Source organism: Hirundo rustica, unplaced genomic scaffold (assembly GCF_015227805.2).
Source record: "Hirundo rustica isolate bHirRus1 unplaced genomic scaffold, bHirRus1.pri.v3 unplaced_BUSCO_381971at7742, whole genome shotgun sequence".
NCBI lineage: Eukaryota > Metazoa > Chordata > Aves > Passeriformes > Hirundinidae > Hirundo > Hirundo rustica.
Window position 1 is genome coordinate 1 of NW_026690733.1, and position 103,234 is coordinate 103,234.

The 103,234-nt window shown below is 65.8% G+C and overlaps 12 protein-coding genes across 12 annotated transcripts; 4 read left to right on the forward strand and 8 right to left on the reverse strand.

Annotated features, from left to right (window-relative positions):
- Positions 1 to 2,079: 2,079 nt before the first annotated feature.
- On the reverse strand, positions 2,080 to 18,870 carry NDUFS2 (NADH:ubiquinone oxidoreductase core subunit S2). Its single transcript, XM_040054463.2, is given in 15 exon segments — positions 2,080 to 2,275; positions 4,055 to 4,112; positions 4,855 to 4,938; positions 5,506 to 5,601; positions 7,009 to 7,138; positions 8,160 to 8,279; positions 8,759 to 8,844; positions 9,341 to 9,418; positions 10,318 to 10,335; positions 10,337 to 10,393; positions 11,896 to 12,008; positions 13,010 to 13,130; positions 16,068 to 16,258; positions 18,587 to 18,690; positions 18,779 to 18,870. Coding segments are annotated over 15 exon segments (1,380 nt in total). The 5' UTR covers positions 18,865 to 18,870; the 3' UTR covers positions 2,080 to 2,237.
- A 3,117-nt stretch (positions 18,871 to 21,987) lies between these two features.
- B4GALT3 (beta-1,4-galactosyltransferase 3) lies at positions 21,988 to 32,091 on the forward strand. The gene is given in 10 exon segments (XM_040054464.2): positions 21,988 to 22,650; positions 25,357 to 25,373; positions 25,375 to 25,446; positions 25,449 to 25,595; positions 27,153 to 27,294; positions 27,297 to 27,342; positions 28,463 to 28,530; positions 28,533 to 28,584; positions 30,555 to 30,659; positions 31,426 to 32,091. Coding segments are annotated over 10 exon segments (1,641 nt in total). The 5' UTR covers positions 21,988 to 22,280; the 3' UTR covers positions 32,048 to 32,091.
- On the reverse strand, positions 31,981 to 43,896 carry PPOX (protoporphyrinogen oxidase). Its single transcript, XM_058419174.1, is given in 15 exon segments — positions 31,981 to 32,307; positions 32,422 to 32,464; positions 32,557 to 32,586; positions 32,588 to 32,707; positions 33,817 to 33,908; positions 33,911 to 33,941; positions 34,063 to 34,181; positions 34,797 to 34,857; positions 35,664 to 35,833; positions 37,001 to 37,163; positions 39,992 to 40,124; positions 41,530 to 41,645; positions 42,741 to 42,859; positions 42,862 to 42,889; positions 43,807 to 43,896. Coding segments are annotated over 15 exon segments (1,458 nt in total). The 3' UTR covers positions 31,981 to 32,164.
- Positions 43,897 to 44,545: 649 nt separating this feature from the next.
- Positions 44,546 to 50,629, reverse strand: LOC120748325 (ubiquitin carboxyl-terminal hydrolase 21). The gene is given in 13 exon segments (XM_058419176.1): positions 44,546 to 44,636; positions 45,306 to 45,382; positions 45,384 to 45,420; positions 45,508 to 45,616; positions 45,731 to 45,809; positions 45,895 to 45,981; positions 46,423 to 46,526; positions 46,610 to 46,674; positions 46,755 to 46,892; positions 47,008 to 47,119; positions 47,207 to 47,330; positions 48,477 to 48,536; positions 50,599 to 50,629. Coding segments are annotated over 11 exon segments (1,017 nt in total). The 5' UTR covers positions 47,325 to 47,330; positions 48,477 to 48,536; positions 50,599 to 50,629.
- Positions 50,630 to 50,914: 285 nt separating this feature from the next.
- Positions 50,915 to 52,179, reverse strand: LOC131378481 (WAS/WASL-interacting protein family member 1-like). Its single transcript, XM_058419172.1, is given in 4 exon segments — positions 50,915 to 51,270; positions 51,273 to 51,346; positions 51,434 to 51,490; positions 52,073 to 52,179. Coding segments are annotated over 4 exon segments (462 nt in total). The 3' UTR covers positions 50,915 to 51,046.
- Positions 52,180 to 52,395: 216 nt separating this feature from the next.
- UFC1 (ubiquitin-fold modifier conjugating enzyme 1) lies at positions 52,396 to 55,991 on the reverse strand. The gene is given in 7 exon segments (XM_040054459.2): positions 52,396 to 52,556; positions 53,238 to 53,332; positions 53,785 to 53,848; positions 53,851 to 53,860; positions 53,941 to 54,004; positions 55,493 to 55,560; positions 55,861 to 55,991. Coding segments are annotated over 7 exon segments (498 nt in total). The 5' UTR covers positions 55,984 to 55,991; the 3' UTR covers positions 52,396 to 52,482.
- Positions 55,992 to 59,533: 3,542 nt separating this feature from the next.
- TOMM40L (translocase of outer mitochondrial membrane 40 like) lies at positions 59,534 to 64,358 on the forward strand. The gene is given in 14 exon segments (XM_058419175.1): positions 59,534 to 59,658; positions 60,159 to 60,226; positions 60,337 to 60,397; positions 60,400 to 60,428; positions 61,529 to 61,619; positions 61,738 to 61,790; positions 61,792 to 61,845; positions 61,847 to 61,862; positions 62,678 to 62,800; positions 63,338 to 63,417; positions 63,531 to 63,576; positions 63,579 to 63,632; positions 63,728 to 63,781; positions 63,784 to 64,358. Coding segments are annotated over 14 exon segments (900 nt in total). The 5' UTR covers positions 59,534 to 59,570; the 3' UTR covers positions 63,867 to 64,358.
- Positions 64,359 to 64,672: 314 nt separating this feature from the next.
- Positions 64,673 to 71,555, reverse strand: NR1I3 (nuclear receptor subfamily 1 group I member 3). Its single transcript, XM_040054456.2, is given in 13 exon segments — positions 64,673 to 64,885; positions 65,964 to 66,075; positions 66,179 to 66,272; positions 66,275 to 66,306; positions 67,602 to 67,677; positions 67,679 to 67,740; positions 67,852 to 67,967; positions 67,969 to 68,061; positions 68,833 to 68,984; positions 68,986 to 69,008; positions 69,274 to 69,404; positions 70,028 to 70,186; positions 71,431 to 71,555. Coding segments are annotated over 13 exon segments (1,305 nt in total). The 3' UTR covers positions 64,673 to 64,755.
- A 789-nt stretch (positions 71,556 to 72,344) lies between these two features.
- Positions 72,345 to 73,325, forward strand: PCP4L1 (Purkinje cell protein 4 like 1). Its single transcript, XM_040054462.2, has 3 exons — positions 72,345 to 72,399; positions 72,644 to 72,695; positions 72,812 to 73,325. Exons 1-3 carry the CDS (start codon positions 72,391 to 72,393, stop codon positions 73,276 to 73,278), a joined length of 528 nt encoding a protein of 175 aa, XP_039910396.1. The 5' UTR covers positions 72,345 to 72,390; the 3' UTR covers positions 73,279 to 73,325.
- Positions 73,326 to 75,049: 1,724 nt separating this feature from the next.
- Positions 75,050 to 79,264, reverse strand: MPZ (myelin protein zero). The gene is given in 9 exon segments (XM_040054461.2): positions 75,050 to 75,957; positions 76,050 to 76,110; positions 76,213 to 76,286; positions 76,288 to 76,349; positions 77,225 to 77,281; positions 77,284 to 77,437; positions 78,040 to 78,054; positions 78,057 to 78,208; positions 79,207 to 79,264. Coding segments are annotated over 9 exon segments (912 nt in total). The 3' UTR covers positions 75,050 to 75,678.
- A 2,381-nt stretch (positions 79,265 to 81,645) lies between these two features.
- On the forward strand, positions 81,646 to 89,730 carry SDHC (succinate dehydrogenase complex subunit C). Its single transcript, XM_040054460.2, is given in 7 exon segments — positions 81,646 to 81,710; positions 82,640 to 82,696; positions 83,374 to 83,450; positions 83,453 to 83,474; positions 84,958 to 85,019; positions 87,276 to 87,439; positions 89,251 to 89,730. Coding segments are annotated over 7 exon segments (507 nt in total). The 5' UTR covers positions 81,646 to 81,690; the 3' UTR covers positions 89,356 to 89,730.
- A 7,681-nt stretch (positions 89,731 to 97,411) lies between these two features.
- On the reverse strand, positions 97,412 to 103,206 carry VSIG8 (V-set and immunoglobulin domain containing 8; the record flags this gene model as incomplete). Its single annotated transcript, XM_058419173.1, is given in 8 exon segments — positions 97,412 to 97,583; positions 98,873 to 99,026; positions 99,792 to 99,914; positions 101,525 to 101,548; positions 101,551 to 101,643; positions 101,646 to 101,690; positions 103,003 to 103,119; positions 103,122 to 103,206. Coding segments are annotated over 8 exon segments (813 nt in total), but the record flags the coding sequence as incomplete, so codon positions are not given.
- Positions 103,207 to 103,234: the final 28 nt, after the last annotated feature.

The following is a 103,234-nucleotide window of genomic DNA, read 5'->3' on the forward strand; positions in this document are numbered from 1 at the left end:
AAACCCCTCGGAAACCCCCCAATCCCCCAAACCCCCCAAATCCCCCCAAATCCCCGGATTCCCCCCCACAACCCCCTGGATCCCTCAAATCCCCGGATCCCCCAAATTCCCCCCAATCCCCTGAATCCCCCAAGCCCCTGAATCCCCCAAGCCCCCTGGATACCCCGTATCCCCCAAATCCCTTGGATCCCCCCAAATCCCCCCCCAAATCCCCCAGACCCCCCAAATCCCCCCCGGGCCCCCCGGCCCGTGGCGCTCCCACCTGCGGCGGCGGCGGGCGCAGCCAGCGCCACAGGTGCCAGTGCCACCGGTGCCAGTGCCACGGGTGCCAGCAGCGCGGGTTGCAGCAGCAGTGCCGGTGCCGCTGTCCCCATTGTCCCCAAAGGGCCCCGAGGGTGGCGCGGCGGCCCTCCCCCACTTCCCCCGCCGCGCCGCCGCCCGCGCTTCCGGCGGCCGCGAGTGGCACGGGGGGGCACTGTGGCACTGAGTGTCACCGTCACCGAGTGTCACCCGCGAGTCACCGGGGTCACTGTGGCACCAGGGTCAATGTGGCACCGGTGTCACCAATGTCACCATCACCGAGTGTCACCCGCACGTCACCGGGGTCACTGTGGCACCGATGGCACTGATGTCACCGTCGCCGGGGTCACCGTCACCGAGTGTCACCAGTGTCACGTGTCACCGAGTGTCACTGTGGCACCGGGGTCACTGTGGCACCGATGTCACTGCGGGCACCAAGTGTCACCGGTGTCACCGTCACCGAGTATCACTGAGTGTCACCAGTGTCACTGTGTCACCAGTGTCACTGTCACCAAGTGTTACCATCACCGAGTGTCACTGTGTCACCAGTGTCACCGTCACAGAGTGTCACTCTGTGTGTCACACCAAGTGTCACTGTGTCACCGAGTGTCACTGTGGCACCAGTGTCACCATCACCAAGTGTCACTGTGTCACCGTCACTGAGTGTCACCGATGTCACCGTGTCACCGGGTGTCACCGTCACCGAGTGTCACTGAGGTCACTGCGTCATTGAGTGTCATTGTGTCACCGTCAACGGTGTCACCCGCGCGTCACCGGGTGTCACTGTGTCACTGGGTGTCACCATCACCGAGTGTCACCCACGTGTCACCAGTGTCACCGTCACTGATGTCACCCACGCATCACCGGGGTCACCGTGTCACCAGTGTCACCGTCACCGATGTCACCGAGTGTCACTGTGTCACCGATGTCACTGTGTCACCATCACTGAGTGTCACCAATGTCACCGTGTCACCGTCACCGAGTGTCCCCGAGTGTCCCCGGGTGTCCCTGGGTGTCCCCGAGTGTCACCAAGTGTCCCCGAGCTGCGGCCGCGCCCCCAAATCCGGGGGGTTCCCAGGGGAGACCCCGGGGTCCCCCAAACCCCTGGGGACAAGGAGGGGGGGAGCCCTCCCCCTTTTTGGGGGGTCCTTCCTGCCCCAAATGGAGAGAGACCCCGGAAATCGGGGAGGAGATCCCAAAATCGGGGAAGGAGCCCCCAAAATCGGGGAAAGAGACCCCGAAATTGGTAAAGGAATTCTGAAATTGGGGAGGAAATCCCAAACTTGGAGAAGGAGACCCCAAAATTAGGAAAGGAAATCCCAAAATTGGGGAAGGAGACCCCAAAAAAATGGTAAAGGAGATCCCAAAATCAGGGAAAGAGACCCCGAAATTGGAGAAGAAATCCCCAAATTTGAGAAGGAGACCCCAAAATTGGGGAAGGAGACCCTAAAACTGGGGAAAGAGACCCTAAAATTGGGGACGGAGACCCCGAAATTGGGGAAAGAAACCCCGAAATTAGGAAAGGAAATCCCAAAATCGGGGAAGGAGACCCCAAAATTGGAGAAGGAGTCCCCAAAATTGGGGAAGGAGACCCTAAAACTGGGGAAGGAGACCTTAAAACTGGGGAAGAAGACCCCGAAATTGGGGAAGGAGACCCCGAAATTGGGGAAGGAGACCCTGAAAGGGAGAAGGAGCCCCCCCAAACTGCGGAGAGCGGTGACGCCGGTGCCCAAGGGGACCCCGAGGGGACACAAAGACGACGCCGAGGGGACCCCGAGGGGACAGCGGGGGGCCGGGCAGGCTCAGGACCCCATCTCAGCTTTATTTGACCCAAAGCGGGGCGGGGGACCCCAAAGCGGGGCCGGGGGACCCCAAAGCAGGGCCGGGGGACCCCAAAGCGAAGGCGCCGGCGGAGGGGGGCCGGGGCCGGGAGCCCCTCATCGATCGACCTCGCCGAAGACGATGTCCTGGGTACCTGCGGGAAAAGGGGGGCAGGGACCCCCGAAATGGGTCAGGGGACCCCCAAAAATGGGTCAGGGACCTCAAAAACAGGGTCAGGGACCCCCAAAATGGGTCAGGGGACCCCGAAAATGGGTCAGGGACCTCAAAAAACAGGGTCAGGGACTCCTGAAACAGGTCGGGGACCCCCAAAATGGGTCAGGGACCCCAAAAACGAGGTCAAGGACCCCAAAATGGGTCAGGGACCCTGAAAACGGGGTTTAGGGGCCCCCCAAACGGGTTCAGAGACCCTGAAAATGGGGTCAGGGACCCCAAAAATGGGTCAGGGACCCCAAAAATGGGTCAGGGGACCCTCGAAAATGGGATCAGGGACCCCAAAATGGGGTCAGGGACCCCGAAAATGGATCAGGGACCCTGAAAACAGGGTCAGGGACCCCTAAAATTGGGTCAGGGACCCCAAAAATTGGGTCAGGGACCCCAAAAAACAGGGTCAGGGACTCCAAAAATGGGGTCAGGGACCTCAAAAATGGGTCAGGGGCTCCAAAAGGGTCAGGGACCCTGAAAACGGGGTCAGGGACCCCAAAAACGAGGTCAGGGACCCCAAAAATGGGTCAGGGACCTCAAAAATGGGTCAGGGACCCTCAAAAATGGGTCAGGGACACCAAAAGGGTCAGGGACCCCAAAAATGGGTCGGGGACCCCGAAAATGGGTGAGGGACCCTCAAAAATGGGATCAGGGACCCTCAAAAATGGGTCAGGGACCCCAAAAAATGGCTCAAATACCCCCAAAAAGGGGTGAGGGACCCCCAAAACGGGGTGAGGGGACCCCCAAAAGGGGTGAGGGACCCCCAAACTGGGAAAGAGCCCCCCCAAACTGGGAACGGACGTTGGGGGCGGGGGAAGGAGAAGCCAAAAGTGAAAGAAGCTTCCAGAAAAAGCAGGAGCCCCCCAAAAAAGGGAAGGAAACCCCAAAAAAGGGAAGGAAACGCCCCAAAAAGGGGAAGGAGACCCCAAAAAGGGGAAGAGACCCCCCAAAAGCGGGGAGGGGGAGCCCCAAAGTGGGAAAGAGCCCCTCAAACTGGGAAAGAGCCCCCCCAAACTGGGAAAGAACCCCCCAAACTGGGAAAGAGCCCCCCCAAACTGGGAAAGAGCCCCCCTAAACTGGGAAAGAACCCCTCAAACTGGGAAAGAGCCCCCCTAAACTGGAAAGAGCCCCCCCAAACTGGGAAAGAGCCCCCCAAAACTGGGAAAGAGCTCCCCAAACTGGGAAAGAGCCCCCCAAACTGGGAAAGAACTGCTTAAACTGGGAAAGAGCCCCCCAAACTGGGAAAGAGCCCCCCCAAACTGGGAAAGAACCCCCCAAAGTGGGGATGGAGCTCCAATGGGGGAACTGGGGGAGAGGCCCCAAAAATGGGAACAGGCACCCCAAAAATGGGATCAGGACCCCCCAAATGGGACAGGAACCCCCCCAAAATGGGACCAGGGACCCCCCAAAGTGAACAGGGACCCCCAAAATGGGGACAGGAACCCCCCAAATGGGGACAGGAACCCCCCAAAGTGAACAGGGACCCCCCAAAATGGGAACAGGGACCCCCCAAAATGGGAACAGGGACCCCAAAATGGGACAGGGACCCCAAAATGGGAACAGGGACCCCAAAAACGGGACAGGGCCCCCCGAAGGGAACAGGGACCCCCTAAAATGGGGACAGGAACCCCCCAAAATGGGATCAGGGCCCCCCCAAAGGGGACAGGGCCCCCCGAAGGGAAGGCGGCGGCGCCCCGGGTGCCGCACCCACCGATGATGGCCACCACGTCCGCCAGCATGTGACCCTGCGACATCCTGTCCAGCCCCGCCTGCGCAATTAACGGCCGCCAATTAGCGGCAATTAGCGGCAATGAACGAGCGCCCCCTCAGCAGCCAATTAACAGCCAATTAACAGCCAATTAACGCTCCTTTAACTCCCGATTAACTCCCAGTTCGCCAAGCCACCACACCACCCCCAGGGACTCCTAATGAACCCCTAATGAACCCCTAATGAACCCCCAATTAACCCCTAATGAACCCCTAATGAACCCCCAATTAACCCCTAATGAACCCTAATGAACCCCCAATTAACGCCAGGGAGGTTAATTACCCTCAATACCCCCTCAGCAACGCACCCACAGCGACCCCCCAGTGTCCCCAAATGTCCCCAGGTGTCCCAGTATCCCCAGTATCTCAGTGTCCCAGTATCCCAGTATTCCCAGTATCCCAGTATTCCCAGTATCCCAGTATCCCGTATCCCCAGTATCCCAGTATTCCCAGTATCCCAGTATCCCAGTGTCCCAGCATTCCCAGTATCCCAGTACCCCCAGCATTCCCAGTACCCCCAGCATTCCCAGTATCCCAGTATCCCCAGCATCCCACTATCCCCAGTACCCCCAGTATCCCCAGTATCCCCAGTATCCCAGTATCCCAGCATTCCCAGCATTCCCAGTATCCCCAGTACCCCCAGCATTCCCAGTATCCCAGCATTCCCAGTACCCCCAGTATTCCCAGTATCCCAGCATTCCCAGCATTCCCAGTATTCCCAGTATCCCAGTGTCCCGGCCGTACCAGGTGAGCGAAGCCGGGCGCTTTGATCTTGCAGCGATAGGGACGGCTGCTGCCATCGGAGACCAGGTACACGCCAAACTCACCCTGGGGGACACGGGGGACATTGGGGACATTGGGGACATTGGGGACATTGGGGACATCGGGGACATCGGGGACATCGGGGACATTGGGGACATTGGGGACATTGGGACATTGGGGACATGGGGACATGGGGACAGGACGGCTGCTGCCATCGGAGACCAGGTACACGCCAAACTCACCCTGAGGGACATTGGGGACATTGGGGACACAGCTGGGGACATCGGGGACATTGGGGACATCGGGGACATTGGGGACATGGGGACACAGCTGGGGACATCGGGGACATTGGGGACATTGGGACACGGGGACATTGGGGACATTGGGGACATGGGGACATTGGGACATGGCTGGGAACAGGATCAGGGACACAAGGACAGGGTACAGGGTTGGGGACATGGGGACAGGGGATGGGGACAGGGGATGGGGACACGGGGACAGGGCTGGGGACACGGGGACAGGGCTGGGGACACAAGGACGGGGCTGGGGACACGGGGACAGGGGGACAGGGGCTGGGGACACGGGGACGGGGCTGGGGACAGGGGACGGGGCCAAGCAGGGTGGCAGTGTCACCTTGGGGGCCTCGATGGCCGTGTAGGTGGCGCCGGGTGGCACCTGGTAGCCCTCGGTGTAGAGCTTGAAGTGATGGATCAGCGACTCCATGGACGTCTGCGGGGACAGGGGCACACCTGAGCGCTGGCACCTGAGCGCTGGCACCTGAGCGCTGGCACCTGCCCAGGGTGACACCTGAGTGCTGGCACCTGAGCGCTGGCACCTGAGCGCTGGCACCTGCCCAGGGTGACACCTGAGCGCTGGCACCTGAGCGCTGGCACCTGAGCGCTGGCACCTGCCCAGGGTGACACCTGAGTGCTGGCACCTGAGCGCTGGCACCTGAGCGCTGGCACCTGCCCAGGGTGACACCTGAGCGCTGGCACCTGAGCGCTGGCACCTGCCCTGGGTGACACCTGAGTGCTGGCACCTGCCCAGGGTGACACCTGCCAGGGTGACACCTGAGTGCTGGCACCTGAGTGCTGGCACCTGCCCAGGGTGACACCTGCCCAGGGTGACACCTGAGTGCTGTCACCTGTCCTGGGTGCCCCCTGCCCCCAGTGCTCCCTGCCCTGGGTGGCACCTGTGCTGGCTGTCCCCTGTCCCAGCTGTCACCTGTTCTGTCCCCGGCGTCCCCTGTCCCTGCTGCCTCCTGTTCTAGGTGTCACCTGCCCTGGCTGTCACCTGTCTGTCCCCAGTGTCCCCTGTCCTGTCCCAGGTGTCCCCTGTCCCCGGTGTCCCCTGTCCTGTCCCAGGTGTCCCCTGTCCCAGGTGTCCCCTGTCCTGTCCCCGGTGTCCCCTGTCCTGTCCCCGCTGTCCCCTGTCCCAGGTGTCCCCTGTCCTGTCTGTCCCTGGTGTCCCCTGTCCCCGCTGTCCCCTGTCCCCGCTGTCCCCTGTCCCCTGTCCCCGCTGTCCCCTGTCCCCTGTCCCCGCTGTCCCCTGTCCCGTCCCCGCTGTCCCCTGTCCCCTGTCCCGTCCCCGCTGTCCCCTGTCCCCTGTCCCCGCTGTCCCCTGTCCCTGTCCCCTGTCCCCTGTCCCCTGTCCCCGCTGTCCCCTGTCCCCTATCCTGTCTGTCCCCTGTCCCCTGTCCCCACTGTCCCCTGTCCTGTCTGTCCCCTGTCCCCTGTCCCCCCTGTCCCCGCTGTCCCCTGTCCCCGCTGTCCCCAGTCCCCTGTCCTGCCCCCGCTGTCCCCTGTCCCCGCTGTCCCCTGTCCCCGCTGTCCCCTGTCCCCTGTCCTGTCCCCTGTCCTGTCCCAGGTGTCCCCTGTCCCCGCTGTCCCGTCCTGTCCCATCCCTGGTGTCCCCTGTCCCCTGTCCCTGCTGTCCCCTGTCCCAGGTGTCCCCTGTCCCCGCTGTCCCGTCCTGTCCCATCCCTGGTGTCCCCTGTCCCCCGTCCCTGCTGTCCCCTGTCCCAGGTGTCCCCTGTCCCCAGTGTCTCCTGTCCCGTCCCCTGTCCCCTGTCCCCGCTGTCCCCTGTCCCTGCTGTCCCCGCTGTCCCTGTCCCCGCTGTCCCCGGGGACACGTCACCTTCATCTCGGCGCGTTTCGGCGGTGACACTTTGGCGTCGTCCACTTTGATCTCCCCGGGCGGCATCTTGTTGAGGCACTGCAGGATGATCCGCAGGGACTGGCGCATCTCCTCCACGCGGCACAGGTACCTGGGCACAATTCCCAAATTCCTGAATCCCCAAATTCCTGAATTCCCAAATTCCTGAATTCCCAATTCCCCAAAATCCTGAATTCCTGAATTCCCAAATCCCCAAAATCCCGAATTCCCAATTCCCAACTCCCCAAAACCCTGAATTCGGGACAGGATGATCCGCAGGGACTGGCGCATCTCCTCCACGCGGCACAGGTACCTGGGCACAATTCCCAAATTCCTGAATCCCCAAAATCCCGAATTCCCAAATCCCAAATCCCCAAAATCCCGAATTCCTGAATTCCCAAATCCCCAAAATCCCGAATTCCTGAATTCCCAAAATCCCCAAAATCCTGAATCCCAAAATCCCGAATTCCTGAATTCCCAACTCCCCAAAACCCTGAATTCCTGAATTCCCAAAATCCTGAATTCCCAAAATCCCGAATCCCCAAACTCAGGATTGGGGGATCCCGGGGAATGGGGATCCTGGGGGAAGAGGTGAGCCATGAACGAGGGGATCCCATGGGATCGGGGTCTGGGGGTCCCAGGGATTGGGGATCCCATGGATTGGGGTCCTGGGGGTCCCAAGGGTGGGGATCCCATGGGATCGGGGTCTGGGGGTCCCATGGGATCGGGGTCTGGGGGTCCCAAGGGTGGCGATCCCATGGATTGGGGTCCTGAGGGTCCAGGGGGTCCCAGGGGTTGGGGTTTCCCATGGGATCGGGGTCCGGGGGTCCCAGGGATTGGGGTTCCCATGGGATCGGGGTCCAGGGGGGTCCCAGGGATTGGGGATCCCATGGGATCAGGGATCCCGGGGGGGGTCCCAGGCAGAGCCCCCCAGGTGTGGGGCAGCCAATCCCAGTGCGGCCATCGGGAACGGGGAACAGCGGCACTGGGAGAGCTGGGGGGAGGGGGGCAGCCCCCGTGACCCCTGTGACCCCCGTGACCCCCCGTGACCCCCGTGACCCCTGTGACCCCCTGTGACCCCTGTGACCCCCCGTGACCCCCGTGACCCCCCGTGACCCCCCGTGACCCCTGACCTGTCGTAGCAGTCGCCGTGGGAGCCGATGGGAACGTCGAACTGCACCTGGTCGTAGACGTCGTAGGGCTGGGTCTTGCGCAGGTCCCAGTGGATCCCGGAGCCGCGCAGCATCACCCCGCTGCCAGGGCAGAAAACGGGCCTGAGCACGGGCACACCGGGCACACCTGGGCACACCTGGGTGCACCTGGCACACCTGGGTGCACCTGGGCACACCTGGGCACACCTGGGCACACCTGGGTACCCCGCTGCCAGGGCAGAAACACACCTGAGCACGGGCACACCTGGCACACCTGGCACACCTGGGCACACCTGGGTGCACCTGGCACACCTGGCACACCTGGGCACCCCGCTGCCAGGGCAGAAACGCACCTGAGCACGGGCACACCGGGCACACCTGGCACACCTGGGCGCACCCCAGCTCACCTGGGCGCAGCCCAGCTCACCTGGCACACCTGGGCGCACCTGGCACACCTGGGCGCACCTGGGTACCCCTCTGCCAGGGCAGAAACGCACCTGAGCCTGGGCACACCTGGCACACCTGGTCACACCTGGCACACCTGGGCACACCTGGGCGCACCTGGGCGCAGCCCAGCTCACCTGAAGCCGTAGTTGAGCGCCTCCTCGGCCGTGATGACGCCGATGCCCACGGTGCGGTTCTTCCAGATGCGGTTGTTGGTCAGCATCTGGCCGGGGGGGACGCGAGGGACACCTGGCACACCTGGCACAGCTGGCACAGCTCACCTGGCACAGCTGGCACAGCTCACCTGGCCCTTGTACCGTCACCTGTCCTTGGCACCCCACCTGTGCCCAGGTGACACCAGCCCCCCCCTCACCTGTGCCCAGGTGACACCAGCCCCCCCTCACCTGTGCCCAGGTGACACCAGCCCCCCCTCACCTGTCCCTGCCCCCCCCCCACCTGTGCCCAGGTGACACCAGCCCCCCCCTCACCTGTGCCCAGGTGACACCAGCCCCCCCCCTCACCTGTGCCCAGGTGACACCAGCCCCCCCCTCACCTGTCCCTGCCCCCCCTCACCTGTGCCCAGGTGACACCAGCCCCCCCTCACCTGTGCCCAGGTGACACCAGCCCCCCCCCCACCTGTGCCCAGGTGACACCAGCCCCCCCCTCACCTGTCCCTGCCCCCCCTCACCTGTGCCCAGGTGACACCAGCCCCCCCTCACCTCCTCCACCTCGTCGATGCGGATGGAGAAGTTCTTGGCAAACTCGTAGATGTCGTCCATGAGCCCCAGCGGCAGGTCCTGGCACAGGTGGCACAGGTGAGGGACAGGTGAGGGACAGGTGAGATGGGTGGGACGGGTGGTGGACAGGTGAGACAGGTGGGACAGGCGGCACAGGGGCACAGGGGCACAGGTGGGACAGGTGGCACACGTAGCACAGGTGACACAGTTGGCACACATGGGACAGGTGGCACAGGTGACACAGGTGGCACACATGGGACAGGTGGCACAGGTGACACAGGTGGCACTGCAGGGACACAGGGGCACAGGTGGGACAGGTGGCACAGGTGGCACAGGTGGGACAGGTGGGACAGGCGGCACAGGGGCACAGGGGCACAGGTGGGACAGATGGCACAGGTAGCACAGGTGGCACACAGGGGCACAGGTGGCACAGCAGGGACACAGATGGGACAGGTGGCACAGGTGGCACTGCAGGGACACAGGTGGCACAGGTGGGAGCTCAGGTGGCACCAGGGAGGTGGGTGAGGGATCCACACTGGGAGAGCCCAATGGGGATCCCCGGAATGGGGGATCCCGGGGTTAGGGGCTCCCCCATGTTTCGGGTCCCCCCCTGTTTGGGGTTCCCGGGGTTTGGGTTCCCAGGGTTCGGGGTTCCCGGGGTTTGGGTTCCCGGGATTCGGGGTTCCTGGGATTCGGGGTTCCGGGGTTTGGGGTTCCCAGGGTTCGGGGTTCCCAGGGTTCGGGGTTCCCAGGGTTTGGGGTTCCCGGGGTTTGGGGTCCCGGGGTTCGGGGTTCCCGGGGTTTGGGGTTCCCAGGGTTCGGGGTTCCCGGGGTTCGGGGTTCCCAGGGTTTGGGGTTCCCGGGGTTTGGGTTCCCGGGATTCGGGGTTCCCGGGGTTCGGGGTTCCCGGGGTTTGGGGTCCCCCCCTGTTCGGGGTTCCCGGGTCTGGGGTCCCTCACCTGGTGCACGCCCCCCGGGCCGCACGTACGCCGCGTGCATCCGCGCCCCCGACACGCGCTCGTAGAACTCGAACATCTGGGGGCACACAGGGCACCCCGCTGCTGCTCAGCCCGAACCCCAAATACAAAACCCCCGAACCCCCCAATCCTGGAAACACCAAAACCCCAAACCACCAAATCCAAAACCACCAAGACCCCAAATCCCGGAAACACCAAAAACTCCAATCCCAAATCCCTAAAACCACCAAACCTCAAATCCCCAAAACCACCAAACCTCAAATCCCCAAAACCACCAGAAACTCCAAACTCCCAATCCCCAACCACCCAAACCTCCAGATCCCAAACCCCAAACACCCCAATCCCCAAATCCCCAAATCCCCAATCCACCTTCTCCCTCTCCTCAAACACCCAGAAGAACGGCGTCATGGCCGTTCCAAACCTCCAAATCCCAAATTCCCAAAACCCAATCCCAAATCCCCCCCCCCCCATCCCAAATCCCCCCCCCAATCCCAAATCCCCAATCCCAAATCCCCAATCCCAATCCACCTTCTCCCTCTCCTCAAACATCCAGAAGAACGGCGTCGTGGCCGTTCCAAACCCCCAAATCCTAAACCCCAAATCCCCAAATCCCAGATCCCAAACCCCAAACCCCAATCCCAAATCCCCCAAATCCCAAATCCCCAAACCCCAATCCCAAATCCCCAAATCCCAGATCCCCCAAACCCCAATCCACCTTCTCCCTCTCCTCGAACATCCAGAAGAACGGCGTCGTGGCCGTTCCAAACCCCCAAATCCCAAACCCCAAATCCCCAAACCCCAATCCCAAACCCCAATCCCAAATCCCCCAAACCCCAAATCCACCTTTTCCCTTCTCCTGGAACATCCAGAAGAAGGGCGTCGTGGCCGTTCCAAACCCCCAAATCCCAAATCCCCAAACCCCAAATCCCAAATCCCCCCAATCCCAAATCCCAAATCCCAAACCCCCAATCCCAATCCCACCTTCTCCCTCTCCTCGAACACCCAGAAGAACGGCGTCGTGGCCGTTCCAAACCCCCAAATCCCAAACCCCAAATCCCCAAACCCCAATCCCAAACCCCAATCCCAAATCCCCCAAACCCCAAATCCACCTTTTCCCTTCTCCTGGAACATCCAGAAGAAGGGCGTCGTGGCCGTTCCAAACCCCCAAATCCCAAATCCCCAAACCCCAAATCCCAAATCCCCCCAATCCCAAATCCCAAATCCCAAAACCCCCAATCCCAATCCCACCTTCTCCCTCTCCTCGAACACCCAGAAGAAGGGTTGTTGTGGCCGTTCCAAACCCCCAAATCCCAAGTCCCCCCAAATCTCAAACCCAAATCCCAAACCCCAAACCCCAATCCCAAACCCCAATCCCAAATCCCCAAATCCTAAATCCCCAATCCCACCTTCTCCCTCTCCTCGAACACCCAGAAGAAGGGTGTTGTGGCCGTTCCAAACCCCCAAATCCCAAGTCCCCCAAATCTCAAACCCAAATCCCAAACCCCAAACCCCAATCCCAAACCCCAATCCCAAATCCCCAAACCCCAATCCCAATCCCACCTTCTCCCTCTCCTCGAACATCCAGAAGAAGGGCGTCATGGCCCCGATGTCCAGCGCGTGCGTGGTCACCGCCATGATGTGGTTCAGCAGCCGCGTGATCTCGGCGAACAGCACTGGGGGAAAACCGGAAAATGGGGAAAAGGTAAAAAAAGGGTGATCCCACAAATCCTGAGGGTTCTTGGGAACAGCACTGGGGGAAAAACGGGAAAAAGGGGAAAAAGGGAAAATAAAAGGGGTGATCCCACAAATCCTGAGGGTTCTTGGAACAGCACTGGGGGGAAAAACGGGGAAAAAGGGAAATAAGGGAAAAATAGATGATCCCACAATCCTGAGGGTCCCAGGAACAGGACTGGGGTAAAAAAGGGGGGGAAAAGGGGAAAAAGGGAAATAAAAGGGTGATCCCACAAATCCTGAGGGTTCCTGGGAACTGGACTGGGGTGAAAATGGGGAAAAAGGGAAAAAGGGAAATAAAAGGGTGATCCCACAAATCCTGAGGGTTCCTGGGAACTGGACTGGGGTGAAAATGGGGAAAAAGGGAAAAAAGGGAAATAAAAGAGTGACCCCGGTGACCCCAGGGATGTGACACTGCCATTCCCACAGATCCCGGTGACCCCAGGGGTGGCACAGCGCCGTTCCCGGTGACCCCGGTGACCCCAGGGGTGGCACAGCGCCGTTCCCGGTGACCCCAGGGGTGGCACAGCGCCGTTCCCGGTGACCCCGGTGACCCCAGGGGTGGCACAGCGCCGTTCCCAGTGACCCCGGTGACCCCAGGGGTGGCACAGCGCCGTTCCCGGTGACCCCAGGGGTGGCACAGCGCCGTTCCCGGTGACCCCGGTGACCCCAGGGGTGGCACACTGCCATTCCCAGTGACCCCAGGGGTGGCACAGCGCCGTTCCCGGTGACCCCGGTGACCCCAGGGGTGGCACAGCGCCGTTCCCGGGACCCCGGTGACCCCAGGGGTGGCACAGCGCCGTTCCCGGTGACCCCGGTGACCCCCAGGGGTGGCACCCCGCCGTTCCCGGTGACCCCGGTGACCCCAGGGGTGGCACAGCGCCGTTCCCGGTGACCCCAGGGGTGGCACCCCGCCGTTCCCGGTGACCCGGCCGGGGCTCACCGCGGATCCACTGTGCCCGGGCAGGGGGCCGGATGTTGAGCAGCTTCTCCACGGCCAGAGCGTACGCCTGCTCGTTACACATCATGGAGACGTAATCCAGGCGGTCAAAGTACGGCAGGGCCTGCGGAAACCGGGATACTGGGGACACTGGGGACACTGGGGACACTGGAGATACTGGGGACACTGGGGACACTGGGGATACTGGGGACACTGGGCCAGGCCTGCTCGTTACACATCATGGAGACGTAATCCAGGCGGTCAAAGTAGGGCAGGGCCTGCGGGAAACCGGGATACTGGGAATACTGGGGACACTGGGGACATGGGGACACTGGGGATACTGGGGACACTGGGGACACTGGGGACACTGGGCCAGGCCTGCTCATTACACATCATGGAGACGTAATCCAGGCGGTCAAAGTAGGGCAGGGCCTGCAGAAACCGGGATACTGGGGATACTGGGAATACTGGATACTGGGGATAATGGGGACACTGGGGACACTGGGACACTGGGGATACTGGGGACACTGGGGACACTGGGGACACTGGGTCAGGCCTGCTCGTTACACATCATGGAGACGTAATCCAGGCGGTCAAAGTAGGGCAGGGCCTGCGGAAACCGGGATACTGGGGATACTGGGGACACTGGGGACACTGGAGATACTGGGAGTGCTGGGGACACTGGGGATACTGGGGACACTGGGGACACTGGGGATACTGGGGATACTGGGGATAATGGGGACACTGGGCCAGGCCTGCTCGTTACACATCATGGAGACGTAATCCAGGCGGTCAAAGTACGGCAGGGCCTGCGGAAACCGGGATACTGGGAATACTGGGGATACTGGGGACACTGGGGACACTGGGGATACTGGGGACACTGGGGACACTGGGGACACTGGGAGTGCTGGGGACGCTGGGGACACTGGGGACACTGGGGACACTGGGGACACTGGGCCAGGCCTGCTCGTTACACATCATGGAGACGTAATCCAGGCGGTCAAAGTAGGGCAGGGCCTGCGGAAACCGGGATACTGGGAATACTGGGATACTGGGGACACTGGGGACACTGGGTCAGGCCTGCTCGTTACACATCATGGAGACGTAATCCATGGGACACTGGGGACACTGGGGACACTGGGGACACTGGGGACACTGGGAACGGCAGCAGACGCTCCGGGGTGGATCTGGGGCTCCCGGGATTTTTTTTTCCCCGGCACTCCCGATGTCACCTGCAGGTGGGTGTGTGCTGGATCCCGGGGAAACGGGGATCCCAGGGATCTGATCCCAGGGAAACGGGGATCCCAGGGAAACGGGGATCCCAGGGAAACGGGGATCCCAGGGAAACGGGGATCCCGGGGATCTGATCCCGTGGAAACGGGGATCCCAGGGAAACGGGGATCCCAGGGATCTGATCCCGTGGAATGGGGATCCCAGGGATCTGATCCCAGGGAATGGGGATCCCAGGGAAATGGGGATCCCAGGGAAACGGGGATCCCGGGGATCTGATCCCGTGGAAACGGGGATCCCAGGGATCTGATCCCAGGGAATGGGGATCCCAGGGAAACGGGGATCCGGTAGGAATGGGATCTCAGGGATTTGATCCCGTGGGAATGGGATCTCAGGGACGGTTTTCCCCCAGATTCCTGAGATCCCGGTGTCACCTGCAGGTGGGTTTGTGCTGGATCCCAGGGAAATGGAGATCACAGGAACGGGGATCCCGTGGGACAGGGCTCTCAAGGACAAGGACCTCAGGGATCTCAGGGACAGGGATCTCAGGGATCCCAGGAAAATGGGACAGGGATCTCAGGGAAATGGGACAGGGATCTCAGGGATCTCAGGGACAGGGATCTCAGGGATCCCAGGAAAATGGGACAGGGATCTCAGGGATCTCAGGTATCCCAGGGAAATGGGACAGGGATCTCAGGGAAATGAGACAGGGATCCCAGGGATCTCAGGGACAGGGATCTCAGGGAAATGGGACAGGGATCCCAGGGCTCTCAGGGACAGGGATCTCAGGTATCCCAGTGAAATGGACAGGGATCTCAGGGATCCCAGGGAAATGGGACAGGGATCCCAGGGATCTCAAGGACAGGGATCCCAGGGAAATGGGACAGGGATCCCAGGGCTCTCAGGGACAGGGATCCCAGGGCTCTCAGGGACAGGGATCCCAGGGATCTCAGGGAAATGGGACAGGGATCTCAGGGATCCCAGGGAAATGGGACAGGGATCCCAGGGCTCTCAGGGACAGGGATCTCAGGGATCCCAGGGCTCTCAAGGACAGGGCTCTCAGGGATCCCAGGGATCCCAGGGATGGGTTTTTGGGGTCTCCCCAGGGTCACCTGCAGGTAGGTCTTGTGCTCGATGAGTTTCTCGGTGCCGCGGTGCAGCAGCCCCACGTGCGGGTCGCAGGGAACTGGGACAGGGATCTCAGGGATCCCAGGGAAATGGGACAGGGATCTCAGGGATCCCAGGGATGGGTTTTTGGGGTCCCCCCAGGGTCACCTGCAGGTAGGTCTTGTGCTCGATGAGTTTCTCGGTGCCGCGGTGCAGCAGCCCCACGTGCGGGTCGCAGGGAAACGGGACGGGGATCTCAGGGATCCCAGGGAAATGGGACAGGGCTCTCAGGGATCTCAGGGATCCCAGGATGGGTTTCTGGGGTCTCCCCAGGGTCACCTGCAGGTAGGTCTTGTGCTCGATGAGTTTCTCGGTGCCGCAGTGCAGCAGCCCCACGTGCGGGTCGCAGGGAAATGGGACAGGGATCTCAGGGACAGGGATCTCAGGGATCCCAGGGCTCTCAGGGACAGGGATCCCAGGGATCTCAAGGACAGGGATCCCAGGGCTCTCAGGGCTCCCAGGGATGGGTTTTGGGGTCCCCCCAGGGTCACCTGCAGGTAGGTCTTGTGCTCGATGAGTTTCTCGGTGCCGCGGTGCAGCAGCCCCACGTGCGGGTCGCAGGGAAATGGGACAGGGATCTCAGGGATCTCAAGGACAGGGATCCCAGGGATCCCAGGGCTCTCAGGGATCCCAGGGATGGGTTTTGGGGTCCCCCCAGGGTCACCTGCAGGTAGGTCTTGTGCTCGATGAGTTTCTCGGTGCCGCGGTGCAGCAGCCCCACGTGCGGGTCGCAGCGTTTCACCGTCTCCCCGCTGAGCTCCAGCACCAGGCGCAGCACGCCGTGAGCAGCGGGGTGCTGCGGCCCGAAGTTGATGGTCAGGCTGGAAACCTTCTTGTGGGCCGGCGGGTCCTTGTCTGGGGGACACGGGGACAGGCCAGGGACAATCAGGGACATGGGGACACTCAGGGACACGGGGACATGGCAGGGACACATCAGGCTGGAAACCTTCTTGTGGGCTGGCGGGTCCTTGTCTGGGGACACGGGGACACGTCAGGGACACTCAGGGACATGGGGACACTCAGGGACATGGGGACACTCAGGGACATGACAGGGACACTCAGGGACACTCAGGGACATGGGGACACTCAGGGACATGACAGGGACACAGGGACATGGGGACACTCAGGGACATGGGGACACTCAGGGACTGACAGGGACACTCAGGGACACTCAGGGACATGACAGGGACACTCAGGGACATGACAGGGACATGGGGACACTCAGGGACATGACAGGGACACAGGCACATCAGGGGACATGGCAGGGACACATCAGGCTGGAAACCTTCTTGTGGGCCACCGGGTCCTTGTCTGGGGGACACGGGGACAGGTCAGGGACACTCAGGGACATGACAGGGACACGGGGACACTCAGGGACACAGGGACACTCAGGGACACATCAGGCTGGAAACCTTGTGAGCCACCAGGCCCTTGTCTGGGGGACACGGGGACAGGTCAGGGACACTCAGGGACACGGCAGGGACACATCAGGCTGGAAACCTTCTTGTGGGCCGGCGGGGTCCTTGTCTGGGGGACACGGGGACACGTCAGGGACAATCAGGGACACGGCAGGGACATGGGGACACTCAGGGACATGGGGACACTCAGGGACATGACAGGGACACAGGGCCATCAGGGGACACGGCAGGGACACATCAGGCTGGAAACCTTCTTGTGGGCCGGCGGGTCCTTGTCTGGGGACACGGGGACACGTCAGGGACACTCAGGGACATGACAGGGACACTCAGGGACACGGGGACACTCAGGGATATGACAGGGACATTCAGGGACAATGGGACACTCAGAGACATGACAGGGACATGACAAGGACACTCAGGACATGACAGGGACATGACAGGGACATGACAGGGACACTCAGGGACGTGACAGGGACACAGGGACACTCAGGGTCATGGCAGGGACACAGGGACACAGGGACACTCAGGGACACAGGGACACTCAGGGACATGGGGACACTCAGGGACACTCAGGGACACAGGGACACTCAGGGACACTCAGGGACACTCAGGGACACAGGGACACTCAGGGACACAGGGACACTCAGGGACACAGGGACACACAGGGACACTCAGGGACACTCAGGGACACTCAGGGTCACGGCAGGGACAGCGGGGACACAGCAGGGACACTGATCTGAGGGACCCCAAACTGCTCTGAGTGACCCCACACCCCCCAGGGACCCTTCAGAACCCCCCAAAAGGCCTCAGAGCACCCTCAGACCCCCCCTCAAAGGCCTCAGGACCCCCCCCAAAGGCCTCAGGACCCCCCCCAAAGCACCCTAAGGCCTGGACGCCCTCCTCAAACCCCACTCGGGATGTCAGGACCCCCCCAGGACCACCCCAAATCCCCTGAGACCCCTCCTGGGCCCTCCCAAAGGTTTCAGAGCACCCCTAGAGCCCCCCAAATCCCCTGAGACCCCTCCTGGGCCCCCCCAAAGGCCTCGGGACCCTTCCTGAGCCCCCCAAATCCCCTGAGACCCCTCCAGAGCCCTCCCAAAGGCCTCGGGACCCTTCCTGAGCCCCTCAATTCCCCTGAGACCCCTCCAGAGCCCTCCCAAAGGCCTCAAGACCCTTCCTGAGCCCCTCAATTCCCCTGAGACCCCTCCAGAGCCCCCTCAAAGGCCTCGGGACCCTTCCTGAGCCCCCCCAAATCCCCTGAGACCCCTCCTGGCCCCCCCCCAAAGGCCTCGGGACCCTTCCTGAGCCCCTCAAATCCGCTGAGACCCCTCCTGGGCCCCCCAAAGGCCTCGGGACCCTTCCTGAGCCCTCAATTCCCCTGAGACCCCTCCTGGGCCCCCCAAAGGCCTCAGGACCCTTCCTGAGCCCCTCCAAATCCCCTGAGACCCCTCCTGGGCCTCCCCAAAGGCCTCGGGACCCTTCCTGAGCCCCTCAATTCCCCTGAGACCCCTCCTGGGCCCCCCCAAAGGCCTCGAGACCCTTCCTGAGCCCCTCAAATCCGCTGAGACCCCTCCTGGGCCCCCCCAAAGGCCTCGGGACCCTTCCTGAGCCCCTCAAATCCGCTGAGCCCCCTCCTGGGCCCCCCCAAAGGCTTCGGGACACCCCCCCAAAGCAGGTGACAGCCCCTCAAAGGCTTCGCCCTCCCTCCTCAGGGCCCCCCAAAGCCCTCAGGGCCCCTCCCCGCGGGTCCCCGCCGTGCCCTCACCGTTCCAGGGTGGCGGCACCCACTTCTCGGTGGCTTTGCTGGGGTACATGATGGCCCCCGCGAACTGCTCAGCCCACTCCATGTCGGGCTGCCATTGGCGCGACCTGCGGAGCCGGGCGGTGAGCGGGGGACACCCCCGGAGCCTCCCTCAGAGCCCCCCCCAGAGCCTCCCCGTGTCCCCCGCGGTCTCACCGGGCCGGGGCCGGGCCCAGCCGAGCCCCCGCCGCCCTCAGCCCCGAGGGGCCGCGGAGCCGCCACAGCGCCCGCAGCGCCGCCATCGTGCCCTTGGCGCTGCGCATGCGCGGCGGGGGCTATGGCGGGGACGGGCAGACGCCGTGGGCGCCGCCATGTTGGGTACGGGCAGGATCCCGCCGGGCTCCCCTTTGCGTTGCGCATGCGCAGAGCGCCGTGGCGCGGGCCGGCAGGGGAGCTGGGAGTGCCGCCATGTTGGGTACGGGCAGGCTCCCGCCGGGCTCCCCTTTGCGTTGCGCATGCGCAGAGCGCCGTGGCGCGGGCCGGCAGGGGGAGATGGGAGTGCCGCCATGTTGGTGTGGGCGGCGCGCCGCCATCGTCCCCATGGCGCTGCGCAAGGGCGGAGGGCGCCGTGGCCGAGAAGGGCGGACGCGATGAGCGTCTCTCTGTTGGGTGTGAGTGGGTGTGCCGCCATCGTGTGCGTGGCGCAGGAACGCCGTGGCTGGGAAGAAGGGCAGGGGGAAGCTTTGAGCGCCGCCATGACGGGTGTGGGCAGAGGTTCTGCGCATGCGCAGAGATGCCGTGACTGGAAAGGTCGAGGTCGAGGGCGCCGCCATGATTGATAAGGGACAGTGAGGGGTAGGCGCCATCTTTGTTAGGGGTAGAGAGGCGGCTGGGGACGGGGTGGGGACAGAGGGGACAGGGGTGGGGACAGAGGGGACAGGGGTGGGGACAGAGGGGACAGGGGTGGGGACAGAGGGGACAGGGCCGCTGCGGCCGGAGGTGACCGCCGTTCCCTCCCGTGGTGACACCGGAATGCCGGATGCCCCATCCCCCGTCCCAGTGTGGTGTCCCCTCCCTTGCCACCTCCCCCGGTGACGTCACGGCCGGGGTGGCAGTGGTGGGCTGGGGACAGGTGTGGGTCACAGGTCAGGGACACCCAGGGACCGGCACCAGCCCGGGGGGGCCTGGACTGGGGATACTGGGACTGGGGATACTGGAATTTGGGATGCTGGAGCTGGGGGATACTGGAGCTCAGGAATAGTAGAACTGGGAGATGCTGGAGCTGAGGGACGCTGGAACTGGGAGTTACTGGAACTGGAGCACACTGGAACTGGGAAAGGCTGGAATTTGGGATGCTGGCACTGGGAGTTACTGAAACTGGAGCACACTGGAACTGGGGATACTGGTGCTGGGGCCGTGCTGGGTGGGACTGGGTCCACAGCGCTGTCCCCAGTACGACCAGTACAGACTGGTGTGCCAGTGCCTGGGTCACCAGGCTGTGCTGCAGCCACGGGTGGGTGTCCACATGTCCCCATGTACCCGTGTCCTTGTGTCCCCCTGTCCTTGTGTCCCCATGTTCCTGTGTCCCCATGACCCCATGTTTCCATGTCCCATGTTCCCATGGCCCCTTGACCCCGTGACCCTGTGTCCTTGTGATTCCGTGTCCCCATGTCCCCGTAATCCCATGTCCCCGTGTCCCCATATCCTGGTGTCCCTGTGTGAAAAGTGCATATTATATGGCTCTACGCAAGATATTTACTATATGTGTTATGTTGTGCTAACTGTTAATGTGGTATTAATATTTTGTTAGTATGGTAAACGTAGTTTTGTAGTTAAAATGTAGTTTTCATGTACCAACCACAGGAAAATGTAAATCTTTCAAAGAAGAAAAGCATTTATTACTTTTTATCAGAAGAGACCAGCTCCTCCTGCTTCTCTCAGCCTGGTGGACGCCACAGAGATTAAAGGAAAAAAGTGATACTAACCAGAGACAATTCTTAGTTAGAATGGAATTTATGCATTATGTATGAATGTATGAATATTCAACAGGCTATTGCTTTTAAGAGATAATTCTTTGTTAACAGGGGTCCTTCTTCAGAGCTTGTGGCTCGGGAGAGGCACCCAGACGTCTGTAACTTTGTTTTTATTGTCTTGTATTGTCCTAGCTCTAAAACTGTTCGATTTTTTTTTACTCTAATTCTATTTTTTATAACCATCTTATTTACTATTAAACTTTTAAAATTTTAAACCAAGTGATCGGCGTTTATCACACCTGTGTCCCCCTGTCCCCGTGACCCCAAATCCCCGTGTCCCGTCCCGCCATGTCCCCACGTCCTCTGTGGTGCCACCACCACCACTGAGGCCGCCTGTGTCCCCTCCCCTGTCCCTGCTCACGGGGGACACGTGCTGCTCCCCTCCGTGTCCCCAAGAGCGCTGGGACACGTCCCCCCCACCCCAGGGTGCCACCAACACCCCAAAACCGCCCCCAGCCTGGCCCTGGTGGGATTATTGGGGACCCCAGAGGGACAAGGGACACAGCCCCCCACGGGACACACGTGGCCGGGGAGGGGACAAAAGGGGGGTGGCAGGGACCCCCTCGGGGGGGGGGGGGACACAGAGCCGAGGGGACCCCAGAGGGGACACGCGTGACCAGGGGTGACACACGTGACCAGGGTGGGGACACAGAGGTCACAGGACCCCCTGGGGACAAGGACACGTGGCCGGGGGTGACACACGTGACCAGGGTGGGGACACAGAGGTCACAGGGACCCCCTGGGGACATGGACACGTGGCCGGGGGTGACACACGTGACCAGGGTGGGGACACAGAGGTCACAGGGACCCCCTGGGGACAAGACACGTGGCCGCGGGTGACACACGTGGCGCGGACACGCCCCGCCAAACCCGCGCCCCGCCTCCTTCCCCGCGCCCAATCACAGCGCGTTCTTCTCGTGACGTCACATGAGAGGCGGGGCGAACTCGCGTTAGGGAGCGGGGCCAGGCGCGGTTGCCATGGCGACGGCGCCCCCTGTGGCCACGCCTCCCTCGGGGCGGGGCTGACACCGACCGCGCCCCCTCCGCTTCCCGGGGCTGTCCCGGGTCATTCCGGGCCCCGCGCCCCTCCCGGGGGTCCCCGATCGCCTCCGGTGCCCGCCGCGCCCTCCCGGATCCCCTCAGGGAGCTCCCGGGCCCCCCACGGCCCCCCCCCGCCCTCCCGGCGCCGCCGGAGCCTGACCCCGCCGCGCGCCCCCCGCCCCGTGACGTCATCACGCCGCGCCCTCCGCTCCAAGATGGCGGCGGCCGGGCGGGGCTGAGCCGGGCCCAGGCAGGTACCGGGAGCGGAGCCGGGAGCGGGACCGGGACCGGGGGCTGCGGGCGAACCGCGGGCACGGGAGCGGGGCGGCGGTGCTGAACCGGGCACGGCAGCGCCGGCACCGGGGGCTGCACCGGGGGCTGCACCGGGGCCGGGAGGACCCGGGACCGGCAGTACCGGGGCTGGGAGATCCCGGGGAGGGAGAGCGGGATCGGTGCCGGATAGGGCTGAGCCGATCCCGGGGACCGGCAGGGACTAAGGGGAGCCAGGACCGGGCAGGTACGGGGATAACCGGGCAGGTACCGGTGACTAAACCGCGCCTCTCCCGGTACCGGAGCGTTTTCCATCTCCATCCAAAGCCTGCATCCCGCAGCCCCCCCCGCGATGCTGCCCGCTGCCCCCCGCCATGCTGCCCCCGGGCCGGCTGGGCGGTTCCCCGTGTGAAGCGGGCGGTTCCCCGGTGACAGCGGGCGGTTCCCCGGTAACACCGGGCGGTTCACCCGGTCCCACCGGGCCGCTCCCCGCGATGCTGCGGCGGCTGCTGGAGCGGCCGTGCTCGCTGGCGCTGCTGGTGAGCTGCCAGTTCGCCTTCGTGGCCTATTTCTCGCTGGGCGGGTTCCGGAACCTGACGGCGCTGTTCGGCCGCCCCGCCGGGCCCGCCGTGGATTATTCACGGACGCACGACGTGTACGCCAACCTGAGCCACACCGGACCGGCACCGACACCGGACCCCGCCCGGCCGCTGCCCTTCTGCCCGGAGAGATCGCCCCTGCTCGGTGAGGCGCGGTGGGGAACGGGAACGGGAGAACCGGGACGGGGAATGGGGCAGGAACCGGGATAGGGGAACAGGGAGAGCGGGGCAGGAACTGGGACAGGGGAACGGGGAGAACCGGGACAGGGGAACGGGGAGAGCAGGGCAGGAACCGGGACAGGGAACCGGGACAGGGAACGGGAGAACCGGGATGGGGAACGGGGCAGGAACCGGGACAGGGGAACGGGGAGAGCGGGGCAGGAACCGGATAGGAACCGGGACAGGGAACCGGGACAGGGGAACGGGGAGAATCGGGACGGGGAACGGGGAGAGCGGGGCAGGGAACGGGGAGAACCGGGACGGGGAACGGGGAGAGCGGGGCAGGGAACGGGGAGAACCGGGACGGGGAACGGGGAGAGCGGGGCAGGGAACGGGGAGAACCGGGACGGGAACGGGGAGAACCGGGATAGGAACCGGGACAGGGGAACGGGGAGAACCGGGATAGGAACCGGGACAGGGGAACAGGGAGAATCGGGACAGGAACCGGGACAGGGAACCGGGACAGGGAACGGGGAGAATCGGGACAGGAACGGGGAGAGCGGGGCAGGAACTGGGACAGGGACCGGGACAGGAACGGGGAGAGCGGGGCAGGAACCGGGACAGGGACCGGGACAGGGGAACGGGGAGAACTGGGAGAGGAACCGGGACAGGAACGGGGAGAACCGGGACAGGGGAATGGGGACAAACCCAGCCCGGTTTGGGACAGAATGGGGACACTGCCCGGGACCCCCGGTTTGGGACAGAATGGGGACACACCCAACCCAGTTTGACCCCCTGAGACCCCAGTTTGGGACAGGGGGGGACAAACACTTGGGGTCCCCAGTTTGGGACAGGCTGAGGAGAGACCCCTGGGACCCCCGGGTCTGGGACAGGCTGGGGTCACTGAGTCCTCCCTCGGTGCGAGTGCTGTCCCCTTGGTGCCACCCCTGTCCCCCCAGTGCCACCATGTCCCCATCCTGCAGTGGGCCTGCTGGCCGTGTCACCATGTCCCTGGTGTCACCATGTCCCCGGTGTCACTATGTCCCCATCCTGCAGTGGGCCTGCTGGCCGTGTCACCATGTCCCCAGTGTCCCCGGTGTCACCATGTCCCTTCAGTGTCCCCATGTCCCCATCCTGCAGTGGGCCTGCTGGCCGTGTCACCACGTCCCCGGTGTCACCGTGTCCCCATCCTGCAGTGGGCCCGCTGGCCGTGTCACCATGTCCCCTCAGTGTCCCTATGTCCCCAGTGTCCCTGGTGTCACCATGTCCCTTCAGTGTCCCTGTGTCCCCAGTGTCCCTGGTGTCACCATGTCCCTTCAGTGTCCCTGTGTCCCCATCCCGCAGTGGGCCCGCTGGCCGTGTCACCATGTCCCCGGTGTCACCGTGTCCCCGATGTCACCATGTCCCCATCCTGCAGTGGGCCTGCTGGCCGTGTCCCCGGTGTCACCATGTCCCCGATGTCACCGTGTCCCTGGTGTCACCATGTCCCCCGTCCTGCAGTGGGCCCGCTGGCCGTGTCCCCTCAGTGTCCCCGTGTCCCCATCCCGCAGTGGGCCCGCTGGCCGTGTCCCCGGTGTCACCGTGTCCCCGATGTCACTGTGTCCCCTCCGTGTCCCCATCCCGCAGTGGGCCCGCTGGCCGTGTCACCGGTGTCACCGTGTCCCCTCAGTGTCCCCATGTCCCCATCCCGCAGTGGGCCCGCTGGCCGTGTCACCGTGTCCCCGATGTCACCATGTCCCCTCAGTGTCACCATGTCCCCGGTGCCAGCTCTGTCCCCATCCCGCAGTGGGCCCGCTGGCCGTGTCACCGTGTCCCCTCAGTGTCACCATGTCCCTGGTGTCCCCTGTCCCGCAGTGGGCCCGCTGGCCGTGTCCCCGGTTGTCACCGTGTCCCCGGTGTCACCCCTGTCCCCATGTCCCCCGTCCCGCAGTGGGCCCGCTGGCCGTGTCCCCGTGTCCCCGGTGTCACCATGTCCCTGGTGTCACCGTGTCCCCTCAGTGTCCCCTCCGTGTCCCCGTCCCGCAGTGGGCCCGCTGGCCGTGTCCCCTCAGTGTCCCCGTGTCCCCTCAGTGTCCCCATGTCCCCCGTCCCGCAGTGGGCCCGCTGGCCGTGTCCCCTCAGTGTCCCCGTGTCCCCTCAGTGTCCCCATGTCCCCCGTCCCGCAGTGGGCCCGCTGGCCGTGTCCCCGTGTCCCCTCAGTGTCCCCATGTCCCCGTCCCGCAGTGGGCCCGCTGGCCGTGTCCCCGTGTCCCCTTAGTGTCCCCGTGTCCCCTCAGTGTCCCCATGTCCCCGTCCTGCAGTGGGCCCGCTGGCCGTGTCCCCGTGTCCCCTCAGTGTCCCCGTGTCCCCTCAGTGTCCCCATGTCCCCCGTCCCGCAGTGGGCCCGCTGTTGGTGTCACCATGTCCCCTCAGTGTCCCCATGTCCCCATCCCGCAGTGGGCCTGCTGGCCGTGTCCCCGGTGTCACCATGTCCCCGATGTCACCATGTCCCCTCCGTGTCCCCGTCCCGCAGTGGGCCCGCTGGCCATGTCACCGTGTCCCCTCATGTCCCCGTGTCCCCTGTCCCGCAGTGGGCCCGCTGGCCGTGTCACCATGTCCCCGGTGTCACCATGTCCCCTCCATGTCCCCGTCCCGCAGTGGGCCCGCTGGCCGTGTCCCCAGTGTCACCATGTCCCCATGTCCCCGTCCCCAGTGGGCCCGCTGGCCGTTGTCCTTCTCCCGCGTGCCCACGCTGGAGCAGATCCGCGCCAAGAACCCGGGGGTGCGGCCGGGGGGCCGCTACCCCGCCCGCCGCGCTGCGAGGCGCGCTCCCGCACCGCCGTCATCGTCCCGCACCGCAACCGCGAGGGCCACCTGCGCCACCTGCTCTACTACCTGCACCCCTTCCTGCAGCGCCAGCAGCTGCACTACGGCATCTACGTGGTGCACCAGGTGCGGCCGGGGGCGCGGGGGGCGCCGGGGAGGGGTTGGGGTGGGTTTGGGGGGGCCCCAGGGAGGGTTTGGGGTGGGTTGGGGGTGTCCAAGGTGGTTTGGGGGGCACCAGGGAGGGGTTGGGGTGGGTTGGGGGTGTCCAAGGTGGTTTGAGGGGTCTCCAGGGAGGGTTTGGGGTGGTTTGGGGGGGCACCAGGGTGGTTTGAGGTGGTTGGGGGGCACCAGGGAGGGTTTGGAGTGGTTTAAGGTGGTTTGAGGGGTCCCCAGGGAGGGTTTGAGGTGGTTTCAGGGGTCCCCAGGGAGGTTTGGGGTGGGTTGGGGGAGCACCAGGGAGGGTTTGAGATGTTTTGGGGGGTCCCCAGGGTGGTTTGAGGTGGGTTGGGGGGTGTCCAAGATGGTTTGGGGGGGGTCCCCAGGGAGGGTTTGAGGTGGTTTGGGGGGTCCCCAGGGAGGGTTTGGGGTGGTTTCAGGGGTCCCCAGGGAGGGTTTGGGGTGGTTTCGGGGGTCCCCAGGGTGGTTTGAGGTGGGTTGGGGGCTCCCCAGGGAGGGTTGGGGGTTGTTTGAGGGGTCCCAGGATGGTTTCAAAGGTCCCCGGGGAGGGTTTGAGCTGGTTTGGGGGTTCCCAGGATGTTCTGGGGTCTCCCCAGGGTGCTGTGAATTTAACCCTGCCAAGCTGCTGAACGTGGGGGTCCAGGTTTTAGTGCGTTCCCAGATATTCTGGGGTGTTCCCGGGGTATTTTGGGGTCCCCCCAGCCCCGTTTCCCCGTCCCAGGCCGGGAACTCGACGTTTAAAACCGCGCCAAGCTGCTGAACGTGGGGCTGAAGGGATGGTTTAGAGGATCCCGGGATGGTTTTAGTGCATCCCCGGGATATTTTGGGGTCTCCCCAGGATATTTTGGGGTCCCCTCGGGATATTTTGGGGTCCCCCAGCCCCGTTTCCCAGTCCCAGGCCGGGAACTCGACGTTTAAAAAACCCGCGCCAAGCTGCTGAACGTGGGGGTTCAGGGATGGTTTAGAGGATCCTGGGATGGTTTTAGTGCATTCCCAGGATATTTTGGGGTGTTCCTGGGACATTTTGGGGTCCCCCCCGGGATATTTTGGGGTCTCTCCGGGACATTTTGGGGTCCCCCCGGGATATTTTTGGGGTCCCCCAGCGCCGTTTCCCCCCGTCCCAGGCCGGGAAAACTCGACGTTTAACCGCGCCAAGCTGCTGAACGTGGGGGTTCAGGGATGGTTTTAGTGGGTTCCCGGGATATTTTAGTGGGTTCCCGGGATATTTTGGGGTCCCCCCGGGGTATTTTGGGGTCCCCCCAGCCCCGTTTCCCCGTCCCAGGCCGGGAACTCGAACTCGACGTTTAACTGCGCCAAGCTGCTGAACGTGGGGTTCAGGGATGGTTTTAGTGCATTCCCAGGATATTTTAGTGGGTTCCCAGGATATTTTGGGGTGTTCCCGGGATATTTTGGGGTGTTCCCGGGATATTTTGGGGTGTTCCCGGGACATTTTGGGGTCTCCCCGGGATATTTTGGGGTCCCCCAGCCCCGTTTCCCCCGTCCCAGGCCGGGAACTCGACGTTTAACCGCGCCAAGCTGCTGAACGTGGGCGTGAAGGAGGCGCTGAAGGACGAGGAGTGGGACTGCCTGTTCCTGCACGACGTGGACCTGATCCCCGAGAACGACCACAACCTGTACACCTGCGACCCCTGGACCCCAAACACGCCTCCGTGGCCATGAACAAGTTCGGATACAGGTGGGGGGACAGCGGGACACGATGGGGACACCTGGGGACACCTGGGATGGGATGGGGACAGCTGGGGACAGCTGGGGACACCCGGGGATAGGATGGGTACACCTTGGGGACACCTGGGGACACCTTGGGGACACCCGGGATAGGATGGGGACACCTGGGGACACCTTGGGGACACCCGGGGATAGGATGGGGACAGCTGGGGACACCTGGGATAGGATGGGGACACTCTGGGGACACTCTGGGGACACACAGGGGACACCTGGGATAGGATGGGGACACCTGGGGACACCTTGGGGACACCTGGGATAGGATGGGGACACCTGGGGACACCTTGGGGACACCCGGGGATAGGATGGGGACAGCGGGGACACACTGGGGACACGATGGGGACACCCGGGGATAGGATGGGGACAGCTGGGGACACATCGGGGACACCTGGGGACACCAGGGATAGGATGGGGACAGCTGGGACACACTGGGGACACGATGGGGACACCCGGGGATAGGATGGGGACAGCTGGGGACACATCGGGGACACCTGGGGACACCAGGGATAGGATGGGGACACCTGGGACACATTGGGGACACCTGGGGACACTGAGGACAGCTGAGGACACAGCACATTGGGAGCACTGGGCACAGCTGGGGACACCCTGGGGACGCTGTGGTGGCACAGGTGACACTGTCCTTCTGTCCCTGTGTGTCCCCGTGTCCCTCTGTCCTCCTGTCTGTATGTCCGTATCTCCGTGTGTCCGTGTCCCCCCATGTGTCCCTCCGTGTCCCTGTGTCCGTGTGTCCGTGTGTCTGTGTCCCCCCGTGTCCCCATGTCCCCCCCGTGTCCGTGTGTCTGTGTCCCCATGTCCCTCTGTCCCCGTGTCCCCCCGTGTCTGTATGTCCGTGTGTCTGTGTCCCCCTGTGTCCCCGTGTCCGTGTGTCCCTGTGTCCCCCCATGTCCCTGTGTCCCCGTGTCCGTGTGTCCCCCCGTCCGTGTGTCCCCGTGTCCCCCCGTGTCTGTGTGTCCATGTGTCTGTGTCCCCCTGTGTCCCCGTGTCCGTGTCCCCGTGTCCCCCCGTCCCCCCGTGTCCCTGTGTCCCCCCGTGTCCCCATGTCCCCGTCCCAGCCTGCCGTACCCGCAGTATTTCGGGGGGGTCTCGGCGCTCACCCCCGATCAGTACATGAAGATCAACGGCTTCCCAACGAGTACTGGGGCTGGGGCGGCGAGGACGACGACATCGCCACCAGGTACGGCCGGGGACACCGGGGGATGGCCTGGGGACACCGGGGGACACCGGGGGATGGCCTGGGGACATCAGGGACAGCCTGGGGACACCGGGGGACACCTGGGGACATCCTGGGGACATCAGGGATGGCCTGGGGACACCGGGGGACGGCCTGGGGATGGCCTGGGGACACCTGGGGACATCCTGGGGACACCGGGGGATGGCCTGGGGACATCAGGGATGGCCTGGGGACACCGGGGGACGGCCTGGGGATGGCCTGGGGACACCTGGGGACATCCTGGGGACACCGGGGGATGGCCTGGGGACACCGGGGGACACCGGGGGACATCAGGGACGGCCTGGGGACACCGGGGGACACCTGGGGACATCTTGGGGATGGCCTGGGACAGCCTGGGGACACCGGGGGATGGCCTGGGGACACCGGGGACAGCCTGGGGACATCCTGGGGATGGCCTGGGACAGCCTGGGGACACCGGGGGACATCCTGGGGACATCCTGGGGACATCCTGTGGACACCAGGGGATGGCCTGGGACAGCCTGGGGACACCTGGGGACATCCTGGGGATGGCCTGGGACAGCCTGGGGACACCGGGGGACACCTGGGGACACCGGGGGATGGCCTGGGGACATCAGGGACGGCCTGGGGACACCGGGGGATGGCCTGGGGACACCTGGGGACACCTGGGACATCCTGGGGATGGCCTGGGGACATCAGGGACAGCCTGGGGACATGCTGGGGATGGCCTGGGGACACCTGGGGATGGCCTGGGGACACTGGGGGACACCTGGGGACACCTGGGACATCCTGGGGGACAGCCTGGGGATGGCCTGGGGACACCTGGGGACACCGGGGGACACCTGGGGGACACCTGGAGACACCTGGGACAGCCTGGGGATGGCCTGGGGACACCAGGGGATGGCCTGGGGACAGCTGGTGACACCTGGGGACACTGCTGGTGGAGGGGGGGGGGGGGCACCTGGGGGTGTGTCCACCCAGCTGGCGGGGGGGACATTGGGGGTGTGACATTGCCTGGGGGGACACGAGGGGTGTCCTGTCACCTCAGGGGGGACACGAGGGGTGTCCTGTCACACTGGGGACACCGAGATGTCCCCGCGCCCTGTCCCCTCAGGGTGACATGGTGACACCCCCCCCCAGCCTGTGTCCCCACGTTTGTGTCCCCCGTGGCGATGTCACTGCCTGGGGACCCACGGGGGGTGTCCCCTGTCCCCTCAGGGTGACACCGTGACCCTCCCTTCTCACTGTCCCCGTGTTTGTGTCCCCTGCCTGAGGACACAGGGGCTGTGCCACCGCCCCGGTGCCACCCCTGCGATGTCACTGTCCCCAAGGGAGTCCCTGCTGTCCCTGGCAGTGTCCCTGTTCCGGTGCCACCCCTGTGATGTCCCCGCTGTCCCAGTGCCCCCCCTGCGGTGTCCCTGTCCCTGGCAGTGTCCCTGCTGTCCCCTCACTGTCCCCTCGCTGTCCCCTCAGTGTCCCCGCTGTCCCCTCAGTGTCCCCTCAGTGTCCCCGCAGGGTGCGCCTGGCCGGGATGACCCCAGTGTCCCCTCAGTGTCCCCTCAGTGTCCCCGCTGTCCCCACAGTGTCCCCACTGTCCCCACAGTGTCCCCTCGCTGTCCCCTCACTGTCCCCTTGCTGTCCCCTCGCTGTCCCCACACTGTCCCCGCTGTCCCCGCAGGGTGCGCCTGGCCGGGATGACCCCGCTGTCCCCTCGCTGTCCCCTCGCTGTCCCCTCAGTGTCCCCGCTGTCCCCGCTGTCCCCGCAGGGTGCGCCTGGCCGGGATGACCCCGCTGTCCCCTCAGTGTCCCCTCAGTGTCCCCTCAGTGTCCCCACACTGTCCCCGCTGTCCCCGCAGGGTGCGCCTGGCCGGGATGACCCCGCTGTCCCCTCAGTGTCCCCTCAGTGTCCCCCCTGTCCCCACACTGTCCCCACACTGTCCCCGCTGTCCCCGCAGGGTGCGCCTGGCCGGGATGAAGATCTCGCGCCCGCCCGTCGCCATCGGCCACTACAAGATGGTGAAACACAAGAGCGACAAAGGCAACGAGGAGAACCCACACAGGTGCGGGGGGACACTGAGGGGACAGCGAGGGGACAACGGGGACAGGGAGGGGACAGAGTGGGGACAGAGAGGGGACAGCGAGGGGACAGGGAGGGGAGAGAGAGGGGACAGCGAGGGGACAGAGAGGGGACAGAGAGGGGACAAGGAGGGGAGAGAGAGGGGACAGGGAGGGGACAGAGAGGGGACAGTGAGGGGACAGAGAGGGGACAGGGAGGGGACAGGGAGGGGACAGCGAGGGGACAGAGAGGGGACAGAGAGGGGACAGTGAGGGGACAGAGAGGGGACAGCGAGGGGACAGCGAGGGGACAGAGAGGGGACAGTGAGGGGACAGAGAGGGGACAGCGAGGGGACAGCGGGGGGACAGAGAGGGGACAGAGAGGGGACAGCGAGGGGACAGAGAGGGGACAGAGAGGGGACAGAGAGGGGACAAGGAGGGGAGAGAGAGGGGACAAGGAGGGGAGAGAGAGGGGACAGGGAGGGGACAGAGAGGGGACAGTGAGGGGACAGTGTGGGGATAGCGGGGACACCTTGGGGATAGTGGGGACACATCGGGGACACTGAAGGGACAGTGGGGACACCTCGGGGCCAGCAGGGACAGTGCAGGGACAGAAGGAGGACAGAAGGACAGGAGGAAACCGCAGGGACACCTCAGGGACAGCAGGGACACCTCTGGGACACCTTGGGGCCAGCGGTGACACCTCAGGGACACCCCAGTGCCACCCCGGTGCCAGCGGTGCCACCTCCACGCGTGTCCCCCCCCGCCCAGGTTCGACCTGCTGGTGCGGACGCAGCGCTCGTGGACGCAGGACGGGATGAACTCGCTGAGCTACGCGCTGCTGGCCAAGGAGCTGCGGCCGCTCTACACCAACCTCACCGTGGACATCGGCACGGACCCCGCGGCACCGGGCACCGCCACCACCGGCATCAGCACCGCGCCCACCGGCATCGGCACCGCCACCGCCATCGGCACCGCGCCCACCGGCACCGGCACCGCGCCCATCGGTACCGGCACCGCCATCGGCACCGCGCCCACCGGCACCATCGGCACCGCGCCCACCGGCACTGCCATCGGCACCGCGCCCACCGCCATCGGCACCATCGGCACCGCGCCCACCGGCACCATCGGCACCGCGCCCACCGCCATCGGCACCATTGGCACCGGCACCGGGAGGGAACCGGAGCACGGCGCAGGGACCCCCGTGATCCCCCCACACCCAAAATTCCCTCCCGGAGAGGGGACACGAGGACACGGGGAGGGGACAGGGCTGAGCCAGGGGGTCTCCTCTCTTCTCCTCTTCTCCTCTTCTCTCCTCTCCCCGCGGTTTTTTGGGGGGTTTTTTTTGGGGGGGTCCCCGAGTCGGGCGCGCGGGTATTTATTGTATTTATGAGCCGCTCCCTTGCACCTTTCTAAAGGGGGTTTTTTTCAATTAAAAAAAAAAAAAAAAAAAGGAAAATAAATCCGCTCTGTTCTACGCTGGTGACAAAGCTGGGGCGGGAGGGGGGTTTCAGGGCTCGGGGAGGGACCCCAAAATCCTCCCCACGGCCGCCTCGGCGCCGGCGATGCAGTCGTTGACCGAGACCCCCGAGTAGGAGGCACCGATGAGGCTCAGGGGCAGCTGCTGCTCCTCCAGGAAGCGCTGGATCCGCTCTGGGGGGACAGCCAGGGCAGCTGGGGACACCCTGGGGACACCCCAGGGACACCCCAGGGACACCCCGGGGACACCCCGGGGACAGCGCAGCCCCCCGCCCACGCCCCTCTCACCTAGGCGCTCCCAGTGTCCCAGCGTGTACTGGGGGATGCAGTCCTGGGGGAAAAGGGGAGGGGGACACAACAGCTGAGACCCGTCCCCAGGGCGTCCCCAGGGTGTCCCCGGGGCGTCCCCGGGGTGTCACCCACCTGCTGCACCCTGACCATGGCGCGGGCGGGGGGTCCCGGCCAGCCCCAGGTGGTCGCGCACGGCCGCTCGCGCCCGGCGCAGCAGCAGCTCCGGGGCCACGGCGGCCGGGTCCCCGAGGGTCTGGCGGAACCAGGCGCCGCCCAGCATCACCTGGGGCGGGACAGAAATCAACGTGTCACACCCACAGTGTCACCTGGGGACACGGGCAGGGACAGAAATCAACGTGTCACACCCACAGCATCACCTGGGTCACCGTCAGCCCCCCAAAAACATCCCTGTCACCCTCCCAGCATCACCTGGGGACACGGGCAGGGACACAAAAACATCCCTGTCACCCTCCCAGCGTCACCTGGGTCACTGTCAGCCCCCCAAAAACCTCCCTGTCACCTTCCCTGTGTCACCTGGGGACAAGGACAGAGCCCCAAAAATATCCCTGTCACCCTCCCAGTGTCACCTGGGGACACGGGCAGGGACAGAAATCAACGTGTCACCCTCCCAGTGTCACCTGGGTCACCGTCACCTCCCCAAAAACATCCCTGTCACACCGCCCAGCATCACCTGGGGACACGGGCAGGGACAGAAATCAACGTGTCACACCCACAGTGTCACCTGGGTCACCGTCAGCCCCCCAAAAACATCCCTGTCACCTTCCCTGTGTCACCTGGGTCACTGTCAGCCCCCCCAAATCAACCTGTCACACTGCCACTGTGCCCAGGGCCACCTCCCATGTCCCCAGTATCACTCCCCCGGTGTCCCCAGTGCCACCCCCGGTGTCCCCCCCAGGTCCCCGGTGCCACCTTCCAGTGTCCCCAGTGCCCCCCCCGTGTCCCCTCCATGTCCCCAGTGCCACCCCAGTGTCCCACCCCATGTCCCCAGTGCCACCCCCCATGTCCTCGGTGTCACTCCCCCATGTCCCCAGTGTGCCCCCCATGTCCCCGGTGCCCCCACAGTGTCCCCAGCGCCCCTCCCATGTCCCCAGTTTGTTCCCGGTGTCCCCCCCGGTATCACCCCCCATGTCCCCGGTGCCCCCCCATGTTCCCAGTGCCCCCCAATGTCGCCCCCATGTCCCCAGTGCCACCCCCATGTCCCCAGTGCCCCCACAGCGTGCCCCCCATGTCCCCGGTGCCACCCCCACGTCCCCAGTGCCCCCCCAGTGTCCCCGCCATGTCCCTGGTGTCCCCACAGTGTCCCCCCCATGTCCCCGGTGTCACTAGCCCATGTCCCCCCAGTGTCCCCGCCATGTCCCCGGTGCCACCCACCGTGAGCCGCAGCCCGGGGCTCCCGGGGGTCGCGGGGGTCCCGTCGTGCTCCGGGAACGCCACCGAGTCGTAGACGATGCCCAGGAGCGCGGGTCCTCGGAGGACGGCACCAGGTGCCCGAAGCCCTGCGGGGGAACGGCCCGGGGTCACCGGGGGTCACCGGGGGGACAGCAGGGGACAGCAGGGGACAGCAGGGGACAGCGAGGGGACAGCAGGGGACAGCGAGGGTCACCGGGGACATCTCACCGTGACGGGCAGCGCCGCCCCCTCGTACTGCAGATTGACCACGGCCACCGAGGCGGCGGCGATGCCGCGGAGCTCCCGCGCCAGCGGCTCCAGCTCGGCCGGCAGCGCCCGCGCCAGGGCTGCGGACAGCGGGGGGGGACACCGCCACAGCGGCGGGGACATCGTTGGGGACACCGCGACATCGTCAGGGACATCGGCGGGGACACCGCCACAGCGGCGGGGACAGCGGCAGGGACACCGCGACATCGGCAGGGGACATCACCGGGGGGGACATCACCGGGGGACATCATCGGGGACACCGCGACGTCGGCGGGGGGGACATTATTGGGGACATCACCAGGGGGACATCACCAGGAGGGACATCATCGGGGGGACATCATCAGGGGACATCGGTGGGGACGGGACATCATTGGGGACACCAGGGGACATCACCGGGGGACATCGGCGGGGACACGGGGACATCATCGGGGACATGGGGACATCACCGGGGGGGGGACATTGGGGGGGCATCATCGGGGACATCACCAGGGGACACAGGGGGACATCATCAGGGACATCACCAGGGGACATCATTGAGGGGACATCACCGGGGGGACACCAGGGGGGCCATCATCTCGGGGGACACGCGGGGGACACGCAGGGGACACACAGGGGACACGCGGGGGGACACGCAGGGGACACGCGGGGACGGGGGACCCCCGGCCCGGCCCACGGGAGCCCCGGCCCGGCCGTACCTGCGGCAGGGAGGGCGCTGAGAACGTGGTCAGCGGTGATGGAAGCGTCCGGCAAGGTGAGCTGGGGACAGACGGACACACGGACACTGGGGACAGACGGGACACTGGGGACAGACGGACACGGGGACACTGGGGACAGATGGACACTGGGGACAGACGGACACTGGGGACACGGACACGGGGACACTGGGGACAGACGGACACTGGGGACACTGGGGACAGATGGACACGGGGACACTGGGGACAGATGGACACTGGGACACACTGGGGACACACTGGGGACGGACTGGGTGACCCAGGGGACACAGGGAGGGGACACGGAGCCCTGGGGACACCGGGGAGGGTCCTAGGGGACACAGGGAGGGGACACAGAGCCCAGGGGACATTGGGGAGGGTCCCAGGGGACACAGGGAAGGGGACAGGGACACAGGGAAGGGACACGGAGCCCTGGGGACACAGGGAGGGTCCCAGGGGACACAGAAAGGGGACACAGGGAAGGGACATGGAGCCCAGGGGACACAGGGAGGGGACATGGAGCCCTGGGGACATTGGGGAGGGTCCTAGGGGACACAGGGAAGGGACACGGAGCCCTGGGGACATTGGGGAGGGTCCTAGGGGACACAGGGAAGGGACACGGAGCCCAGGGGACACAGGGAGGGGACACGGAGCCCAGGGGACACAGGGAGGGGACACGGAGCCCAGGGGACACAGGGAGGGGACACAGGGAAGGGACACGGAGCCCTGGGGACACAGGGAGGGGACACGGAGCCCAGGGGGACACAGGGAGGGGACACGGAGCCCAGGGGACGCCGGGGGTCGGGACGGGTCCCCGCGGGTGACAGCGCCGGGTCCCCTCGGCGTCCCCACCTGCCAGCGCCCGCGGCGGCGGCTCAGGTGCGTCAGGGGCGCGCGGCAGCGCAGCTCGGCCCCGCGCGGTGACACGAAGGCCACCAGGGCCCGCGGCAGCGTCTCCATCCCCCCCCGCAGCGACCACTGGCTCCAGCGCTCGGCGCGAGCCCGCAGCGCCAGCCCCGCGGCGCCCGGGCCCGCGGGCACCTGTGTGACAGCGGCGGGGTGACACCGGCGGGACAGCGGCGGGACAGCGGTGTCACACCGGCGGGACAGCGGCGGGGACAGCGCGAGGGGCGGCGGGGGGTCACCCGTGCCAGCCCCCACGGGACACTGGTGACACCTGTGCCACCACCCACGGGACACCGGTGTCACCCGTGCCAGCCCACACAGGACACCGGTGTCACCCGTGCCAGCCCCCACGGGACACCGGTGTCACCCGTGTCAGCCCCCCTGGATCCCAATGTCACCCGTGCACAGGACACGGTGTCACCCGTGCCAGCCCCCACAGGACACCGGTGTCACCCGTGCCAGCCCCGCTGGGACACCGGTGTCACCCGTGCCAGCCCACACAGGACACCGGTGTCACCGGTGCCAGCCCCCACGGGATCCCAATGTCACCCGTGCCAGCCCCCCTGGACACCGGTGACAACCGTGCCAGCCCCCATGGGACACCGGTGACACCGGTGCCAGCCCCCCTGGATCCCAATGTCACCCCTGCCAGCCCCCATGGGACACTGGTGTCACCTGTGCCAGCCCCCACGGGACACCGGTGACAACCGCACGGGGGTGTCCCCATGGTGTCCCCTTGTCCCACTGCCTGCCACATCCCAGTGCCAGCCCCAGCAGTGTCCCCAATGTCCCCAATGTCCCCATTGTCCCCACCGTGTCCCAGTGCCAACCCCAGCAGTGTCCCCAATGTCCCCAATGTCCCCAGTGTCCCAGCGCCAGCCCCAGCAGTGTCCCCAGTGTCCCCACCGTGTCCCAGTGCCAGCCCCAGCAGTGTCCCCAATGTCCCAGGGCCAGCCCCAGCAGTGTCCCCGATGTCCCCAATGTCCCCAATGTCCCCACCGTGTCCCAGGGCCAGCCCCAGCAGTGTCCCCAGTGTCCCCACCGTGTCCCAGGGCCAGCCCCAGCAGTGTCCCCAATGTCCCCAGTGTCCCCAGTGTCCCCACCGTGTCCCAGGGCCAGCCCCAGCAGTGTCCCCAGTGTCCCCAGTGTCCCCACCGTGTCCCCAGGGCCAGCCCCAGCAGTGTCCCCAGTGTCCCCAGTGTCCCCACCGTGTCCCAGGGCCAGCCCCAGCAGTGTCCCCAATGTCCCAGGGCCAGCCCCAGCAGTGTCCCCAATGTCCCCAGTGTCCCCAGTGTCCCCACCGTGTCCCAGGGCCAGCCCCAGCAGCACGGAGCCGCGGCGGCGCTCGGCGCAGAAGAGCGCAGGGAAACAGGAACGGACACTGAGAGCGCGACTGTCACCGGCAAAGACCCCGCGACACAGGCTGTCCACTGCCACCTCTGCCACCTGGGGACATGGGGACAACAGTGACACAGGCTGTCCACTGCCACCTCTGCCACCTGGGGACAACAGTGACACAGTGACACAGGCTGTCCACTGCCACCTCTGCCACCTGGGGACACGGGGGGACAATGACACAGGCTGTCCACTGCCACCTCTGCCACCTGGGGACACAGTGACACAGTGACACAGTGACACAGGCTGTCCACTGCCACCTCTGCCACCTGGGGACACGGGGACAACAGTGACACAGGCTGTCCACTGCCACCTCTGCCACCTGGGGACACGGGGACAACAGTGACACAGGCTGTCCACTGCCACCTCTGCCACCTGGGGACAACAGTGACACAGTGACACAGTGACACAGTGACACAGTGACACAGTGACACAGGCTGTCCACTGCCACCTCTGCCACCTGGGGACAATGACACAGTGACACAGTGACACAGTGACACAGTGACACAGGCTGTCCACTGCCACCTCTGCCACCTGGGGACATGGGGACAATGACACAGTGACACAGGGACACAGTGACACAGGCTGTCCACTGCCACCTCTGCCACCTGGGGACACGGGGACAACAGTGACACAGGGACACAGTGACACAGGCTGTCCACTGCCACCTCTGCCACCTGGGGACACGGGGACAACAGTGACACAGGGACACAGTGACACAGGCTGTCCACTGCCACCTCTGCCACCTGGGGACACGGGGACAACAGTGACACAGGCTGTCCACTGCCACCTCTGCCACCTGGGGACAATGACACAGTGACACAGGCTGTCCACTGCCACCTCTGCCACCTGGGGACAATGACACAGTGACCCAGTGACACAGTGACACAGGCTGTCCACTGCCACCTCTGCCACCTGGGGACAATGACACAGTGACACAGTGACACAGGCTGTCCACTGCCACCTCTGCCACCTGGGGACACGGGGACAACAGTGACACAGTGACACAGGGACACAGTGACACAGTGACACAGGGACACAGTGACACACTGACACAGGCTGTCCACTGCCACCTCTGCCACCTGGGGACACGGGGACAACAGTGACACAGGCTGTCCACTGCCACCTCTGCCACCTGGGGACAACAGTGACACAGTGACACAGGCTGTCCACTGCCACCTCTGCCACCTGGGGACAACAGTGACACAGTGACACAGGCTGTCCACTGCCACCTCTGCCACCTGGGGACAATGACACAGTGACACAGGCTGTCCACTGCCACCCTCTGCCACCTGGGGACAATGACACAGTGACACAGGCTGTCCACTGCCACCTCTGCCACCTGGGGACAATGACACAGTGACACAGGCTGTCCACTGCCACCTCTGCCACCTGGGGACACGGGGACAACAGGACACAGTGACACAGTGACACAGTGACACAGGCTGTCCACTGCCACCTCTGCCACCTGGGGACACGGGGACAGCGACAGAAATGGGGACAGCGACAGTGCGGACACTGATGGGGACAGTGATAGGGACAAGGACAATGACAAGGACACCAGGGACAGTGACAGGGACAGGACAGTGACAAGGACATCAGGGACAGTGACAGGGACAGTGACAGGCACACCAGGGACAGGGACAGGGACAGTGACAGGGACAGTGACAGGGTCACCAGGGACAGTGACACCAGGGACAGTGACACCCAAGGACAGTGACACCAGGGACAGTGACAGGGACACCAGGGACAGTGACAGGGACACCAGGGACAGCAAGGACAGGGACAGAGACAAGGACACCAGGGACAGTGACAAGGACAGTGACAGGGACACCAGGGACAGTGACAGTGACAAGGACAGTGACAGGGACACCAGGGACAGTGACAGTGACAAGGACAGTGACAAGGACACCAAGGACAGTGACAAGGACACCAGGGACAGCGCCAGCGGGACCCCGCCCGGCCCAGGGAGGCCCCGATAAGGCTGGGCGGGGTTTGGGGGTGAATTATCGGGGTTTTTGGGGTGAATTATCGGGGTTTTGGGGTGAATTATCGGGGTTTTGGCACCATCGGGGTTCGGGGTGGGGCTCCGGGGTTCGGGGATTATCGGCGTTCGGGGGCGTGGCGCGTTTCGGGGCGGCTCTGGGGATTTTGGGGTGGTTTATGGGGAATTTGGGGTGGTTATGGGGATTTTTGGGGTGGCTATGGGGAATTTTGGGGCGTTTATCTGGGCTTTGGGGGGTTGGTTCTGGGGATTTTGGGGGGTTCTGGCATCTCTGGGAGGTTCAGGGGACATTTTGAGGGGGTTCAGGAGACATTTGGGGGTTCAGGGGATATTTTGTGGGGGTTCAGGGGACATTTTGGGGTTCAGGAGATATTTTTTGGGGTGTTCAGGGATATTTTGGGAGAGTTCAGGGATATTTTGGGGTTCAGGGGGATTCTCTGGGTGTTCAGGGATATTTTGGGAGGGGGTTCAGGGGACATTTTGGGGTTCAGGGGGATTCTCTGGGGCTCAGGAGATATTTTATGGGTGTTCAGGAGATATTTTGGGAGGGTTCAGGGGATATTTTGGGGTTCAGGAGACATTTTGGGGTTCAGGGGATATTTTGTGGGGGTTCAGGGGACATTTTGGGGTTCAGGAGATATTTTGGGGGTGTTCAGGGGATATTTTGGGAGGGTTCAGGGGACATTTTGGGGTTCAGGGGATTCTCTGGACGTTCAGGAGATATTTTGTGGGTTGTTCAGGGATATTTTTTGGGGTTTGTTCAGGGCACATTTTGGGGTTCAGGGGATTCTCTGGGTGTTCAGGGATAGTTTTTGGGTGTTGAGGGGACACTTGGGGTTCAGGGGATTCCCGGGGGTCTCCGTCCCGCACCCACCTCGCGCCCGAAGCGGCGCCGGGCGAAGTCGTGCGCGCTCTCGTCCGGCGCCGTCCCCGCGGGGGTCAGCAGGTCCTGGAGCGCGCTCCAGAGCAGCGCCCGCGAGAAGGGGGGCACGGCCCGGAGCAGCCCCCTGGGGACAACAGGGGACATTGGGGACACTGGGTACACTGGGGACATTGGGGACATTGGGGACATTGGGGACATTGGGGACAGTGGGGACAGTGGGGACAGCAGGGACATTGGGGACATTGGGGACATTGGGGACAGCAGATCCCGCTCCAGAGCAGCGCCCGCGAGAAGGGGGGGCACGGCCCGGAGCAGCCCCCTGGGGACAACAGGGGACATTGGGGGACATTGGGGACACTGGGGACATTGGGGACATTGGGACATTGGGGACATTGGGGACAGTGGGGACAGCAGGGACATTGGGGACATTGGGGACATTGGGGACACTGGGGGCATTGGGGACATTGGGGACAGTGGGGACATTGGGGGACAGCAGGGACATTGGGGACATTGGGGACATTGGGGACAGCAGGGACACTGGGGACACTGGGGACATTGGGGACACTGGGGACACTGGGGCATTGGGGACATTGGGGACACTGGGGACATTGGGGACAGTGGGGACAGCAGGGACATTGGGGACATTGGGGACATTGGGGACATTGGGGACAGTGGGGACATTGGGGACAGCGGGGACATGGGGACATTGGGGACACTGGGGACATTGGGGACAGTGGGGACAGCAGGGACATTGGGGACATTGGGGACATTGGGGACATTGGGGACAGTGGGGACATTGGGGACAGTGGGGACATTGGGGACATTGGGGACATTGGGGACAGCAGATCCTGCTCCAGAGCAGCGCCCGCGAGAAGGGGGGCACGGCCCGGAGCAGCCCCCTGGGGACAGCGGGGACATTGGGGACATTGGGGACAGTGGGGACAGTGGGGACACTGGGGACAGCAGGGACATTGGGGACATTGGGGACACTGGGGACACTGGGGACACTGGGGACATTGGGGACAGAAGGTGACCCTGGGGAAAGGTGCCACCCACCGCAGGCCCTGGGGCAGGGGGTGACGAGGGGACAGGGTGGCACCCCAGGGGACAGGGGGTGACCCAAGGGGACAGAGGGGTGCCATCAGGACAGGTGCCACCCACCGCAGGCCCTGGGGCAGCGGGTGACCCAGGGGACAGGGATGGCACCCCAGGGGACAGGGGGTGACCCAGGGGACAGGGGGTGACCCAGGGGACAGGGTGGCACCCCAGGGGACAGGGGGGCCATCAGGACAGGTGCCACCCACCGCAGACCCTGGGACAGGGGGTGACAAAGGGGGACAGGAGGTGACCCAGGGGACAGGAGGTGACCCAGGGGACAGGGTGGCACCCAGGGGACAGGGATGGCACCCCAGGGGACAGGGTGGCAGCCCAGGGGACAGGAGGGTGACCGAGGGGGACAGGGTGGCACCCAGGGGACAGGGTGGCAGCCAGGGGACAGGGGGGTGCCATCAGGACGGGGTGCCACCCACCGCAGGCCCTGCGGCAGCGGGTGCAGCGCCCCCCCCAGGTACAGGAAGCGGTTGCGGGACGCGGGGTGATCGCCGGGCACGGGCAGAACGTCACCGGCCAGCCCCAGCTCCGACACCTGCGGGGGGGACCCCCAAATCCAGCCGGGGACCCCAAAATCCACCCGGGGACCCCCAAAATCCACACAGGGACCCCAAAATCCACACAGGAACCCCCAAAATCCACCCGGGGACCCCAAAATCCACCCGGGGACCCCAAAATCCACCCGGGGACCCCGGAATGCACCCAGGGACCCCCAAAATCCACCCGGGGACCCCCAAAATCCACACAGGGGACCCCCACAATCCACACAGGGACCCCCAAAATCCACCCGGAGACCCCCAAAATCCACCCGGGGACCCCCAAAATCCACCCGGGGACCCCCAAATCCACACGGGGACCCCCCAAATCCAACCGGGGACCCCCAAAATCCACCCGGGGACCCCCAAAACCACCCAGGGACCCCCAAAATCCACACAGGGACCCCAAAATCCACCCGGGGACCCCCAAAATCCACCCGGGGACCCCCAGAAACCACACAGGGACCCCCAAATCCACCCGGGGACCCCAAATCCACCCGGGGACCCCGGAATGCACCCAAGGACCTCCAAAAAACCGCACAGGGACCCCGAAATGTACACAGCGACCCCAAAAAACCACACAGAGACCCGGAATGCACCCAGGGACCCCAAAAATCCACACAGGGACCCCAAAATCCACACAGGGACCCCCTAAACCCCAGCACTCCAGGACCCCTCTGTCCCACCCAAACCCAGCCCGGGGAAACCCCTAAACCCACCCCAGCCCCCCAGGGACCCCCTCTGTCCCCCCAAACCCACCCCATGACCCCCAAAACCCCATCCCCAAGCCCCCCTCTGTCCCCCCAAACCCCCCCTCAAAACCCCCCTAAGGACCCCCCAACCCGCCGCAGGGACCCCCCCAAACCCCCCCAGACCCGCCCCAGGGACCCCCCAAAACCCCCCCCGAAACCCCCAGCTCCCCCAAACCCACCCCAGGGACCCCGCAGACCCCCCCGAAAACCCCCCCAAACCCGTCCCAGGGACCCCGCAGACCCCTCCAAACCCCCCCAGGCCCGCTCCAGGGACCCCGAGACCCCCCGAAAACCCCCCCCAAACCCGTCCCAGGGACCCCCCAGACCCCCCCAGACAACCACACGACCCCCGGGGTACATGCGCAGCGTCGCCGCCCCCGCCGCGCCCCCGGGCCGGACGCCCTGGGGCCGTGCCTCGAACACGGCGCCCTCGGGGGTCCCGGTGCTCTGCAGCCACCCCCGAAACGGCCGCTGGCCTCCAGCAGCACCACGGGGACCCCCGAACCGCCGCGGGGGACCCCCGGTCAGCGGGAGGACCCCAAACCCACCGCGGGGACCCCCCAAACCACCGCAGGGACCCCCGGAACCCCCCAAAGCACCGCAGGGACCCCCGGGACCCCCCAAAGCACCGCAAGGGACCCCCGGGACCCCCCAAACCACCTGGGGAACCCCGAACCGCCGCGGGGACCCCCGGTCAGCGGGGAGACCCCAAAACACCGCGGGGACCCCGCGGCACGTGGGGGTCTCCCGGGAGGGATGGGAAACCCCGGGGAATTGGGGGTCCTGGGGGAATTGGGGGTCCGGGAGGGATGGGAACCCCGGGGAAATTGGGGGTCCCAGGGGGTCTGGGGGTCTCAGGAGGGATGGGAACCCCGGGGAATTGGGGGGTCCCAGGGGAATTGGGGGTCTCCCGGGAGGGATGGGGAACCCGGGGAATTGGGGGTCCCAGGGGAAACTGGGGGTCCCGGGGGGATGGGAACCCCGGGGAAATTGGGGGTCCCGGGGAAACTGGGGGTCCCGGGAGGGATGGGAACCCTGCGGAATTGGGGGGTCCCAGGGGAATTTGGGGTCTCCGGGAGGGATGGGAACCCCGGGGAATTGGGGGTCCCAGGGGAATTGGGGGTCCCGGGAGGGATGGGAACCCTGCGGAATTGGGGGTCCTGGGGGTCTGGGGGGCTCAGGAGGGAAAGCAGCGCCAGGAGAGGGGGAATTGGGAGGTGGGGTCCCTGGAGCCACGAGGGGGGTCTGGGGACTCAGGGGTTCGGGGGTCCGGGGTCTCCGGGGGGACACCGGGGGGTCCCGGGAGGGATGGGGGTCCCGGAGCAAGGGCCAGCCGGAGGGCAGGGGAGAGGGGGGGGGGGTCCCGGGACGGAGCGGGGGGCGGCTGCTGCGGGGGTCCCGGACTCACCTTGGGCGGGCGGGGGGCGCGCACCAGGTGGTAGCAGGCGGCCAGGCGGCCGCTGATGCCGCCGCCCACGACGGCCACGGTGGGCGCCATGAGGGGACCTGGGGAGGGCAGGGGTCGGGGGGGGGTCACCGGGAACCCCAGAGCGGCCCCGGGACCCCCGGGACCCCCCCTCACCTGCGCCGCGTCCTCCCGCGCTGGCCACGCCCCTTCCCGCCGCTTATCCGGGGAAGGGGCGGGGCTTGGCGCACGCGGACCAATGGGAAGGCGCAGAGCGTTGATTGACAGCGCGAGGGGGTGGAGGGGAGGGGAGAGCGCGCCGAGGGGAGATAAGCCACGCCTACCACAGGTGGCAGCCAGTCAGAAGAAGAGCACGCCAGAACGCCCCACATGACCACGCCCCCGCTTATCAACCAACGGCCCGTGTTTAAGCCACGCCCCCTCGCAAACCACGCCCACAATTCGCTGTCAATCATCCGTTGACCCCAAACCCTCGTCCAAGGCCACGCCCCCTCCCCACCAGCCCCGCCCCCCCCGCGCCCCCAAAACTCGGCGTTTTTTGTGGTTTTTTTAATAAATTTATTCACAAAACCCCCGGGGCCGCCGCGGGCTGCGGCCGAACCCCCCCCCCCCGCACCCCCCTCGCCGCGGGCCCGGGGGGGCTCCCGGGGGAGGGGGCAGCAGGGGTTCACCCCCGCGCCCCCCAATCCCCCCCAATCCCCCCCAATCGCGGGCGGGGGTCTCAGGGTCTGCGGCCGGGGGGCTCCTCCAGCTCGTAGAACAGCACGTAGCCCTCGCTGGACGGCACCTGGTTCTCGCTGATGGCGAGACCCCTGCGGGGACACCCTCAGCACCCGCGGCGGGGGGGCTCGGGGGGGTGGTCCCGGGCAGGGCGGGGGGCTCAGGTGGGGCGGGGGGCTCGGGGGGGGTGTCCCGGGCAGGGCGGGGGGCTCGGGGGTGTGCCCAATGCAGGGCGGGGGGCTCGGGGAGGGTGCCCCGGGCAGGGCAGGGGCTCGGGTGGGGTGATCGGGCAGGGCGGGGGGCTCGGGGCAGGGCGGGGGGCTCGGGGGTGTGCCCAATGCAGGGCGGGGGTCTTGGGGCAGGGCGGGGGGCTGGGGAGGGGTCCTCGGGGCGGGGGGCGGGGGGCTCGGGGGTGTGCCCCGGCAGGGGCGGGGGGCGCGGGGGGGGGTGTGCACGGGGCAGGGCGGGGGGCTCGGGGGGGTGTCCCGGGCAGGGCGGGGGGCTCGGGGCGGGGCGGGGGGCTCGGGAGGATACCCAATGCAGGGCAGGGGTCTCGGGGCGGGGGCGGGGGGGGGGGCTCGAGGGTGTGACCCGAGCAGGGCGGGGGGCTCGGGGGGTGTGTGTCCCAGGCAGGGCGGGGGGCTCGGGGGGATGCCCAATGCAGGGCGGGGGTCTCGGGGCGGGGGCGGGGGGCTCGGGGGGATGCCCAATGCAGGGCGGGGGTCTCGGGGCGGGGGTCTCGGGGGGGGGGGGGCACTGACCGGGAGTCGTTGTAGACGCGCCAGCCGGCCGGGTCGCGGCAGAAGGCCGTGTAGTGCCCGTAGTGCACGCTGCCCGAGGTGGTTGCACAGCGCGTACAGGCTGTAGACGGGGCTGCTGCGGCGGGGAGAGCGGGCTGAGCGCAGCCCCCTCCCCAAAAAAACAACCCCCACAGCGGGGGGGAAGACCCCCCCTCACTCCTCACCCGCCTTCTCGCTGGCGAATTCCCGCAGGTTGAGCTGCTGCAGCGGGAAGTCCACGAAGACGGAGCACTTCTTGATGGAGTAGCGCGTGGTGGAGAACCGGTTCAGGTCTGCCGGGGGTTAAGGGAAACGGGGCACGGGCCCCCCCAAAACCCCCCCTAAAACCCCTCCCAAACCCCGGTGAAGCTTGAGGAGGTGGTGGGGGGTTTCTTCCCAAAGGATACGGAGCACCAGGATGCGTGGGAAGCGCTGGATCGTCAACTTCTTGGTGCTCCGCGTCCGCTGCCGGCACTTGTCACACACCTGGGAGGGAGGGGGGACGCTCAGGGACCCCGGCCCGGGCTCCGGGGGGGGCGCGGGGGGACGGGGAAGGGGTCCGTGCTCTCACCGGGGCGTTCTCCGAGTCCAGCTCCTCCTCCTTGGTGAAGAGGCTGAAGCAGTCGTGGAGCGAGACCTTGCCCCCGGCAAAGCTTTTCTGGAGGGCCACGGGTTCGGGAGGGGAATTTGGGGGGTCAGAGGGGGAATTTGAGGGGCCAGAGGGGGATTTTAAGGGGTCAGAGGGGGAATTTGGGGGGTCAGAGGGGGAATTTGAGGGGCCAGAGGGGGAATTTAGGGGGTCACAGGGGGAATTTAGGGGGTCAGAGGGAAATTTGGGGGGGTCAGAGGGGGATTTAAGGGGTCAGAGGGAAATTTGGGGGGGTCAGAGGGGGATTTAAGGGGTCAGAGGGAAATTTTAAGGGGCCAGAGGGGGAATTTGAGGGGCCAGAGGGGGAATTTAGGGGATCAGAGGGGGAATTTGAGGGGCCAGAGGGGGAATTTAGGGGGCCAGAGGGGAATTCGGCGGGTCAGAGGGGGAATTTAGGAGGGGTCTGAGGGGTTTTTTTGGGGGTCTAGGGGGGCTGCACCCCACCCCTACCTTTGGGATGGGCAGCGAGAGGTCGCAGAACACCTCGAAGGTGGTGGAGCGGTAGCCGCAGGCCTGGCACTTGAGGCAGCTCTTCAGCTGCCCCACAAAGAGATCTGGGGGGGCAAAGGGGGGGGCTCAGGCAAGGAACCCCCGGAGGTTTTGGGGTCCCGGGGACGCCCCCATTCCCAGCGCTCACCCACGATCTTGCTGTCCTCCCTCTCCAGGTAGCGCTTCCACATCTGGTTGGCGCGTTCGTCGTCGCTGCGGGCAGGGGCGGGGGGGAACGTTCAGAACGAGGTGTCCCCAAAATCCGGGGCTCCCCGCCCATGCCCCCGGCTCACCTGAGCGTTTCGGGGTCCTCCAGGGCCGGGGGTCTCCGCGTGTCCGACAGGATGCTGGGGGTGCGCCGGCCCTTCCTGTTGATCTCCGTGTGCAGCCGGTCCATGAAGAACTTGAGGAATTCCTGCGCGTCCTGCTGGCTGCGGCGGCGGGGGGGGGGGGACGCTCGCTGACAACGCCGGCTCCCCAAGGAGGGGAGGGTCCCCGAAAAAGGGGGGGGGGTGTGTTTTTTGGGGGGGGGTGTCTCCCCCTCACCTGTAGCCCGTGAAGGAGGGGACGTATTTTTGGAACACGGCCTTGAAGCGCCCGGGGTTGACGGCCTCTGAGGAGTCGGGGTGCCAGAGGGCGGCGATGACATCGGCGAAGGCTGCGGGGGGCACGGCGGGGTCAGCACCCCGGGGTGGGTGGTGGGTGGGGAGGGGTCTTTAACGCTCGGGGAGGGGGTCTGTCCCACCTTCGGTGAGCTCCTGGGGGGCGCGGGGGCCGGGGGGCTGCTCCTGCTGGAAGTCCCGGCGCAGGCAGTAGTCCCGCAGCGGCTTGGTGCTGCTCAGGCACTGCAGCACCGCGTTCATGAAGCACTGCGAGGGGGACACGGGGACGTCCTGGGGGGGTGGCACGGCACCGGGGGGGACCCCGCCGCTGTCCCGGGTGTGCCGTGGGGTTGGGGGGTGGGAAAGCCACAGGGGCCTGGGGACACTGAGGTGACCCCCAAGGGACAGCAAAGGGACCCCAGATCCCACCTGCACCCCAGGGCACAGGGACAGGAGGGCTGGGGACTGTGGGGACACTGCTGGGGGGCTGGGGGACACCCCCAGCAGGACGGGATGGTGACACTCCAAGCCTGGGGGACACTGAGGTGACCCCAGGACACAGGGACAGGAGGGCTGGGGACCGTGGGGACACTGCTGGGGGGCCGGGGGACACCCCCAGCAGGACGGGATGGTGACACTCCAAGCCTGGGGGACACTGAGGTGACCCAGGACACAGAAACAGGAGGGCTGGGGACCGTGGGGACACTGCTGGGGGGGCTCTGGGAATGTGACATCCCAGCAGGACGGGACCGTGGCCACCGAGCCTCGGGGACACTGAGGTGACCCCCAGATCCCTCCTGCACCCCAGGACAGAGCGACATGAGGGCTGGGGACCGTGGGGACACTGCTGGGGGGGCTCTGGGAATGTGACATCCCAGCAGCACAGCGGGATGGGACCGTGGCCACCGAGCTTCGGGGACACTGAGGTGACCCCAGATCCCTCCTGCACCCAGGACAGAGCGACAGGAGGGCTGGGGACACTGGGGACACTGCTGGGGGGGCTCTGGGAGCTCTGGGAATGTGACATCCCAGCAGCACAGCGGGATGGGACCAAGCCTGGGGGACACTGAGGTGACCCTGAGGTGACCCCAGGACACAGGGACAGGAGGGCTGGGGACCGTGGGGACACTGCTGGGGGGCCGGGGGACACCCCCAGCAGGACGGGATGGTGACACTCCAAGCCTGGGGGACACTGAAGTGACCCTGAGGTGACCCCAAATCCCATCCGGACCCCAGGACAGAGCGACACGAGGGCTGGGGACACTGCTGGGGGGGGGGCTCCGGGAATGTGACACCCCAGCAGCACAGGACCAAAGCAGGGAGACACCCCCCACCCCACCCCAGATGACCCCAAACCCCTCCCGCACCCCAACGCAGAGCGACACCAGGCTCCGGGCCACCACGGCCACTCACCGTGTTGCCCAAATTCCTGAGGCCCACGTGGCCCGAGCCCAGCAGCAGCGTGCGGTGCGTCTGCGGGGGACAGCGAGGGACAGGCGGTGAGCGGCGGCCCGCGGCCGTCCCCGGGCGCCGCCGGCTTCACCTCGCCGCCGACCAGCAGCAGCCCCATCACGGCCGTGTGCACCACGGACTCGGAGATGTCGGCGGCCCGGCCCTGGAGCTCCCGCCGGGTCAGCAGCGAGCGGTGCAGCTTCCGCGGCAGCTCCACCAGCGTGGCTCCCTGCAGCCCCGGCATGGTGGCAACCGACGGCCGGTGGCACCCGACGGCCGGTGGCACCGATGGAGGTGGCACCGATGGAGGGTGGCACCGATGGAGGGTGGCACCGCCGGCGCGTCCCCTCCTCCTCCTCCCCCCTCAGCTCATTTAGCTGATCCGATTCTCACGGCTATTCTGGGCCGCGCGGGTGGCTCATCCCGGGGGGATTAATTAGCCGGAGGTGCCCCGGGGGACAGCGGCAGCGCGGAGGGGCGCCGAGGTAAGCACATCCCCCTCCCCAAAATAAACAAAACCAAACAAAAAAACCCTCCCCGCGATTTAAACCGAGGGGTTTCGGGGGCTTGGCGGGGCTGCGGGACCCCCGGTGCCAGCGCTGGGGACGAGGCCGTGTGGCCGCGCCCCGGTGGGATTTTGGGGATTACGATCTCCCCACACGTGGCCGGGCAGGTGAGGGACGGGGCAGGGGGGAGGCGGATGCGGAAACGGGGAGGGCAGCGGCCACCCCCCGGCCACCCCCCGGGTCACCCTGGAGCCGCGGGGGACGGAACCGGAGCCGCGGGGATGGCAGCGGCCACCCCCAGCCCCCCGAGAGCCGTGGGGGTCCCCAAAGCAGGAGCGGGGACAGGTGAGACCGCCACCGCTGTCCCAGCCCGGCGATGTCACCGACCCTGAGACAGGGACAGAGCGGGGGTCGCGCCAAACCCGCAGCTGGGGACGGCACGGGGGGTCCCAAAATGTCCCTAAAGGTGGGGATGGCACGGGGGTCTCAAAATGTCCCTAAAGGTGGGGATGGCACGGGGGTCCCAAAATGTCCCTAAAGGTGGGGATGGCACGGGGGTCCCAAAATGTCCCTAAAGGTGGGGAGAGCATGGGGGTCTCAAAATGTCTCCAGAGCTGGGGACGGCATGGGGGGTCTCAAAATATCCCTAAAGGTGGGGACGGCACGGGGGTCTCAAAATGTCCCTAAAGGTGGGGATGGCACGGGGGGTCTCAAAATGTCCCTAAAGGTGGGGAGAGCGTGGGGGTCTCAAAATGTCCCTAAAGGTGGGGATGGCACGGGGGTCCCAAAATGTCCCTAAAGGTGGGGATGGCACGGGGGTCTCAAAATGTCCCCAGAGCTGCGGACAGCACGGGGGTCTCAACATGTCCCCAAAGCTGGGGACACCGTGGAGACCTCAACAGACCCCCAAAGCTGGGGACACTGTGGGGGGGGTCCCAAAATGTCCCTGAGGCTGGGGACACTGCAGTGGTCACAAAGCTGGGGACACTGCGGGGGTCTCAGCATGTCCCTGAGGCTGGGGACACTGCGGGGGTCACAAAGCTGGGGACACTGCGGGGGTCTCAGCATGTCCCTGAGGCCAAGGACACTGTGGGAGTCACAAAGCTGGGGACACTGCGGGGGTCTCAGCATGTCCCTGAGGCTGGGGACACTGCAGTGGTCACAAAGCTGGGGACACTGCGGGGGTCTCAGCATGTCCCTGAGGCTGGGGACACTGCAGTGGTCACAAAGCTGGGGACACTGCAGTGGTCACAAAGCTGGGGACCCTGCGGGGGTCACAACTCATCCCTGAGGCCGGGGACACTGCGGGAGTCACAAAGCTGGGGACCCTGCGGGGGTCTCAGCCCGTGCCTGAGGCTGGGGACACTGCAGGGGTCTCAGCATGTCCCTGAGGCCAAGGACACTGCGGGGGTCACAAAGCTGGGGACACTGCGGGGGTCTCAGCATGTCCCTGAGGCTGGGGACACTGCGGGGGTCACAAAGCTGGGGACCCTGCGGGGGTCTCAGCCCGTGCCTGAGGCCGGGGACACCTCGGGGACCGCGCCACACCCCCCCGGCCGCCACGCCGAGGCTCTTACGGCGGCCGCCTTGTCCTCGGTGCGGCCGGGAGCGGGGGCTGCCGGGGGCCGAAGGGCGGCTCGGCGCGGCCGAGGGGGACGCTCTCGGGGCGCACGGAGAGCAGCGGCGGAGCGGCTTTGCCGTCGGGCCGGGTGCCACGGCGAACCTGCGCAGCGAGGAGCTCCTGCGGAGCGCCAGAGCGCCCAGCGGGTGCCCGCAGTCCCTCAGCACCAGCCGGCTCAGCGCCACCGCCACGTCCTCGGCGCGGCGGGAACGACGACGCCGCCGCCGCCTCCTCCTCCTCCTCCTCCTCCTCCTCCGCGCCTCCCTGGCTCAGGTCCCCGATGCTGATGGATTTGGAACGGGCCAAGTTGCTCCGGCGCCGCTCGGCCGCGCTGGGCAGCGAGAAGGAAGCGCTGCCGGGCACCTGCGGGGCTCCCCCGGGCACCCGCACGCCGTGATCGGCTTTCAGCGGGCCCCGGCGGCTCCCCGGCCCGCGGGGAGAGCGGCGTCCCCGCGTTTGGCCGCCCGGCCCCTCTCCGGCTCCGGCTTCTTGGGGCGGGGGTCTTCGTGGGGCGGCGGGGGTCGAGGGGGCAGCAGGCGCAGTTTGGGGGCCGGGGACAGCCCGTTGGGGCCCGCATGGCGCTCCTGGCTCAGCGCTCGGTGCCCGCTGGGCAAGCGGGAGCCCGCCCGGGCTGCGCGGTCACCACGGCGCCGGGGTCCCGGGAGCGGCCCAGGCGGTGCTCCGAGGCTGGGGCATGGCGGGGCCTGCGGGGACAGCGACGGGCCGGTGACAAGGGTGGCACAGGCCGGGAGAGGGGTGACAAAAAGGGGAGGGGGACGAGGTGGACCCACCTGCTCACAGCCCCCTGCGCCCGGCGGCCGGACACAGCGTCCGTCGGCGGGGGGGCCCTGCGGAGCGGGGGGACACGGGCTCACCGGAGGGACCCCGAAGCCTCGGGGGGACCCCCGCCGGCTCGGTGCCGGTGGGATCGCCGGGAGCTGCCCACGGCGGGTCCTGCTCCCCGGGCAGAGGTGATGGGTGGTCGCGGAGGAGCCCCGGGTTGGGGCGGGGGGCGCCGAGGGACCCCTCAGGTTTTGGCCGGGAAGGGCCCGGTGGGGGCGGCCGGGCCGCTGGAAAAGCTCCCCCACCCCCAAACCCCCGGGCTCGGCCCCCTCCGCAATCCCCGCGCCCCCCGCCCCAAAAGGGAATTCCCGCAGCCCCCGAACCCGCAGCCCCCCAAAACCCCTCCCGGTGCCCCCCATCACCCCGGCCCCGCCCCCCCTCTCCCGGCCCGTGGTCCCTCACCGGGGGTGTCCCCCGCTCCCCCCCCCCGCTGTACCGGGGCCTCCTTGAGCAGCTCCCGGTGCCCCCCCCCCCATCATCCCGGTACCCCCCCGCCCCCCGGGGCCCTGTCCGCACCCCCCGCCCGGCCCCGGGGCTCCCTTCGGGGGGGGGGGTATCCGCTGTCCCCGAGCCCCCCCAGCCCCAACCGACCCCCCTCCGGGTCCCCCCCAGCCCCTCGGCGGGGCCGCCCCGCCGTCCCCCCGCCACCTCCGCGGGCCGCCATGGCAACAACTCCCGCCGCACCCGCCGCCATCTTTGTTCCTCCCCCGCCGCGGCCCCGCCCCCGGCGGCCTCGCCGCCCGTTCTGCGCATGCGCCGCCCGCCCCGGCCACGCCTCCCCCGCGCCGCGCGTCGCCATGGAAACCGCGCGGCGTCTTAAAGGGGCCGCGCCCCGAGAGCGTTTTGGGGCTAAATCCCCTCCGTGCCGCCCCCAACCCCGAAATAACAACCCGGGACTAAATCAGGGTCGGATGTTTATTGGGCAGCAGCAGCGAAGCGGGGGGGGGAGCGGCTGGGAGGGGAGGGGAGGGGATGGGGGATGTCCCCCTCTTGTTGGTCACTTGTCCTTGTGCTGGATGAGGCCTTTGGAGATGAGGTCCGGGATCTCCACGGCCAGCCAGGGCCCCCCAGCTGTGGGGACAGCGGTCACTGCCGTGGGGGACACCCCCGAAACGTGTCACCCCCCCTTGGGGTCACAGCAAACCCCCTGCCACGGGTGACAGCCCTGCCTTGGCGTCACACCCCCCAAAAAAGGTGACAACCCCTCAGTGTCCCCCTCACACAGGTGACACCCCCTCAGTGTCCCCCTCACACAGGTGACATCCCTAATGTGCCCTCACACAGGTGACGATCCTCCTCTCGGTGTCACACCCCCAGAATGTGTCCCCCCCCCCTCGGGTCACACCCCCAAAAAGGTGACAAACCCCCCCCCAATATGTCACACCCCCTTATGGGTGACACCCCCGCACTGTCACAACCCTCCCATGGGTGACCTCCCTCCCTGCGCCCCCCACGGTGTCCCCTCAGCGGGTTGGCACCCCCAAATGTCACCCCCCGATGTCCCCTCACGAGGGTGGCACCCCCAATGTCACCCTCAGTGTCCCCTCACGCGGGTGGCACCCCCAGTTGTCACCCCCGATGTCCCCTCACGCGGGTGGCACCCCCAGTGTCACCCCCCGGTGTCCCCTCACGCGGGTGGCACCCCCAGTGTCACCCCCGATGTCCCCTCACGCGGGTGGCACCCCCAGTGTCACCCCCGATGTCCCCTCACGCGGGTGGCACCCCCAATGTCCCCCCCCGGTGCCCCCCCGCTCACCCCCAGGGCCATCAGGTGTGCCAGCCCGAATTTGGGGACGTTCCTGGCCCACAGGGGCTTGAAGTGGTCACTGAGGCAGATCTTGCCCCCCCTGTGGGGTGAGGGACCCGTCAGACCCCCCCCCCTGGGACCCCCCAGGACCCCCCAGTGACCCCCAGCCCCAAGACCCCTCCAGGACCCCCGCCAGCCTCAGGACTCCCGCCAAGAAACCCCCCAAAATCTCCTCCCAAGTCCCCCCAAACCCCAGGACCCCTCCCCAGGACCCTCCCTCAACCCAGGAAGCCCCCAAGACTCCCCCAAACCCCCAGTTCCAAACCCCCAAGCCCCCAAACTCCCCCCAAGACCCCTCCCCAGGACCCCCAGCCCCAGGAAACCCCCCCCAACCCCCCCCAAAAACCCCCTCCAAACTCCCCTTCCACCCCCCCCCCCCCCAAGCCACAAAAACCCTCCCCAGGATGCCCTCAGGACCCCTCCCCAGCCCTGGGACCCCTCCCCAGCCCCAGGACCCCCCCAAGGACCCCCCCAGGGACCCCCCAGACCCACCGGTACATCTTGGCCGTTTTCCCGTCCAGCTCGGGGATGGCGATTTCGGGGGCGGTGCCGGGTACGTCACCGGGATCTGGGGGGGCCGGGGGGGGTCAGCACCCCCTGAGAGCCCCCCAAAGCCCCCGCCCCCCGCCCCGGAGCCCCCCTCCTCACCTCAAACTCAATGTTGAACTCATACTTGAGCAGCTCGTGGATGTACCAGCACCGGCCGAACCACCTGAGGGGGCGGGACCCCTCAGTGTGGGGAGACCCCCCGGGACCCCTCAGTGTGGGGGAGACCCCCTGGGACCCCCCTGGGACCCCTCAGTGTGGGGAGACCCCCAGGGATCCCCCTGGGACCCCTCAGTGTGGGGAGACCCCCAGGGACCCCTCAGTGTGGGGAGACCCCCTGGGACCCCTCAGTGTGGGGAGACCCCCACCTAGGACCCCTCAGTGTGGGGAGACCCCGCCTGGGACCCCTCAGTGTGGGGAGACCCTCTGGGACCCCCCCCGGGACCCCTCAGTGTGGGGAGACCCCGCCTGGGACCCCCTCAGGGTGGGGAGACGCCCCCGGGGACCCCTCAGTGTGGGGAGACCCCCAGGGACCCCGCCTGGGACCCCTCAGGGTGGGGAGACGCCCCCCGGGACCCCTCAGTGTGGGGAGACCCCCTGGGACCCCCCCCCCGGGACCCTCAGTGTGGGGAGACCCCTCTGGGACCCCCCCAGAACACTTCAAAACCCGCTGGGACTCCCACCCACGCCCCTCAGATCCCCCCCAAAACACCTCAGCACCACCCGGGACCCCCCCCCATACCCATCAGAACCCCCCCCAAAAAACACCTCGGGACCCCCTGAGACCTCCCCGCAAAACACCTTGGGACCCCCCTGGGGCCCCCCAAAACACCTCAGCACCACCCGGGACCCCCCCCAAAACACCCCAGCACCCCTCCCCACATCTCTGGGACCTCAGGACCCCCCCCCCCCAATTTCCCTCAGACCCCCCCCATCCCACCCCGGGACCCCTCCCGCCCCCCCTCGGTCCGGGATCCCCCCCCGGTCACCGGAGCAGCCCCGGGGGGGGCTCAATCTCAGGGACCCCCCCCCCAAAATGATCCCATGGGGGGGGGTGGGCACACTCCCGGTGCGACCCCTCGGTCCCGGGGTCACCGGGGGGCCCCGGGGTGGGGGGGGCACAATGCCGGGGACACCCCCAGCACCGGGAATGAGGGTCCCGGTGTGTTCTGGGGGGGTCCCGGTGTGTTCCCGGTGGTGTTCCTGGGGGGGTCCCGGTGTGTTCCCGGTGTGTTCCCGGGGGTCCCGGTGTGATCCGGTGTGTTCCCGGGGGGGTCCCGGTGTGTTCCTGGGGGGGCCCCGGTGTGATCCCAGGGGCTCCGGTGTGACCCGGGGGTCCCGGTATGCTCCGGTGCGTTCCCAGGGGTCCCGGTGTGTTCCCGGTGTGATCCCGGTGTGTTCCCGATGTGAACCCGGTGCGTTCCCGGGGGTCCCGGTGTGTTCCCGGTGTGTTCCCGGGGGTCCCGGTGCGATCCCGGTGCGTTCCCGGTGTGTTCCGGGGGTCCCGGTGTGTTCCCGGTGCGATCCCGGTGCGATCCCGGTGTGTTCCCGGGGGTCCCGGTGCGATCCCGGTGCGACCCCCGGTGTGATGCCGGTGTGATCCCGGTACACTCCCGGTGTGTTCCGGGGGTCCCGGAGCCCCCTCCCCACGCACCGGGTGCCCTCGGGGTTGGACTCCAGGCGGAACCAGTCGGTGTCAGCGCGTTTGTTGTTCTCCACGTACTGCGGGGGGGACACCGGGGGTCACCGGGGCTGGGGGACACGGGGGGACACCGGGGGGGGATCGCGGGACATTGGGGAGGGCGCGACACCGGAGGGGGAGGGAGGACACCGGGCGGAACTTGGGAACGAGAACGGGAGGGACACGGGGACACCGTGAGGGGAGGAGACCCCGAGGAGGGGACAGGGGAGAAGGGGCTGAGGGGACACCGGGGAGCGACACCGCGAGGGATCGCGCGCACCGGGGCACGGGGACCGCGTGGGGGGGGGGGGACGACACCGTGCGGGGCGCCACGGACGCACCTGTATGAGCGCCCGGTACTCCTCTCGCAGCCGCTCGGCCCAGCCCTCGCGGTCCCGAGGCCCCGCCGGCGCCCGCAGCAGCGGCAGCTCCGCCACGGCCCGCCGAGCCGCCGCGTCCGCCATGGCCGGGCCCCGCCATGCCGCCCCGCCGGAAGTGACGTGGCGCCACCGCCCGGCCCCGCCGCGCCGCCATCTTCTCCCGGGGCTGCGTCCCCTCGGGTGACGTCATCGCCGCCATCTTAGGTGAGGGCACGCCCGGCGCGTGAGGGGCGCGGCGCGGCCGCCATCTTTGGTGCTGGCAGGCGGGAAGGGGGGGGGGGGGTTGGAACGGGCGGGGCGCGACCGCGGCTCCGCCCACCACGGGGACCCCCGGACAGGAACGGGGACCCCCGGTCTGGGACACTGCCAACCCCCGATAGGGACACTGCCCACCCGGGGACCCCCGGACAGGAACGAGGACCCCTGGACAGGGACACTGCCAACCCCCGACAGGGACACTGCCCACCCTGGGGACCCCCCAACACAGCCCCAGGGACACTACCCGGCATCAGGACCCCTCTCAAACCCCAGGGACCCCAAGTGTCCCTCCAGCACAAATGACATCCACAGCCCCAAGACCCCCCCAGCCCCAATGATACCCCCCCCAGAGCCCCAGGGACCCCCCCCGAGCCCCAGGACCCCTCCCCAGCCCCAGGACCCCCTGCCCTCCCCAGCCCAAGGACACGATGGGGGGTTCAGGGCTTTATTTAGGGTTCTGTGAGGGGCTCTAGGCTGTATTGGGGTCTGGGGCAGGTCTCAGGGGGGTCTCAGGGCTGTGTCTGGGCCCATCCTGGGGGTCTCAGGGCTGTCTCCGGGTCCATGCAGGGCTCTCAGGGGGTCTCAGGGCTGTGTGGGGTCCATCCGGGGGTTCTTAGGGGGTCTCAGGGCTGTGTCCAGGTCCATGTCAGGCTCTCAGGGGGTCTCAGGGCTGTGTGGGGTCCATCCTGGGGGTCTCAGGGCTGTGTCGGGTCCATCCTGGGGGTCTCAGGGCTATATGTGGGTCCATCCTGGGGGTCTCAGGGCTGTGTCAGGTCCATCCTGGGGGTCTCAGGGCTATATGTGGGTCCATCCTGGGGGTCTCAGGGCTGTGTCGGGTCCATCCTGGGGGTCTCAGGGCTGTATATGGGTCCATCCTGAGGGTCGCAGGGCTGTGTCCGGGTCCATGCCGGGGGTCCCGTGCCAGTGCCCGCGCCGGGGGTCTCAGGGGCTGTCCCCCTCGCCCTTGCCCAGCTGCAGCAGGGACGAGAAGAGCCCCAGCACGTTGGAGCGCAGCTCCCGGGCCAGCGGCTCCAGCTGCTTGTTCGCCCGGTCCAGGTACTGCCTGCGGGGCACGGCCGTCAGCGCGGGGCGGGGAACGGGAGGGGAGCCGGGGAACCGGGGAGGGGAACCGGGGAACCGGGAGGGGAGCCGGGGAACTGGGGAACCGGGAGGGGAGCCGGGGAACCGGGGAGGGGAGCCGGGAAACCGGGGAGGGAGCGGGAAAACCGGGAGGGGAACCGGGAAACCGGGGAGGGGAACCGGGGAACCGGGGAGCTGGGAAGGGAACCGGGGAACGGGGGAGGGGAGCCGGGGAACCGGGGAACTGGGAAGGGAACGGGAAGGGAACCGGGGAGCTGGGAGGGGGTCGCGGGGAAGGATCCTGGGGAGGGGTCTCGGGCAGGGATCCCGGGAAGGGGTCCTGGGAGAGGTCCCGGGTGGGGGTCCCGTGGAGGTGCTCAGGGAGGGCTCTTGGGGAGTGGTCCCGGGCAGGAGTCCAGGGCAGGGGGACCCAGGGAGGTGGCTCGGGAAGGGTCCCATAGAAGGGTTCCAGGCGGGGGTCCCGGGGAGGTGGCTCGGGGAAGGGTCCCATAGAAGGGTCCCAGGTCGGGGTCCCGATCCCCCGTACTCGCCTGGCTGCGCAGCTCCTCCGCCCGCAGCTTCTCGGGCAGCTCGCGGGTGAAGAGGTCGGAGAAGCTCTGGAAGTGGCGAGTGAAGAAATCCTCGGTGGCCGCGGGCTCCGAGCCCTCCTCGGGCGCGTCCCGCCGGGCCCGCGCCGCGCCGGGGCGGGCGGGTGGCGAGCAGCAGCAGCAGCGTGGCCAGCAGGGTGACCCTCATGGCTGGGGGACACCGGGGGGGGGACGGGACAGCGGCCTGAGACCCGCGCCGAGGGTGGGTGGCACTGCCGGCCCCATGGAAAATTCCGGCCCCATGGAAAAATTCCAGCCCCATGGAAACGTCCGGCCATCCCAGCCAGCCCCATAGCCCAATCCCAGCCCCACATCCCTGGCCCAGTGTCCCCCACCCAGCCCCATGCCCTGCTCCCAGCCCAAAAGTGACCCAGCCCCACACCCCCTCCCATCCCAGCCCCATACCCCAATCCCAGCCCACATCCCTGGCCCAGTGTTCCCACCCAGCCCCATGCTCTGGTCCCAGCCCAAAAGTGACCCCAGCCCCACACCCCCTCCCATCCCAGCCCCATACCCCAATCCCTGCCTCACATCCCTGCCCCACACCCCAATCCTTGCCCCACACCCCATCCCTGCCTCACATCCCAGTCCCACACCCCAATCCTGCCTCACATCCCAGTCCCACACCTCAATCCCTGCCCCACACCCCAATCCCCCCACCCCACACCCCAATCCCTACCCCACACCCCAATCCTTACCCCACACCCCAATCCCTGCCCCACACCCCAATCCCCGTCCCCAGTCCCCGTCCCCGCTCACCTGCGCAGGTTGATTTGGGGTCCCCCCTCCCCCGGCCCCGTTTTTATCCCCCCCGCAGCCCCCGCCCCCCTTTCCCGGGCAAACACGGCGGGGCCGAGGGGCAGCGCGGGGGGGCCGCGTGTCCCCCCTCCCCTGCCCGGGGCTGTCCCCGTGTCCCCAAGGGCCGCGAGGGGCCGATGGCCGCGGGGTTGGCGCCGGGGGCCCCGCGGGGCGAAGGTTGTCACCCGCCGTGTCACCGACCCTCGGACCCCCGGCGGGGGGGGGGGGGGGGGGGGGACAGTGGGGACACCCCGGGCCGGGGACACGCGGGCAAAGGGCAGCGGTGGCGCTGGCGACGAAAGGTCGGAGTCCCCCGGTCACCGGTGGGGATGGGGGACGTGAGGGACGGTGCGGGGGGACAAAGAGCGGGCTGAGGAGATGGGGACATGGCGGGGGACACAGGGTGGGGACACGGCGGGAGGGGACAGGGATGTGGGGAGGGGACATGGGGTGTGGGATTCCAGAGATGCGGGGACACGAGGGGGGTGTTGGCACAGAGCCAGCGCTCCAGGCAGGGAGAGGGGGACACCACGACGACACGCGACACGCGGGGTGGGGACACCGGGCGGGGGGTGCGGGAGGGGAGGTGGCACGGGAGGGAACGAGGGGGAGAGGGAGTCCAGGGATGCGGGCAGGGCACACGGGGGGGACATGGAGGCCACAGGACAGGCGGGGATTTGGGGACACTCGCGTGATTTGGGGACACGCGCGGGGACAGCGGGGGGTGGCGCGGAACGCGCCCGCCACGGAACGTCTCCGCTCGTGTCCGGCGGGTCCGGAGGGGTCGCGTTCCGGCGCTGCCCCTCCCTCCCCGCTCAGCCAATGGGAGGCGCGCGTTGCCCGCGGCCAAGATGGCGGCGGCGCCCCCCTGAAGGCGCTCCGGGCGGCGCCGCCCGCGATGGCGGCGGGCGCGGGCCCGTAGCGGCCATGGGGAACGCCGGGGGCCGCGCCCCGCGCCGGGCACAGCCCCGCGGGAACCCCGGCAGCTTCGATGAGCTGCACCGCCTCTGCAAAGGTGGGAGCGCGGGGCTCAGGGAGGACAGGGGGCTGAGGGGACAGACGGGGGACAGCGGGACTGGAGGGACGGGGGCGCTGAGGGGACAGAGGGGGTAACAGCCGGGTCCCCTGAGGGGCTGGCCCCAGGGTGCCAGTGCTGTCCCCAAAAAGGGGTCGTGGGTGTCACGGGGAGTGGTGACAGCAGTGTACCCGGGTTGGGGGGTGACAGTCCCGTCCCAGGGGGGGTGACAGCTGTGTCTGAGGGTCTCTGGGTATCCCAGGCGGGTGACAGCCGCGTCCCCAGGGTGGTGACAGCCGTGTCTGGGGGGTGACAGCCGCGTCCCCAGGGTGGTGACAGCCGTGTCTGGGGGAGACAGCCGTGTCAGGGGGTCTCTGGATGTCCCTGGGGGGGTGACAGCCCTGTCCCCAGGTGGGTGACAGCCGTGCCTGGGGGGGTGACAGCCATGTCTGGGGGGTGACAGCCATGTCCCCAGGCGGGTGACAGCCGTGTCCCCCCAGAGGTGTTCCCGCCGCAGATGGAAGGGGTGAAGCTGATCATCACCAAGACCCTGAGCAGCCACTTCCAGGTCGGTGAGGGCACACCTGGGCACACCTGGGCACACCTGGGCACACCTGGGGAAGGGGGTTGTCCCCCCATCCCCCCCGCGCTGTCCCCTGACCCCCCGTGTCCCCGCAGGTGACACACACGGTGCACATGAGCACCCTGGGCCCCTCCGGCTATCGCTTCAACGCCACCTTCGTGGGGACGCCAGCTGGGGCCCCGCCGAGGTGACACCGCGCGTGACAGACCTTGTCAACCCGTTCTGGGACCTCGCGGGGACACTGTGGTCGTCCGTGACCCCGGGTGGCCCGGGGGTGGTCGGTGGCATTGGGGTCGTTGGTGGCCTTAGGGACATTGGTGGCCCTGGGGTGGTGGGTGGTCCCAGGTGGCCCTGGGGACTTGGGTGGCCTTGGGGTTGTTGGTGGCCTCAGGGTGATGGGTGATTCCAGGTGACCTCGGGGTCATTGGTGGCCTCAGGTCAGTGGTGGCTTGGGGTCACTGGTGGCTTTAGGGACATGGATGACCCCAGGGTGGTCAGTGGCCTTGGGGTCATTGTTGGCCTTGGGGTGGTGGGTGGTCCAAGGTGACCCTGGGGTCATCGATGGCCTTGGGGTCATTGGCGGTGCCAGGGTGGTCAGTGACCTTGGGGTCAGCAGTGGCCTTGGGGTCATTGGTGGCCCTGGGGTGGTGGGTGGTCCAAGGTGACCCTGGGGTCATCGGTGGCCTTGGGGTCATTGGCGGTGCCAGGGTGATCAGTGGCCTTGGGGTCAGTGGTGACCTTGGGGTCATTGTTGGCCATAGGGTCGTTGTTTACCATGGGGTCATTGGCGGTGCCAGGGTCATCAGTGACCTTGGGGTCAGCAGTGGCCTTGGGGTCATTGTTGGCCCTGGGGTCAGTGGTGATCTTGGGGTCATGGTGGCCTTGGGTTTCATTGGGGACCATGGGGTCATTGGTGGTCATGGGGTCATTGGTGGCCAGGGGTCACCGCTGGCCCAGGGGTCACCGCTGGCCCGGTGGTCACCGCTGGCCCTGGAGTCATTGGTGGCCATGGGGTCATGGGTGGCCCTGGGGTCATTGGTGACCATGGGGTCACCACTGGCCATGGGATCATTGGTGGCCCTGGGGTCATTGGTGGCCCCGGGGTCATTGCTGGCCCAGGGGTCACCGCTGGCCCGGTGGTCACTGCTGGCCCTGGAGTCATTGGTGACCATGGGGTCACTGCTGGCCCCGCGGTCACCGCTGTCCTCCCGGTGTCCCCACGGCCGCGGGGCCGGGCTGGGCGTGCGGGGCCGTCGCCGTCACGGTCCCCACGCCGGCCGTCCCCAGGTGTTCCCCACGCTGCTCGGGGACGTGGACAGCGCCGGCAGCCTCAACGCGCAGGCCCTGCACCTGCTGGGCGAGCGCCTCCGCGCCAAGGCGCCGTCTCCAGGTGAGGCGGGGGCCGCGTGTGCCCCGGTGCCACCGCCGTGCCCGGTGCCACCGCTGTCCCCGGTGCCGCCGCCGTGCCCCGGTTGCCACCCCCGTGTCCCCCCGTCCCGCTCCGCAGACGCACCAGGACAAGTTTGTGACGTGGCAGTTCGACGGCGAGTAACCGCCGCGGCGACGACTGCACGGCCACGCTCACGCTGGGCAACCCCGACCTGGACTGCTGGCGGCTCCGGTGAGCCCACGGGGACCTCGGGGACATGGCTGTGACCGCGGGGACCCACGGGGACCACAGGGACCCGCAGGGACCAGATCGGGGACCCACAGGGACCCACGGGGACCACAGTGACCCATGGGGACCACAGGGACCCACGGGGGCCACAGGGACCACAGTGACCCATGGGGACCACAGTGACCCACGGGGACCACAGTGACACGGCTGTGACCGCGGGGACCCACGGGGACCACAGGGACCCACGGGGACCACGGGGACACCGCTGTGACCGTGGGGATCCACGGGGACACTGCTGTGACCACAGTGACCCATGGGGACCCTCGGGGATACAACTGTCCCCATGGTGACCACAGGGACCACAGTGACCCACGGGGACCTCAGGGACACGGCTGTCCCCATAGTGATGGTGGTGGCCCTGGTGGCCCCACGGTGACTCCGCTGACCCCACGCTGTCCCCGCAGTGATCGTGGTGGCCCCCGTGGCCCCATGGTGACACTGCAGTGATCATGGTGGCCCGGTGTCCCCACGGTGTGACCCCGCTGACCCCACGCTGTCCCCGCAGTGATCGTGGTGGCCCCATGGTGACACTGCAGCGATCATGGTGGCCCTGGTGGCCCCACTGACCTCACGCTTGATGTCCCCGCAGTGATCGTGGTTGGCCCCGGTGGCCCCACGGTGACCCCGCTGACCCCACGCTGTCCCTGCAGTGATCGTGGTGGCCCCGGTGGCCCCACGGTGACCCGCTGACCCCACGCTGTCCCCGCAGTGATCGTGGTGGCCCTGGTGGCCCCACTGACCCCACACTGTCCCCGCAGTGATCGTGGTGGCCCATTTCCTGCAGAGCGTCACGGCGCGCCTGGTGCTGGGCGGGGAGCTGGTGTACCACCGGCGCCCCGGCGAGGAGGGGGCCATCCTCACGCTGGCCGGCAAATACTCGGGTAGGGACACCCTGGGGACACCCTGGGACACCCTGGGGACATCTGGGACACCCTGGGGACACGGCCTGAGGACACCCAGGGACACCCTGGGACATGGCCTGAGGACTCCCTGGGGACACCCTGGGGACACGGCCTGGGGACACCCGGGACACCCTGGGACACCCCTGGGACACCCCAGGGACACGGCCTGGGGACACGGCCTGGGGACACGGCCTGGGGACACCTCGGGGACACCCTGGGGACACTCTGGGACACGGCCTGAGGACTCCCTGGGGACATCCTGGGGACACCCCGGGGACAACGGCCTGGAGACACCCCGGGACACCCTGGGGGACACCGTGGGACACGGCCTGGGGATACCCCGGGGATACCCGGGGACACCCCAAGGACACCCCAGAAACACCCTTGGGACACCCCGGGGACGTGGTCTGGGGACACCCTGAGGACACCCTGGGGGACACCCAAAGGACACCCCAAGGACATCCCGGGGACACCCCAGGGACACCCTGGGGACACAGCTGCTGCCCTCTGTTGCAGCCCCGAACTGGGTGAGCACGCTCAACCTGGGCTACGGCGGGGCCCACGCCAGCTACTACCACCGGGCAACGAGCAGGTGGGTGCGTGTCCCCACCCCCTTGTCCCCACCCCGGGTGGTCCCCACCCCGTTGTCCCCACCCCGGTGTCCCCACGCCCCCCCCGTGACCGCGGTGCGTCCCCTCCCCTCGGCCAGGTGCAGGTGGGCGTGGAGCTGGAGGCCAACACGCGGCTGCAGGAGACCACTTTGCCTTTGGCTACCAGCTCAACCTGCCGCGAGCCAACGTGGTCTTCCGAGGTGGGCCGGGGCTCCCCCCGGGCTCGTGTCACCGGCTGTCACCTCCCTGCGGCGCTCAGCTGTCCCCCCCCGCTGTCCCCCCCCCCCACATCCAGGGCTCCTGGACAGCAACTGGAGCGTGGGGGGGGTCCTGGAGAAGAAGTTGCCCCCCTGCCCGTCACGCTGGCCCTGGGGGCTTTCCTCAACCACTGGAGGAACCGCTTCCACTGCGGCTTCAGCGTCACCGTGGGCTGAGGGACGGCGGGGGACAGCGAGGGACGGCGGGGGACAACGGGGACAGCCGGGCACCGTCCTGCTCAGGGAGCCATCGGGCCGTGCAGGTGCCACAGGGACCCGTGGGGACAGCGGGGACGCGGCGGGCTGGGGAACAGCGAGTGGCAGCGCCGCGGGTTGTCCCCGGTGCCACCCATCCGGTTGTTGGTGGGCGCGAGTGTCCCCGGGTGCCACCCTCCGGCGTTGGTGGGCCTGGGTGTCCCCGGTGCCACCCCTCTGGCGTTGGTGGGCCCGGGTGTCCCCAGTGCCGCCCCTCCGGTGTTGGTGGGCGCGAGTGTCCCCGGTGCCACCCCTCCGGCGTTGGTGGGCCCTGGGTGTCCCCGTTGTCCCCGGTGCACCCCTCCGGCGTTGGTGGGCCCGGGTGTCCCCGGTGCCCCCCCTCCGGCGTCGGTGGGAGCGGGTGTCCCGGTTGCCACCCCTCCGGTGTTGGTGGGCGGGGGTGTCCCCATTGTCCCCGGTTGCCACCCTCCGGCTTCGGTGGGCCTGGGTGTCCCTGTTGTCCCCGGTGCGCCCCCCGGCGTTGGTGGGCCCGGGTGTCCCCAGTGCCACCCCTCCAGCGTTGGTGGGCCTGGGTGTCCCCGGTGCCACCCCTCCGGCGTTGGTGGGGCCTGGTTGTCCCCGGTGCCACCCCTCCGTTGTTGGTGGGCCTGGGTGTCCCCGGTGCCACCCCCTCATGCGTGTGACTGCTGCCTGGTGGCCGGGCGTCCCCGTTGTCCCCACGGCCGCGGCGCCCGTGCCTCAGTTTCCCCGCGGCGCCACGCTCGGATGAATAAAGGAGCTTTACTCTGCGCCCTGTGCGGGCCCGCGGGTGGCATTGGGGGACCCGGGGAGGTGACAGCGGCGCCCGGGCTCAGCTGATGATCTCGGAGAGCAGCGGCGTCATGGCGGACAGGTCGTGGATGTGCAGGATCTGCCGCGTGTTCTCCGCCTTCAGCGTCTGCAGCTCGGTCAGCAGCAGCAGCAGCTTGGCGTACAGGAACCTGCGGGGCCGGGGGCGGGGCGGGGGGACACGGCCGGCTGGGCGCGGGGACCGCCCCGGGGACGGCCAGCGCCCTGCGTCACCGGGCCGTGCCTCACCTGGCCGTGCCACACCTGGCTGTGCCTCACCTGGCAGTGCCACACCGGGCAGTGCCTCACCTGGCTGCTGTGCCTCACCGGCAGTGCCTCACCGGGCAGTGCCTCACCTGGCTGTGCCTCACCGGGCAGTGCCTCACCTGGCTGTGCCTCACCGGGCAGTGCCACACCAGGCAGTGCCTCACCTGGGCGTGCCACACCTGCCCGCACTCACCTGCCCACGGCCGGCTGGGCGCGGGGACCGCCCGGGGACGGCCAGCGCCCTGCGTCACCTGGCTTGTGCCTCACCTGGCCGTGCCACACCGGGCAGTGCCTCACCTGCCCGTGCCTCACCTGGCCGTGCCACACCTGGCAGTGCCACACCTGGCTGGGCCTCAACCTGGCTGTGCCACACGGGCAGTGCCTCACCGGGCAGTGCCTCACCTGGCCGTGCCACACCGGGCAGTGCCTCACCTGGCTGTGCCACACACCTGGCCGTGCCACACCGGGCAGTGCCACACCGGGCAGTGCCACACCGGGCAGTGCCTCACCTGGCTGTGCCACACCTGCCCGTGCCTCACCGGGCAGTGCCTCACCTGGCCGTGCCTCACTGGGCAGTGCCTCACCTGGCTGTGCCACACCTGCCGCGCGCCTCACCTGCCCGCGCCTCACCTGCCCGCGCCTCACCTGCCCGCACCTCACCTGCCCGCGCCTCACCTGCCCATACCTCACCTGCCCTCGCCTCACCTGCCCGCGCCTCACCTGCCCGTACCTCACCTGCCCGTGCCTCACCTGCCCGCGCCTCACCTGCCCGTACCTCACCTGCCCGTGCCTCACCTGCCCGTGCCTACCTGCCCACACCTCACCGGGCAGTGCCTCACCTGCCCTCGCCTCACCTGCCCGCGCCCACCTGCCCGTACCTCACCTGCCCGTGCCTCACCTGCCCCCGCGCCTCACCTGCCCACACCTCACCTGCCCTCGCCTCACCTGCCCCGCACACCTCACCTGCCCTCGCCGCGGGCATCGTGCTGGTGCTCGATGTAGCTCTGCAGGGTCAGCGCCACCTCCTCCTGCGAACTGGTCGATGACCTCGCGCTGGGCGATGCCCGCTGTGGGTCTGGGGGGGACGCGCACGCCGGGGGTCAGCGGTGGGGCTCTGGGACAGCGGGGTGTCCCCCGAGTGTCCCCCGAGTGTCCCCCGAACCCCGGGCGGGGCTCACCCGGCGAGAAGAGCAGCATGGCCTGCAGCAGCGCGTACTCGGCCTCGTGCAGCCGCAGCCGCCGCAGGCTCTGGTGGAACTTGAGCAGCGGCTCCGGTCCAGGTAGATCTGCTGGAAGCCGGCTGCGGGAGAGGGGGGGATCGCCCCCGGAACGCCGCGGTTATCGCCCCGAGAGATCCGCCTCCGGGCTCGGTCCCCAGCCCTGGAGCGCCGCCGCCAGGGATTCCTGCCGGCGTGGCCGCTTCCGAGGCGTTTTCCCTTTTCCGGGAGGAATTTCCCCCGGATTTCCCACCCTGGCGCAGCCGGAGGCTCTGTCCCCGTGTCCTGTCCCCGCGCCCTGGGGCCAGATCCCAAACCCCTCCCCGGATCCCCCTTTTCTCCGGGATCAGCTCCCTCAGGATTCTCCTTCCCTTCCCTAGGGTCAGATCCCAAATCCCTCCCCGATCCCCCTTTTCTTCCGGGATCAGCTCCCTCAGGATTCTCCCTTCCTGGGGCCAGATCCCAAAACCCCTCCCCGGATCCCCCTTTCTCCGGGATCAGCTCCCTCAGGATTCTCCCTTCCCTAGGGTCAGATCCCCAAATCCCTCCCTGGATCCTCCTTTTCTCCGGGATCAGCTCCTCAGGATTCTCCCTTCTCTTCCCTGGGGTCAGATCCCAAATCCCTCCCCGGATCCTCCTTTTCTCCGGGATCAGCTCCCTCAGGATTCTCCCTTCCCTGGGGTCAGATCCCAAATCCCTCCCCGGATCCCCTTTTTTTTCTCCGGGATCAGCTCCCTCAGGATTCTCCTTTCCCTTCCCTGGGGTCAGATCCCAAATCCCTCCCCAGATCCCCCTTTTCTCCGGGATCAGCTCCCTCAGGATTCTCCTTTCCATTCCCTGGGGTCAGATCCCAAATCCCTCCCCGGATCCTCCTTTTCTCCGGGATCAGCTCCCTCAGGATTCTCCTTTCCCTTCCCTGGGGTCAGATCCCAAATCCCTCCCCGGATCCCCCTTTTCTCCGGGATCAGCTCCCTCAGGATTCCCCTTTCCCTCCCCCGGCCACTCTCCGGCCGCTCCAAACCGAGTGACCAGAGCTGGACGCTGCCCTCGAGCCGTGGCCTCACCGGGGGACAGTCCCTGCCCCTCTCCTGTGGCCGCGCTGTCCCCAAGCCAGCCCAGGTGGCACACCTGGGCACACCTGGGCACACCTGGGCACGCCACCCCGCTGTCCCTGGGCTCCATTTGTGTCCGGCCGCCCTGTCCCCACCCCGGGGTGCCGTGTTGACACCGCAGCGCCCCGCCCTTTCTCCTGCCACCCTCCTGCCCCTGCGCTGTCCCCGCGGGTCCCTCCTGCCGGGAGCGCTCCCGCCCCACAGCCGCCGTCCCGAAGTGTCCCCAGGGTGTCCCCGAAGTGTCCCCAAGTTGTCCCCGCCGTACCCAGGGCCCCCGTCGCGGATGGTGTAGCAGCGCTGGCCGCACTCCCCAGGCCTTGGTGTCGGCGTGAAGACGGTGTTGAAGCGGGATCTGGCAGATGCCCAGCGTGGCCCCTTTCAGCAGCGAGATCTGCGCGTCCACGCGGCAGGCTCCTGGCGGCGGGGGACGCGACACGGCGACACGGCGACAGCGACACGCGCGACAGCGACAGCGTCAGCGGGTGGCACCGCGCGCCGCCCGGCCGCCTCCCCGCCCCGCGCACCTGAAGACCGGGATCTCCTTGGCGAATTTGATCACCTGCTGGATCATGAACGTGCTCAGGTCGGCGAACTGCGGCAGCAGCGACAGCGCGTCCGGCAGCGCCTCCTCGCGGCGGCGACAGCGACGGCGACAGCGACAGCTCGGCGGTGCCAGCCGCGCCCGGCGGGCTGGGCACGAACAGGCGCACGGCGGGCTGCGGACAGCGGGCGCTCAGCGCCGGGGACACGCGGGGACACGCGGGGTGGCCGTGGGGACAGTCTGGGTACGCGTGGGGACAGCCGGGACATCTTTGGGGACGGTCAGGACATCTTTGGGGATGGTCTGGGTACACGTGGGGACAGCCAGGACATCTTTGGGGACGGTCAGGACATCGTGGGGACAATGGGGACATCATGGGGGACAGTCAGGACATCTTGGGGATGGCCAGGACATCGTGGGACGGTCTGGGTACACGTGGGGACAGCCCAGGCACATCTTTGGGGACGGTCTGGACATCTTTGGGGACGGTCTGGGTACGCGTGGGGACAGGCGGGGACATCTTTGGGGACGGTCAGGACATCGTGGGGACAATGGGGACATCATGGGGACAGTCAGGACATCTTGGGGATGGCCAGGACATCTTTGGGGACAGTCAGGACATCGGGGGAACAGTTTGGGTTCCAGTGGGGACAATGGAGACATCGTGGGGACAGTCTGGACATCTTTGGGGACAGTCTGAGTACCCCGTGGGGACAATGGGGACATCGTGGGGACAGTCTGGACATCTTCGGGGACAGTTGAAGCATCTTTGGGGACACTCAGGGCACGCATAGGAACAGTTGTGTCACCGTGGGGGGGCGGCTGGGTCACTCCCGGGGACACTCGGGGCACCCGCGGGGCCATCTGGGTCACCTTTGGGGACAGCCAGGCCACCCACGGGCACGGCAGGGTCACCCTCAGGGACAGGGGTGTCCCCAGCTCACCCCAGCAGTGCGTGAAACTGGGAGAAGCTGGAGTCGAAGGTGCGCCGGTGCGCGGCGATGAGGAGCGCGATGAGCTCCTGCTGCTCGGCCGTCAGTCCCCGCTGTCCCCCGGGCTGTCCCCGCTGTCCCCCGGGCTGTCCCCGCTGTCCCCGCAGCTCCCTCCGCCGCCCGCAGCGCCTCCTCCGACATGATCACTGCCACCCCCGGCGCCGCTGTCACCGCTGGCACCGCTGGCACCGGCGACAGCGGCCGACACCGTGCGCGTCCCGCTGTCCCCTCTCCGCCCCACTCCCTGCTGCCACCTCCGTGCCCTGTCCCCTCCCCTTCCACCCCACCCAGGCCGCTTCTCTTCTGTCCCTTGTCCCCCCTCCAGGTCCCCTTTGTCCCACCCAGGCGCCGTCCCCGCTGTCCCCGTGCCGTGTCCCCCCTCATCCCCAGGTGTCCCCCGTGTCAACTCACTGTCCCTCCTCATGCCCACGTCCAGGCACTTCTGCAGGCGACAGGCCTGGCACTGTCGCCGCTTGGCCTTGGTGACAGGGCAGCGCCGCGCCAGGGGACACGTGAAGCGCACGCCTTTGATGACGGAGCGCCTGCGGGGACACGGCCACTGTCACCGCCTGTCCCCTCTCGTGGCACCGCGTCCCCGGCCGTGGGAGCGGCCTGTGCCACCCCCGCGGGTCCCCGTCCCTCCTGTCCCGTCCTGGCACCGCGTCCCGCATTGTCCCCTCATCCTGTCCCCTTGTCCCGTCCCTGTCTCATCCTGCCCTGTCCCCTTGTCTCTTGTCCCAACCCATCCCACCCTGTCCCCGTCTATCCCCGCGGGTGTCCCCGCATTGCCCCGCATTGTCCCCGCAGTGTCTCCACGGTGTGTCCCCGCATTGTCCCCGGCTGTCCCCGCGGTGTCCCTGCAGTGTCCCCACACCGTCTGTCCCCGCGGTGTCTCCGGCTGTCCCCACGCTGTCCCCGCATTGCCCCCCGGCTGTCCCCACGCTGTCCCCGCAGTGTCCCCGGCTGTCCCCACGCTGTCCCCTCGCTGTCCCCGCATTGTCCCCCCATTGCCCCCGGCTGTCCCCCCATTGCCCCCGGCTGTCCCCGCATTGCCCCCGGCTGTCCCGCAGTTGTCCCCGGCTGTCCCCGAGCTGTCCCCGCAGTGTCCCCGGCTGTCCCCGCATTGTCCCCGCATTGTCCCCGTCTGTCCCCGCTGTCCCCGCACCTGAAGAAGCCCTTGCAGCCCTCGCAGCTCATGACGTGGAAGTGGTACCCGCTGGCCTGTCCCACACACGGCGCACACTTTGTCCCGTCGGGCTCCGCGTCCCACGCGGGGGGTCCCGGGGGCTGCGCTCGGTGCCCGGGGGGCTCGGCAGGGACACGGCTGGGGACACGGGACAGCGGGGGGGTGACACACGGCCGCCACCCGCTCCTCCCATCCCCTCGAGGCCGCCGTGTCCCCTGCCTGTCACCCACGCGCACCGCCCGCCGCCACGGTACCGTCACCCGTGTGTCCCGCGCGTCCCCGCTGCTCCCTGTGTGTCCCCGAGTGTCCCCGAGTGTCCCCTGCATCCCCGAGTGTCCCCTCCTGTTCCTGGGTATCCCCACTGGTCCATGTGTGTCCCCTCCGGTCCCTGGGTGTCCCCTCCTGTCCCCGAGTGTCCCCTCCGGTCCCTGGGTGTCCCCTCTGGTCCCTGGGTGTCCCCTCCTGTCCCCGAGTGTCCCCTCTGGTCCCTGTGTGTCCCCTCCTGTCCCTGGGTGTCCCCTCCGGTCCCCGGGTGTCCCCTCCTTCCCTGGGTGTCTCCTCCGGTCCCTGAGTGTCCCCTCCAGTCCCTGGGTGTCCCCTCCTGTCCCCTCCGGTCCCCTCCTGTCCCCGAGTGTCCCCTCCTCTCCTTGTGTGTCCCCTCCTGTCCCTGGGTGTCCCCGCTGGTCCCTGTGTGTCCCCCTGCATTCCCCGAGTATCCCCGAGTGTCCCCGAGTGTCCTCACTGGTCCCCGAGTGTCCCCTCCTGTCCCCGAGTGTCCCCGAGTGTCCCCCTCCTCTCCTTGTGTGTCCCCTCCTGTCCCTGGGTGTCCCCGCTGGTCCGTGTGTGTCCCCTCCTGTCCCCTCCCGTCCCCAGGGTCGCTGGCGGTACCTGTGCCCGCGTCCCCTGCTGCGGTCGGTGACGGGGGATCGTCCCCACGCAGCCAGGGGACACCGGGACCCCGAGAGTCCCCTCCGGTGTCCGCGCGTCCCCTCCGGTGTCCGCGTGTCCCCTCCATTCCCGCGTGTCCCCTGCGGTCCCCGCGCGTCCCCGCCGGTGGCGGGAAGGGCCCCGTGGAGTTTGAACCTTGAACTTGAGCGAGGCCGCGACAGGCGGGGACAGCGCGGGGCGGAGGGGACAGGTGACACCTGGGGGGGGGGACGGGGGGGACGGGACACCGGCAGCGCGGGCGGGGACACGCGGGACAAGGTGTGGCAGCTGCGGGGGACAGGGGGACACGGGGCCAGGCGGGGGACGCGCCGTGGTGACAGCCACAATGCGGCACTGCCAGCAGCAGGGCCCGGAGGGGACACGGGGGTGGCCGTCCTGTCACAGCAACGTCCCTGTCCCCGTGCCGGGACCCCCGCCCTGTCCCCAGGTGTCACCCACAGCGGGAGGGTGGCACTTGGGGGGGCTTCACGGTCACCTCGGTGTCCCCACACTCCCCGGGCGCCCCCGTGTCCTCCCGTGTCCCTTCGTGTCCCCTCCATGTCCCCTCGTGTTCCCCCATGTCCCCAATGTCTCCCTGTCCCCCAATGTCCCCCAATGTCCCCAATGTCCCCAGTATCCCCCAATATCCCCCCATGTCTCCCAATGTCCCTCAATGTCCCCAATGTCCCCAGTGTCTCCTGTGTCCCCCAACGTCCCCCCAATGACCTCGATGTCCCCCCGTGTGTCCCCCCAATGTCCCCAGTGTCCCCCATGTCCCCCTGTGTCCCTCGCAATGTCCCCCAATATCTCCCATGTCTCCCAATGTCCCCCAAATGTCCCCATTGTCCCCTCGTCCCCACGTGTCCCCCAAATGTCCCTAGTGCCCCCAATGTCCCCCCATGTCCCCCAATGTCCCCCCTGTCCCCCAATGTCCCCCCATGTCCTCAATGTCCCCAATGTCCCCGGTGTCTCCTGTGTCCCCCAATGTCCCCTCCAATGTCCCCAATGTCCCACAATGTCCCCAATGTCCCCATTGTCGGTCCCCATTGTCCCCCCCATGTCCCCCCCATTGTCCCCCCACCCCCCCAATGTCCCCCCCATGTCCCCATTGTCCCCCCCATGTCCCCCCCAATGTCCCCCCCAATGTCCCCCCCATGTCCCCCCCATGTCCCCCCATGTCCCCCCCAATGTCCCCATTGTCCCCCCCATGTCCCCCCCCATGTCCCCCCCATTGTCCCCCCCATGTCCCCCCCATTGTCCCCCCCGTGTCCGTCGCCCCCGTTGAGGGGCGCATCCCCTCTCTGGCCCCGCCCCCGCTGCCCATTGGCCACGCCCAGCTGTCAATCAAACCCGCGCTATAAAAGCGGCGGCAGCGGTGGTCCCGCACTCCGCGAGCGGCGGCGGCAGCGGGCGGGATGAGCGAGGTGGGGACACTTTGGGGACACCGGGGGGACACTCTGGGGACCCCGGAGCGCCGGTGTCACCTCCCCTTTTTCCCCCGGGCCTCTCCTCGCTTCTCAGCGCAGCCCCCACGAGCTCCACTCTGCCTGGAGCTTGGGGGGACTTGGGAGGACCACGGGGACATTGGGGGGACCACGGGGACATTGGGGGGACCACGGGGACAGCCGAGCCCCTGTGTCACCCCCCGGGGTCCCCTCTCTCTCGCAGCGCAGCCCCCATGACCCCCCCTCGGCGGAGGCCCCCGGTGGGCAGCAGCAAGGTGAGGACCCCCCCCCCGTGTCCCCTGGTGTCCCCTGGTGTCCCCTGGTGTCCCCAGGGTGACTTTGGGGGTGCCAGGCTGTCCCCAAGGCCGTCCCTGTCCCGTGCCCCCTCCAGCCAAGGCCGGTGACCCCAAGAAGGAGGAGGAAGAGGAGGAGGAGGAGGAGATCGACATCGACCTGAGCGCGCCCGAGACGGAGCGCGCGGCGCTCGCCATCCAGGGGAAATTCCGCAAATTCCAGAGGCGCAAGAAGAGTCGGGGCCCTGAGAAGGGGTCCCGGGACCACCCCAAAAACCCTCCTGGGGACCCCCGAGGGGCTGCGGGGGGGACGCAGCCGGGGGGTCCCCGCAGGGGAGGCGGCCTCCCCCCGCAGTGGAGCCCCCGTTTTCCTGGGAATCCCTCATTTTCCTGGGAATCTCCCGTTTCTTGGGACCCCCCGTTTTCTTGGGACCCCCAGGGTTGGGGGGACGGGTCCCGCTGCAGCCCCCACCCCAGGAAATCGGGGGTGCCACTCCCGTGTCAATGTCACTGTCCCCCCCTTCCTCCAGAGAGGCTTTTGGCCCGTGCAAAGAATAAAGTGTGAGGAAGAGGAAGAGGAAGATGCTCTGGGGGTTCGGGGGGGTCGGGAACGGCCGAAGCCCCCCCCAGGGTCTCCCATTTTTCGGGAGGGATTTGAAGGATTCCCAGGGAAATTCCCCGGAATTCTTCACCCGCGGAGGCTCGGGCGCCCCAAAAGTGCTGGAGTGGGGGAAGAATGAAATCAGAGCGAGTTTGGGGGGCTCGCAGGATTTTTTGGGGGGTTCGCAGCCGGATTTCGCGGGGTTTGCAGCCGGATTTTGGGGGGTTCGCAGCCGGATTTTCGGGGGTTTTGCAGATGGATTTTTGGGGGGTTCGCAGCTGGATTTCGGGGTTTTGCAGATGGATTTTCGGGGGTTTTGCAGATGGATTTTTGGGGGGTTTGCAGCCGGATTTTGGGGGGTTCGCTGCTGGATTTTCGGGGGTTTGCAGATGGATTTTGGGGGGTTCGCTGCTGGATTTTCGGGGGTTTTGCAGATGGATTTTCGGGGGTTTGCAGCCGGATTTTGGGGGGTTCGCAGCTGGATTTTCGGGGGTTTGCAGCTGGATTTCGGGGGGTTCGCAGCCGGATTTTCGGGGGTTTGCAGATGGATTTTGGGGGTTCGCAGCCGGATTTCGGGGGTTTGCAGCTGGATTTTGGGGGGTTCGCAGCCGGATTTCGGGGGTTTGCAGATGGATTTCGAGGGGGGTTCGCAGCTGGATTTTGGGGGGTTCGCAGCTGGATTTTGGGGGTTCGCAGCTGGATTTTCGGGGGTTTGCAGATGGATTTCGAGGGGTTTGCAGCCGGGTTTTCAGAGTGTTCGTAGCTGGGTTTGAGGGGGTTTTGTATCCGGATTTTGGGGGGTTCGTAGCCGGGTTTTTGAAGGGGTTCGTATCTGGATTTTTGGGGGTTTCGCAGCCAGGTTTGGGGGATTCACAGAAAGATTTCGAGAGTTTTGCAGCCGGGTTTTTGGGGGGGTTCGCAGCCGGATTTCGGGGGTTTTGCAGTCAGGTTTGGGGGGTTCGCAGTCGGATTTTGGGGGGTTCACAGTCAGGTTTGGGGGGGGTTCGTAGCCGGGTTTTTGGGGGGTTCACAGCCAGGTTTTGGGGATTCGCAGAAAGATTTCGAGAGTTTTGCAGTCGGGTTTTTGGGGGGTTCACAGCCGGGTTTTTGGGAGGTTCACAGCCGGATTTCGGGGCGTTCACAGCCGGGTTTCGGGGAGTTCGTAGCCGGGTTTTGGGGAGTTCGTAGCCGGGTTTTGGGGGGTTCACGGCCAGGTTTTGAGGGCGTTCGGGGGGTTCGCAGGGCCCGGCAATGCCGCGCTCCGGTGCAGAAATAACTCCTCGGAAAGAAAAACATCGCCCGGGGCAGGACCCAGGGGACACGGCGGGGTCGGGCAGCGCAGACTTATTAGGGAAAGGACAAAAATCCGGGGGGGCACCGGGGGGGGCACCGGGGGGGCACCGGGGGGGCACCGGGCCCCGTCTCCGCCATCCCCGCGCCGCTCCGGGCCCCCCGAACCCCCCACCCGGGGCCGGGCTGGGCTCCTGGGTGACAGCCACCCACCCCCGGGGGGGGAACAAGGGCCACCCCCCGCCCACCCGCTGAGCCTCGGCGTTAATTACAGCCGGTTTTAATTAGCGAGGGCGGCCCTGAGGTGGCCGAGGGGGGACTCTGGGGTGCCACCGGTGTCGCCGCCCCCCGAGGGTGACAGCGGTGTCCCCGTGCGATGAGTTCGTGGGTGCTCAGAGACCCCCGGAGCGGGGACAGCGACAGCGACAGGGAGGGGACACGGGGGTCCCGGAGCTGGCAGTTTATTAATGACACGGAGGGGACAGGGACAGGGACAGGGCGTAGAAAAACGCCTCCGGGGCGGGGGGACACGGGCGGCTCCCCCAGCCCGGCCGCAGCCTCGCCCCCTCCTCGGGGCTCCGGCCGGTTTTTTTTGGGGGGGGGTCCCGGGCGTTTAAGGGGCGCGGGGGTTAATGGAGGGGACAAGAGGGGACAAAGGGGACGGGGCGGGGGTCACCCTGCGACGTCATTCGGGCTCGGTCGCGGGGAGAGACGAGAAAACGGCGAGAAAAGGAGCAAAATTTGGGAGGGGGCGGAGAAAAACAACCCAACAAAAACGAACCAAAAAAACCCCCCCCGAGCTCGGGGAGGGGACGCGCGGCGGTGACGGGGACCCCGCAATCCCCGGGAGAGGCGGCGGGGGGGGGACCGACCCCAAATCCGCCGGGTTGGAGTCGGGAAGGAGAAATCCCCTCCGGGGCTGGGCGGGGAGCGACCGAGGAGGGCGCGGGGTGGGAGGGGGGACACCCGGGGTTGTCCCCAGCGCTGTCCCCGAGGCCGGGGGACCCGAGGCGAGGACCACACCCCGCTCCTCGCCGGGTCCCGAGCCGCGTTTTGGGGGGGGTTTGGGGTAAATCAGGAGCCCCCCGAGTTGGGTTTGACGATGCTGAGCAGGGCGCTCTTGAGGCTGCCCCGGCTCGGGGAGCGGGCGGCGGGCGCGGCCCGGGGCTCCCCCCGCAGCTCCATCTCGATGGTCATGATGATTTTGGGGGGCCGGGGCTCCCCCTCGCCCGCCCCCGGGGGTCCCTCCCCGCCCTCTAACCGCTATTTCTTCTCCTTGCGGGGCTCGCCCGCTCCGCCCTTGGCTTTCTTGGAGCCGCGGCCGTGGTCCAGCATGGCGTAGAGCACCGGGGCCTGCGGGGACAGCGGGGCTTCACCTCCCGCCCCGGCGACATCGGGGACCCTGGGGACAGCCCGCCGAGCCCCCCGGCCCCGCGGGCGCTCACCTGCCGGCCGCGCTTGGAGCCCTCCTTGGCCGAGCGCTGCAGCTTCCCCTTCTCCATGGCGCTGCGGGGTTGGACGGGGTCGTGGGTTTTTTTTTTTGGGGGGGGGGGTCTCGGGAGGGTGGAAGCGGCACCGGGGGGGTGTCGGGGAGGGGGCGCGGCTCACCTGAGGCGCCGCTGCAGCCCGGCCTGGCGCCGCTGCCAGCAGTAGCGGGCGGAGTAGCCCAGGGCCACCAGCAACGGCCACCAGCAGCAGGACACCGCCGATGACGGAGCCCAGCACGACGCCGTAGCGGGTGGGCACTGGGGGGACAGCGACATCGTGTCACCTCCCCGGCAGAGAGGGGACAGCGGCATCGTGTCACCGCCCCGGCAGAGAGGGGACAGCGACATCGTGTCACCGCCCCGGCAGAGAGGGGACAGCGGCATCGTGTCACCGCCCCGGCAGAGAGGGGACAGCGGCATCGTGTCACCGCCCCGGCAGAGAGGGGACAGCGACATGGTGTCACCTCCCCGGCAGAGAGGGGACAGTGTCACTGTGTCACCTCCCCGGCAGAGAGGGGACAGCGACATGGTGTCACCGCCCCGGCAGAGAGGGGACAGCGACATCGTGTGTCACCTCCCGGCAGAGAGGGGACAGCGACATCGTGTCACCTCTGGTATAGAGAGGACAGTGGCACTGTGTCACCTCCCCGGCAGAGAGGGGACAGTGGCACTGTGTCACCTCCCGGCAGAGAGGGGACAGCGACATCGTGTCACCGCCCCGGCAGAGAGGGGACAGCGGCATCGTGTCACCTCCCCGGCAGAGAGGGGGACAGCGGCACTGTGTCACCTCCCCGGAGAGAGGGGACAGCGGCATCACCGCCACCAGGAGAAGATCCATGCGGTGCCCGCGGGTGCCACCAGCCCCGTGTCACCACCCCAGCGCTGTCCGTGCGGTGCCCCTCAGTGCCACCAGCCCCGTGGCACCGTCCCCAGCGCTGTCTGTGCTGTGCCCTCGGGTGCCACCAGCCCTGTGTCACCACCCAAGCGCTGCCCGTGCGGTTGCCCCCAGGTGCCACCAGCCCTGTGTCACCGTCCCCAGCGCTGTCTCTGCTGTGACCCTCGGTGCCACCAGCCCCGTGTCACCGCCCCCAGGAGAGGATCCGCGCGGTGGCCCCGGTGCCAGCCGCGCTCACCTCTCTCCAGCACGTAGAGCGTGACCTGCGAGGATTTGCCCACGAGGTCGGGCGGGTCTTGACGTCGCAGGTGAAGGTGCCGTTGTCGCCGGGCTCCAGGCTGTGGATGACGATGGAGCCGTCCCTGCGCCGCGGGTTCCCCGCCCACTCCATGCGCTCCTTGAAGCTCCCCACGTCGTCGATGTAGGGCTGGCCCTTGGCGAAGTGGAAGATCTGCCCGCGGCGACACGGCGACAGCGACGGCGACAGCGACGGCGACAGCGACAGTGACAGTGACAGTGACAGCGACAGCGACAGTGAGGTCACCGCCGCCCTGGGGTGGCCCCCGGCCAGGTGGGGTGGCGGCCGGCCGAGGAGGTGGGCGGTGACACGGGGGACAGGGGACAGGGGACAGGGACAAGGGACAGCCCTGGAGGTGCTGTGATGTCCCCAGGGTGGCACGCGCGGCGGGCTGTGAGGGTGTCACCCGCGGGGAGGGGACTGTCCTGGTGCGGATGGGCACGGGGACAATGTGGGGACACTGTGGGGACACCCCGGTGCCACGGCGGTGTGAGGGACACGGTGTCACCCGCGGGGAGGGGACTGTCCTGGTGCGGATGGAGGGCACTGGGACACTGTGGGGACACCGTGGGGACACCTCAGCGCCACCGCGGTGTGAGGGGACACTGCTGAGGCTGGCGCTGGTACCTGGTGGGCTCTGGGGACATCTCGGGCACACCTCAGTGCCACCGCGGTGGGAGGGGACACTGCCGGGGGCTGGGACCCAAGGGACACCGGGGCTGGGGACACATCGGGGACACCTCGGGGACACTCACGGAGATGCTGTCGCGGGGGTGCCCTCGGCCTGGAAGTGCCAGGTGATGGAAATGTCCTCCGAGATCCACTCGCTGGACCAGAAGCTGCAGGACAGCGTCACCCGCGAGCCCACGGTGCCATAGACCTCGCGCTGCGTGTACACGTGGATCGGCGACACCGGCGACACTGCTGGCGACACGGAGCCCTCAGCACCGCCACCAGCGGCAGCGGCAGCGAGGGGACGCCGCTGTCCCCAGGGGTGGCAGCGAGGGGACAGCGGGGTTGTGGCACCGCCCCAATGTCCCCAGGGGCGGCAGCGAGGGGACAGCGGGGTTGTGGCACTGCCTCAATGTCCCCAGGGGTGGCAGCGAGGGGACAGCGGGGTTGTGGCACTGCCCCAATGTCCCCAAGGGCGGCAGCGAGGGGACAGCGGGGTTGTGGCACTGCCCCAAGGTCCCCAAGGGTGGCTGGGAGGGGACACCGCTGTCCCCAAGGGTGGCTCGGAGGGGACAGTGGCGTTGTGACACTGCCCCAATGTCCCCAAGGGTGGCTGGGAGGGGACAGCGGGGTTGTGGCACCGCTGTCCCCAGGGGTGGCAGCGAGGGGACACGGCTGTCCCCAGGGGTGGCTCGCAGGACAGTGTCCCAGTGCCCGGTGACACGGGCGGGGCTGGCACCCAGCAGCCGCGGGGAGGTGACAGTGATGGGACCCTGTGCGACACCAGCAGGGATGGGCGTGGCAGCCCCCGGTCTGTCCCCAGGGAGGGGACACAGTGCCACAGCTCAGTGACACCAGCAGGGCTGGGTGTGGCAGCCCCCCAAACCTGTCCCCAGGTTGGTGACACCTCCGGGACCCTCCTGACAGCCACTCCCACCTGTCCCCAGGGAGGTGACAGTGACTGAGACCCCCCCTGCCACCCCGCTGTCCCCAAATCAGTGCCACCCCCAAACCCCCGTGTTCCCTCCTCTGTCCCCAACTCGGTGTCACCCCCAAACCCCCCTGCCACCCCTCTGTCCCCAACTCGGTGACACCCCCAAACCCCCCCCTGCCACCCATCTGTCCCCAACTCGGTGTCACCCCCAAACCCCTCGTGTCCCCTCCTCTGTCCCCAACTCGGTGCCACCCCCAAATCCCCGTGTGCCCCCAAGTCCCCAGTTTGGGGACGCGTCCTTTGTCCCCGAGCTCACCCAGCGCCGCCGCCAGCGCGGCCAGCAGCAGGAGGTGGCGGGTGGCCCTCGGGGACATCGCGGCCGTGACACGGACGGGGACAGCGCCGGGGTGCGGGTTTTAGGGCGGCGCGGCCGGAGCTGCACCCCAAAGCTCGGCCAATGGGCGCGGGCCGCGGGGGGGGCTCAAAGGGGACATTTAGGGCCCGGGACAGGGTGGCCTTTGTCCCGCCGCATTCCCGGGAGCCGCGGGGGCGGGCGACAAGGAATGTGACCCGAGGGGACAGCGGGGACACGCGGGGGGACACGCTGCTGGCTCGGGGGGTTTGGGGTTTTTTGGTTTTTTGGGGGGGGGTTCTTTTGGGTTTTTTGGGGTTTTTGTGTCGCCTCTCCTGTCCTGAGCCACCCCTCGGTGTCACTTTAGGGGCGCTGCGGTGTCGCTTTGGGGTTTTGGGGGGGGGTTTTGAGGTTGGGGGGGGTGGTGGTTTTTTTTGGTTTTGGGGGGTTTTTTGGGGATTTTGGGTGATTTGTGTCGCCTCTTCTGTCCTGAGTCACCCCTCGGTGTCACTTTAGGGGCGCTGCGGTGTCGCTTTGGGGTTTTGGGGGGGGGTTTTGAGGTTGGGGGGGTGGTGGTTTTTTTTGTTTTTTGGGGGTTTTTTGGGGATTTTGGGGGATTTTGTGTCGCCTCTCCTGTCCTGAGCCGCCCCTCGGTGTCGCTTTAGGGAGCTGCGGTGTCGCTTTGGGGTTTTTGGGGGGGGATTTGGGGTTTTTGGGGGGTTTTTGTGTCGCCTCTCCTGTCCTGAGCCGCTCCTCGGTGTCACTTTAGGGGCGCTGCGGTGTCGCTTTGGGGTTTTTGGGGGGGATTTGGGTTTTTTTTGAGGGTTTTTTTGGGTTTTGTGTCGCCTCTCCTGTCCTGAGCCGCCCCTCGGTGTCACTTTAGGGGCGCTGCGGTGTCGCTTTGGGGAGCTGGGTTTTTTTGGGGGGGGATTTGGGTTTTTTGGGGGGTTTTTGTGTCGCCTCTCCGGTCCCGAGCCACCCCTCAGTGTCACTTTAGGGGAGCTGCGGTGTCGCTTTGGGGTTTTTGGGGGGGGGATTTGGGGTTTTTTGGGGATTTTGGGTTTTGTGTCGCCTCTCCTGTCCTGAGCCGCTCCTCGGTGTCACTTTAGGGGCGCTGCGGTGTCGCTTTGGGGTTTTTGGGGGGGATTTGGGTTTTTGGGGGGTTTTTGGGGGGTTTGTGTCGCCTCTCCTGTCCTGAGCCGCTCCTCGGTGTCACTTTAGGGGCGCTGCGGTGTCGTTTTGGGGGGATTTGGAGTTTTTTTGGGGGGCGGTTTTTGGGGGGGAAAAGTCCGAGTTGGGAATGAGGCTTTGGGGGGAAAAACCGAAGGGTTCGGGGAAAAGCTGCGGGGTTTGGCGAAGGTGGGATTTGGGGGGGGGGGGGGGAAACGGGATTTTGGGGGAAAAAATCTGGGATTTGGGGGAAAAAAATCTGGTATTTCCAGGGGAAAAACCGGAATAGGGAGGGAACTCAGGATTTAGGGGGAAAATCCGGAATTTGCGGGCAAGACAGCTGGATTTAGGGGGAAAACCCCGGAATTTGGGGGGAAAAAACTCCGGGATTTGGGGAAAAGGCTGGAGATTTGGGGGAAAACCCGGGATTTGGATGAGGAAAAACTCGGAATCTGGCGGAAAAACCCCGAACCTGGGAGAAAACCCTGGATTTAGAGGGGAAAAACCCGGAATTTGGGGGGAAAACTCAGAGATTTGGGGGGAAAACTCAGGGATTTGGGGGGGAAAACTCCGGCGGTGGGGGTTATTTGGAGGGGCGGGACGGATTTGGGGGAATTTGGGTGGATTTGGGTTTTTGGGGGGGATTTGTGGGGGTTTGGGGGGATTTGGGGAGGTGCGGGAGGGTTTGGGGTGGGGGGCTGAGGGTTTTTCGGAGTGTGTGGGGGGATTTGGGGGCGGTTTCGGGGGGAATTTGGGAGGATTTTGTGGGAATTCGGGGGGATTTTGGGGGGTTCTGGAGGAGGGGTTGAGGTTTTGAGGATATTTCGAGGGATTTGAGGGAATTTTGGGGGGGGGTTTGGGGCGGTTTTGGGGGGGAAAAACGGCAAAGGGGGTTTGCTCGGGGGTGATAACGGGGATTGATAACGGGGATTGATAACGGGCATTGATAACAGGCATTGATAACGGGATCGATACCGGGATCGACACCAGGTGTTTATACCGAGCGTCGATCCCGGGGGCTGATATCGGGGATCGATACCAGGCATCGATCACAGGGATTAATAACGAGGTTGATCCCAGGGATCAATAACAGGGATCGATATCGCCGATCGATCGCCAGGCTGATACCGCCGATCGACGATATCGCCGATCGATCGCCAGGACGATATCGCCGATCGCCGATCGATTCCCGCCATCGATCACAGCCGGTCCCGCCCTCCCCCGCGCGCGCCGGAACCGGAAGTGCGTCACCGCCACTTCCGGCGCAAAGGCTCAAAGATGGCGGCGTTGGCTCTGAGGTGACTCCGAGGGCCCGGGACAGGCCGGGGACACCGGGGGGACACTGAGGGCACACTGAGGGGACACTGAGGGGACACTGAGGGGACACTGGTGTCCGCGGGGGCCGGGGCGACACTGAGGGAACACGGGGCCGGGAGGGTCCGGGGGGCGGGGCCGCTCGGTGCCCCCGGCCCGGGCTGAGGCGATTGCTCGGGTCTCGCTCAAAGCTCGGGGACCCGCGGGGCCGGTGTCACCCCCGTGTCACCCTCGTGTCACCCCCCATGACCAGCGTCACCCCCGTGTCACCCTCGTGTCACCCCCGTGTCACTCCCAAGTCCCCTCCCTGCCTTCAGAACCCTTCTCCAATCCCAAATCCCTTTTCCCACCCCAAATCCCCAAATCCCGAAATCCCCAATCCCCAAATCCCATCCCAATCCCCCCAGTCCGTTTTTGAGCATCCCCTCGGCTCCGGCCCCGATCCCGATGGATTTTCTCTGGGAATTCCCAAGGGTTGCTCCTTTCCCGCTGGAATTCCGGGGATTTGGGACATTCTTACGGGAATTTTAGGGATTTGGGACATTCCTGTGGGAACTTTGGCTATTTGGGATGTTCCTACAGGAATTCTGGGCAATTTGGGCCATTGCCTCTGGAATTCCAGGGATTTGGGACATTCCCATGGGAATTCTGGGGAATTTGGGCCATTCCCAATCCCGTTTCCCTGGGTTTTTTCCCATTTTTCCTATTTCCCCCCCTATTTTCCTGGGGTTTTTTTTCTTTTTCTTTGCCCCCCCCCCCCCATTTTTCCTGTTTTTTTTCCCCCCCTAGTTTTCAAGGTTTTTTTCCCCCCCATTTTTCCTGTTTTTCCTGGGCTTTTTTTCCTATTTTCCCCAGGTTTTTTCCCTATTTTCCCATTTTTCATGTTTTTTTTCCCATTTTTCCCTCTTTCCAGGGGTTTGGGGCGGCGCTGCCTCCTGGCCCGGCTGGGCCCCGGCCCCGCCCTGCGCCAGTGAGTGACTGGGAGGAACTGGGAGAGACTGGGAGGAACTGGGAGGGACTGGGATGGGACTGGATGGGACTGGGAGGGAACTGGGATGGACCGGGAGGAAACTGGGAGGGACTGGGAGGAACTGGGATGGGACTGGGATGGACTGGGATGGGACTGGGATGGACTGGGATGGGACTGGGATGGGACTGGGATGGAACTGGGATGGACTGGGAGGGACTGGGAGGGAACTGGGATGGAACTGGGAGGGAACTGGGATGGACTGGGAATGAACTGGGATGAACTGGGAAGGGATTTTGGGGGTTTGGGAGGGGTTTTTTTTTGATTTTTGGGGGGGATTCAGGGGTTTTTAAGTGAATTTTTTTGGTTATTTTTCGGGTTTTGGGGTGGATTTGGGTGTTTTGTTGTTATTTTGTGGGATTTTGGGTGGTTTTGTTGGTTTTTGTGGGTGTTTGGGGTGGGTTTGGGGGTTCTGGTGTTACTTTTGTGGCGTTTTGGGTGGTTTTGTTGTTTTTTGGGGTGTTTGGGGTGGATTTGGGGGTTTTGTTGTTATTTTTGTGGCGTTTGGGGTGGTTTTTGTTGTTTTTTGGGGTGTTTGGGGTGGGTTTGGGTGTTCTGGTGTTATTTTGGGTGCGTTTGGGGGTTCTGGGTTCGGGGCTGAGGCCCTGGCGGTGCCCCAGGGTGATCCCGATGGGGACGACGGCGCAGGAGGAGATGCGGCGCTTCTGGGACAGGAACGCGCGCTCGGGGCGGCCGCTGTCCCCCACGTCAGCATCTACAAGTGAGGGACCCCAAACTGCCCGGGTCGCCCTGAAATCACCCCAAAATCACCCCAAAATCACCCCGAAATCACCGCGAAATCACCCCGAAATCACCGTGAAACTGCCCGGGCCAACCCAAAATCACCTCGAAACTGCACAGACCGCCCCGAAATCAGCTCAAAGTCACCTCGAAACTGCACAAGCCGACCCAAAATCACCCCCAAAATCACCCCAAAATCAGCTCAAATCACCCCAAAATCACCTCGAAACTGCACAGACCGCCCCGAAATCAGCTCAAAATCACCCTGAAACTGCGCTGGCTGCCCCAAAATCACCCTGAAATCACCCCAAAATCACCCCAAAATCAGCTCAAATCACCCCAAAATCACCTCGAAATCACCCTGAAACTGCGCTGACTGCCCCAAAATCACCCCAAAATCACCTCAAAATCAGCTCAAATCACCCCAAAGTCACCCCAAAATCACCTCAAAACTGCATGGACTGCCCCGAAATCACCCCAAAATCAGCTCAAAGCACCCCAAAATCACCTCGAAACTGCACAGACCGTCCCGAAATCAGCTCAAAATCACCCTGAAACTGCACTGACTGCCCCAAAATCACCCCAAAATCACCTTGAAATCCCCCCCAAATCAGCTCAAATCACCCCGAAATCACCTCGAAACTGCACGGACTGCCCTGAAATCACCTTGAAATCACCCCAAAATCAGCTCAAATCACCCCAAAATCAACAGATCACCCCCAAAATCAGCTCAAAGTCACCCCAAAACTGCCCAAATCATCCCAAACTTCACCCTGGGACCCCCAAATTCACCCCAGGACCCCCCCAAATCCTCCCCGTCCTGTTCCCGTGGGATTTGGGATCACCATTCCCATGGGATTTGGGATCACCATTCCCATGGGATTTGGGATCACCCATTCCCATGGGATTTGGGATCACCGTTCCCGTGGGATTTGGGATCACCATTCCCATGGGATTTGGGATCACCATTCCCATGGGATTTGGGATCACCCATCCCCATTCCCATGGGATTTGGGGTCACCGTTCCCGTGGGATTTGGGATCACCCATCCCCATTCCCATGGGATTTGGGATCACCATTCCCATGGGATTTGGGATCACCATTCCCATGGGATTTGGGATCACCATTCCCATGGGATTTGGGGTCACCATTCCCATGGGATTTGGGGTCACCGTTCCCATGGGATTTGGGATCACCATTCCCATGGGATTTGGGATCACCATTCCCATGGGATTTGGGGTCACCATTCCCATGGGATTTGGGATCACTGTTCCCATGGGATTTAGGATCACCGTTCCCGTGGGATTTGGGATCACCATTCCCATGGGATTTGGGATCACCCATTCCCATGGGATTTGGGATCACCATTCCATGGGATTTGGGATCACCCATTCCCATGGGATTTGGGATCACTGTTCCCATGGGATTTGGGATCACCGTTCCCATTCCCGTTCCCGTTGCAGGTGGTCTCTGCCCATGGCCATGTCCATCACCCACCGCGGCACCGGCGTCGCCCTCAGCCTCGGTGGGTGGCACTGGGGACACCTGGGGACATTTGGGGACATTTGGGGACACCTGAGGACATTGGGGGCACTGGGGACATTTGGGGACACCTGGGGATATTTGGGGACACCTGAGGACATTGGGGACACCTGGGGATATTGGGGACACCTGGGGATATTGGGGACACCTGGGGACACTTGAGGACATTGGGGACACTGGGGACATTTGGGGACACCCCGGGATTGCCACATCCAGGGATTCTCCCATTCCCAGCTGGGAAACCTCTGCTCTGCCTCCCCCCAGAATTCCCCAATTCCCATTTTTTATCCCTGTTTTTTTTATCCCCGTTTTTTCATTCCCCTTTTTCTCCCCATCTCCATTTCTCCATCCTTGAGATTTTCCCAATCCTTATTTTTTCATCCCATTTTTCCCTCCCATTCCCATTTCCGCGTCCCCATTTCCCAATTCCCGTTTTTCCCCGTTCCCATTTTTCCTCATTCCCATTTTTTCCCCATTTTTTCCCCTCTTTTCCCCCATTTTTTTTTCCCCATTTTTCCCCATTTTTCCCCATCTCCCGCTGGAGTTTTTGGATTCCTGGGAATGGCTCCGGCCCCACAATCCCAGCTTGGAGCCCGGGGGGGATCCCAGGAATCCTGAGGGAAAATTTGGGATCCAGGCTTGGGGGGGGGGGGATCCCCAAAAATCCTGGGAATTCCTGGGGGGATTTTGTGGGAATTCCAGAATCCTGGGGGGGATCCAGGGTTTTCCAGGAATTCCGGGAAGGGCCTGGAGCACCTGGGGGGGGGGTCAAAGCTGTGTCACGTGGGGGGATCCATCCTGGGATTGGGCATTCCGGAATCCCGGGATCCGCATTCCAAAATCCCGGGATCCACGCTCCAGGTGTGTCCCTGTTTTCCCTGATGTGATCCATCCCCATTCCCGGTGTGATTCCCTGTTTTCCCTGGTGTCATTCCCTATTTTCCCTGGTGTGATTCCCTATTTTCCATCCCATTCCAGGTGTATCCCTGCATTCCCAGCCATCATTCCTGTTTTCCATCCCTGTTTTCCCAGCTGTCATTCCCTGTTTTCCCTGGTGTGATCCATCCCCATTCCCGGTGTGATTCCCTATTTTCCCTGGTGCGATTCCCTGTTTCCCATCCCATTCCAGGTGTATCCCTGTTTTCCCAGCTGTCATTCCCTGTTCTCCCTGGTGTGATTCCCTGTTTTCCCAGCTGTGATTCCCTATTTTCCCTGGTGCGATTCCCTGTTTCCCATCCCGTTCCAGGTGTATCCCTGTTTTCCCAGCTGTCATTCCCTGTTCTCCCTGGTGTGATTCCCTGTTTTCCCTGGTGTGATCCATCCCCATTCCCTGGTGTGATTCCCTATTTTCCATCCCATTCCAGGTGTATCCCTGCGTTCCCAGCCATCATTCCCTGTTTTCCATCCCTGTTTTCCCAGCTGTCATTCCCTGGTCTCCCTGGTGTGATTCCCTATTTTCCCTGGTGCGATTCCCTGTTTCCCATCCCGTTCCAGGTGTATCCCTGTTTTCCCAGCTGTCATTCCCTGTTCTCCCTGGTGTGATTCCCTGTTTTCCCTGGTGTGATTGTATCCGTTTTCCCTGTTCCATCTGTCATTCCCTGTATTCCCAACCGTCATTCCCTGTTTTCCCAGGCGTGTCCCTGTTCTCCCTGGTGTGATTCCCTGTCATTTCCTGTCATTCCCTGTTCTCCCTGGTGTCATTCCCTGTTTTCCCAGGTGTGATTCCCTGTCATTCCCTGTTCTCCCAGCCATCATTCCCTGTCATTCCCTGTTTTCCCAGGTTCATTCCCTGTTTTCCCAGCTGTCATTCCCTGTTTTCCCAGGTGTGATTCCTGTTTTCCCAGCTGTCATTCCCTGTTTTCCCAGGTGTGATTCCTGTTTTCCCAGCTGTCATTCCCTGTTTTCCCAGGTGTGATTCCCTGCCATTCCCTGTATTCCCTGGTGTCGTTCCCTGTCATTCCCTGTTTTCCCAGGCATGTCCCTGCATTCCCAGGTGTGATTCCCTGCCATTCCCTGCCATTCCCAGGTGTGATTCCCTGCCATTCCCTGCATTCCCACCCATCATTCCCTGTCATTCCCTGTTTTCCCAGGCGTGTCCCTGTTCTCCCAGGTGTGATTCCCTGCCATTCCCTGCCATTCCCAGGTGTGATTCCCTGTCATTCCCTGCATTCCCACCCATCATTCCCTGCCATTCCCTGCATTCCCAGGTGTGATTCCCTGTCATTCCCTGTTTTCCCAGGCGTGTCCCTGTTCTCCCTGGCCGCTCTCCTGCTCCCGGAGCACTTCCCGCATTACCTGGCGCAGGTGCGCGCCCTCAGCCTGGGCCCCGCCCTGATCCTCTCGGCCAAGTTCCTGCTGGTCCTTCCGCTCTCCTACCACACCTGGAACGGCGTCCGGCACCTGGTGAGGCCCCGCGCCGGGAAATCCGGGAATTGCGCCCCGGGAACGTCCCTGGGGCCGCTCCCGGGGACGGCAGGGGACTGGGGAGGTGGGGAACGGGAGGGGAAAGGGTTAATGGGGATGGGAATGGGAGTGGGGTTAATGGGAATGGGTTAATGGGAATGGGAGTGGAAAAGGTTAATGGGGATGGGGATGGGAGTGGGAATGAGAGTGGAAGTAGTTAATGGGAATGGGGATGGGAATGGGAATGGGGTTAATAATGGGAATGGGTTAATGGGGATGGGAGTGGAAAGGGTTAATGGGGATGGGGATGGGAGTGGGGTTAATGGGAATGGGTTAATGGGAACGGGAGGGGAAAGGGTTAATGGGGATGGGGATGGGAGAGTGGGATAATGGGAATGGGTTAATGGGAATGGGTTAATGGGAATGGGAGGGGAAAGGGTTAATGGGGATGGGAATGGGAGTGGGGTTAGTGGGAATGGGTTAATGGGAATGGGAGTGGAAAGGGTTAATGGGGATGGGAGAGTGGGATAATGGGAATGGGAGTGGGAATGAGAGTGGAAATAGTTAATGGGGCTGGGGATGGGAATGGGGAGTGGGTTAATGGGAATGGGTTAATGGGAATGGGAGTGGAAAGGGTTAATGGGGATGGGGATGGGAGAGTGGAATAATGGGATAAGGGGAATGGGGATGGAAAGGGTTAATGGGAATGAGAGTGGGGATGGGGATGGGAGTGGGTTAATGGGAATGGGGATGGGAGAGTGGGATAATGGGATAAGGGGAATGGGAGTGGGAATGGGGGGAGTAGAAAGGGTTAATGGGGATGGCAATGGCAATGGGGTAATGGGAATGGGATAATGGGAGTGGGAGAGTGGGGATGGAGATGGAGATGGGATAATGGGGATGGGAATGGGATAATGGGAATGGGGAGAGTGGAGCGGGGATGGAATGAGGGGAGAAGGGCTGGAATGGGGGAATGGGAAGGGACTGGGAACTGGGATAAAAGGGAGCGGGAAGTGGGGATGGGAAGGGAAAAGGGAGCGGGGAGAGAGGAATGGAGTGGGAGGAGCAGGGATAGGAAAGGGGGAACTGGGATAAAAGGGAGCGGGAAGTGGGGATGGGAAGGGAAAAGGGAGCGGGGAAGGGAGTGGGAGAGGGAATGGAGTGGGAGGAGCAGGGATGGGAAAGGAGGAACTGGGATAAAAGGGAGCGCGGAGTGGGGAAGGGAAAATGAGGAAAGGAGCGGGGAGCTGGGATGGGAATGGAGGGGGAGCTGGGATAAAGGGATCCCAGGAGCTGGGATAAAGGGATCCCTGGGAGCTGGGATAAAGGGATCCCTGGAGCTGGGATAAAGGGATCCTGGGAGCTGGGATAAAGGGATCCCAGGAGCAGCAGGAAGGTGGGATAAAGGGATCCCGGGAGCTGGGATAAAGGGATCCCGGGAGCTGGGATAAAGGGATCCCGGGAGCTGGGATAAAGGATCCCGGGAGCTGGGATAAAGGGATACCGGGAGCAGCAGGGAGCTGGGATAAAGGGATCCTGGGAGCTGGGATAAAGGGATCCCGGGAGCAGCAGGGAGCTGGGATAAAGGGATCCCGGGAGCTGGGATAAAGGGATCCCGGGAGCAGCAGGGAGCTGGGATAAAGGGATCCCGGGAGCTGGGATAAAGGGATCCTGGGAGCTGGGATAAAGGGATCCCGGGAGCTGGGATAAAGGGATCCTGGGAGCTGGGATAAAGGGATCCCGGGAGCTGGGATAAAGGGATCCCGGGAGCTGGGATAAAGGATCCCCCGTGTCCCCGGGTGTCTCCGCAGGCCTGGGACCTGGGCAAGGGGCTGCGGCTGCCGCAGGTGACCCAGTCCGGGCTGCTGGTGCTGGCCCTGACCCTGCTCTCCTCGGCCGCCCTGGCCGCCCTGTGAGCCCAAACCCCCAAATCCCCCAAATCCCGGGAATCCCCAAATCCCCTTCTGGGGAAGGTGACGCTTTTCCTGAAAACTCCCGGGGATGAGCAGAGCTGCCTCTCCCTCCCTCCCTCCCTCCCTCCCCACCCACCGCCGGCGCTGTCCCCACGCGTCCCCAAGGCCGGGACAATGCGGGATTTGTGTCCCCCACGAGTGGGATCGGGATCGGGGTGGGGACAAGGAGCTCCATTGAGGCCGAGCCCCACGGGGGTGGGGGGACAGGTGACACCGCCCGGGCCGCTCCCATCCCACGGGAATTCCGTCCTTCCTCGGCCTCGGGGAGGGATTTTGTCACCTGGACCCTCCGGAATAAAGCAGCTCCGCTCCTCCGGCCGTGCGTGCCGCGCCCAGGAACGGGATTTTCCTTTGGGATTTGGGGGGGTTTGACGCTTCCCGGGGGAGCCCGGCGCGGAAAAACGTGGGAAAAATGAAATTTGCAGGGGCTGGAGGAGCAGGGGTGAGGCTGGGAGTTGAAATCCCTGGATTTAGGGGGTTTTAATCAGAGATTCCACTTTTTGGGCTCAGGTTTCAGGGATTTTTAATCCAAGGGATTCCCCTTTTGGGGTCACATTTAGAGGCTTTTTAATCCAAGGGATTCCCCTTTTGGGCTCAGATTTCAGGGATTTTTAATCCAAGGGATTCCCCTTTTGGGGTCGGATTTAGGGGATCTTTAATCCAAGGGATTCCCCTTTTGGGGTCACATTTCGAGGATTTTTCATCCAAGGGATTCCCCTTTTGGGCTCAGATTTCAGGGATTTTAAATCCAGGGGATTCCCATTTTGGGGTTGGATTTAGGGGATTTTTAATCCAAGGGATTCCAATTTTGGGCTCAGATTTCAGGGATTTTTAATCCAAGAGATTCCCCTTTTGGGGTTGGATTTAGGGGATTTTAAATCCAGGGGATTCCCATTTTGGAGTCACATTTAGAGGATCTTTATTCCAAGGGATTCCCCTTTTGGGATCAGATTTCAGGGATTTTAAATCCAAGGGATTCCCCTTTTGGGGTTGGATTTAGGGGATTTTTAATCCAAGGGATTCCCCTTTTGGGCTCAGATTTCAGGGATTTTTAATCCAAGGGATTCCCCTTTTGGGGTCGGATTTCAGGGATTTTAAATCCAAGGGATTCCCCTTTTGGGCTCGGATTTCAGGGATTTTAAATCCAAGGGATTCCCCTTTTGGGGTCAGATTCAGGGGATTTTGAACCTTTGGAAAAGGGACCCTCCCCACTCCATCCCACAGGGATCCTCCTGGTAAAATCCAGGATTTTGGGGGGAAATCTTCTCCTGGTTGGGATTTTGGGGTGGCAGGAGGGGTGTGTGTGGGGGGTGTGATCCCATCCCAATTAATTTCCCAATTAATAACCCTCCCCTGCAACCAGGGAGGAGGAGGAGGAGGCAGCAGGGCCGGGCCCTAAATCCCGAATGGATTTGTGCTCATCCCAAGCATTTCCTGCATTTCCCAACCTTTATTTCCCCATTTTTGGGGGGCTCCGGACCCTCCTATGCCCCCCCCCCAGGGGAGGGGACAGTGACAGCGAGGCCACCCCCAGGGGCTCAGGAGCTGGGGGGATTTTGGGGACAGGATCCCCCCAGCCATGAGGATTTTGGGGACAGGGTCCCCCCGAACCAGGGGGACTTTGGGACAGGGTCCCCCCAAACCAGGGGGACTTTGGGGACAGGGTCCCCCCAAACCAGGGGGACTTTGGGGACAGGGTCCCCCCCAGCCATGAGGATTTTGGGGACAGGGTCCCCCCAAACCAGGGGGACTTTGGGGACAGGGTCCCCCCCAGCCATGAGGATTTTGGGGACAGGGTCCCCCCAAACCAGAGGGACTTTGGGGACAGGATCCCCCCCAGCCATGAGGATTTTGGGGACAGGGTCCCCCCGAACCAGGGGGACTTTGGGGACAGGGTCCCCCCCAGCCATGAGGATTTTGGGGACAGGGTCCCCCCAAACCAGGGGGACTTTGGGGACAGGGTCCCCCCCAGCCATGAGGATTTTGGGGACAGGGTCCCCCCAAACCAGGGGGACTTTGGGGACAGGGTCCCCCCCGGGATTGTCCCCAGGGGCTGGGGTCTCAGGGCGGGGGAAGCCCCCGATGGGACCCCCTGGTCCTTTCCAGAAGGTTCCGTGTCCCAGGGTTTCTGGAGCTGTGGGGAGGAGGGAGGGGGGGGGCTCAGGGATGGGAAATGGGGTGGGGACCCCCCCCAAAAAAGGGGGGGAGCTGCTGGGTTCGGTGTCTGGGTCCCCGCCCGGGGTTTGGGGTGGGCGGGAGCACCGGGAGCTGCCGGGAACGGCCCCAAAAGTGTCCCCACGCTGCTGGGTGACCCCATCCCACATCCCTGTGACCCCCAAATCCCTGTGACCCCCAAATCCCTGTGACCCCCACATCCCACATCCCTGTGACCCCCAAATCCCTGTGACCCCCACATCCCTGTGACCCCCCCCAAATCCCTGTGACCCCCACATCCCTGTGACCCCCACATCCCACATCCCTGTGACCCCCAAATCCCTGTGACCCCCACATCCCACATCCCTGTGACCCCCCAAATCCCTGTGATCCCTATATCCCTGTGACCCCCACATCCCACATCCCGGTGTCCCCGTGCCCCCCCCGTCCCCCATCCCATGTCCCCGTGTCCCCCCTTTGTTCCCGTGTCCCCTACCCCTCTGTCCCCCATGCCTGTCCCCTTTTGTCCCCCCTTATCCACATCCCTGTCCCCCGTGTCCCCCTGTCCCCATCTCCATGTCCCCCCATCCCTGTCCCCATCTCCATGTCCCCCCATGTCCCCCACCTCTGTCCCCCCGTCCCCCCATGTCCCCTGTCCCCATCTCCATGTCCCCCTGTGTCCCCCCTGTCCCCTGTCCCCCGTTATCCCCGTGTCCCCATCTCCATGTCCCCCCATGTCCCCATCTCCATGTCCCCCATCTCTGTCCCCCCTGTCCCCCCCCTGTCCCCTGTCCCCCTGTCCCGTGTCCCATCTCCATGTCCCCCCATGTCCCCCCATGTCCCCTGTCCCCTGTCCCCCATTATCCCCGTGTCCCCGTCTCCATGTCCCCCCATGTCCCCCCATGTCCCCTGTCCCCCGTTATCCCCGTGTCCCCGTCTCCATGTCCCTCATTCCCGTGTCCCCACTGTCCCCGTGTCCCCTGTCCCTGTCCCTCTCCCGTCTGTCCTGTGCCACCTCCCGCCCCCTGCCCGTCCCCGAGCCCCGGGGTGTCCCCAGGGTGTCCCCTGAGTGTCCCCAAAGTGTCCCCAGGGTGTCCCCAAAGTGTCCCCTGAGTGTCCCGTGAGTGTCCCCAGGTGTCCCCAGGTGTGTCACCTTCCCCGTGACGCGGGTGCGGATGCCATTGCAGGCTCTCAGCACCCCTGGGTGCTGTCCCTGTGTGTGTCCCTGTACCCCAGGTATCCCCAGGTGTATCCCAGGTGTACCCCAGGTGTCCCCAGGTGTGTCACCTTCCCCGTGACGCGGGCGCGGATGCCGTTGCAGGCCCTCAGCACCCTTGGGTGCTGTCCCTGTGTGTGTCCCTGTGTCCCAGGTGTCCCCAGGTGTCCCCAGGTGTACCCCAGGTGTCCCCAGGTGTCCCCAGGTGTATCTCAGGTGTACCCCAGGTGTCCCCAGGTGTGTCACCTTCCCCGTGACGCGGGTGCGGATGCCGTTGCAGGCCCTCAGCACCCCTGGGTGCTGTCCCTGTGTGTGTCCCTGTACCCCAGGTGTACCCCAGGTGTCCCCAGGTGTGTCACCTTCCCCGTGACGCGGGTGCGGATGCCGTTGCAGGCCCTCAGCACCCTTGGGTGCCGGCGCAGGGCGGCGCTGGCGGCGCGGGGCTCGTGGGCGCTCAGGTCCACCCACGCCGGGGGGATGCGCGCCGGCATCTCCCACGTCCCCAGGAACGTCCCCCACGTGACACCTGCGGGACGGCGCCGGGACGGGGGGTGGCCGCGGTCCCGGGGACCCCCCCGGACCCCCCCCGGACCCCAAATCCGCGCTCCGGGGCTCACCTGGGAGCGCGGCGCGTGCGGCAGGAGGTGCCCGCGGTCGTCGGCGATGAAGGCGGTGGGGGGGCGCGGGGTGGGGCGCTGGGGGGCGGCGAGGGGGGGCTGCGCTGTGGTTTGGGGGGGTCCTGGTGGTCCCAGGAAGGGGTTTGGGGGGGCTGCGCTGAGGTTTGGGGGGGTCCTGGTGGTCCTAAGAGGGGGTTTGGCGGGGCTGGGGTGGGGTTTGGGGGGGTCCTGGTGGTCCCAGGAGGGGTTTGGGGGGGCTGCGCTGAGGTTTGGGGGGGTCCTGGTGGTCCCAGTAAGGGGTTTGGGGGTCCTGGGGTGGGGTTTGGGGGGGTCCTGGTGGTCCCAGGAGGGGTTTGGGGGTGCTGCGCTGAGGTTTGGGGGGGTCCTGGTGGTCCCAGGAGGAGGTTTGGGGGGGCTGGGGTGGGGTTTGGGGGGTCCTAGTGGTCCCAGGAGGGGTTTGGGGGGGCTGGGGTGGGGTTTGGGGGGTCGTGGTGGTCCCAGGAAGGGGTTTGGGGGTCCTGGGGTGGGGTTTGGGGGGTCCTGGTGGTCCTAAGAGGGGGTGTGGGGGGGCTGGGGTGAGGTTTGGGGGGTCCCAGGGGCGTCTTGGTGACCCTGGGATGGGTTTGGGGGGGTCCCAGAGGGGTCGTGGTGGTCCCAGGAAGGGATTTGGGGGTCCTGGGGTGGGGTTTGGGGGGGGTCCTGGTGACCCTGGGAGGGATTTGGGGGGTCAGAAGGGGTCCTGGTGGTCCTAGGAGGTCTTTGGGGTCCTGGGGTGGGGTTTGAGGGGGTCCTGGTGGTCCCAGGGGGGGTTTGGGGTCCTGGGGTGAGGTTTGGGGGGTCCCAGGGGGGTCCTGGTGACCCTGGGGTGAGGTTTGGGGGGTCCCAGGGGGGTCCTGGTGGTCCCAGGGGGGGTTTGGGATCCTGGGGTGGGGTTTGGGGGGTCCCAGGGGGCTCCTGGTGACCCTGGGGTGAGGTTTGGGGGGTCCTGGGGTGGGGTTTGGGGGGAGTCCCCAGGGATTTAGGACTGGGTTGAGGGGGGGTCCTGGTGACCCTGGGAGGGGTTTGGGGGTCCGGGCTGGGTCTGGGGGGTCCCGGGGGGGGTCCCGGGGGTACCTTGGGCGGGGGGCGGGGCACGGTCCAGCACTGCAGCCGGGGGGGGCTGAAGGCGTCCTCGTACTGGGGGGAGGGGGCGCCACTGAGAGCCGGGACCCCCGGGACCCCCCCGGGACCCCCCCGGGACCCCCCCGGGACCCCCCGAACCCTCCCCCGGGACCCCCCCGGGCTGCTGTGCCCCCCTTGTCCCCCCTTGTCCCCCCTCCCCCCATTTTAACCCCCCTTCCCCCCCCCATTTTGCCCCACCCCTCTTTTTTTACGCCCTTTTTTTCCCCTCCCCCCTTTTCCTCCCCTTTTCCCACCCCGTTTCGCCATTTTTTCCCCTTTTTTTTCCCATTTTTTTCCCATTTTTTCCCATTTTTCCCCATTTTTCCCCATTTTTTCCCATTTTTTCCCATTTTTTCCCATTTTTTCCCATTTTTTTTTTTCCATTTTTTCCCATTTTTCCCCCGTTCCCCCCCCCCCCCCCCCCCCCCCCCCACCTGCCCCGCCATGTTTGGTTGCCCGGCAACCGCCGCGCGCGCCCCCTGGCGGCCGTTACGGGCCCCTGCGAAGGGCGGAGTCGGGTACGTCATCGGGGCGGGACACGCCTCCTTCAGGGGACACGCCTCCTTCAGGGGACCACGCCCCCTCCTCGTGCGGGGCCGGGGACAGGGACAGGCGGGGGACAGGGACAGGAGGGGACAGGGATTTGGGGACAGGCGGGGACAGGGACAGGGATTTGGGGACAGGGACAGGGATTTGGGGACAGGGATTTGGGGACAGGAGGGGACAGGGACAGGGATTTGGGGACAGGAGGGGACGGGGACAGGAGGGGACAGGGACAGGGATTTGGGGACAGGAGGGGACAGGGACAGGGATTTGGGGACAGGAGGGGGCAGGGACAGGGATTTAGGGACAGGGATTTGGGGACAGGGATAGGGACAGGGACAGGAGGGGACAGGGACAGGAGGGGACAGGGACAGGGATTTGGGGACAGGGATTTGGGGACAGGAGGGGACAGGGATTTGGGGACAGGGATTGGGACAGGAGGGGACAGAGGGGACAGGGATTTGGGGACAGGAGGGGACAGAAGGAACAGGGATTTGGGGACAGGGACAGGGACAGGAGGGGACAGAGGGGACAGGGATTTGGGGACAGGGATAGGGACAGGAGGGGACAGAGGGGACAGGGACAGGAGGGACAGGGATTTGGGGACAGGAGGGGACAGGGACAGGGATTTGGGGACAAGGATGGGGACGGGGGGGAACGGGAGGGGACAGGGACAGGGCCACGTCCCCTGTCCCCCGCTCAGCCCCGTGTCCCCCGCGGCAGGGGACAGAGGCCACCCCGGGCCGGGGACACGGGTGTCACCTCCGGGGACACGGCGGGCATGCTTGGCTTGGAGCGTCCCCTCCTGTCCCCTCCTGTCCCCTGTGTCCCCTCTGTCCCCTCCTGTCCCCTGTGTCCCCCCCTGTCCCCTCCTGTCCCCTCTGTCCCCATCCCTGTCCCCTCTGTCCCCTCCCTGTCCCCTCCCTGTCCCCTGTGTCCCCTGTGTCCCCTCCTGTCCCCTCTGTCCCCCACGTCACGCCACTCCCGCTCTCAATTCACTCAATTTTATTCCATTTCCTTCCTTTTTTTCCCCCCCCTTTTTCCATTTTTTTTTTTTTTTCCTGCTTTGTTTCATTTTTTTCTGGATTCGTTTTCCTTTCGGTTCCTTCCGAACCGCAATTCCCGGCTCCCAAAAAAAAAACACCCCAAAAATCCCGAATGTGTGTGTGGGGAGGTGACAGCGGGTGACAATAAATACCGCGGGGGGGGAGCTGGAAAACCGGGAATGAGGGAAAACTGGGAATGAGGGAAAACTGGGAATGAGGAAAATCTGGGAATGGGGGAAAACTGGGAATGGGGAACTGGGGGCGTAAAAAACGGGGCCAAACCCAAAAATAAAGCAACAAAAAACGCGGTGACAGCGGGGCGGGCGTGGCCTGGAGGGGATTTTGGGGGATTTTTGGGGGGATTTTTGGATTTTTTCGGGGGGAGTTCGGGCGGTGGGAGCCGCTCCTGCCCTCGGGTTTGCGGGCTCTCGCTGGCGTTGTCACTGTCGCTGTCACTGTCGCTGTCGCTGTCCCACGGGGGGACTCCGAGGAGGGAATTTTTGGGGGGTTTCGAAGGATTTTGAGGCATTTCGTGGGATTTAATGGGATTTCGTGGAATTTGATGGGATTTTCAGGAGGTTTTGAGCAGCGCCAGCCGCTCCCGCCCTCCCTTTTGCGGGCTGGCTCTCGCTGTCGCTGTCACTGTCGCTGTCACTGTCGCTGTCGCTGTCACTGTCGCTGTCCCACGGGGGGACTCCGAGGAGGGAATTTTTGGGGGATTTCGAAGGATTTCAAGGGATTTTGTAGAATTTCGAGAGGTTTTGAGAGGTTTTCTGGGATTTTCAGGAGCTTTTGAGCAGCGCCAGCCGCTCCCGCCCTCCCTTTTGCGGGCTGGCTCTCGCTGTCACCGTCACTGTCGCTGTCGCCGTCACTGTCGCTGTCGCCGTCACTGTCGCTGTCACTCTCGCTGTTGCTGTCCCACGGGGGCACTCCAAGGAGGGCATTTTTGGGGATTTTGAAGGATTTCGTGGAATTTGATGGGATTTTCAGGAGCTTTTGAGCAGCGCCAGCCGCTCCCGGCCTCCCTTTTATGGGCTGGCTCTCGCTGTCGCTGTCGCTGTCGCTGTCGCTGTCCCACGGGGGCACTCCAGGGAGGGAATTTTTTGGGATTTTGAAGAATTTCGTGGAATTTGATGGGATTTTCAGGAGCTTTTGAGCAGCGCCAGCCGCTCCCGCCCTCCCTTTTGCGGGCTGGCTCTCGCTGTCGCCGTCACCGTCGCTGTCGCCGTCACTGTCGCCGCGCTGTCGCTGTCGCGGCGGTGTCACAGCTGGGGACAGGGCACCTGGTGGCGGATGCCGTCGTTGCAGAGCAGCGCGGCCGCGCGCTCGTCGCCGTCGCCGTGCTGGCACTGCAGGTAGCTGATGGCGTGCGGCGAGTACGAGTGGTGCGCGCAGGCGGCGCAGGGCCCGGGCACGGTGCCACCCGAGCTGCTCCTGCGGGGACGGCGACACCGCGGGCGCGGCCCCGCCACGCGCGTCAGGGGTGGTGGCGCTCGGGGGTGTCCCCTCAAGTGTCCCGTGCCACCCATTGGCAGTCCTGGTGTCCCCTCAGTGTCCTGTGACACCCACTGGCACCCCTTGGTGTCCCTCAGTGTCCTGTGCCACCCATTGGCATCCCTTGGTGTCCCTCAGTGTCCTGTGACACCCACCCGTGTCTGGTGGCACCCCTGGGGTCCCTAAGTGCCTTGTGTCACCCACCCGTGCCTGGTGGCACCCCTTGGTGTCCCCTCAGTGTCCTGTGACACCCACTGGCACCCCTTGGTGTCCCCTCAGTGTCCCGTGCCACCCATTGGCACTCCTGGTGTCCCCTCAGTGTCCCGTGCCACCCATTGACGCTCCTGGTGTCCCCTCAGTGTCCTGTGCCACTCATTGGCAGTCCTGGTGTCCCCTCAGTGTCCTGTGCCACCCACCCGTGTCTGGTGGCAGCCCTGGGGTCCCTAAGTGCCCTGTGTCACCCACCCGTGCCTGGTGACACTCCTGGTGTCCCCTCAGTGTCCCGTGCCACCCATTGGCACCCCTTGGTGTCCCTCAGTGTCTCGTGCCACCCATTGGCATCCCTTGGTGTCCCTCAGTGTCCCGTGCCACCATTGGCACTCCTGGTGTCCCCTCAGTGTCCCGTGCCACCCATTGGCAGTCCTGGTGTCCCCTCAGTGTCCTGTGACACCCGCCCGTGCCTGGTGGCACCCCTTGGTGTCCCCTCAGTGTCCTGTGCCACCCATTGGCACCCCTTGGTGTCCCTCAGTGTCCCGTGACACCCGCCCGTGCCTGGTGACACTCCTGGTGTCCCCTCAGTGGCTGGTGACACCCACCCAGTGTCACCCGGTGCCACTCACTGGTGCCCAGTAGAGCCCAGTGGTGCCCAGTAGAGACCAGTACATCCCAGTACAGCCCAGCACATCCCAGTACAGGCCAGTACAGCCCAGCACATCCCAGTACAGCCCAGCACAGCCCAGTACATCCCAGTATACCCCAGCTCATCCCAGCTCATCCCAGTTCAGCCCAGTACATCCCAGTTCACCCCAGTTCACCCCAGTTCGTCCCAGCTCAGCCCAGCACAGTCCCACAGTGCCCACCTGCAGTCGCTGCAGGCGCGCTGGCACTCCTTGCGCTGGTAGCGGGCGATCAGAGCCCAGCACAGCCCAGTACATCCCAGTACATCCCAGTACATCCCAGTACATCCCAGTACAGCCCAGCACAGCCCAGCACAGCCCCGCGGTGCCCACCTGCAGTCGCTGCAGGCGCGCTGGCACTCCTTGCGCTGGTAGCGGGCGATCAGAGCCCAGATGAGCAGCCCCAGGAGGCTGAGGAGCAGCAGGGAGCCCAGGATGGAGCCCACGATGATGCCAGCCTGGCGCCCGCCTGCCGCGGGGACACGGCCTGTCACCGCCGGCCTCGCTGGCTGCCGCGGCCCCGAGCACCCCGAGCCGGGCCGGGACAGCCCGGTGCCAGCCCGGTGTCACCCCAGTGTCACCCCAGTGTCACCCAGAGCCAGCCCGGTGCCAGCCCGGTGTCACCCCAGTGTCACCCCAGTGTCACCCCAGTGTCACCCAGAGCCAGCCCGGTGCCAGCCCGGGGGCCAGGGACAGCCCGGTGCCAGCCCGGTGTCACCCCAGTGTCACCCCAGTGTCACCCCGAGCCAGCCAGGTGCCACCCCAGTGTCACCCCAGTGTCACCCTGAGCCAGCCCGGTGCCAGCCCGGTGTCACCCCAGTGTCACCCCAGTGTCACCCCGAGCCAGCCGGGTGCCACCCCAGTGTCACCCCAGTGTCACCCTGAGCCAGCCTGGTGCCAGCCCAGTGTCACCCCAGTGTCACCCAGAACCACCCCAGTGCCACCCAGGAACCCAGGGACACCCCAGTGCCACCCACCAGAGCCAGCCCTGGTGCCACCCCAGAGCCACTCTTGGGTCACCCTGTCACCTGAGACATCCCGGTGCCACCTTGTGTCACCTCCCAGTGTCACTCACAGGGCCCAGGGTTCAGGTTGACCTGGCACACTGAGTGTCCCCTGTACCCCCAGTGCCCCTGGTGTCCCCAGTGCCCCCAGTACCCCCAGTGTCCCCATGTCCCCGGTGTCCCCAGTACCCCCAGTGCCCCCATGTCCCCAGTACCCCTGGTGTCCCCATGTCCCCGGTGTCACTCACGGGGCCCGGGGTTCAGCGTGACCTGGCACACCGAGTAGCCCACGCGGTTGGTGACACGGCACTGGTAGATGCCAGCGTGGGCCACGGTCACGCTGCGGATCAGGAGGTCACCCGGAGCACGGCCTGGGGGGGGACAGGTGGCACTGTCACCTCCGTGCCACCTGCGCCCCCCGGATGGGGTGTGTGGGGACAGGTGGCACTGTCACCTCAGTGCCATCTGCGCCCCCCGGATGGGGTGTGTGGGGACAGGTGGCACTGTCACCTCAGTGCCATCTGCGCCCCCCGGATGGGGTGTGTGGGGACAGGTGGCACTGTCACCTCTGTGCCACCTGTGCCCCCCGGATGGGGTGTGTGGGGACAGGTGGCACTGTCACCTCCATGCCACCTGCGCCCCCCGGATGGGGTGTGTGGGGACAGGTGGCACTGTCACCTCCGTGCCACCTGCGCCCCCCGGATGGGGTGTGTGGGGACACGGGGACATGGAGGGACACACGGACACAGGGACAGGAACACACATGGACACAGGGACACAGGGACACGGACACAAGGACACACGGACATGGAGATGGACACACGGACACACAGGGATATGGACACACAGACACAGACACATGGACACGGACACACGGACATGGACATAGGGACATGGAGATGGAAACATAGACATGGAGATGGACACATGGACATGGACACACAGACACAGATACAGACACATGGACACGGACACACGGACATGGACATAGGACATGGACACACGGACACACAGACACACAGGGACACGGACACACAGACACAGACACATGGACACAGACATGGACACACAGACACAGACACATGGACACAGACATGGACACACAGACACAGACACATGGACACACGGATATGGACATAGGGACATGGAGATGGACACAGGAACATGGACACAGACAAGGACATGGACACAAGGACATGGAGACAGGGACATGGACACACAGACACAGACACATGGACACAAGGACATGGAGACAGGGACATGGAGACACAGACGCGGCCACACGGACACGGAGACATGGACACACAGGGATATGGACACACGGACATGGACGTGGACACAGGGACTTGGACACATGGACACGGACACACAGATGTGGACAAAAGGACATGGACACGGACACGGACACATGGACACGGACACGGACACACAGATGTGGACACATGGACATGGACATGGACACGGACACATGGACACGGACACATGGACACGGACACACAGACGCAGACAGGGACACACAGAGCTCCCCCAAATCCCCGGACCCACCTTGCAGGGTGGGCCGGGACCCCCCTGAGCCCCCCCAAATCCCCGGACCCACCTTGCAGGGTGCCCGAGGGCCGGGACCCCCCCCGAGCCCCCCCAAATCCCGGACCCACCTTGCAGGGTCCCCGAGGGCCGGGACCCCCCTGAGCCCCCCCAAATCCCGAACCCACCTTGCAGGGTCCCCGAGGGCCGGGACCCCCCTGAGCCCCCCCAAATCCCGAACCCACCTTGCAGGGTCCCCGAGGGCCAGGACCCCCCCGGGACCCCCCCAAATCCCGGACCCACCTTGCAGGGTGGGCTGGGACCCCCCCTGAGCCCCCCCAAATCCCGGACCCACCTTGCAGGGTGGGCCGGGACCCCCCTGAGCCCCCCCAAATCCCGGACCCACCTTGCAGGGTGGGCCGGGACCCCCCCGAGCCCCCCCAAATCCCGGACCCACCTTGCAGGGTGCCCGAGGGCAGGCGCCCCCCCCGTAGCCCTCGGCCAGCTTTGCCCACTGGTAGGAGAGGGGCGCGGTGCCCCCCCGGCTGAAGCAGCGCAGCAGCACCGAGCCCCCTCGATCAGCTCCCCCTCGCTCCAGCACTGCGGGGCCGCCGGCTTCTCTGCTGGGACATGGCGACACCGCGTCACGGGACAATCGCGACAGCGGGGACACCGCGACAGCGGGGTGGGGGACATCGCGACAGCGGGGACACCGCGACAGCGGGGACACCAGGGACAGCGGGGACACCAGGGACAGCGTCACGGGATATCGCGACAGCGGGGACACCGCGACAGCGGGGACACCGCGACAGCGGGGACACCGGGGACAGCGGGGACACCGGGGACAGCGTCACGGGATATCGCGACAGCGGGGACACCGCGACAGCGGGGACACCGGGGACAGCGGGACACCGGGGACACCAGGGACAAGCGTCACGGGACATTGCGACAGTGGGGACACCGCGACACCGGGGACACCGGGGACACAGGGGACACCGGAGGGGGACACCGGCGACAGCCGAGGGGACAGAGACACCCGGGACTGGGACAGGAAGCCGTGAGAGGGGATGGGGACACCGCTGGGAGCAGCAGAGGGGACAGGGGACAGGGAGGGGGACAGGGGACACCAGCAGGGACAGATGAGGGGACAGGGGACACCCGAGATGGGGACCAGGGGACAGGGACAGCCAGGAGAGGGACAAGGGGGACAGGGACAATGCCAGAGCCACCGGGAGGAGGACAAAGGGCAGGGGACACCCGGGGAGGAGAGGGACAATGTCAGGGAACAGCCAGAGGGGACAGGGACCGAGGACAGCCAGGATGGGGACAGGGACAAGGCCAGGGCCACTCTGGACGGTGACAGGGGACACTGTCAGAGCCACGTGGGGTCACCAGGGGCCACCCAGCAGAGGGGACACCTGGGGGTGGGGGAAGAGACAGGAGTCACTGGGACAGGGGGACACGGGGCACTGTCAGGGCCACCTGCATGGGGGACAGGGGACATCGTCAGGGCCACCAGGGGACACGAGAGTGGGACAGGTGACACTGCCAGGCCACCAAGGGCCACGTGAGAGTGGGGAGAGGGTGACACTGCCAGGGCCACATGAGGAGGGCACAGGTGACACCCGCCGGTGCCACCGGGGGCCACATGAGAGTGGGACAAGTGACCTCCCAGGGCCACCAGGGGACACATGAGAGGGGCACAGGTGACACCACCAGTGCCACCAAGGACCACCCAGGAAGAGGACTTGGGAGTGGGCCAGGTGACACTGCCAGTGCCACTGGGGCCACACAGAAAAGGTGGGACAGGTGACACTGGGAGTGGCACAGGTGACACTGCCAGGGCCACCAAGAGACAGAGCGTGACCGCAATGAACCCGTGCCACGTCGGGAGGGGACGGGGGACACCGGTGCCGCGCCGGGGCCTCACCTTGCACGGGACGATGACCTCGTGCACGGCCACCGTGTTCTTCTTGACGCGGCACTGGTAGGTGCCGGTGTCGCTCTCCTGCAGGTCGGCCACGCGGATGGAGGCGTCGCGCTGGCCCGGTCCGTCTGCACGAAGGCCACGCGGGTCTGCAGCCCCGAGCCGCTGCCGTAGTTCACGTGGTGGTCCTGGTAGGACAGGAACTGGGCAACGCGGGGACGGCGTCAGCGCGGCCTCGGG

What these genes read in the sequence shown, in the direction of transcription:
- PCP4L1 (XM_040054462.2), top strand. An exon ending in CCCCGGTGGGCAGCAGCAAG is followed by an intron (nt 72,696 to 72,811) that starts GTGAGGACCCCC and finishes TGCCCCCTCCAG; the next exon opens with CCAAGGCCGGTGACCCCAAG.